Source organism: Pisolithus orientalis (genome assembly GCF_024613125.1).
Source record: "Pisolithus orientalis strain OTSU chromosome Unknown F5J12scaffold_61, whole genome shotgun sequence".
In the NCBI taxonomy this organism is placed as follows: Eukaryota; Fungi; Basidiomycota; class Agaricomycetes; order Boletales; family Pisolithaceae; genus Pisolithus; species Pisolithus orientalis.
In genome coordinates, this window is record NW_026260842.1 from 94,732 (window position 1) to 216,955 (window position 122,224).

At 48.0% G+C, this 122,224-nt stretch overlaps 25 protein-coding genes across 25 annotated transcripts; 10 read left to right on the top strand and 15 right to left on the bottom strand.

Annotated features, from left to right (window-relative positions):
• Positions 1 to 25,438: 25,438 nt before the first annotated feature.
• On the bottom strand, positions 25,439 to 28,835 carry F5J12DRAFT_863745 (uncharacterized protein). The gene is made up of 14 exons (XM_051746978.1): positions 27,937 to 28,835; positions 27,414 to 27,889; positions 27,333 to 27,360; positions 27,189 to 27,278; positions 27,041 to 27,125; positions 26,665 to 26,982; positions 26,537 to 26,601; positions 26,435 to 26,478; positions 26,353 to 26,382; positions 26,187 to 26,295; positions 26,073 to 26,129; positions 25,995 to 26,024; positions 25,834 to 25,910; positions 25,439 to 25,770 (listed from the first exon to the last, which is right to left on the bottom strand). The coding sequence occupies exons 1-14, from the start codon at positions 28,699 to 28,701 to the stop codon at positions 25,668 to 25,670; spliced, it is 2,277 nt and encodes a 758-aa protein (XP_051595120.1). The 5' UTR covers positions 28,702 to 28,835; the 3' UTR covers positions 25,439 to 25,667.
• A 61-nt stretch (positions 28,836 to 28,896) lies between these two features.
• Positions 28,897 to 30,033, bottom strand: F5J12DRAFT_774339 (heterokaryon incompatibility protein-domain-containing protein; the record flags this gene model as incomplete). The annotated part of the gene is made up of 2 exons (XM_051742295.1): positions 29,859 to 30,033; positions 28,897 to 29,809 (listed from the first exon to the last, which is right to left on the bottom strand). A coding segment is annotated over exon 2 (906 nt), but the record flags the coding sequence as incomplete, so codon positions are not given.
• A 2,239-nt stretch (positions 30,034 to 32,272) lies between these two features.
• F5J12DRAFT_863774 (S-adenosyl-L-methionine-dependent methyltransferase) lies at positions 32,273 to 34,282 on the bottom strand. The gene is made up of 5 exons (XM_051746979.1): positions 33,964 to 34,282; positions 33,618 to 33,860; positions 33,439 to 33,524; positions 33,149 to 33,374; positions 32,273 to 33,073 (listed from the first exon to the last, which is right to left on the bottom strand). The coding sequence occupies exons 1-5, from the start codon at positions 34,154 to 34,156 to the stop codon at positions 32,754 to 32,756; spliced, it is 1,068 nt and encodes a 355-aa protein (XP_051595122.1). The 5' UTR covers positions 34,157 to 34,282; the 3' UTR covers positions 32,273 to 32,753.
• A 2,040-nt stretch (positions 34,283 to 36,322) lies between these two features.
• F5J12DRAFT_501507 (uncharacterized protein) lies at positions 36,323 to 37,580 on the bottom strand. The gene is made up of 5 exons (XM_051739739.1): positions 37,521 to 37,580; positions 37,005 to 37,473; positions 36,883 to 36,948; positions 36,613 to 36,707; positions 36,323 to 36,507 (listed from the first exon to the last, which is right to left on the bottom strand). The coding sequence occupies exons 2-5, from the start codon at positions 37,340 to 37,342 to the stop codon at positions 36,464 to 36,466; spliced, it is 543 nt and encodes a 180-aa protein (XP_051595123.1). The 5' UTR covers positions 37,343 to 37,473; positions 37,521 to 37,580; the 3' UTR covers positions 36,323 to 36,463.
• Positions 37,581 to 39,802: 2,222 nt separating this feature from the next.
• F5J12DRAFT_863794 (uncharacterized protein) lies at positions 39,803 to 41,114 on the top strand. Its single transcript, XM_051746980.1, has 4 exons — positions 39,803 to 39,889; positions 40,022 to 40,227; positions 40,325 to 40,475; positions 40,545 to 41,114. Exons 1-4 carry the CDS (start codon positions 39,819 to 39,821, stop codon positions 40,960 to 40,962), a joined length of 846 nt encoding a protein of 281 aa, XP_051595124.1. The 5' UTR covers positions 39,803 to 39,818; the 3' UTR covers positions 40,963 to 41,114.
• Positions 41,115 to 41,649: 535 nt separating this feature from the next.
• Positions 41,650 to 42,904, top strand: F5J12DRAFT_501599 (uncharacterized protein). The gene is made up of 2 exons (XM_051739740.1): positions 41,650 to 42,083; positions 42,136 to 42,904. The coding sequence occupies exons 1-2, from the start codon at positions 41,763 to 41,765 to the stop codon at positions 42,715 to 42,717; spliced, it is 903 nt and encodes a 300-aa protein (XP_051595125.1). The 5' UTR covers positions 41,650 to 41,762; the 3' UTR covers positions 42,718 to 42,904.
• Positions 42,792 to 43,889, bottom strand: F5J12DRAFT_501612 (uncharacterized protein). The gene is made up of 5 exons (XM_051739741.1): positions 43,436 to 43,889; positions 43,341 to 43,355; positions 43,149 to 43,263; positions 43,010 to 43,097; positions 42,792 to 42,920 (listed from the first exon to the last, which is right to left on the bottom strand). The coding sequence occupies exons 1-5, from the start codon at positions 43,677 to 43,679 to the stop codon at positions 42,867 to 42,869; spliced, it is 516 nt and encodes a 171-aa protein (XP_051595126.1). The 5' UTR covers positions 43,680 to 43,889; the 3' UTR covers positions 42,792 to 42,866.
• A 1,330-nt stretch (positions 43,890 to 45,219) lies between these two features.
• Positions 45,220 to 46,242, top strand: F5J12DRAFT_915786 (uncharacterized protein; the record flags this gene model as incomplete). Its single annotated transcript, XM_051749165.1, has 3 exons — positions 45,220 to 45,540; positions 45,594 to 45,611; positions 45,665 to 46,242. The coding sequence occupies 3 exons, from the start codon at positions 45,220 to 45,222 to the stop codon at positions 45,890 to 45,892; spliced, it is 567 nt and encodes a 188-aa protein (XP_051595127.1). The 3' UTR covers positions 45,893 to 46,242.
• Positions 46,243 to 48,398: 2,156 nt separating this feature from the next.
• F5J12DRAFT_727783 (uncharacterized protein) lies at positions 48,399 to 49,694 on the top strand (the record flags this gene model as incomplete). Its single annotated transcript, XM_051741827.1, has 3 exons — positions 48,399 to 48,600; positions 48,654 to 49,060; positions 49,116 to 49,694. The coding sequence occupies 3 exons, from the start codon at positions 48,399 to 48,401 to the stop codon at positions 49,692 to 49,694; spliced, it is 1,188 nt and encodes a 395-aa protein (XP_051595128.1).
• Positions 49,695 to 58,330: 8,636 nt separating this feature from the next.
• On the bottom strand, positions 58,331 to 58,801 carry F5J12DRAFT_727827 (uncharacterized protein; the record flags this gene model as incomplete). Its single annotated transcript, XM_051741830.1, is given in 2 exon segments — positions 58,331 to 58,634; positions 58,650 to 58,801. Coding segments are annotated over 2 exon segments (456 nt in total), but the record flags the coding sequence as incomplete, so codon positions are not given.
• Positions 58,802 to 64,742: 5,941 nt separating this feature from the next.
• Positions 64,743 to 65,353, top strand: F5J12DRAFT_897864 (uncharacterized protein; the record flags this gene model as incomplete). Its single annotated transcript, XM_051748062.1, has 3 exons — positions 64,743 to 65,039; positions 65,109 to 65,252; positions 65,312 to 65,353. The coding sequence occupies 3 exons, from the start codon at positions 64,743 to 64,745 to the stop codon at positions 65,351 to 65,353; spliced, it is 483 nt and encodes a 160-aa protein (XP_051595130.1).
• Positions 65,354 to 70,773: 5,420 nt separating this feature from the next.
• On the bottom strand, positions 70,774 to 72,190 carry F5J12DRAFT_922845 (uncharacterized protein; the record flags this gene model as incomplete). The annotated part of the gene is made up of 6 exons (XM_051749329.1): positions 70,774 to 70,848; positions 70,945 to 71,228; positions 71,291 to 71,591; positions 71,680 to 71,824; positions 71,912 to 71,925; positions 71,957 to 72,190. 6 exons carry the CDS (start codon positions 72,188 to 72,190, stop codon positions 70,774 to 70,776), a joined length of 1,053 nt encoding a protein of 350 aa, XP_051595131.1.
• A 2,698-nt stretch (positions 72,191 to 74,888) lies between these two features.
• Positions 74,889 to 78,508, bottom strand: F5J12DRAFT_502146 (heterokaryon incompatibility protein-domain-containing protein). The gene is made up of 11 exons (XM_051739743.1): positions 78,326 to 78,508; positions 76,517 to 78,272; positions 76,333 to 76,464; positions 75,954 to 76,284; positions 75,888 to 75,929; positions 75,715 to 75,838; positions 75,632 to 75,659; positions 75,501 to 75,578; positions 75,132 to 75,438; positions 74,998 to 75,081; positions 74,889 to 74,937 (listed from the first exon to the last, which is right to left on the bottom strand). Exons 2-10 carry the CDS (start codon positions 78,266 to 78,268, stop codon positions 75,071 to 75,073), a joined length of 2,805 nt encoding a protein of 934 aa, XP_051595132.1. The 5' UTR covers positions 78,269 to 78,272; positions 78,326 to 78,508; the 3' UTR covers positions 74,889 to 74,937; positions 74,998 to 75,070.
• Positions 78,509 to 78,678: 170 nt separating this feature from the next.
• Positions 78,679 to 80,868, bottom strand: F5J12DRAFT_897867 (uncharacterized protein; the record flags this gene model as incomplete). Its single annotated transcript, XM_051748063.1, has 10 exons — positions 78,679 to 78,915; positions 78,969 to 79,013; positions 79,188 to 79,466; positions 79,516 to 79,790; positions 79,847 to 79,885; positions 79,941 to 80,018; positions 80,066 to 80,148; positions 80,202 to 80,278; positions 80,332 to 80,644; positions 80,699 to 80,868. 10 exons carry the CDS (start codon positions 80,866 to 80,868, stop codon positions 78,679 to 78,681), a joined length of 1,596 nt encoding a protein of 531 aa, XP_051595133.1.
• A 1,217-nt stretch (positions 80,869 to 82,085) lies between these two features.
• On the top strand, positions 82,086 to 84,770 carry F5J12DRAFT_863908 (nucleoporin protein Ndc1-Nup-domain-containing protein). Its single transcript, XM_051746981.1, has 13 exons — positions 82,086 to 82,476; positions 82,532 to 82,709; positions 82,764 to 82,902; positions 82,954 to 83,256; positions 83,312 to 83,481; positions 83,504 to 83,535; positions 83,567 to 83,616; positions 83,734 to 84,058; positions 84,126 to 84,176; positions 84,205 to 84,289; positions 84,330 to 84,382; positions 84,450 to 84,688; positions 84,745 to 84,770. Exons 1-12 carry the CDS (start codon positions 82,188 to 82,190, stop codon positions 84,560 to 84,562), a joined length of 1,788 nt encoding a protein of 595 aa, XP_051595134.1. The 5' UTR covers positions 82,086 to 82,187; the 3' UTR covers positions 84,563 to 84,688; positions 84,745 to 84,770.
• Positions 84,771 to 85,086: 316 nt separating this feature from the next.
• Positions 85,087 to 86,125, bottom strand: F5J12DRAFT_727805 (vacuolar protein sorting-associated; the record flags this gene model as incomplete). Its single annotated transcript, XM_051741829.1, has 6 exons — positions 85,087 to 85,182; positions 85,241 to 85,301; positions 85,366 to 85,508; positions 85,602 to 85,712; positions 85,790 to 85,892; positions 85,980 to 86,125. The coding sequence occupies 6 exons, from the start codon at positions 86,123 to 86,125 to the stop codon at positions 85,087 to 85,089; spliced, it is 660 nt and encodes a 219-aa protein (XP_051595135.1).
• F5J12DRAFT_502347 (uncharacterized protein) lies at positions 86,114 to 87,904 on the bottom strand. Its single transcript, XM_051739744.1, has 4 exons — positions 87,462 to 87,904; positions 86,777 to 87,411; positions 86,521 to 86,723; positions 86,114 to 86,478 (listed from the first exon to the last, which is right to left on the bottom strand). Exons 1-4 carry the CDS (start codon positions 87,787 to 87,789, stop codon positions 86,373 to 86,375), a joined length of 1,272 nt encoding a protein of 423 aa, XP_051595136.1. The 5' UTR covers positions 87,790 to 87,904; the 3' UTR covers positions 86,114 to 86,372.
• Positions 87,905 to 88,573: 669 nt separating this feature from the next.
• Positions 88,574 to 91,101, top strand: F5J12DRAFT_929938 (uncharacterized protein). Its single transcript, XM_051749513.1, has 9 exons — positions 88,574 to 88,822; positions 88,863 to 88,899; positions 88,933 to 89,015; positions 89,061 to 89,248; positions 89,469 to 89,805; positions 90,099 to 90,149; positions 90,357 to 90,374; positions 90,500 to 90,716; positions 90,873 to 91,101. The coding sequence occupies exons 1-9, from the start codon at positions 88,769 to 88,771 to the stop codon at positions 90,995 to 90,997; spliced, it is 1,110 nt and encodes a 369-aa protein (XP_051595137.1). The 5' UTR covers positions 88,574 to 88,768; the 3' UTR covers positions 90,998 to 91,101.
• On the bottom strand, positions 90,989 to 92,189 carry F5J12DRAFT_502481 (Cerato-platanin). The gene has a single exon (XM_051739746.1). The coding sequence runs from the start codon at positions 91,821 to 91,823 to the stop codon at positions 91,401 to 91,403; it is 423 nt and encodes a 140-aa protein (XP_051595138.1). The 5' UTR covers positions 91,824 to 92,189; the 3' UTR covers positions 90,989 to 91,400.
• Positions 92,190 to 92,426: 237 nt separating this feature from the next.
• Positions 92,427 to 93,293, bottom strand: F5J12DRAFT_502448 (vacuolar protein sorting-associated). The gene is made up of 4 exons (XM_051739745.1): positions 93,019 to 93,293; positions 92,829 to 92,931; positions 92,641 to 92,751; positions 92,427 to 92,547 (listed from the first exon to the last, which is right to left on the bottom strand). Exons 1-4 carry the CDS (start codon positions 93,162 to 93,164, stop codon positions 92,494 to 92,496), a joined length of 414 nt encoding a protein of 137 aa, XP_051595139.1. The 5' UTR covers positions 93,165 to 93,293; the 3' UTR covers positions 92,427 to 92,493.
• Positions 93,294 to 93,393: 100 nt separating this feature from the next.
• On the bottom strand, positions 93,394 to 94,827 carry F5J12DRAFT_863952 (uncharacterized protein). The gene is made up of 3 exons (XM_051746982.1): positions 94,396 to 94,827; positions 93,682 to 94,337; positions 93,394 to 93,628 (listed from the first exon to the last, which is right to left on the bottom strand). Exons 1-3 carry the CDS (start codon positions 94,712 to 94,714, stop codon positions 93,404 to 93,406), a joined length of 1,200 nt encoding a protein of 399 aa, XP_051595140.1. The 5' UTR covers positions 94,715 to 94,827; the 3' UTR covers positions 93,394 to 93,403.
• Positions 94,828 to 94,895: 68 nt separating this feature from the next.
• On the top strand, positions 94,896 to 96,143 carry F5J12DRAFT_929940 (uncharacterized protein; the record flags this gene model as incomplete). Its single annotated transcript, XM_051749514.1, has 8 exons — positions 94,896 to 94,956; positions 95,083 to 95,265; positions 95,322 to 95,345; positions 95,547 to 95,569; positions 95,639 to 95,707; positions 95,748 to 95,784; positions 95,818 to 95,900; positions 95,946 to 96,143. 8 exons carry the CDS (start codon positions 94,896 to 94,898, stop codon positions 96,141 to 96,143), a joined length of 678 nt encoding a protein of 225 aa, XP_051595141.1.
• A 1,508-nt stretch (positions 96,144 to 97,651) lies between these two features.
• Positions 97,652 to 100,542, top strand: F5J12DRAFT_786626 (uncharacterized protein; the record flags this gene model as incomplete). The annotated part of the gene is made up of 12 exons (XM_051743490.1): positions 97,652 to 97,795; positions 97,875 to 97,986; positions 98,024 to 98,093; positions 98,374 to 98,505; positions 98,649 to 98,697; positions 98,834 to 98,850; positions 99,127 to 99,223; positions 99,271 to 99,323; positions 99,543 to 99,686; positions 99,789 to 100,053; positions 100,111 to 100,204; positions 100,298 to 100,542. The coding sequence occupies 12 exons, from the start codon at positions 97,652 to 97,654 to the stop codon at positions 100,540 to 100,542; spliced, it is 1,422 nt and encodes a 473-aa protein (XP_051595142.1).
• A 541-nt stretch (positions 100,543 to 101,083) lies between these two features.
• On the bottom strand, positions 101,084 to 101,551 carry F5J12DRAFT_786627 (uncharacterized protein; the record flags this gene model as incomplete). The annotated part of the gene is made up of 2 exons (XM_051743491.1): positions 101,084 to 101,389; positions 101,444 to 101,551. The coding sequence occupies 2 exons, from the start codon at positions 101,549 to 101,551 to the stop codon at positions 101,084 to 101,086; spliced, it is 414 nt and encodes a 137-aa protein (XP_051595143.1).
• Positions 101,552 to 102,148: 597 nt separating this feature from the next.
• F5J12DRAFT_786628 (uncharacterized protein) lies at positions 102,149 to 106,246 on the top strand (the record flags this gene model as incomplete). The annotated part of the gene is made up of 18 exons (XM_051743492.1): positions 102,149 to 102,315; positions 102,419 to 102,431; positions 102,742 to 102,839; positions 102,933 to 103,026; positions 103,248 to 103,437; positions 103,491 to 103,553; positions 103,939 to 104,045; positions 104,072 to 104,149; positions 104,346 to 104,374; positions 104,450 to 104,527; positions 104,798 to 104,835; positions 104,900 to 105,065; positions 105,333 to 105,492; positions 105,544 to 105,662; positions 105,785 to 105,803; positions 105,860 to 106,044; positions 106,102 to 106,164; positions 106,192 to 106,246. The coding sequence occupies 18 exons, from the start codon at positions 102,149 to 102,151 to the stop codon at positions 106,244 to 106,246; spliced, it is 1,722 nt and encodes a 573-aa protein (XP_051595144.1).
• Between the last annotated feature and the right edge of the window lie 15,978 nt (positions 106,247 to 122,224).

The window sequence follows — 122,224 nt, forward strand, 5'->3', positions numbered from 1 at the left end:
CCAAAAACCAAAGTCCACAAGCCTGACACCTTTGATGGCTCCAACCCTAAGGAACTCTGTGAGTTCCTTGTACAATGCAAGCTGAACTTTCAAGACTGCCCCCATGCATTCTGCTCTGACAGGGTGAAGGTTACCTTCACTCAGTCTTATCTTAAGGGTATGGCTCTGGCTTGGTTCAAGCTGGACCTACTAAACCCTGAAAATTATGACCATCCTCTCTGGATGGATGACTACCACAAGTTCTTACATGAGCTCACAACCAATTTTTGTCTGCATGATGCCATAGCAGATGCCATCCAACAACTTGAGAACCTTACTATGAAAGATGGCTCTGTCATATCCATGACTCTCAGACTCAATCCTGGTCCAGTCTGGACCCAAAGCCCCTATCTCCAGGTCAAGCCCAGTCCTAGTCCAGCCTAGAAAACCCAACTCTGGCCTGAATAACCCAAGTCCAGTCTTTTACCCCTATCTCTGGTCCATTCCAGCCTCCCAGCCTTGCACTGCTCCACCCCAGTCCTCCCAGGTCCATGTCTGGGTCACCCAGACATAACTCTGTCTGTTTTCCTTTGTTTGTACTATAATTAGTCTAGTCTCCTTTTGTCTGACTCTGCTTACTGTACAAATCCTGTGTCTAACCCCAGTTATGCCAGTCACCCAGACTTTGACTATTAGCCTTGGCACTGCCCCTATGGCTGTCCATGCTCTTGTAATCATCTTGCTAATAGCTTATTCACAAGTCTGGCTTCATGTTCATTATCCCAGACTGGACTCATGTATTTAACCCCTGTACATACTTCATAGCACTCCAGTCAGAATATCAACTTAGTATTACCCTCAACCCTGTACTACTCTCTGAGTCTACTCTATAGCTAAGGCCAAGCCTTAAACTATCCCCAGCCCCTGTCCCAGACCTCTCCCTGGCTTGCAGAAGGGTACAACACATAAGCTGAGACCAAGGGAGGTAGATCCAACTCCAGACTGGCTTCCCCTTGTGCACACTCCAAGACCAGTCTTATTCCCATGCTCCCAGTCTTGAGTCCAGTCCTCCAGACTTGGCCCCTGACCTCCAGCCTCAACTCCAGTCCAACCAGACTTGGCCCCTGTCTCCCAGCCTTGACTTTGGTCAGCTGGACTTAGCCCCTGTCACCCAGTCCTGAAGCACAGTCACCCAAGGGTAAACCCATACTTAACAGGCTCTTGAATTACCAGATATGTCATGGAGTTCAATCACTGGGCTTTGCAGGTCAAAGACTATGGTGTTGGTGCACTCCACCACTGCTTTTATAGTGGACTTCCAGACCACATCAAGGATGAGATCACTCGCATCAGAAAACCTTCTGCCCTTGCACAACTCCACAAAGTCACTCAGACCATTGATGCACACTACTGGGAGCATAAAGTGGAGATCTCACACACCACCAAGTCTTCCACTGACAAGTCACAGTCCTCCAATTCCAACAACAAGCTTAAATCATCATCCTCCACCTCTGCTCCAAAGTCTGATGTAAAGGGCAAGGGCAAGCAGAAAGATCCTCCCAAGTCTGACATGTCAAAGTCCAACATTGCCCACCTCCTGGGTAAGGATGGAAAACTCACCTCCACTGAACACCAGCACAGGATGAAAAACAACCTTTGCCCCTTCTGTGGCAAGCCTGGCCACTCTGCCCCAAGTCTACCTCTTGCACAGCCAAAGCCCATGCAGCTATGGCTGGAACTCCACCTCCTCTGCCTGCAGAGAAGGCAGAGCCAAAAAATTAGTCCGCTCCTCCAGGGAGCTTGCACAGCCTGGAGGAAGCATTGATCCCAACTGTGTGCAACCAGACATCTGACTCAACACATCCACTCTCTCTAGTCCCAATTCTTTACTTCCATCTGTAACTCTTCTTGATTATTCTGTTGATACTGTTTCTGTGTTGATCAATTCTGGCTCTTCTCATTGTTTTGTAGACCAATCCATAATCAAAAAATATGCTATTCCTGTTTCTTCCATTTCTCCACCAATTCCACTCTGCTTGTTTGATGGTAGTACAAATGCTGTCATTTCCCAAGAAGTAGATCTTTCCCTCCACTTTCCTTCCAGTGATGTCAACTCTGTTTCATTTTATGTTACTCCATTGGATTCTTCATGTTTGCTGGTATTGGGACATAACTGGCTCACCTGCTTCAATCTGTCGATTGACTGGGTACTGGGCAGTATATTGTTCAAACCATCATTACAGGGAATGCTGACACCCCAGGCACCTTTTGTTGGAGTTTATCACTTTTACCTTAGTTATGGTTCACTGAGCACAGCATTACATAATCCAAAAGCGGACACTTAGCAGTTTATATTTTTTTTACTGCACCTCAGCTTCAACCAACTTGAAGTCTGAGTATATTCCTCTCTATAGACTTGACAATCCTGCAGCTTGTCATCCTCCAAAAGGTTATGAGCCCCACTTGCGAGTTCTAATCCTAGGAAAGTTGAACACATCAAGTCTGGTAAAAAGTGTCTACTATGTCTGGTCTGCCAGCATCCACTTCCAGTCCCTCAAAGGTCCTGGTCTCTGCCTCAACAGTAACCTCTACTACACCTTTGGGTAAAGCTACTCAAGCCTCCAGTTGACTCTATGACATACCGTCCCTTGAAGACAATGGTTTGAACTTCCAGACATGGAAGTACCCAATTATGATGATCCTAGATGTCCATGGACTTTGGGAGCTCATAGAAGGAAAGTTGAAGGCACCTGATGCAGCAGCTGATCCAGTTGCATGTGCAGACTGGCACTACAAGGATAAAGAAGCAAGGGCTCAAATCATGCTTACTCTAAAGGATGACCCACTTAGTGGTGTTCTGCATGCCACAATGGCAGCAGAAGTCTGGAAAAAGCTATGCAAGCACTATGAAGGCAAAGGGAAACAAATGATAGCCTACCTTATTGGCAAACTATTTCATGGTACCCTAGCAGATGATGTCTCGATGGAGACACAGCTTAATGCCATGTGGCAGAAGGCAACAATCCTAAAGTCTCTTGGACAGCCCCTTGAAGACTCTCTTGTTGCCATAGCCATGGTCATCTCCCTTCCAACCTCATACTCAACCCTTGGCACTATACTCATGTCGTCTGATGAGAAACTAACTTTGGACTCTGTCATTTCCCAAGTCTTGATAGAAGAGAAGTCTCGCTGCACCTCTTCAGCACAAACTGCCCTCGTAACAAAGATGCCTAACAAAAAGGGAAAGAGGAATGACAAGAAAAAGAAGAAGGCTTGTGGCTATTGCAAGAAGACAAACCATGTCAAAGATGACTGCTACAAGAAGAAGGCTGATGAGGCAGCCAAGTCCCCATCACAGGCTGAAAAGGATAAGCCTAAGGAGGACAAACTTGTTGCTAAAGTTGCATGCATCTCACCTGCTGAAGACAGCACCCTATGGCTCCTCATGGCCACTGACAATGGCAAGAATCTACACATGCACTGGGTCATTGACTCCAGTGCCTCTGTGAATATGTGCTGTCAGCAGAAATGGTTCACTTCGCTAAAGATGCTCTCACCCCCGCAGCCTGTAGTCATTGGAAATGGGAGCACAATTCCTGCTACTGCCATTGGATGGATCGAACTTTGTATGGATCTTCCAAATGGGAAGACCAGTAGAATCCTACTACAAAAGGTCTATTTTGTTCCAGATCTCAGCACAAACCTCCTCTTGGTGGCATACCTTGCCACTAGAAATGTCCAGGTCACCTTCATGGGTGGAACATGCTCAATCACTGATGGTATGGACACTGTAGGTGTGGGTCATCGTCAAGGCTCACTCTACATCCTTGCAGCAAGGACTCACTCTCCAAGTCACAGAGCACTTGTCATACAAGGACCATCTCCACTACTTGACCCTACCCTTACTTTCCCGGCACTCACAGCTGCAGCACCAAAGTCTGTAGCCACACTTGACTTGTGGCATCAATGACTTGGGCATGCAAATACAAAATCTGTGCTTAAACTGGTTAAAGCAGGAATGGTTGAAGGCATGGAGCTTACTGGCACTGAGCACTCAAACTCTGTATGCCAACCTTGCCTTGAAGGGAAGCAACACCATAAGGTGATACCCATCAGGTCAAACATTGAAAGCCCAACAGTACTCTACTGGACATACTCTGATGTATGTGGCCCCATGGAGACTACAGCCCAAACTGGACACCACTACTTCATAACCTTCATTGATGCTCACTCGCACCACCTTGTGGTTAAACTAATAAAATCCAAGGACAAAGTCTTCCCCTCAGTGAAAGACTACCTTGCTCGAGCTGAAGGCGAGACTGGTGAAAAAGCAAATTATTTTCAGAGTGACAGAGGTGGGGAGTATGGCTCAGATGAGTTCAAGGCCTACCTCAAGTCGAAAGGGGTCCACCATGACAAGATGAATGCCTATACCCCACAGGAGAATGGCATTGCTGAGCAGATGAACCACATACTTGTTGAAAGTGTGTGGGCGATGCTAAAAGATGCTGGACTGCCAAATAAATATTGGGGGGATGCTATCCAGTATGTGGCCTACCTAATCAACCAATCACCAACCTGTGCTATCTCCGAGGACACCACACCATATGAAGCCTTTACAGGGATTAAGCCATTGCTGGCCCATATCCAAACCTTTGGCTGCACTGCACACATACATATACCTGAGGAAAAAAGAAAGAAGCTAGATGCAAAGTCCTTAAAATGCATTCATCTGGGCTTTGCAGAGAACAAGAAAGCATACCTATGCTTACACCAGCCCACTGGTCATGTCTTCGAATCCCAGGATGTAGTATTTGATGAGGGAAGCACAGCAGTGGGCCTAGAGTGTGTCTGGATAGAAGAAGATCCTGCAGGCATGGTTAGTAAACCAGTGGACATAAGAGGGAATGCCCAAAAGGGCAATATGTTGCACCTGGATACCATCAGGGCTTTGGGCATGGAAGGCCATGCTCACATGGAGTCTGATGATGGGGATCTCAAGTCTAGTGAGGGAGAGAGTGAAGATGTTGTCCATGAGGTCAAAATTGACTCAAACAATGCACCTGATCACTCAGGATCAATGGTAGATCATTCCCCACAGCACTTGGAGGGTAACATGCCAGGCAGCAGCTGGAGTCCTAAAAAAGCGCTTGAAATGGCCTCAAAACCATCAGGAAAGCGAGCTAGGATGACGCCAAAACCTACCATGCATAAAGCGACACCCCTGCAGCCCTATCCAACTCCAATTCTGCCTCAAGAGACCTGCAGGTCCACCAGAACATGAAAAGTGCCACCTAGAGATGATGATTATCACTTTTTCATCAATTCCTATGACAGGACAACCTTACCTAGTCAACAGCTTGAGGTGCTGGAGGGTTCAGGTGCAGAGAGTGAGGGTGGAAGCCCCATCGACGAAGTTGCTCAAGAGCAAGAGCATGCATGTGGCAACAGCAAGGCTGAGGTGGCTGAGACGAATGAGGAAGTGGCTTACAAAGCATCCACAACACATGACAATGAACCTTGCTCGTTCAACAATGCAATGCAATGCACTAATGCAGATCAGTGGTATGCTGTGATGATTGACAAATTACAGACCTTTAAGTCCATTGGACTGTATGAGGAAGTTGCCCTGCCTCCTGGCTGTAAACTGATTGACTTGAAATGGGTCTACAAGATCAAGTGAGGGCCAACTGGTGAAATTGAGAGGTACAAGGCTCATTTGGTAGCCAAAGGCTTTACACAGGTACATGGGATCAACTACACAGAGACGTTTGCACCCATCACCAAGTTCACAACCATCTGCATACTCCTGGTGCTTGCCACTAAGTATAATCCCAAAATTCATCAGATGGATGTTAAATCTGCATTCCTAAATGGACTATTAGATGAAGAAATATACCTTCACCCCCCTCCAGGCTTTCCTCCTGACAGCAACAAAGTCTGGCAGCTGCTACGAGCACTCTATGGCCTTAAACTGGCCCCCAAGTCATGGTACTTTTGTCTTTGGACTGTTTTCAAATCCCTGGGTTTCACTCAAAGCCAGGCTGACCATAGCCTCTTCTTTAAAGTTGAGAATGGCATACTCATTGTTGTTGCTGTCTATATAGATGGCAAGCTAATACTCTCAAAGTGCTGCACAACCATTGAGCATGTCAAGGCTCAGCTCTCACAGGAGTATGAGATGAAAGATCTGGGTGAGGCACATTGGATTTTAGGAACACAGATACTGCATGACCATGATAAAGGTATCATACAGCTCTCACAGAAGAGATATATCAAGAGTATTCTCAAGCACTTTGGAATGAGTGAGGGGCAAGCTGTCATGACCCCCATCAATCCTAACCTAAAGCTCAAAAAACTAGAAATTCCAGAGGCTGACACCAAGTCATACCAGGGTGCTCTTGGAGCCCTTATGTATGCAATGCTAGCAATGAGGCCTGACCTTGCCTTTACTGTAGGCATGTTGAGCCATCATGCTGCATGCCCTGGGCATGAACACTCTACTGCACTAAAGTGTGTTTTTCGCTATCTGTGATGCACCCCCAATGTCCATCTTACCTATAAGCGAGACTCAAATGCATGCACAATCAGGTATGTAGATGCAGATTGGGCAGCAGATATCAATGACCACCACTCTGTTACTGGCTATACTTTCATCCTTTCTGGTGGAGCTGTTAGCTGGTCATCGAAAAAGCAATCATCTGTTGCTCTCTTGAGTACAGAAGCTGAGTACATGGCCACATGTGCTGCCACAAAGGAAGCTATCTGGATTCATACCCTAGTCCTCAAACTCAAGACTGTGTCATCACATGAACCCACTCCCCTCCTCATTGACAATCAATCTGCTATCTCACTGGCTCGAAATGTGATGTTCCATGACGAAACATATTGCGATCCATCATCACTTCATATGAGAGAAGGTGGATTCTGAAGAAGTAGTCATCAACTATGTGTCTACCAATGACCAGGTGGCCGATGTGCTGACTAAGGGTGAGTCTAGGGAGAAGCATGTTCGTTTCTCTGAAGCTATGGGTATTATTTTCTTTTAATTCCTTCTTGACTATACTCATTGAAGGGGTGTGTTGGAGTTTATCACTTTTACCTTAGTTATGGTTCACTGAGCACAGCATTACATAATCCAAAAGCGGACACTTAGCAGTTTATATTTTTTTTACTGCACCTCAGCTTCAACCAACTTGAAGTCTGAGTATATTCCTCTCTATAGACTTGACAATCCTGCAGCTCATCATCCTCCAAAACCTTTGTCACCTTCTGCTGCAACCTCCACTCTGGATCCAACACCCTCCACTCTGTCTGCAGCTCCAACTCCATCTCCATCTGACTCACTGCATGTCATATGCTGGGACACCCACAGCTCAGTCTTAGGTTCTGAATGCCAAGTCAATGCTGAACACCAAAATGAACTCTGTTCTCACTATACCTTTCTAGTCAGCTTTTGTACTGCCCTCACTTGTGCTGAAGCAGTGTCTGTCTTTGGCTCTCCAACCCCTGCCTGCTTGCTTGACTTTTAGTTAATTCCTTGCACCACTATTTAGTCCCTCACCAGTAACCCCAGCCTTCAGGTTGCTGGTCTTTGGTATATATACTCTACATACATTGTACTTAGTTCCTCAGTCTGAATATCAATCTAGTTCACCCCTCAGCTCCTAGCTTAAGCCCAAAACAACTCTTGGCTTTTGCTGCTGACCCCCCCCCCCCCTCAGTTCTCTCTGACTTCAACCTGGCTCACCCAAGGGTCTAGTGCATGAGCTAAGACCAAGGGTTGTGGCACTTGGCACTTGGCCTTTGGCCTTTGACCCCCAATCCAGTCACAAACTTAACAGTATATTCAGACTGACACTTGTGCAAGTCACTCACCACCCATGACCAGAACCCACACTCAAGCTCAAGCAGACTGCACTTTAGAATCCACCTCTGCCTTGAGACCAACTCAACCTGAAATCTCAAATGACCCTTGCCACCAATCAGCCCTTAGTTCCCTTGCCAGTCACCACCAGACTTCCATGATCATGCAGCAGTTCCAAGGATTCTCAGCCTGTTGTTCCAGTACTACACTGGCTTCCAATGATCAAGGTACACCAACACCAGCCAGTCATTGGCCTCCTGCTCCCTTCAGCAACCCTGGAGGTGATGGTGATGATGACCCAGATGACTCTGACCATCACTCCAGTGATGGTGACAATGTCAACAACAATGATCCTTTTGGGCCTAATCCTGAGGAAGGTGAACATGAGGAAACTGAAGAAAACCTGCAAATCATGAGGGTCTTAGGCAGTCTCACCAGGGCCATACAGTCCCTCACCCTGGTCTTCCCACTGAGACACAGAAGGGAGCTCAGGATCAGCCAAGGTCCAAGAGCTGGACACCTTCAATGGCACCAACCCAGAGAAGCTCCAGCAGTTCCTTGTTCAGTGCAAATTGACTTTCCAGAACAAACCCTGAACTTTCCACAATGACTGCTGAAAGGTAACCTTCACCCAATCCTACCTCAAGTGAATGGCACTTGAATAGTTTGAGCCAGACCTTCTCCTCACCAGCAAACCTGAGGACCCACCCCTGTGGATGGACAACTGGCATGAGTTTGTCATTGAACTCCAGTTGACCATTGGTCCCCATGACCTGGTAGCAGAAGCCAAGAATCAGCTTGGCCACTTAACCATGAAAGAAACCCACTGCATCAACAAATACATTGTCAAGTTCAACAGGCTAGCTACCCAGGTCCAGGGTTACAGCAACAGGACTCTCTGCCACTTCTTCTATACCAGTCTTCCCAACCAAATCAAAGATGAGATAAGCCAGGTAGGCAAACCCCACACCCTTGAGGACCTTTGCTGTCTAGCTCAGGACATAGATGCCCACTACTGGGAATGATGTGAGGAGGTCCAATGCCAGAACTGGTCTTCCAGCAACAAACTCAGCAAGGATGGAAGGTTAACAGCTGCTGAGCAAAAGCAACACTTTGACCTAAAGCTCTGCATGTTCTGCAGAGGGGAAGGTCACATAGCCAAGGAATGCCCCAAGAAGGTGGCCAATGCTAGAGCAGCCATGACAGCTCCAGAAGCCCACCAGAGGCCTCCACCAAGGCAAAAAAATAGTTGGTGGTCCTCAGAACCTTGCACACCCCAAGGACCATGTTGACTCTGGTGGTGTGCTCTTGGAGGCTAAGCTCAACATGTCTGCTCTTTGCAACCCAAATAGTCTTATGCCTACCATTTCTTTAGCATCCTACAATGAGCTGGTGTTCCCAGTACTCATTGACTCTGGCTCTACACACTGTTTTATAGATACAAAGTTTGCAAATAAAATCTCTGTTCCCCTTTACTCCATTCCACTGGTCCAGCTTCAGCTGTTCAATGGCACATCCAACTTGGTCATCACCCAGGCAGCAGACCTCATCTTTGTTTTCCCCTCTGGTGATGCAACCCTGCTGGACTCCAAATGCAAGGCAGTCTTAGGATACAACTGGCTCACCCAACACAATCCATCATTTGACTGGATCTCAAGCAGTATTAGATTCCAGATGCCTGTAAATGAGTGCCAGACCCCCTGATGTCACCCCCTGACCCTGCAATCAGAGGAACTGGTTGCACTGGGCTTGACTTGCACACCTATTGCCTTCATCAATGCTGTGGCCTATGTCCAGGCATGTAAACTTGCAGGGTCTTCTCAGTTCAGCCTCCAACTCCATCCCTCAGCTCTCACCTCCCTTTGGTCTTCAAAAGTGGAAGATGCACCAAACCTCTCTGGCATCCCACCAGAGTACCATGAGTATGCCAACATGTTCAGTAAATCCAAAGCCACCGCTCTGGCACCCCACCAAGAACACAATCTTAAGATTGAGTGGGAAGGAGACACATCACTGCCCTTCCACCCTATCTACTCCCTGTCACTGGTAGAGCTTGAAGCTCTCCAGGCCTTCCTAGATGAGCATCTGGCTACCAGGTTCATCCAACCAACCTCTTCCCCCCACAGAGCACTGGTCCTCTTTGTTGAGAAGAAGGACAGCTCCCTTTGGCTTTGTGTTGACTTCCAGGGCTTGAACAAGATCACCAAAAAGGACCAATACCCACTCCCCATCATCACCAACCTCCTGGACTTGCCATCCCAGGCCAAGGTTTACACCAAAATCAACCTCAGGCATGTGTATCACCTGGTCCAGATTGCTGATGGTGATGAATGGAAAACCACATTCTGCACTCAGTATGGGTCCTTTGAATGGCTTGTCATGCCTTTCAGTCTGTCCAATGCCCCAGCAGCATTCCAACACTTCATCAACACAGTGTTCACCAACCTCCTAGACATATGCATTGTGGTCTACCTGGATGACATACTCATCTACTCCAATGACAAGAACTTGCACCAGCAGCATGTTAAAGAGGTTCTGCACCAACTCTGGAAACATGGCCTGTATGTCAAACTGGAAAAATGTGAGTTCCACTCTGAGTCAGTAGAATACCTAGGCTACTGTCTTTCACTGACCAGCCTCACCATGTCCAGTGAAAAGATCAAAGCTGTCTGTGACTGGCCTGAGCCCTGGAAGGTCAAGGACATCCAATCCTTCCTAGGCTTTGCCAACTTCTACTGATGTTGCATCTACAACTACTCAGACATCATTGTCCCCTTGACCCACCTTATGCGAAAAAATGTACCCTGGAACTTCTCTGAGGAGTGCTGATCAGCCTTCAATATGCTCAAAGAAGTTTTCACCACTGCTCTATCCTTACTCACTTCATTCCTGGCACTCAACTCACAGTGGAGACCAATGCTTTGGACTATGCCATTGCCAGCATACTGTCCATTACCAGGTGAAGACAACCAACTTTGCCTGGTTGCCTTTTACTCCCAGACACTGTCTGTGCTGGAACTCAACTATGACACTCACAATAAGGAGTTACTTGCTATCTTTGAGGCCTTCCAGGCCTGGAGACACTACTTGGAGGGTGCCCCTCTACCCATTGATGTGGTCACCAACCACAAGAACCTAGAATACTTCTCAACCTCTAAGGTACTCACATGTTGGCAAACCCAGTGGTCTGAGTACTTGTCACAGTTCAACCTTGTCATCCACTTCCACCTGGTGTCACACACCAAAGGTGTTTGGTGAGTTGGACATGGATACAGCTGATGGATGGAGATGAAGACCATAGCCCTCATGTGAAGAAGGACAGCCAGAAATGTCAGCAGTCATCCCTCACACAAGAATGAGTCATCAGTGCCAAAGAAAAAGAAAGGGAGTGAGTTAAGCACTGGTTAAAATTCTTAAGCATCTGTGTATGGCATTCTGGTTTTCAACATATCTCTGCTGTTTCTGCAGATACCAAGGCCATTCCCACACTCACTTGTAGTGCTCAGCCATGCAATCCTACCTTCCAAGATTGGAAAGGATTTGCACACTCCACATGTTTCTACAGCACTCCCTCCAAAAGATGCTCATTTTGCTAATTCTTCTGATATGGCCACCTCCACATCAATCATTTCACTTGTCCCCTTTGCTAGGGACCATGGCTACATATATCTACCAGGAGTTCCTACCAGCTTCCATCCTGAAGCATCCTGGTACATCCCACCCTCATCTGCACCCTCTCAGCCCATCCAGCTTGGACAGTGTGTTCTTTTTGTCAGTATGACCTCTAGGAGGATGTTCTTTGGTCACCTCAGGTCTGTCATTCACTTGGAAAGGTCTTATGTGGTTGTTTCAGTCTCTCCAGTCCAAGAAGCATATGGATCCTTCCTCCCTGCTCCCTGCAATGTCTTCATACCAGTCTCATCCATCATTCTTCCAAGATTGCAAGAGCTACAGTATAATCTACTGTTCTCCACTCTCCCTGATTGCATCCATGACAAGTATGATGCACATCTTGCCTCCTTGTTGCAAGATACAACAGAAGACACTCCCCCTTCATCCTCTCTTCCAACAGAGCCTCATTCATGAAGTTTTTATTTGCTTCACTGAGAGGATGGTTTGGGGGGGGAAGTTGTGATCCCCTATGCTCCTGTCACCCCACAGACTCCCAAAGCTTGACCCCTGTTGACATCTGACTCACCCTGTCCACTTTTGGATGTACTGTATTGGCAACAGATCAGCACTGCCTCTCTGTCATCCCACCTTGGCCTAGAAGCAATCTCTTTGAGATGTGACATACACGGCCTCCCCCTAATGCAATTCCAGTGTGCTTTCCCAGTTCCTGACATTACTTGACTCATACTTTGACATTCTGACTGCCTTTGACTCACCTATTGCCAACACTTACCAATCTTTTGACTTTGCTTACTGGTTCTTTGCCTTTTGGCTTGCTTATCCTTACCAATGCTTACCAGTGCTTTCCAAGATGATTACCCATCACTTACATTCCTTACTTATCAGTTACCAATCACTTACCAAGTGTTTGCACCTTGTTTTCCATAGGCAACACCCCTGTACTGTATATAAATCACTGTACATAGACAGCAAAAAAAAAAAGAAAGAAGAAGACATCAGAGAGCCCCTCTTGCTCACATTTTTATCATCACTCAGTAAAATCCTCCATCAGCTTCCATAGTTGAGACTTTATTAAGGGTCTAACTGTTGTCTACTTTGCTTATTATCATCTATCATCAATCTACTTCACTCCAAGTCCTCCCTGAGCTCAGAGCATCAAATTAAGTCATCATTCATCCTTCTGTAGGCTGACAGCAGTCTACCCTATCACATTCTCTTGCATTCCTGCTCCATCTTTGTCAGGAGCACTCCCAAACCTCAGCACTCATCTTTGAGTGTTATAGCTTGCAAAAACTCTCTCAAAGAACAGGTTCTACCATCTAGGTACCACATAGGCACACCACCACTCGCTCCTTTTGTCTTTTGTGTTGGTTTTGGTTGGTTTTCACCACTGAACCACACTTTGACTCACAGTGGGTGCAAGGCCAAGAGGGGTCAGGGTCAGAGGTATAGCAGAGATACAGAAGGGTGGACTGATTGGACTTAGTGACTGAGATTACAGCACTATCATTATTCCCTTGCATGGGTCTCAGTCTGAGTCCAATGCTGAGGCAGGATTATCAGAGTAACTTAGTTGATTTCAGACTGAGGGGATACAGACCAAGTATCTATGGGTTTATATACTAGAGACAACTATAGTACAGAGACTGGTAATGCCAGTCTCACAAGGATTGCTAAGATGATTGGAAAGAATAGCATTAGTAAGGTATGACAAAGATGACTGGAGACCAGGACAGAGACAGGGCAGGCCAGGCACAAGACTGAGGCAGGCTCAACTGAGATAATGCTTAGTAACAACACTGCAACGCAGTGCTAACTGCACTAGGCCAACTGGGGGTAGAGTTTGGTGAGGCTGAGGCCAGACTGAAACAAGTGTGAGGCCAAGTCTGGCTGAGTCAAAGTATGGCAATGACAAGCTCCCTGACTCTATGTGCTCAATACATCTGGTCTTCCATGTCTCACAACTGGAAGCTGCAGCAGCTAACCCTTTCCCAAACTGACAACAACCTCTGCCTCTGCCAGTGGATGTCAATGGTGACCTTGAGTATGAAGTATTGGATATACTTGACTCTAAGGTGGACTGCTGTTGCTGCCACTGTCTACTCTTGTACCTTGTCTGCTGGGCTGGTTACAAGAACACTGACAAAGAAACCTCTTGGTTGCTTGCAACTGAGCTGGATCATTCCTCTGACATAGTTTCTGCTTTCCATGAATGTTATCTGCACAAACCTGGCCTGTACCAACCTCTGCCATAATACTCTGCCTACATAACCCTCCTCTGTGGGCCAACTCCACCCCTTACCAAACTACCTTAAGTACTTTAGAATGTTCTCTGCTTATCTGCTTCACTTCTCAGAGTCACAAACAAAGTCACAAGTCTATTTCATAGTAGTACAAAAAAAATATATACAAACAAAAAAAAAGACAAAAACAAAACAAAACAAAACAAAACAAAACAAAACAACTCTACTCTTCCATCACCTGCTCTCCTTTGACTTCTTCCTTGTTGTCCCCTTCTGCACCTTCATCTGCTTCATCATTCTTGTCCTCTGCTGCCTCTGACTGTGGCCTCTTCCATCCTCCTCCTGCATGCCCAAGCTTGGCCATCTTGGTCTCACATGCATCCTCCCACCTCCTCATCTCCACCCATTCTGCCCACTCATGGTACAGCCCCCATTCATTGGCTGTCCACTCCATGGCCTCCACCATCCACTCAGCTGCCCTTGCCATCCTCTCAAAGGCTGTCACAGCCTTCTCATGTGCCTCTGCATACCTCTCTGCAGCCTACAGCTGCTGCTCCCACTCCCACTCTGCCCACTAGGAGGAGACCCCCACTCCTGAGGGTCCCTCATGTGGTGTCTCTGGCTCCTCCTTGTCTTCTCTGCCTACCTCTTGCTTGTCATCTGCTTCTTCTATCTCTGTCACTTTCTCCTTCCCCTTCCCTCCCAACCTCTTCTTTTTCTCCCCTTGAGAACTCCCTGTCCCTGCTCTCTTCCATGAGGGCCCTGCCACTGCATCCTCCTTTGTCCAACTACACACCTTCTTGTTGTGGCAGGGCATGCAGGCCCTGGTCTTACCTTGCCCCAGCTCACACTGCCCTGCTGTCAGACTCACTACACAGTGAGTGCAGGGGGCTCTCCTGGTTGCAGTGACCACCACAGAGGTCCCAGGAACCGTCTGGGCAGTGTTAACATTGTACACTGTGCCACTTAATCTGAAATAAAATAAAGTCAAATATATATATATATATAGGTCAGCTCTGCCTGACTTGCAGTACTCTGCTACTCACCTCTGCACAGCCTCATCCTGCTGTCACACACCAAAGGTGTTGTGGACATGGTTACAGCTGACTCTGCCTAACTCATCAACAAGTTGTGTGCAATGCCCATGCCATGCAGATGAAGACTAAAGGCCTCATGTACAGAAAGACTGCTGGATGTGAACAGTCATCCTTTACACAAGAATGAGTTGTCAGTGCTAAAGAGAAAAGAGGAAGCAAGTTAAGTGCACATTAAAAGTTTTTAGCACCCATGTATGGCATTCTGGTTTTTGTCATATCTCCACCATTTCCAAAGATATCAACTCTGTTCTCACACTCACTTAAAGTGTTCAGCCATGTGATTCTGCCTTCCAAATTTGGAGAGGATCCTCACACCCTATGTGTTTCTACAGCACTCCATCCATCAGACACTCATTTTGCTAAGTCCATCAATAATGGCCACCTCTTTGTTGATCATCTTGCTTGTCTCATTTGCCAGAGACAGTGGCTATGTATATCTGCCAGGTGTTCCCACCAGCTTCCATCCTGAAGCCCCCTGGTTCATCCCATCATTGTCAGCCCCATCCCATCCCATGCAGCTTGGTCAGCATGTTCTCCTTGTCAGTATGACTTCCAGAAGGACATTCTTTGGTTGCCTTAGGTCTGTCACTCAGTTAGAAAGGTCTTTTATGGTTGTTTTGGTCTCCCCAGTTGATGAAGCATATGGATTGTTCCCCCCTGCTCCCTGCACCATCTTTATTCCAATCTTGTCCATCATTCTCCCCACATTGCAACAGCTGCAGCATAATCTACTGTTCTCCAGCCTCCCTGATTGCATTCATGACAAGTATGACATGCATCTTGCCTTCTTACTGCATGATCCAGCAGAAGACATCCCCCCTTCTCCTCCTCCTCCATCAGAGCCCCATTCATGAAGCTTTTGTTAACTTCACTGAGAGGATGAAAGGGTGGGAGATGTGATCACTTATGCTCCCATTGCCCTACAGACCCCCAATGCCCTAGCCCTTTGATGCCTGACTCATGCCCTTCAATTCTGGAATTAATACTTCCCTATCTGGAAACACCATTCATCTGTCATCCCATCTGTTGGTCTAGAGATGTCTCTGCCAAGATCTGACTTGCATCACCACCCCCTAATGTGATACCAGTGCACTTACTCAGTTTCTGGCTCCATTTGACTCATTTTGACTGTCCTTGACTTGTTCATTGCCAATACTCACCAATCTTCTTTGCTTGCTTACTTTTCATTTCTTTCTTACTCATGATGATTCCCCAGTCCTTACTCATTCCTTACCAAGTGTTTGTGCCTTGTTTGTCACAAGCTGTGCTCCCCCCACAGTATATAAACCCCCATGTACTTAGCTACAACCCCCAAGTCAAGAAGCAATCCAGAAGCCACTCAGCAGTCAGCTTAGTTCAGCTCAGCATATCTCATTGTCAACAGTTGAGACTCATTTGGAAGAGTCTATCTGTCATCATTCATATCATTGGTAGTTGAGACTCATTTGGAAGGGTCTATCTCAAGTTTTATTGAAGTCCATTACTCCAGAGTACTTTCAGCTGAACACCTCCACTCTGTTCAGCATCCCCCTTCCAGTCATCACTCACTTGTCTACTCCTGTGTAACTTGTCATCAACTTGCACTAGGAGCACCTCCACTTGAAGCCCCCCCCCACATCAGGTTTTTCTGCCCTCCAGGTTCTGCAGAGGCAAACCACCACTTGCCCTTATTTGTCTTTTGTGTTGGATTTGGTTGGTTTTCACCACCTTTCCACACTTGGACTCAGATCTGCCTGGCCTGGGCACTCTGCCTCTGCCTCTCTGCCTCCTCCTCTGCCACCCTCTTCTTTCAAGCCTCCTCTTCCTCCACTGCCCTCTTCCTCTGAGCCTCCTCTTCTGCTCTCTTCCTCTGCTCCACCTCCAACCACTCCTCCTCTGCCTTCCACCTCTTGGCCTTGCACACACACTCTCTCCACTCAGTCTCCTCTTGTTGGCATGCCTTCTCCATGGACTTCTCCTGCTCAGTGTCAGTGGAGTTGTTGGTGAGGACAACCAGTTCTTCATCTGCAACTTGGGAATAGTCACAGATGTGGCCAGGGGTTGGTTGGGGGGTTCTGCTCTGGTGCTGGGAGGACATGATGATGGGAGGAAGGGATGAGGGTTCAGTACCCTAATACATGTTTTTTTAAGCAGTTCTTCAAACTCTGATGGAGCTCTGCTGTGGCTAAACCCTGGTCCTCAAGGCATCAACTAATTTCAAAATGATCAACTCATGTTGATCTTGTTCCATACACGTGGCCTTCAGGGGGGGGCACTATCATGACTGTGCATTCATCTGAAGTCCTTGCTCACTCTACACCAACTCCACCTGCCCCCTGACATTTATGAGTCATCTCCACTCTGACCACTGTTGGACCTGTACTGCTCTCCTACTGGACTGCACAGGCTGTCCTCTGAGGAGTCATGTGACTACCCTTTGGACTTCTCCCTGACAATGTGCAGTCAGGTACTCCACAGCATGTGCACCTGCATGGTCCAGTGCCTGGACTGTTCCCTTTTTTGGATGTTCTATGTTACCTGTTTGTGTGTCCTCCATCTACCCTTCATTTATTGTCTAGGAAGTTTTACTTGAAATTTTATGAGTCTCCATATGTCAGTTCCAATTCTGATTACTGTACCTCTGTAGTAGTATAAAAGCATGTATTGTACTCTGTTGTTCTTCAGTATGAATATCAACTTAGTTCCTACTCCCTCTGTCTCCATCTTCTGTCTGTCAGAGTTACCTCCAACTATCCATCTGTGCTCTCCCTCTGAAATATGAGGGCTGAGATTGTGCAAGGGGGTAGCACATGAGCTAAACCTGATGCCCTCACTCTGCTCCACCTTTGCCTCAGCAGACTTCATTCCTGCCAACACTCCACCAGTCAGAGTTCTGTCCCTTTGAGTTGGACTTGCTTCTGAACCTCTCTCCAGACCTTACCAAGTGTCAGAGTTGGTCAGAGTAGGCCTGGGCTTGACAAGGGGGGTGGATGTGGAGGTTGGTGCAGCATTGTGGAGAGTGTTGTGGCATATGGGCAGGCCACCTCTTCCTCCTCATATCCTGTTGAACTGTCTGTGCCTTCACAGGCCAGATCTTAGGTTCATTGCCTCCCCTAGTGTTATTTGTCTGAGTGGGGCATTGGCAATGGGTCTTGTGGTTGAGGGTCTTGTGGGTATGATCAGGTTTGTAGAGCAGGCTGGGAGTTCAACATGCATCCATTCTTCTGATGTGGGGAAGTAGGGCATGTGATGTTCTGGGGTGTGATTGTCCATTGCATTGCATCTTCTAATAAGGTCCAGGCAGTGTCTGTCTTCACTGGTGTGGGTGTTGTTCTGGCAGTTGATGCAGAAGGGGATGGTGAAGGGGTGTTGCAATCTTGTGTGTGGTGTGGTTGAGTGCATATGCCACATGTATCTGTCATTTGTCATTTGTTTGCAGTCCCTTGTGAGGTGACCAATGTGTTGGCATCTGAGGCATCTGACTGGTTCTCTCTTGTCTTTGTGCAGGTGGAGTCTGTCTAGGCCCCAGTATAGGCTGTCTCTGAGGAGCTGGTTAGTGGTTTCAGGGGAGGTGATGGATCCTGAGTGTGTGAGCTATGTGCTGGTTAGGGCTTCATTTGGCTGGGTCTTTGATCCATTTGATCCTGGCAATTGAACCTTGCAGGATGTTGTTCTTGTTTTCCATTTCACAGAGGGTATCTGGATTGTCAGTCTTGGTTGTAATTGGGATGAAAGGGATTACTATGTTATAGTGTCTTTCCTTGATTGCTACTTCTCCTCCTCGTCTCTTGAGGAATGCCATTTTATTGGCTGGTTCTTTGATCCATGCTACTGTTTCTTGGCTGCTGAATTCAAGAAGGATCCTGTTGTTGCATAGTTGTGCAATTGATCTTAGCTGCATGTCTGGGCCATTGACCCAGTCTACTGATTCCAGGGCTTGTTTGATGTGATTGATGGTGGATTCCCTTGTTGCAGAGTGGTTCAGTAGGGGGTGGTGTTCATCTCCACTCACAACTCCATCACCTCTGCCAAACTTGCTAAGCTCTTCCTTACCCATGTCTTCTCCAAGCACAGGGTACCTGCTAATGTCACCTCTGACAGAGGTCCTGAGTTCATCTCACACTTCTTCTGCTCTCTAGGAAAGGCCCTTGATATGTGTCTTCACTTCACTTTGGGTTACCACCCAGAAGGTGATGGCCAGACCAAGCAAACAAACCAGACCCTCAAGCAGTACCTTTGTGTCTACTGCAACTACCAACAAGACAATTGGGCTGAGCTGTTACCTCTAGCAGAGTTTGCTTTCAACAATGCACCAAGTGCAACAACTGGAGTCTCTCCCTTCTTTGCTAACAAGGGATACCACCCAAACCTTTCTGTGGTCCCTGACCAGGACTTCACCTCTCCACAGGCTCACAACTATGTCATTGAGCTCTCCACCGTCCATGACTTCCTCTGCTCCAAAATGTCCACCAATCAGCAGCACTACCAGGGTCCAGCAGATGCCAATGCATAGCTCTGCCTGAGTTCAAGGTCAGAGAACAGGCCTATGTCAAAGCCAAGTACTTCTGCTCCACTCATCCTTTGGAAAAACTCTCTGAAAAGTGCTTAGGTCCATTCACCATCTTGGCCAGGCCAGGTATGCACTCCATCACCCTTAAGCTCCCTGACACTATGTGCTCAGTACATCCAGTCTTCCATGTCTCACAACTGGAAGCCACAGCAGCTAACCCTTTCCCAAACCTACAACAACCTCCACCTCCACCAGTGGATGTCGATGGTGACCTTGAGTACAAAGTGTCAGAGATACTCAACCCTAAGGTGGACCACTGTCACTGCCACTACCAGCTCTTGTATCTAGTCCACTGGGCTGGTTATGAGAACACCAATGAAGAAACCTCTTGGTTGCTTGCAACTGAGCTAGATCATGCTTCTGACATAGTCTCTGCTTTCCACAAATGCTATCCACACAAACCTGGCCCATATTGACCTCCACCATAATACTCTGCCCACATAACCTTCCTCCACAGGCCAACTCTGCCCCTTACCAAACTACCTTAAGTACTTTAGAATTTCCTCTGCTCATCCATCTCACTTCTCAGAACCACAAATAAAATCACAAGTCTATTTCATAGTAGTACAAAAAATATACAAACTAAAAACCAAAAAAAAAAAAAAAAGAAAACTACCCTACTCCTCCATTGCCTGTTCCTCTCCACCACCCTCCTGTTCTTCTCCAGCTTCCTGCTCTCCTCCAACTTCCTTCCCTCCTCTGACTTCTTCCTCATTATCCCCCTCTGCACCTTCATCCACCTCCTTGAACTTTTCCTTTTCCACCTCTGAATGTGGCCTCTTCCATCCTCCTCCTGCATGCTTGAACTCAGCCACCCTGGCCTCACACATGTCCTCCCTCCTCCTCATCTCTGCCCACTCTGCCCAGGTGTGGTACAGCCTGCACTCATCAGCTGTCCACTCCATGGCCACTGCCTCTGCCATCCTCTCAAAGGCCAGCACAGTGGTCTCATGCACTTTGGCCTGCCTCTCCATGGCCTGCAGCTGCCACTGCCACTGCCACTCTGCCCACTGCATGTGGACTCCTGCACCTGAAGGACCCTCAAGTGGGGTCACTTGTTTGTCTTCTTCTCCACCTGCCTCCCACTTGTCATCTGCCTCTTCTGTCTCTGTCACCCTCACCTTCCCCTTCCCTCATGGCTTCTTCTTCTTCTCCCCTTGGGAGCTCCCTGTTCCTGCTCTTTTCCATGATGGCCCTGCCACCATGTCCTCCCTCATCCAACTACAAACCTTCTTTTTGTTATGGCAGGGAATGCAGGCCCTGGTCTTGCTCTGACCTGGCTTGCACTGTCCCACCATTTGACCTGCTATACAGCAGGTGCATGGGGGCCTCCTGGGCACAACTGCCACCACAGAGGTCCCAGGTACCCTCTGTACATTGTTCACATCATAGACAGCACCACATAACCTATGAAAAAAGAACTATGAGTCAGTTCCACCTGACTTGCAGTACTCTGCCACTCACCTCTGCATGGCCTCATCCCACCTGGCCTGAGCTCTCTCCTCAGAGGCCCTCTGCCTCTGCCTTTCTGCCTCCTCTTCTGCCACCTTCTCCCTTTGAGCCTCCTCTTCCTCCAACTGCTCCTCCTCCACCTTCTGCCTCTTGGCCTCCTTGCACTTGGCCTTGCACTCTACCTCATGCTCTTTCTCTCTCTGCTTGGTCTCCTCTCATTGGCATGCCTTCTCTGCAGACTTCTCCCACTCAGTGTCAGTGGAGTTGTTGGTGAGGACAACCAGTTCTTCATCTGTGACTTGGGAATAGTTGCAGACATGGCTGGGGGTTGGCTGGGGGGCTTTGCTCTGGTGCTGGGAAGACATGATGATGGGGGGCAGGGACAAAGGTTCAGTACCCTAACATGTGTTTTTAAGCAGTTCTTCAGACTCTGATGGAGCTCTGCCATGGCTAAACCATTGTCCTCAAGGCATCAAAACAATTTCAAATGATCAACTTGTGTTGATCTCATTCTGAACAAGTGGCCTTCAGGGGTTCAGGCCCTAGGGGGGGGGGGCACTATCATGACTGTGTGTTCATTCTAAGTCCTCACTCACTCTGCACCCTTTTCCACTGGTCATTCACTCACTACACACCAACTCCACCCACCTTCTGTTGTTTATGAACCATCTCTGCTCTGACTGCTGTTGGACTTGTACTGCTCTCCTACTGGACCATGCAGACCATTCTCTGAGGAGTCATGTGACTACCCTTCAGACTTCTCCCTGACAGCACACAGTCAGGTACTCTGCAGTGTGCACACTGCATGGTCCAGTGCCTGGACTGTTCCCTTTTTGGGATGTTCCATGTTACCCATTTGTATGTCCTCTGTCTACCCTTCATTCATTGTCTAGGAAGTTTTACTTGAAATTTTATGAGTCTCCATATGTCAGTTCCAATTCCAATTACTGTACCTCCATAGTAGTATAAAAGCATGTATCATACTCTGCTGTTCTTCAATATGAATATTGACTTAGTCCCTACTCCCTCTGTCTCTGTCTTCTGCCTGTTGGAGTCACCTCTGACTATCTGTCTGTCCTCTCCCTCTGAAATATGAGGGCTGAGATCATGCAAGGGGGTAGTGCACAAGCTAAACCCAATGCCCTCACTCCACTCCACCTTTGTCTCAGCAGACTTTGTTCCTGCCAACACTCTGCCAGTCAGAGTTCTGTTCTTTTGTGTCAGACTTGCTTCCAAACCTCTCCCCAGACCTTGTCTAGCATCAGAGTTGCTCAGAGTAGGCCCAGACTTGACAGGCTTAAGTTGTCTGAAAATTCCTCATGGATGGTAACAAGAAACACATTGCCTGTGTGCAATGCAACCAGTCAAAGGGCAAGTGTCAATGGCCCAGGGATGGGAAGGATGCCAAGGCTGGGCCAAAGGTTGCTGGGAAGGTCAACAAGGGGAAAAGCAGAAAGTCAATAAGGAGAATGCTGAGGCCAGGCCCAGCAAACAGAAGCAGGCAAAGATGAGCATGAAGCTGACTGAGGCTTTGGACCTCAATGAACCTGAGGCCAATGGGAATAGGTCGAAGGAGGCTGGCACTGAGCACTACTCAGGTTTAGAGGAGAAACTTGATCAGTTGATCAAGGCCACAGGGCTGATTGCCAACAACCTGGCCAGCCTTCTTGAACTTCATGAGACTGCTGTTGAGAACTCAGGCCAAATCACCAACACCCTCAAGTCAATACTCAATGAATCCTATGGCTTTGGGGTGGCAGTCACCCCTTTGGACTCAGGCTTGTCCAATCTTGACTTGGATGAGTTGCATGAGGAAGCAGAGTGGCTGCAGGCTGAGGAAGGGGGGGTCAAGGGAGAAGATGAAAACATGGCTGAAGCCTGTTAAGTCTAGTTCATCACTGGTCCAAGGCTGGTCTGGAGCCCAGTCAGGGGTCAGAGGGGAAGACAAAGGTACTAGAGGTTTGGACTATTGGACTTAGCAACTGAAGGGCAGCACTATTCCCTTGCATGGGCCACAGTCTGGTCAAGAGGTAGAAGACAAGAGAAAGAGGAGAGTGGGATAGATGAGACTAGTTTGATTTCAGACTGAGGCTAAACAGATGTTCCTATGGCTTAAATACTAGAGGTAAACTAAGTGTAACATAGCACCAGAGACTGGTTGCACTGGTACAGTGGTGATTGGTAAACTGATTGGTAAGTACAATGTTACAAAGAATATCATCAAGCAAAGGCATGAACAAAGGTTTACTGGGAACTGGGGCAGTGTCAAGATTGCACAACACCCCTGACTTCCTCTTAGGGCAGAGTAGGAGCAGGTTGGGCTGTGGAGTACAGCAGTCAAAGTCTGAAGTGAATCTGACCACTGGGTGGCAAGATATGCAACAAAGAGTGAGCAGAGGGGTATGGAGGAAAGTTTTGGAGGTCAGAGGTCATATAAGAGGGCATTGGGTTTAGCTAGTGTGCTGCCCCCTTGTGCAAGCTCAGCCCTCATATTTCAGAGGTAGAACAGACTCAGAGGGAGTTGGAAGTGGGGACTTTATTCAATATTCATACTGATTACATTGGAGTACCACATGGCCTTATATACAATGTAGGTCAAGGGCAGTGCAGTGTAGAATGCAAACCAATAAGCATATAACAGGTTAGCAGTCCCTCCAACACAAGGTATAGAGGATAGGGACAATGTGGACCTTAACTGAGACAAGGAAACTACTACAACAAGGGAAAGAGGGTAAATACCAAAGGAGCAGAAGAATGGAGAGAAAACTGACACAAGGGTGGAACCCTATCTGGAATGCAGGGCCACAAGTCTGACAGCCCACTGAGCTGACCAAGGCCTTGGAGGAGGCACAGATGAAGGTCTGGCCTCCATGTCACCAGCCTGAGGGCAGAATTGAGTGGAGTCAGTTGGAACATGGACAGGGGACCTTGGAGAGGTGTGGAGATGTGTTGGGAGGGTCAGAGGAGTGTGGGAATGTGTCAGAAGAGGGTGGAGAAAGGTTCCCAGGGTGCAGAAGGGGGAAGAGTAGAAGTTAGGGGCTTACATTGGTGTCATGGTCATGACAGGCAGGACTAGTGGTGGGGCCAGGTATTGCACCAGTCTGGTACCAACTGAGCAGACAACTCAATTGGGTACTGCCTTGCAGTGCCTCACAAGCTAACATGTTTCTGGGTTGAAGTATCAAGGCTGGGACCAAGGCAGGGGTTGGAAGAGACCAGTCAAGACTGGGGTAGAGCTGGTCTAGGGTAGTCTAGATATGGTCATGACAAAGCTGAGTAGTTGTCATAGCATAGCAGTTTTGTTTCTTTTTTGCCAATGTCAGGAGTCCAGTCTTAGTCTTGTACAGTAAAGTGAGAGAAACAAGAAAAAAAAGAAAACAAAGTATGTATGTGCATGGCACACCCTCAATGGCCTGCCATGGATTCTACACAAAGACCAGATAATGACAATGCTAAAGGGAACAGTCAAGATTGCCCCTTCCTCCTCCAAACAGAACCTCTGAAAACCCATCACAGTACAGATGATATGTGACCTCTGTGTACACCTATAGGAAGAAGACCCCCTGGATATAGCCATGTTCACTTCGCCTAACAACCACCTTCTATGTACCCACCAGGGTAGGAGAGTTCAGAATCAAATGCCTCAACACCTTCAACCCCATGCTTCACATCACCCCCAACAGAGTACACAAGGACACAGACTGCAATGGCCTTACCACCACAGTGTTTCTCCTGCTGAGCACAAAGTCAAACCCCAGAGGTGAAGAAGTGAACTGGGTGAAACAGTCAGGCCTGTCTGACTCTCATGAAGCACTCCACCAGCATCTACAGATCAACAACCCACCTGCCAACAGCCCCCTTTTTGCTTACAAGAAAGATGGCAAACACCACCCCCTGATGTGCCAAGCATTTATCTCATGCCTGAAAAAACTAGCAAAAGCAGCAGGTCACAACAACATACATGGAGACAGGCTCAGGATTGGAGCTCCACTGGAATACTTATCATGAGGAATCCCCTTTCACATGATGAAGGTCAAAGGGAGGTGGGCAAGTAATGCCTTCCAACTCTACCTGAGGAAGCACAACCAAATACTCACACCATACATACAAGCCATGCCTACAGAGACAGCTGCCAAAATTGTGTGCATAGCCATGCCCCCAGTCCACTGAAGTGACACATGTGAGTAGAAGTCAATGCCCTCCTAGTTGGCAGGGAGCTTAGCATCAGCCCATCATGTCAGGCACTTCCCTCCTGACACCTGGGATCCACAGCTAACAGTCATCTTGGATCACCTTCTCACCACAGCCAGAAGGTGCTTTGCACCTTCACCCACTCTCTGCTCACATATGCATTATCCCCTTCATAGTTCCAGACTCTTCCCCCCTAAGCTTATGTTCATATTAGGTGCCTGTGCATCTCAGGACTGCATTTCTCCTCTGTGTTATTTCTATCTAACCCTACAGACATGTAGTGGACACTTAGCTTTGCTCTAAGTGTCCTTGGTTTGCTTTTGTTTATTGTTTACATTTGTTTATCATTTTTGTGCACTTACTGTTGTGTGCCCAGTGAAATTTTCTTCAGTCTCTTACACTGGGCACAAGGCCTCAGTTTGTGGTTATCTCAACAGCTTACACATCTACAACACACAAAGATAAATACACCATTGGCTGAGTAGTTATGACACATGCATTCAACAAGGTGGTGAGGCAACAATGCTAGTGGTGGAAGGAAGGGGCCATTGGATCAGAGAGCAGATGGCCAAAAGAGGAAAGAATAGTCCAACAGAAAATGAACACAAGGAAACAGTCAGGCAAGATGCAACACTTGGAGGACTCCCTCTTTCACTTCAACATACTCCTGCCACCTCCACCAGCTGGGTGGCCTGCTCAGCCAGTTCTGCAAGTAATAACTGATATTTAGAGGTGCCCTCTGCTGCATCACCTATCACCCTGGATTAGTGGGAAATAAGCTCTGAAATCAATTTGGTGATTACAATATATTAGAGCACACACCGTTCAAGTGGACCCTGACCATCATCTGGGATATAATTAATCACATTCCTGAGAACCATTCCAACTTTGTGAACATTCTAGGTGAAGCATTATTGTCTTTGCTCTTGGGTGTGCATGGAGCAACCTACATTGGCTCAAGATGTTTGCATGTGCTGTTCCACAGTGGCACCATTCACATAGCAATCAATCACCTGTCACTCAATGTCAATCAGCATCAATGAAAGTGAGAATTGACTTGCCTTTCTTAGAACTTGTGTGATTTCTGAGGTGACTCCATGCCAACATATTAGCAGGATCTAATTTGTGCCTGCTCTCAGCAAGCCAGCCATCAACAATGGTCACTAAAGTCTTACCTTTCCTGCAATATCTTCCACCATTGCATGCCTTAAATGATCCTCATTGGTTCCAGAAAGTGTCTTTTGCAACATCTTGATTTCTTCTACCACAGATAGAAAATTGCATCTGAATGGAAAACACCACAGTGAGCATATATGACTGAGCAAGGATTGAAATGTGCACCTATCAAATTTAGTGTCTAGCCCACAGGAGCTGACAAAGAGGTGAAATGTGAGGCTATCCGAGAGATGTGATATACTCTTACCTGGGTTCCCACTTTTCATAGATGGTAGAAATGATCTGAAGAAACTTTCCATGACATGGTAACCAACTACAAACTTGACAACTAGCAACTGGATAAACTTACCACTGCAGCAAAGGGTGCTGACACTAATGTAATTATCTTGTTTTCCAATGTTCTAGTATCAGCTGCTGAGTTGAGGTAAAACTGCAGGTCAGATCCAGGTTCTGGGGGAAATACTGGGTAGCAGTCACCAAATTCTGTCAAGTGTTTGATTAATATCCCAATGTGCTGCTCCTCCTGCATGTCTACCATCACTTCCCTGTCTTCAGATATATCTTGTCTTGGGGAGGCACTTCCTGAAGGACAAAGACTTCTAGACATGCACATCCGACCTACAATCTTGCATGTGTGCACATGCATGTTGCAGCATGGTACAACTTCCCACACATGGCACTGCCACTGATAAATTTCCTGTGGTAAGTATGGAACTAATGTCCCAATGCACCACTTCTGTGTGACCACCATTACTTCCCTGTCTTCAGACATACCCTGTGTTGGGGAGGCATTGCCTGAAGGACAAGGTTTTGCAAATGAGCAGCACATCTCATTGTTTCAACTTAGAATTACCTGTTTTTGTGCAGGGTTCATTACATGATTTTGATTTTGGCTCCATCATCAAGGGTAATTCATTAAAGAATGCTATCTCCCCAACCTGGATCAGACCAGTGCCTGGAGTCAGATGATGAATTAAAAAAAGTGGAAAGAAAATGTGTACAAAATCATTGAAGTTGCAGCCACCAAATATTCCTAGAAAGAATTTAACAGCACCCTCACAGGACACTGTCACTTCATCTTCCTCATCTGTCTTGAAGATACTCAGGAGTCAATCATTTGAGAAGTTGTTTAGTGACAGACTTACCCATCCAGCTAGAACTGAGAAGTTATGTCTACATAATATCAGCATCTCCAATGACAGATGAACTAGCATTGATATGCTCACATGATATTCAGGAACATATCCATGACCCCCTCATCTGGATCCACCTGATGCCAGGACATGGGCATCATGAGGGAGCACAAAGGTGTAGAGGTGCCAAACTTCTGCCATGTTTCAGGACCCAATACGTCACCAGATTTGAAATCAGCTCCAAGAATGTGGCACTCTGAACACTTTATGATTGTTGTTACAAGAAGTTTGCCTGCAAGATGGAAAGACAACTCTTTCAGCAAGGAAACAAGCTGTTGGTTCACTGGAAGTGACCAGCCAGTTGCATCATAGAGGGCCAGACGATGATAGCTACACCGACTCTGCTGAAATGGTGAGGCTATGCAAAGATTTTCTTGCATCCATCTGGTATGCATGCCACTGACAAAATTCTTGACAGGGTCAATTGCAAGGTCCGGAGCAAACTCGGAGATATTGCCTTCGGGCTTGAACAAATCCCCATCATGTGGAATACAGCCATAATCACCCACCTGTGGTCATTAGACATGGGAATATGTATATTGCATATTGGCCTCACCTTAGTCTCTGATTCTACCAGCACCAAGTCCATTGGAAAAGAATTGACAGACAAGTTATACGCTTGATGCGATTTATAGGAAATAAATCTCCTCATCAGACCAGGGACTCCAGTCTCAATGAGCTGTGAAGGCATCAATGTTGAGCAAGGCACATCGGGGTCTAATATGTAAAGCACACCAACATCATAAGTTGCATGGCTCACAGATGTGCAACAACCAGGGCACCGGGCAATGTCGATCGTAACCATGCAACGCGCCTCGTCACGATGTGTCGCTCCATAGATCACCCTTGCACCCTGGATGGATCGACGAAAATGGGCATGCTTGATGAAGTAGGGTGAAATGTCCGAGCACTCATCCACAAGTCTCTGCAAAGCCCGCCGCCGCAAGAATGCCACCTTCTGCTCGAAATTCTCAGGGGACAAAATAGTAAACGCAGAGCGTCGGGGACCACAATTACTGAGAAGTACCAAAAAGCGAGTGTCATCTTCCCTGCGGACATAAGAGATGGCAGCAAAATCTTTCTCTTCCGAGAGGGTGATCGAAGTGTCTTTCACCTCTGTGCCTTCAGGCACGACGCAGTCCAGGACAAAGCCATTGTGCGAAAGTGTCGGGTATTGTAACTCGAAGACGGAAGTAGTTGGATACCTGGCTTCTGTATAAGGAAGAAAGTGCTGCTTGAATTCCATTTTCCCGGGGTGGTTTGGGATGCCAAATATCCTGAAACAGGTAGAGTCCAAAACTACCAGATGTATGGCTATCATTTTGGGGTAGCCGGATAGGTCACTACATGCCAGAATGACCTGAGAGATCGACCCGTGGGTTATAGTGGGCAGCCGTATTTTGATACCATTATTAGTAACGGTGAACGTCTTCCATAGCCGGCCAAAATTGTTGCCTTCTTCTTCAGTGAGGTCTTTCTTCAGGTCCGCGACGAACGTACTGAATAATGACAGCTCAATGCTGCCACAATCTCTGAACCAGCTCGGGTCGTCCGCCAAGAAGCTACTGGACCACCCCGACTTCCATGTGTGGCCCCACGCAAAGATGCTGTGGTCGTTGGACATGCGAATGATTTCCAGTTGTAAACGACGAAATGCATTCTTTCCCTCCCCGTAAAGCATCGGCATGTGCACACCGAGGAGCCCCAATAGCGAATACGCCCGGTCCTCCTCCCGTGTTGTCGTCCGGTCAGCAGCCCAGGACATAACCTGGGCTACACTCGGACGCGTTCCATCCAGTCCATACTTCAGGACATGCGCGGGGACTCGCGCAACGACACTGAGAGAGTCTGCAAGTTGAGTTTTGTCGCCTATGAATTCCCACTTCTGATCGAAGAAATGGGCAAGCTTGGGTGCAATGAGTTCTTGAAGGGTCCAACCTCGCGAAAACCACTTTGGAATGACCGTCGACTCTCTCCGGTCCGTCCAAGAGTCCCCAACGGTGTCGTGGAGGTAGTTGTAACATTGTTTCGCGTTTTTGTACCACTGGTACATTGAGTTGATTGATTCTGATAGTTCGGAGCTGCTTCTTTTATCAATGCAACAAGTGTCGACCCACGCCCACTCCAGACCGTCTTTCTTCGCCTGTTTGCAGGTGTCAACTATCTTCTTGTACCCGGTGCGCCCTCTGATCTCATTTCTCCTTCCCTTATCCATAAGTAAAAGCTTGGTCATTTCCTTAAACGAGACCTCTTTCTCGCCCTGCTTTGCCACGCCCCAGCAATGCGATAGAATGGCATATTCTTTGTCCTCAAGGTCAGGGCCGCAAAACCATTTGATGATTTCGGTATTGGGGTTAACCCCATTCCCTTGGTCGATACCTTCCTCAACATCGAGTATAGCAGCAACGTCAATGAGCCGCATCGTGTAACTGCGATTAATGAGTGAGTCAGTCTTGTGGAGATGAAGACCTCACGCACTTAAAGACAGGTCTCGAAGCCCAGTCGCCAGGTTGGTATAGCACAACGAGAGGATGACGGTATCTACAGTCTCAGTCGAATAGTCAAAGAGTTGAGCGGCTGCAAGATAAACAGCACAGGAGAACGTGGAAGTCTCAACGCAATAACGCTTAGACAAGGCCGCAAGGAACACACGTGTTCTCATCACCTGATACGATGATCACGAAATTTTTCTCACGATCGGGGCCTCCAAGCTGTAGTGGGCGAGCAGTGTTCACGGCCGTGATGCACTGGCGTCTACTTCGGCTCGAGAATAGGCTTCCGCGCGAAGGGCGAAGGCACGCAAACTTACAAGTTGTGAAAAGACGAGCATGATGTCGTTTTTCTCAGTAACAGCTGGGTAAGGTATCAAATTCGCTTCGAGATGATCTCAGAATTTGCTGACAGGTGAATAGTGGGATCAAGTCCAATTCGACCTGTTCTTGCGTTGTATTATGCGGCCCGGGGTTGATCTTGCATACGCGAACTTGGAGTCAATTTTGCCGTCAACGTTACACCTGCAATCAAGCGGGACCATGCTAGTCCGTAGTACGTGCTGGATCACTCCTTGACAGCTGCGATGAAATGTGGGCTCTACGACGGTAGATAGTAAGGGCTTGCTTCAAGAAACCAGGCAGGCCACAAACACAGGACACCAAGAGCGGGCGATTGAAAATTTACCAACTGAGCTGCTGAGCTGTTAATAATGACGTAGATTGTACAGAAGAAAAGTCTTGCGAGTCCCTCAACCGGCCTACCGTCGAAGGTCGCGAGGCAGCGACCCCGATAACTCTGTCTATTGTGCTTCATTTCTTTTGGTTCTTTTTAGACACGTTCGGGGATATTTGTCGTCAGGGGTTAGAAGAACAAACTGACTGATGAGGGATGGGGTAATACACGAAGTGTGGGTTCAGTTGCTGAAGCGATGACTGAGCAAGCCTGGTATAGAATCGAACTGGGCACCTTCGCCATGTTATTCATCTCGAACGCGATCCTGGCGTCTAACCAACCACCGTGAAGGTCTCATCATTAATATTGGGGTATCAAATGACTTAGGTCTCATCGAAAGGGCTTCGGCGATGTTATAGAGCGTTGCAGTAGGACAAGCTCTAGGGCGCCGTTCTGACATTGTGAACATGGTCATCATAAGTGATGACATGCCAGGGGTACGAGGAAATATGAGGTGCGTGTAGACGACTTACAAACTTGCACTATATCAATGAAAGATCAAAGTAGTTGGATGTCATACCCCAAGATCCAACACCTACAAATACCAATCTCTCTCCCTCGAACCCGTCCTGACCTTGCCACCCACGTGGAGCAACAATAAGCGGACGATAGACATGACGAATTCGAATTTGACTGCAAGTTAGAAAAGTATACCTACTGAGATATGGTAATGGAAAAGGCATTAGCAACATACCTGTAGTGCGGTCGTGTTCGCTGATGAGCCAGAACGTATGGGAAAAAATGGATTGCATATTGGCTGCCGAGACAATCCATATGTCTTGGTGCACGTGTATAAGACAGGTGTGTGCGCGAGAACAACGATGTATAGTGCATCGATGCTTTCAATACACACGTAGAAGGTGTAGAAGGAGGCGGCATTGCAGGTCTATCGATAGAAAAATAAAAATTCGTATAGATTCACGACCTACTTTAACATCGTGCTGTCCAAATGAGAATAATGGCTATGGTGCTGCCATCTGCCGACCTGGTCAACGCTACCGCATCAGGTACCGATCGGATCACGTTCTTGTGGGGATTTGATGCGAAAAAAGCTCTCAAAAAGAGTGAGTCCAAATGTTGCTTCCATGTTGGTGTTTAACGCAGAGAATACCTGTATTTCCAGTGGGTTCCCAGTAAAAACACTCAGTGCTTGTGCGACGCTCGAGCTAAAGCTTGATCTCAATAGAGAACGTTAGAGAAGACATGCCCGTGGTTTAGCCAGAGGTGACCCATAGCGTCTGGGCGGTTCTACCGTAGAAGGTGACGGAAGATCCAAGCTCTCCCACCAGCATTGTCAACGTCGATACAACATCACACCACTCTTCAAGGAAAGTACAGGCGATGGAAAACTAAACGAACCCAAGAAATTGCCAGACACATACCTGAAAAATTTCGCGGATAGAAGAGCCTGTTAGCCGACACATAGCTCGGCCACGAAGTTGGGTGATCCCTCATGCCTCGATAGCTCCGCTGTCTAAGGCCAAGTTGGTGCTCGGAAGGAGCTTGGGGATCGCTAGAGACGCGATGGATATTCGGTGCCATCCCGGTGCCATTGGGTGACCGTCGTCGAAAGATAGGATTCGGACTCTTCACCGTCGGGACAAAGTGGTATCGAACGTAGCCGGTAATGAACATTGAAGCTGTCTTCCCGTAATAGTCCAGTGCTTGTACATACAGTAGTAGGGGAAACCTACAAGGTACTTTCAGCTTTCGTTAATTTTACCATCCTGTGTACAAACGTTTGCGGGAAATCCGGCACAATTGTCGGTGGGGTGTCGAGACTAAGTCGTAATTCGCGGATTGAGCAGTGTATGAGATAGAAAAGAGCAAGCCTAGACAATATGGATGCCGATTTGCGACACTATTAGTTGGGTTGGATCCGTGGCTTGCGACAGAATGATCCATTATGTATCATGCATCATGTGATATACTCCAAGCGTGAACATTTGAATGCCCGCGACGAGACTGAGAGCCATGTCGAGGAATTCATCATCCAATATTGATGATGCGGGAGAGGGGGGGGGGGGAGATTTGGTTTACTCGGTTTGACCAGCGCCACTCGACAGTGGGTTTTGCATGCCAATGATAGCGTCGTTGTAAAAGGATATCGATAAAATGCTTGCATGAATTTACGATCTGCCTTCAAAATCACGCTCTTTTTCGAGCGAGGATCATATCTACACCCCACTCAACCTCGACCTCCGCATCCGGCTCGACCATATCATACTCCTCATTTTCAGTCCCACTCTGTTTACCAGCAGCGCCGAGTGCCGCCCCTTTCCTCAAATTGTTCCAAAACCTCACCTCGACTGGTCCCTCGGGATTCGCTGCATCCTCTGGGTGCATTTCTCTGAACGCGTGTAGAGCGCTCCACGTCTCAAGGTATCCAAGTATATCCAACCACGTCATCATCTTACGCATGAGAACCGGCAAGGTTTCAGAGGGTGGAAGTTCCGGGAAATATGAACCTGATCACCAGAAGACATGATAGGGGATGCGGAAAGGTGAGGCTCAGTTAATGGGTAATGAGAGGATAAACAGACCTGTAAAATATACCCTGTCTAATGGCTCGAACACTTCCGTCGCTCCGGTGGTAGCGTCAAGCATGGAATTAGGCTCAGGAACATCCAAGAGATGCCTCCATAAGATGCTCCGACCAGGTTGTTGCCAATATCGTCCGATGGATGATGTCGTGTCATGGGATTCAGAATAGTGCAAAATAAGTGGAGTGAGATTAGGGTGAGTGGGAAAGCGGAACTCAGTGTAGACCTGTGCACACGTTGTATTGTATTAGCTTGAGTCAACGGTAGTCGATGCCAGGGGGAGAACATACCCAAGCAGCAACAGTCCCGCCTTTACGAAGTATCCTTGCGAGTTGGGGCCAAACCCTGGACCAATCAAACCAGTGACATGACTGGGCTACACGAAGCAATCACGACACGACGAGCATTGTTGAGTGATAGATCGGAGAGCCAAAGGGGAATGAACAGGAGGAAAGAGAGGAAAACGAACCTGCAATGACGAGATCGACGCTTTCGTCTGCGATAAAATCGAGTGACTCAGCAGGGGACTGAATGAACCCGATCGTCTGTCCTGGGCTCTGAGGAGGCCGGGAACCGACGTCAGATACGTCATCGACTTGCTGCAGCTGGGGCTGACGCTTCTTCAGAGCTTCGCGTGCTGATTGAATCATGTTCTCGCTGGGATCGATCCCGAGGACATGTGTGAAAGGCGTCAGTTCGAATGTTGCCTGGCCTATCCGTGGATGATAGCGGTTAGCGATTAATGCATACCAGGAATCCAGTAGCACCCCAGTCAATACCCCTACCCAGAGTATGGAAGAACGAGCGAAACGCACCCGTTCCACAACCCAAATCCACTGCCCGCCCCCACCTTGCGTTTGCGTTTGCATCCGTCTTCAGGGATTGCGAAGAGGGCCGATATCGATGGCGATGGAAGTCGAAGATATAATTGTACAGGGAACGGGGGTACGTTGGGCGTGAGGAAGCGTAGGAGAGAGCGTCAAAGGTGGTTTTGCTGAAGGTGGCCATCGTTGGCGTGGGTGTCTGTCCTGTGCGTTCCCGGTGTTGGTATCACTATGGGCAGATGCGAACTGTCGGTGTCGTGGCGCACACGGTAGCTGTGAGAGCCAGCCGGCGATCATTTTGAAGCCGTTCCTGTTGACCGTGAGCCCATAAATCTTCGGAGTTCGCGGAGGGAGAAGCTGGTGGGCGAGTACTGTGGGCACAGCCACCTGCAAATTTTCCGGAATAGACTGACATCCTTACGCCAACCTTCCCTAAGATGTACTTGCCGTGCGTTCCATTCTATCGACAGATATAATCACGGGTATGTCGCCAACACCTTGACGACCAATCCAGCGGACATATCCATACTCCTCTCATTTGTAACCAAATTTGTCATTTCCACCATCTGTCCTTCGTACTCAACATAATGCAATATTGGGGAGTGTTTAAAGGTGAGAGACTGGCCTCTGAAGATGTTGGATTTGACGCCTCCGGGTGCGACATGCGTGTCTTTGATACCAAGAGGCTGGAGCTCCATCGAGAGCCCTTTAGCGATGCTGTGGAGTGCAACTTTAGAAGCGTAGAAGGGCGTTCCCCCGGGTGCGGTTCCGGCATTGTGGACACTGTCGTCATCAGTAGTGATCTGCGAGTGGGACAGAGTTAGTGCGAAGTATATGGAGACGACTTACACCATGCCAGCGACAAACCGATATTGACGATGAGACCTTTGCGCAGTCATAGCCGGTAAGGTGTGGAGCTCGAATACATTCCGGATTTCCTCAATTGTCCCTTCAACAGCTGGACCTGCAATGTGCACACTATCCTATTTTCCCAGTCATGCACACTTCCGGCTCATTGGCGACAAATGTCTACGAACTTCCAAACAAAAAGGAAAAAGGGAAGCAGAAAAAATAATACCGTCGTCGTCACGATGTCGACCGGCCAAAAGTGTGGGTAATGTGAAGACCGATACAGCGCCGTCGAGTGGTGCAACAGATCATCATCTACTGTGAACGATTCTTGTTCGGAGTTGACTAGGACTAGCGTAACTGAGGAGAAATGACATGGACATTGCCTTGGGTAACACCTAATAGGGTGACATTACATGTACATAGAAGAATTCAGTCGTCGTCGGGTTTACAGGGTAACCATACACCAGAGGAGCGATCTCGTCATGTGGGGGAGCAAATGGCATACTGTAATGCAGTCCAGTCTCTCACGTACAAGCCATCCACGCCTCGATCTTGGCTCGTAACATGAATAAATCGTTGAAGGTCCAGTGAGGACTTGATTCTTATGTGGCAGAACCAGGAGTTCCGCGGAAAACATCCGTCCCTCGCTTTCGTTTCAGCGCGTGTCTAGTGCTTCGTTACACTGGGCGGCCAGTTCAGCCAGTTCTCTGAGTAATAACTGATACTTCGAGACTCCATGTGCTGCGTCATCCATCATCCTGGATTGGTGAAAATGCGCTCAGTAATTGAGTTGTTACAGCGCGTGAGAATGCTCACCGTTGCACTGGATCCAGGCTATCATATAGGATATAATCAATCGCTTTCTTGAAAACCCATTCAATGCCGAAGAGATGCTAGTAAAAGTATTACGGACTCAGTTCTTGGATGCAGAAAGAAACTTACACGGACTCGAGACTGACGTGTGTCCTCCACAGCATCATCATTGATGAACCGATCAGCAGCCTCCAAACCATGTCAGTTAGCATCAGATGGGAATTTACATGCTTCTCTTAGCACTTGCGCAGTTTCGGATGCGACTCCACGCCAACACCTTTGTAAGATCTAGTGTTCGCCTACCTTCAGCTAGCCAGCCAGCAATAACAGTGACCAGAAGTCACCTTTCCTGCAATATCTTCAACCGGTGTCCGCCTTTCATGCCCATCAATGGTCCCAATAAGCATCTCTCGCCACTTCCTGATTTGCTCTACCTCCGAGAGAAATTCACGTCTGGAAAACATTATGGGTACATGACACTGAGTGAGTGGCATGGCATGCAGTTACCTATCAAACACAGTGTCTAGACTGTGAAGGCTTGCAACCAGTGAGCAGTAGAGTTGAAGACGTGGTGTTACCTTACCTACATTCCCACCCCCCGTATACAATAGCGACGACTTGAAAAACCTTCACATCATGTAATGAACACCGCTTGCCTTAAGTTGCGAATAGGAATAGACTCACCTTAGCAGCGAAGGGTGCTGAGCTCAATTCCATCACATTTTTCCACAATTTCGCCCGGCCAATATAGTTAGAGACAACCTGTGAGTCAGAGCCAACCTCCGACTCAAATTCAGGGTTTAGTCGGATGTCGAACGCCCAGTCATTAATCTCCGCTAAGAAAACAACCAATGTGTTGATACGGTGTGTCTGCACTATTACAGTCAGTTCTCCGCATTCAGACGTATCCTGAGCTGGGGCACTACCTGAAGGGCCTATATGTATTGATGAACACATCTCATTGTCACTACTCACCCTTATCTATTCTAGTATTGGATTCAGCATGGGTTTCCGTCTCCATTATTGAGGGAAATTCGTTAAAGAATCCCATCCTCCCGATCTGGAGTATCCTGGTAGACGACGTGAGGCCACACAATCAATACGAACAAAGAGAAAATGCACACAAAGTTGTTGAAATTGCTGCCTCCAAATACGTCTACAAAGAATTCAGCAGCAGCCTCGACAGCAACCGTCTCGCCGAAATGCTTTGGCTCGTCCAACTTGCCCACCAGAAGAGATACTCACAAGCTGACAGATTGAAAAGGAGTTAATAAGAGACTTGCCCATCTAACTAGAACAGAGAAATTATCTCTATGTGTTAAGGTTCATTGATCTCAGCGTCAACGAACATGTATTGATGTACTCACAGGATTCTGAAAAGCATCCTCATAACCTCTCTATCTGAATCCATTTGACGCCAAGCCAGGGGCATCATCACCGAGCATAAATGAGTAGAGGTGTCGAGGGTCTGCCATGTTTCCGGATCTAATGTGCCACTGGACGGGGAGAAACGTCTCGGAACAAGGCGAAGGTAATCTGAGCAGCTTGTAATAGTTGTCACTAGGAGTCTACCTGCAAGACGGGAGGACAATGCTCTCAGCAAAGAGACAAACCAATGGTTGGCGGGGAGTGACCAGCTGGTCACATTATACAGGGCAATGCGATCATCAAAGATCAAGTGTTTCGGATCGTCTTGCACTGGCATGACCACAATTCAACTCTTCCCGATGCTGAGCCATGTATGACACGGACGTCATCCTCTACGGGATCAAGTGCAAGACCTGTAGCGAGTTCGATGATATCTCCGCCTTGGGGGGCGCTGCCATAGTCACCCAACTGTTGCAATTAGATATCACAGTACATGTAATAGATGTTGATCTCACCTTCAGTTCTGATTCCATCAGCGACAAGGGCATGTATGAGGATTTTACCATTGAGCTACGCGTGAGGCAATTCCACTTCACACCAGGCACATGAGGAGCGTCCGCGAGCTATGAAGATGTAACCATTAGGGAATATGATATTTGGAGGTTCAACATAGAAGCACACCAACATCAGAAGCTACGTGGTCCTCGCGCGTACAACCAGAGCATTTGGCGATATCGATTGTAACTGTGCAGCCCAGCGAGTGGTACGGGCTGATATATGACGCTTCATGGACTACCTTTGCACCCTGAATAGATCGAATGTGTTGCATCAAGTGCCATGGTTCCTCCACTCCTTGTTGAACAGTCTTTCCAAGGCCCCTGACCGAAGGAACGCCACCTTCTGCTGAAATTTTTCGGGGGACAAGAGGGCAGATACCGAGCGTTCGCCCCCGCCGTAACTGAGCAGTACCAGAAAACGAATGTCATCCTTCCTACGGACATAAGCAATCGCAGCGAAGTCCTTGTGACTAGAGAGGGTGATCGAACGATCCTTCACTTCTACATCCTCGGGCAGGATATGGTCCCGGACAAAGCCATCGTGGCAAAGTGTTTGGTCATGTAGCTCAAAGGTGAATGTAGACGAATACTTGGCTGCTTTATAAGGAAGAACGTGCTGCTTGAATTCCATTTCCTGGAGCGCCTCGGAATGCCAAAATTTCTGAAATAGGTGGACTCGAAAAGTACTTGGTGTACAGTGATCCCCGTGAAGTTGGATAGCTCACAGCATGCCAACCTGACCTCGCAGATTGGTCCAAGGTTTCCAGCGGGCAACCATATTTCAAGTCATTATTAGTAGTGGACATCTGCAATCATTCGGCAGGATGCTTGCGGAGCTATTCTTCAGGGATGTCTTTCCTGAAGATACTGATGAATGCACTGGGTGCCGATGAAACGATGCCTTGGCAATCACTGAAGCAGCTCGGGTCATCTGCTAAGAAGCTACCGGAACACCCAGACTTTCGTGTGTGGCCCCACGCAAAGATGCTCTGGTCGTTGGACGTGCAAATGATTTCAAGCTGCAAACGACGAAATGCACGTCTCCCCTCTCCGTACAGCGTTGGCATGTGCACGCCGAAGAGCCCCAATAGCGAATACGCTCGATCCTCCTCGCGTGTCGTTGTAGGGTCAGCAGCCCAAGACATAATCTGGGTTACGCTGGGACGTGCAAGATCCAATCCTTCCTCCAAGACTTGCTCTGGGATTCGTGTGATGCGACTGGAGTGTCTGCGAGCTCTGCTTTGTTGCTAATCCATTCCCACTCCTGGTTAAGGAAATGAACATCCTTCGGCGCAACAAGTTCTTGAAGTGTTCAGCCTCGCGAAAACCACTTTGAAATTGCCGTCGACTCTTCCTCATTCGTCCAAGGGTTGCCAGTGACATCATGTAGGTAGGCGTAACATCGCTCCGCATTTTCGTACCACCGGTACACGGGGTTGATTGCTTCTGATACCTCGGAGCTGCTTTTTTTTATCGATGTAGCAAGTGTCGATCCACACCCACTCCAGACCATCTTTCTGAGCTTCTCAGCAGGTGTCGTTTATCTTCTTGTACCCGGTACGCCCTCTGATTCCAGTCCTCTTCCCTTGGCTCATAGTCACGAATTGCTCCATCTCCTAGAAAAACACTTCTTTCTCGTTCTGCTCCACCACGCCCCAGCAATGCGATAGAATGCCATATTCTTTTTCGGTGAGGGCGGGGCCATAAAACTCTCCGAAGACTTCGGTTGCAGTGTCAACCTCCTTCCCTTCGTCGATGCTCATCTCAATGTCGAGTATAGCAGCAACGTCAATAAGTCGCATCGTGTAGCTATAACTGGTGAGTGAATCCATACTGCAAAGATCAAAACCTCGTACTCAACAAGTCTCGATGTGTGGTCAGGGTCCAAGATACGTGTTCCCGTCACCCGAGGTGGTGTATGATGAATACGACCATCTTCTCACAATAGGCGCCTCCCGGCACGTTTGTTGACTTCAGCAAGCTTGAGGGTAGGTTTTCGATCAACCAAGAAGTTAGGTGCATGAGACCTCGGGTGGGTGAGTGCAGAGTTGATTAATATTGATCATGATGAGACTTTCTGATGAGTCTCTGCACGAATGGTTTGCAGGAGGTCCACGCAGGTTGGAGTCAGCACCAACGCGAGACGGGTTGTTATTCCGCAGAGCTGGCGGCGTGTGAAGAGAATGGATCCATCACGTGATTCACCCGATATGATATGGTGCGTGCGCGTGAACGCCCGCAGCAAGACTGCAAACCATGTCGAGCAATTCAACACCCAAGGTGGTCCTCGTGACGGGGTGTACGACGGGGGGTATCGGATTTCATCTGTACGTCTGTGTCTAAGATTCGTCTTGGCTTATTCGGTTTGGCCGTCGCCAAATTTTTCCTGCATTCTGGATCTTGCGCTGGCGTTGTACTATATGGTCTAGTCGTTCCCACTAACTAACAAAAACTACTAGTTGCGAAGAATTTGCAGAAAAAGGATGCATTGTCTACGCGACGTCCCGCAGGCTCGAGACTATGGAGGGTTTCCAACACGATACCATCCGCACGATGGCTTTGGACGTCACCAAGGAGGAGGATATTAGCGCCGCGGTGCAGAAGATATTAGAGGAACAGGGGAAGATAGATATTGTCGTGAATAATGCGGGTGCATTAGCTATAGGTGCGTATGGTTATAGTTGTCTTTCAGTTTTCTGTTGGGTCATTGCACGTACGCTCGAAGAGTGGATAGCTAATACGATATATGTGCCATGTACCAGGCCCAGTTGCCGAGGCAACGATTGAGCAAATCCGAAACGCGTTCGAACTCAACACCTTCGCCGCTCTCCGCGTCACCAACGCTATTGTGCCGTCTATGATCAAACGACGTGAAGGTCTCATCATCAACGTTGGGTCTATCGCTGGTATAGTGTAAGTCTCTTTCCACGGTACACCAGATACTGGAAAGTCATGACCGAGGGCAATGATCCACGATACCAGCACGACGCCATGGAATACTCTGTACTGCGCTGCCAAAGCTGCGCTCCACACCATTACCGAGGGCCTTGATATGGAGCTCAAACCGTTCGGTATAAAAGTGATGCTCGTCGTACCGGGCGGCGTCAAATCCAACATCTCTAAAAACCAAGCTCTCACGTTCAAGTTACCCCCGACCTCGCACTACGTCGAGTATGAAGACCGACTAATAGAGAGAATGAACCTGGCTGCGCATAAGGATAGTATGCCTACCGACGCGTTTGCCAGAGAGGTCGTGGCGAAGGCATTGGTACCGTGCCCACCTCCGTATCTGTCCCTTGGGTGGAATACCTGGAAGGTATACATTTCGCAGTGGTTGCCGAGACAGTACGTCCTCGGACAGATGTATAAGGCGATGGTGTGGAAGAACAAATCAACGTGATGTGTTGATGCTCGACGAGGGCTTCGTGGGTCACATGGAGTCCTGGTAGGCTTTGCAGGCGAGTGATAGCATCGTCGTAATAGGATATCGATGAGAAATTCTTGTACGAATTCACGACCTACCTTCAATATCACACTTTTTCGAGAGACTCGATCTTGGCCGTATCATACTCATTTTTCGCCACCGGGCGTGATCAAGCGTAATCTCAGTGGTACAGATATTCGTATCTTCTCTTGTGATACGCAAGGGCTTCCTCCCCCCGAAATTGGAACATGGATACGATCACGAGGGTGCGAATACCCTGAATCTGCACATGCTGTGTGGTCATTTCGAGTCACCACGTTATGATCTGCGATTTCCAAAGAGTGACCGTAGGTTCAACGGCGTTCCGCTTTGAAGTGTTTATATAAAAGAGAAGAGATCGTAATACCTGCAGCCTAACGACGAACCCCCATGTCTTACCGCCTGAGAACGACAGCTCCCAGCTACCCGCCTCCTCCTAATGACAGTTTCCTCATGAAAGGCTTAGAAGGACCGGTTGAGACTCTTTCTCCCAGTCCAGCAGTCCGTTTTTCCAGCAGGGTACAGCTACGCAATGTCAAATCGATTGCTTCCTACTCGTGGATCAACGGAGTAACACCTAGCATTGCCGTTCCAGGTGAGCCCAGCTGGTAGGAGATCCCTCAATAGCGCTCACACATTAACGTATACTAGGATATCCACGAATATGGAAGAACACCACCGTTACGAACGTTCCTGCTGACTCTGGTTTCTGTTATCTCGATCACAATGCATTGTTCATGGGTCATCGTTCCCCTCTCATACCCATATTTGCTGCCGTCGACTCACTCCGTGACGACTTCCAGTACCGTGACCTAGATCTTATCACGGACAGGAATAGCTTGCGCAAATTGTTGCGTTGCATCGACCAACAGCATGACAAGACCTTCCGCATTGATCTCGACTTGCTAGGGAAGACGTGTCTCCTTACACGCTGTGAAGAAACCCTCACGGATACTATCAAAGAATTCCACGGATTCGGCGTCGAGTACGAACGAGCCGCAACTAAACCACGCCGCGGCTCCGAAGAGGAGACGAGCCACCATCGCATCATCAGCTATGTAAGTCACCGCAAACCTGACCAGTCAACTCCATCACTCAGCATACTGCTAGAATTTTGGGGGACTGAAAATATTGCTCCGTTTCGCGATTGATGCCTGTGCGGAGCCGGAGAGCGAGGATGATTCTTTCCTCGCCTCCTTCTCCTCACTGAGTATCGGGGAAAGAGGACCGTCCACACTCTCTGATGGCCTAGCCTACTCCAGCCGTTTCGGAATGAAAGTAAAGCTAACTTCACCTCGCTCGGTCCTTCCTCAGTCAAGCGTAATCGAGATCAAGACTAGAGCGGCGCGCAGGGAAGTGGACTGGAAAGAAAGCTATCCCCAGTTATACCTGTCACAGACACCTTACTTGTACTTGGCGAGGTACACACGTGGCACATTTGGTCCAGTGGAGAAGGTTCATATTAATAGCCAGGAGATGGCTTCCCACGCTAGGGAGGCTGAAGCTGCGATGGCTAAATTGGAAGCACTTTTGAGTGCCCTTCTGAAGGCCGTACGAAAGTATGGTGAGGGAGTGCCACTAAGCTTGGTGTATCGTGCAGGAAAGTTGCAGTTGTATAAGCGCAAAGAGGGGACTGGAGAGCCTTTCGGGAAGGACATTTCGAGCAAATTCCAACATGCAACTGTTATCTAACGAACTTGTTAACAACAGTAGGAAAGGATGTCGGCTGAGGCAATGCAAGAATGGGATGATAAAAAGCATTGGCAGGTTTCGAATGTCGCCATGACATCACGATTTGTATGTACTAGTATGTAGTGTTTCTGTCACTTGTCCGGGCATCCTTACGGTGCTTTCTGGTTCGGAGCTGCTCCATGTAAACCGAGTTGTACTTCGCGCTGCATTGTCCATCGCCGTTGTAATTTGAAAATTATCGAACGAGTTAGTCCTGGTGTTTCAGAATGTTGTGACGGAGTGAAGAACCCACTGCGAAGTCCGGATGATGCGTTGATGCTGAGCGCTGGACGAGGGCTTTGTGGTTCTTACGCAGATAGGATATCTGTGTGGATTCACGACTTCCATTCGATATCATACCTTTTCCTAACCAGGATCATAGGGTTACCTACAGGACCAGCGGAGGATCCGCTCTCCTCAGAAAACGGGTGAGCACCCGTTGGTGACTCACCTGCTCCCTCAGGCAGTACATGATATGTAGACATCCGGGAGTGCTGTCGGTGTGAACTGTGGGCAGACCAAAAGATAGTCATTGGTTACTAATGATCAGCGTTGCAGGAAAACGTTGAACGTGGTGTGCTCACCGTGCAAGATAAACTCTTTTTTGCGAGTATGTTATTTACGTTCCCTACTGTAATAAGCTGGTGTGCTTCTTGGGCACCATCAACCGGGAACTCACCAGAAAGCATATGCCCGACGTCGTGTGCTTGTGCACCAGAATCCGGATGATTGTTAGAAGAAGTCGATGTCCTATTATGGTACTGATGAATCCTGGCATCGTTGTGGCAACCTGGCGTCCACAACGCGCGCGTCTCATTCAACAATGGATAGGTACGCCTGAATGCGTTTGGTACGGAAATGCAGGTTAGGAAAGAAGAAAGAAAAACAAAACACATTGGGGATGAAAATGAACCCCCTTGCATCGAGTGCTGCCCAAAACATGTTCCTGAGAGTCGATGTCAGTTCTAAGATGTGTGGTTGAGGTACACATACGAGCTTAGCACTCCAACTAGCAGCCACCGAGAGGCGACTGGTTTTCTCTGGTTCACATAGGGGCACAAGGGGAGTAGAGTCGTCACTGCATAACTGATTACAGGGCCCAGGGTACTTTAGCCACGACCGATGCACATCTAGCGACCAGCCGCCTCCTTCTCACCTCCGTTACGCTACGAGACTCGGACAGGCAAAAACTACTGCCTTGGTCGCAAGAACGGCAAGCAGCAATCCGATGCAACCATTCTTAGGGGGTCAAGTTGGGGGCTAGTTCATATTTGAAAGCAATAAGGGCTGCCATAACGAAGGCACGCGTAGCGGCCCCAATTGCAATGTGGGTCCGACAGTAGTTGGATCGAGTCTAAGTCATGCTGGCTATTAAAAGATAAGTACTCCACCCTTCACACAAACACAAACTGAACCATTGAAGAGATACTCGGTGAAAATCTGCAATGGATTGGTTACAGTCGTTCACATCGTCTTTGCTGCGAGTTTCTTATGTTCCTCTTGTCTGAAGAGCAAGGACGACTCAAACTTCAGTGCAAGCCGACCTTCGGTAAGTTCGCCGAACCCGGACGGCGTCGACCGTACGAGTCTGTTGGAGTAATACACGACGAATAACTTCACACCAACAGGCTCTCCGTTGTCACCACGTGATAATTTTCGGTCTTCGCCTCTCATTTCAGCGCGCCCACACCGCCTCGCCAGATTCCTGTTTGTAATAAAGTTTGTTCTCTCTTCCTCTTTTTGCGCAGTATTGCCGCATACTCTCCAAACGGACGGACGGACCCCCCTGTTCAGTCGTACCCGGAACCGTACTAGAAACCACTACACCCACCGGCTATCCGCACCGCTCCAACATGTGTACCCCGGTCGAACGACACAATACGCTCCCCTAGTGGTTGGGACCCCGAAATTCGAACAAGGATAACATCGCGAGGGTACCTCAAATCCTCACGCGCTGATACTTGGCTGATACTATGGTCATCCTTGGAATCTTTGATTACATCCAGCAACTGTTGCATTCTAGGACAGTACCACTCCCGGCATCATAATCTGCGATTTTCAAAAAGTGACCGTAGGTTCAATGGCGTTCCGCTTTGAAGTATGTTACATAAATGAACAGAGACCCCGTGTCTTATAGAACAGCAGTTCGGGCCTCTTACCCACCTCCTGATAATGACGGTTTTCTCTTGAAAGACTTGGAAGGACCAGCTGAAACTCTTGCTCCCAAGCCAGCCAGTTCGTGCTTCTAGCGAGCTACAACTACGCAATGTCAAGCGGATTACCTCCTACTCTTGGGTCTGGGCACCAACACCTAGCATTGCCGTTCCAGGTTAGCCAAGTTGGTTAAAAAGGATCAAAGTTAGTAACTTACATTATGCATTACAAGGTTATCCGTGCATATGGAGGACGATCACTGTTAAGACCGTTCCCGCTGACGATTGCGTCGATTGCGATGTATCATTCATGGGCCATCGTTCGCCTCTGATACCCATATTTGCTGCTGTCGATTTACTGCTCGACGACTTGCAGTATCATGACTCCGACCTCGTAACGGACGAGAATAACTTGCGCGAGTTGCTACGTTGCATCGACCGACGGCATGACAAGTCCTTCTGCATTGATCTCGACTTGTTAGGGAAGACGTGTCTCTTTTCGTGCCTTATACGCCACGAAGAAGCCTCTATCAAAGAATTCCGAGGATATGGCCACGAGTGTGAGGTAGGTGCAACTAAACCACGTCGTGGCTCTGAAGACGGAATAAGTCACCATCGCGTCATCAGCTACGTAAGTCACTGTAATCACGCCCAGCCCACTATGTTACACAGCATACTGGTTAGGATTTCGGAGGGCTCAAAGTATTGCTTCGTTGCGAGGATGATTCCTTCCCTGCCTCCTTATTCGCACTAAGCATCGGAACGAAGGCAGCGTCAACACTAATGATTCTGCCTACTTCAGCCGTTTCGAGATGAAAGTAAAGCTGACCTCGCTTCGCTCGGTCCTTCCTCAGTCAAGTATGATCGAGATCAAGACAAGAGCGGCACGCAGGCAACTGGACTGTAAAGAAGTCTACGTCCAGTTATACCTGTCACAAACACCTTACTTTTACTTGGAAAAGCACACGCGTGGCAATAGCTAGGAGAAGGCATCCTACGTTATGGAGGCCGAAGTTGCAATGGCTAAATTGGAGGCACTTCTGAGTGCCATTCTAAAAGTCGTAAGTATTGGCGAGGGAGTATCCCTAAGCGCAGAGAGGGGACTAGACAGCCTTTCGGGAAGGACGTTTAGAACAAGTTCCAACGTGTAGTTTCTATCTGGCAAATTTGTTAACAGTAGGATGGAAGGATGGAGGTCAACGGAGGCAATGGGATGATGAAAGTAATGGTGAATTTCGAATGCCGTTATGCCATCACGGTCTGTGTGTACCAGTAGTGTTGTCTGTGATCTATCAAGACATCCTAATTGTGCTTTTCGGTGCGGTGCTGCTCCACGTAAACCGAATTACATTTCGCACTGCGATGTCCACTAGAACGTGGCCGGCGCCGCCGGCAGGCACCTTGTTCACCATGCCGGAGCGCAGTCACGACCGCTGGGTTTTGCCGTGCGGAGTCAATTGACAAGCAAATGCGCGGATGTCGAAAAAAGCGTCTCATTTTCGGGCTGGAGTGACCTTGTAAACAAGGTGATCACCATTGTATGTTGAACATTATCAAATAAGCCAGTCCTGATGTTGAACCTACTGCGGAAGATAAGACGTCGGACCGATCGGTGGTACAAAATCGTCGTATATTGAAGTCTTTGCATTGACGTCGCCGAAAACTAACGCCTAGTCGCGAGATTTATTAGGACCAGTATGACACGCAATCGCAAAGTGAGAGAGCGAAACACCCGATAGAGCAACATAGTCATTACAATCCATGTGCCAGACACCGGACAGACACTAATCCACATACGATCCACGAGTCCTGTCCATCGGGAACCCCCTCTGAAGCTGTTTGCATTGCGATGAAATTCCTATTTTCGACAACGAGTTAGGTCAACAATGGGGCTTGTCCATCAAGTATTATCGTCGCGAATGTCCTCTGCAGGGACGTAAATTCAACATCTCCCAAAAAATTAACTTCTCACCAACTCCCATTCACCTCGCATTGCATCGAACATGAGCAGGTAGTAGAGAGGATGAATTTGGTTGCGAATAAGGATAGAATGCTTACTAAGGGGCTCGCAAGAGGAGTTGCGGAGTGGATACTGACTACGTGCTCACCGCACTACTTGTTGATAGGTGGAACACGTGAAACGGTGTGGATCTTTGGAAGTGGTTCCGTGGCAGTATGTCCTATGCATTAATGGGATGCTGTAGAACATAAGGACGTGTGACATGCCGACACTTCGATGGATGAGTTTCGTGATTCGCATTGCAAGAATATTCCGATAGTAGCGAAATCACGCCCCCTCAGTATCATGAAACTTGGGAGGCGGAACTTAGAGTAGGTCTGCGCACTGTTTTAAGCGTCGGTTTGTGTCACTGCGGATAGGCGTCCGGCGCGCAGGGAAGGAAAGAAGGACGTACCCAAAACGCAGTGCTCCCGTCTGTGCTTGCAAGTCAAGGGTCACACCCCGGACAGATCGAAAAGTAGTGATGTGATTTGGCTCGCTTCACATTGAACATTGCTGAGTGGTGGATCTGGAAGAGAGGAAAACGTACCTACAATCACAACGCCGATGCTTTTCCATGCGATAAAAGGGAGGACCCAATGGCAGGGGGATGGATGGATTCGACTCTTTGTCTTTGTCTCTAAACCCTGGCCTTACTTCGAGATGAAGGTTGAGAATCGACATATCGAGTTGCTGCGTGCTGAATGCACATGAGTCGTGAAAAGTACGAGTCCGAATATTGCTTTACCTACCCCACCAACGCTAACGATTGAAATGATGATCCATTCCGGTTTGATTCCGGTAATATCTTGCCCAGGAGTGGAAGAAGGAAAGAAACGCACGCATTTCGCACCCCACATGTATTGCTCGCCCCCACCTTGTATTCGCATCTGACCGAGGGATACACGAGAAGGGTGTCAATGTCAACACCGATGAAAATCAAAGATACAATGAATATGGTGGACATGAAGGTAGTATTGCCGGTTACGGCCGGGTATCACCATAGTGCTTGCCTTGCGGCTGGTGATGGAGTCGGCGCAAGGTGTGTAGGTGAAGGTACATGTTGTGGCCAACTTCCGGGGATGCATCCTCTGTTCAGTCCTGGGGTTTTCCTCGTACCAGCAAAGTGTTACATGTTGCAATTTGTGTTCCCAGTCAGTATGTTCTCACTTCTCAGGGTCACCTTGGACTCCTTTCAAGTTCCTCCGCACCACCACAGCCTCAAACTCAATATGCCCTCGGCCCTAACGCGATCCTAATCTCGAAATGGAACAAGGATAAGAATCGAAATACGATCAGGAGAGTACATCTGCACAGGTTGCGCAGTCATTTTTGGGATCCTTGATTGCACCCAGTCATTCTTCCGTCCTAGGACCTCCGCAGCACCATGATCTGCGATTTACAAAATGCGACAGTTAGGTTCAACTTTTGGCACTATAAAGCGAGACATTATGGTGCGCGCGCTACCGCCAAACACCTCTGCTAGCACCATGTCTTACAGAACGACATTTGCCACCTACCCATCTCTTGCTAATGATGATTTCCTCCTGAAGGGCCTGGATCCAGGGCCTGTTGAAACCTTTTCTCCCGGTACCTCAGCCCATGTTCCTAGCAGGGTACAGCTACGCAATGTCAAGCCGATCGCCTCCTATTCGTGGGTCGACGGGACAACACCTAGTATCGCCGTTCCAGGTGGGGAAAGTTAGTAGAAGTTTATGTATTAACGCTTACATAGCGCGTACTAGGATATCCACGAATATGGAAGAACACCACCGTTACAACCGTTCCGGCCGACTCGGGTATCCATTATGTCAATCACAACGCGTTGCGCATGGGGCATCACTCCCTTTTCATACCCATATTTGCTGCCATCGACTCACTGAATGACGACTTCCAGTACCGTGACGTAGACCTCATCACGGACAGGAGTAACCTACGCAAATTGTTACGTTGCGTCGACCAACAACATCACAAGACCTTTCGCATTGACCTTGACTTGCTAGGGAATGCATGTCTCCTTACATGCTGTGAAGAAGCCTGGGTAGTGACTATTGATAAATTCTGTGGATACGGCCACGAGTACGAGCTAGCTGCAACCAAACCACGACGTGGTTCCGAGGACAACATAAGTCACCATTGCATCATTACCTACGTAGGTCACTGCGAACATGACACCTCAATAACTCCGTCACTCACCATACCGCTAGGATTTCGGGGGAATCAAAGTACTGCTTCGTTACGAAGTTGATGCCTGTGTGGAGTTGGAAAGCGAGCATGACTATCTCTTTGCCTCCTCCGCAATGAGCGTCGAGACGAGAGAAACATCAGCATTCCCTGATGATTCGGCTTACTCCAGCCAGTTTGGGATGAAAATAAAGTTGACTTCACCTCGCTCGGTCCTTCCTCAGTCGAGCGTAATCGAGATCAAGACGAGATCAGCACGCAGAGAACTGGACTGGAAAGAAGTCTACCCTCAGTTGTACCTGTCGCAAACACCTTACTTGTATTTGGCAAAGCACACACGTGGCACGTTTGGTCCAGTAGAGAAGGTGCAGATCAATAGCCAGGGGATGATAGCCCACACTAGGGAAGCTGAGGCTACGATGGCTAAATTGGAGGCACTTCTGAATGCTATTCTGAAGGCCGTACGTAAACATGGCGAGGGAGTGCCACTAACATTGGTGTATCGGGCAGGGAAGTTGCAATTGTATACACGCAAGGCAGGGACTGGACAATCTTTCGGGAAGGACATTTTGAGCAAGTTTCAACGTGCAGCACCTACATGATGGATTTGTTGAGTGGGAGGAAAAGGTGGAGTTCGGTGGAAGCATCGCGAGAATGGCTTGATAGAAGGAGCAATGGCGAGTTATGTATGTTGAGACAACACCACGCTTATATGCTGCTAGCATTTTCTGTCATTCGTCGATTTGATGCTGCCGCGCCCACTCCCATTGTACGTTGAACGTTTTTGAAAAAGTAGTCCTGACCCGCGTCAAGTCCAGGTCAGAATATGTGGTAAACTGAAGGCACAGCTCGTACATACAGTACTATTGTTTGACCAGAGCTGCAAAATATGCAGTGCGACACCCTACACCGCAATCTAAGCCGTGGAGTCGTACACAGAGCATGTCATACAATAGCCCAAGATGACTGGGTACTTTTTTAAAAGATAAATTACATCTGTATGGTAGCAGGAACCCATTTACTGCTCGAGAGAGGCGGTTTTCAGAGTAACTCGCCAGGACTGAGGTCAGATCACATCAGATGAATATACAGGCTGTCAGAGGGCCCCTCAGACACTTCCCTACCCTCTAAAAAATTTCAGACAATCAAAAGAGAATTTTAGTTGCGATCATTGTTGCAATGAAGTGATGCAGTAGCGGCGAAGTGAGCATCAGGAGTCACAAGATCTGTAGGTTATCGTTATTATCAAACCTGTCGGAGTAGCAATGTATCATTTTGGGGCCATAAATCGGCATCACTCTGGCAGCTCCATCAACTGTTTTAATTTCTATCAGAAATTTCTATGTACATGGTCCCCCACCTGACCATGCAATTTTTTTAATTACATTTTTAGACATGTGGTTGTGTAGGTCTGAGACGGGGGCGTTTTGATCTTGTAACTCCGGTCAAACGATGGTGGCTAACATGTGCATGGGTAGAAAAATCACCTTCTCCCTCAGCCGTGGGAAGCGTGTCCAACACCAGGAGTTCACTGACTACTTAGGTTCCCAGAGAATGAGAGGGTGATGTCGAAGAGGTTATGATCTTACTTACGAGAAAAGATCTTTCTCGTCCTGATGACCATCGGTGTTCAATACGCGACGTATCAAAAGGCGTTGACTTCCGTGTAATTTCGGAGAGCCTACATGAAAAACGCTGATTGACATTCAAAGCTAACGCCTGGTCATCACGGAGGAATGTGACCAGTTCCCCGGACATCATGAACTTTCTCAACAAAGAGCCCGAGGGACCTCCGCACGGATGGATATTACTCATGAAAATGGGTTTAAAAATGCACAGAAATATATGACAATGCGGTCGTGCGTGTTGATGGCCGTTTAATGCTCGGTGCGGTAGTGGCTGCTGAAGGAGTACTGGAGGAAAGATTAGTGGAGGCTTGATCCCAAATGTGGAGAAGAAGGTTTTCCACAGCTGAAGCCTATCTGCGGGCGACTATGTAGTTCTGAGGCTATCCTCTGAGGGTTGACGGAGTTTGGAATGCCATCAGCTGTTCTGCGTGCACAAGATTGGATGAAGGTATAGCACATTCTCTGGTCCAGGATTGTAATGAAGCTAGTCACTCTCTGCGTCGTGAGCTCAGTGGTGGAAGAGATTGCGTAGACACATGCGGCGGGGGTTCAAGCAATGGAGTAAGGCCATTTGATCAGGGCGTTCCACATTTGTTCCTGTGATGGCACTAGCAAACGCTAGCCATTTATAACTAATGGGAGAGTAGGGTAAGTGAGGTTCCTACTCATTATCTGGGCAATCTGGGTGGCTTGCGAGAACTTCGGTATATTGGGTGGTGAGATGATTCTCTAGCCTTGGGTTTGAAAGGGGATTACAAACTCGCCCCCTGCGAGAACGCATGCACATGAGCGACTCACGCGTTCGGAGTCTATATTTGCAGTATTTCAACAGGTTGCAAAGAATCACAGCAGTGCCACAAAATCAAATGGACATCGTCAATTGAACTTACCGTCTCGTGAAAGACTCCGGGGTGGCATACAGATTTGAAATTGCCAAATGGTGAGGTCAGCTGGTCCTAAAAACGCTGCGCTCGGGTCGCAACACTGGGCAAGGGTAACAGCTGCGACATATCCTGATTCTCTCGGCAGCAGCTATCTTGACGTGACCGCTATCTCAATACGTTTTCTTCCCTTGCGAGCAGTGTTTATCTTGTTCTATACATTAGTATCTCGGGACTCGCGGCACCTGGTATAGAACAAGTGATTGTGACAATTCGCTTCAGTCGTAACTTGGATTTATTCCCGCATCCGCTCCCCGCTCTCGAGTCATCAAAGTAAGTACCTACTTACCTCATTTACCCCTTCATAAACCGTGTGATTGATACGCCTTCAGAGGCTACAGCGATAGCAACGGCATTGCTGACCTGCTAGGCTAGGGGCTCAATATGTACATTCTAAGACACCATGTGCGCAAGTCCAGAGCAGGGCAGTTGGAGTGGCCTCGTGATCAGTGCCTACGTACGCCTTTGTTTCCTCTTTATTCCCACGTCTACAGTCCCCGAATATTGTGGTATGTTACATTTCTTCACTTGCTTTGCACCCTGTCCGACTCTCCATTTCTTCTCTTGATACAACTGTTTAAACATCGTTCCACAGTGCCTTCTCTCTCAAATGAAAATGCATCACAGGACCTATCAACTTCCCATACAAAACCGGTATCCAGCGGTATCCTTGCCATCTCTATCTATTTGCTTCGCTGTATACGAGTGTATACGCCCCCTATAAGTACATTAACATGTACTGGGTCCTCGGAGTAATCGTGGCTTGATGGTCCACGGTGATTAACGACGAAAAAATCTTTCACGATCCCCTCCTACCCAACCCTGTCTCCTGACTTACCAACAGTCTAGCCCTTACTCCCATAAGATGACCTTGCAGCTGATCAAATGCCAAGCCCATTCTTTTATATTAGTTCAATCCTTGATGTATCGAGGCAAGCTTCGCTGAGTTTTCTCCGCATCCCTTTCAGCAACATCCTTTCAGCTAGGAATGTTGTTCTAGCGGGGATTTCCCTAAGCGGTGCTGACGGCAACACGGGGTAGCTCGGTTGGTGAGTGATAGTGAGTGATGATACATAGGTGGAACTGGAATAAATCATCGTCACATCCACATCCTCTGATTGAGCGAGGCGTCCAGTGGGTATGATCAAGGATATAATGCGGCCACCAGTTGATGCGACGATATGCTCGTGTCGTTCATCAACTTCTTTAACAATCTCGAAGGGTTCCGCATTTACGGCCGCGATACGTGTTTCATTTGTCCCGCTACCGCGGGTGTCCGTGAATAGGTATCGTACGCATGAGAGATAAGTTGCATTGAAAAATATCAATATCTGTGGTGCTGCATCGAATGTACGACCCCCATCACGGTCCAGCAAGCACACGCTGCACACATTGCTTGCACGAAAGGGCAACTTACCCTGATGAAGATGTACGGCACCATCACTACACGCCTCCGGCCACGGGAAGGACCGGACGCCGAGATGAGCTGACCTCGCTTACCTTGAAGAAGGTTGTGTTCCCAGAGACCGGCGGAGATGCCACTACTCACTGGATGTACGATGGGACACTTAGGCATACGTATTTCGCGAAAACTAGGAAGGAATTGCAGGAAGACAGTGCGATAAATTAGGATTACACTTGGAAAAGACGCTCATGCCGGATCTTGGACTAGGAGAGGGATAATAGTCAGCTGTGGTCTGCATCCCCAGGAAAGAGTTTCTAAAAACGTGGGTATGTATACGTAGATGGAGTCATAGAAGGGCGTAATCAGCGACAACTCGTGACTTTTCTCTAATGCACAGTAGCCTCTTTAATAGCGACGACTTAAGTTCGATCAGTGTCCATGAGAATGTAGGGCCATCGCAGAATGAACACAGATGACTACACAGCATCCTGCGACAAGCGTGAAGAGTTAACGCTGTATTAAACTAAACGCGGGATGGTGGACTAGGAACATGCCATGAGTTTGAGTCTAGCGTCTTGAATGTGAGGTAAGGCATCTGCCTCGACCAAGCCACGCCCATTCCTGATTCCTGATTAAACGTCTACCAGGCAAAACCGAGTCGCGGTAGCTGATGAACACTCGAACGTGCTCACAACTGCCAATCATAAAGAGCAGGAGATCACTCCGGCTTGCTGTGTCTAATTTGAACCTTACCAAAATGTGGGCGTGGTTGGCCATGAAAGGATGCACCTTCGAAAATGAACCCGGTCAAGCTTGGCCGTTTTTTGATGGAATCATAGGGGATAGGTCCCATGTCCTAAATTCAGTAGCAATGCGGGAGCAGAGCCTTATATTACCTTCCATTCCCAGTACTGTTCCAGTGCTGGCAGGTGGACACAGGTTGGGGTCCCTGATCACGACTCGTAGAAAAGTCAACAAACGTGTAACGTGACGTTCAGCGGGTGGTGCATGGGCTCTGATTATCTAATATATTCGTAGGTCCCACCTCACACTTTCAGTTCACTTGCGGCCGTGTGAATGTTCTCCGGTGAACGTTCAGTGACGATTATACTAGCAGAACACTATGCCCTCTCGCCCATAGAAGATGCGGGAAAATGAATCAAGCCATACGAAGCCCCTTCTCATGCGTTGGTCATGCTGCCCAAAAATCCACGCATACTGTGCACCTTCACGTTATCACCCCTTGAGCAAACAAGTACTCACTTTCATCCTGAGGGTATAAAATGCCCGCCGATCAGACTCACACTCCCCAGCGAACTCTCCAATTCGCAGCTAACCTTTCATACTTGCAACTCAGTCGAGATGTACTTCCGCGCATCTGCTCTTCTCTTCCCAATCTGTGCCCTCGCTTCCCTTGCTGCGGCTGTCCCAGGGGCTATCGACGCCCGCGGCGGCAGCGGGGTATGCTATGGCGATTACCTGTGCTGCCAAACGATATACCCTGTACGTATCGCAGCGTCGCTTGCCATCATGCGCCCGGAATGCTAATGGACTGACCGACTGCATGCGCAGGCCAACGAAGTTAGTGCCCAGGAAATCCAAAACCTTTACAGTGTCATCATCAATCCTATCGTTGGGCCCTATTTTGCGACCGAGTGTGCAGGGTTTCACTGGCAATTGCAATGCTAATGTGCTCTGCTGCACGAATCAGCATTGAAGTAAGCACCCAATAAACATGGAGAATCTGTCCGGTTTCTAACTGAAGCTTTTCACAGAGAGGTCTAGTCTACGAATGGTTGCAGCAAGTACGTGGAATAAGTGTCGAGGAGGTCGTGTGAATGGTCTTGTATAAATATGCCGATCGTGCTGTAGTTTTGGTTTGTACCCAAGAAAACGTGTTGTAAATCGTGGTGATTCAAAGACGAGAAGCCCCTCTGCGGGCGCAGATTTACCAATGGACTATTGCTATAGCGCTATTACGATGAGGACGGAAATTTACTGTAGGAGCGCATGTAACGCGCTGTTCAGGTTAGCCTTAAGCCCGCATACTCGGGCCAGAAGAGCACAATGCTCGTCGGCCATCAGCAACATTATTGTCACCGGATATAGGATTTAGCTTCCAAAAAAGTGCGCTGCCTCTTTCGAGAGTTCGGTCGCAGAAGGCTTACGTGGTACTTGTATTTATCTTTCGGGATTCGGGCTTCCGTGTGACCTGTACACCGGTTTCTCTGAAACATCATCACGCGGGTTCCATTCGCCAACTCCTCGGGCTGGCGCTGCGAAGGCAAAAAAAGCCTATCCATTCTGGTAAGGTCAGCGATCTTCCTATTCAATATAGATAGGGATAGCGCCGTCCTCGGGAGACCCTGAAAAGAGACATCACTACATGAGCTGGCCAGTTCAGGTACGTCGTACATACTACATCCCGAGAGCCCGCAAATATCATGCGCAGCGTACCCGCGTGAAAGTAATCCGAAATCCGTCCGTTCGGAACCTCAATGACGTAGAAGAGGACAGAGAACCTGATCTGTCATGGATGAAAGCGCAGAATGCCGTAGCGAGCATAAGGATCTGAGTTTGGCATACTCGGAGTCCACAGCGCCCTACACCTTCTTTCGACCCCCACCTTCCCTCGATTCATTCGCTACCACTGGCCCTCACTATCCTAGCCGCCACGCCATCATAACCCCTTTAACTTCCAGTGGAGCAGTGGGAGAGGACCTCCCGTGCGCTGAGCTGAGCTCGAGGCAAGCACCTCGATGATGTATCTACTAAACAGAACGTGTGCTTGTCCGCGTCTACCCTCCTTCTGACTAAGCCCAATGTGGCTGTGTCCTCGCCCTGACTTCAAGCTTTCAAGCTTCACCGGCCACGCACGCTTTCCCTCGTATGTCGAAACGTGCATACCACGAATTCGGGTCCTCCACACATTGGCGTCAATACACATCCAGTGTGCCACAGCAGCTATTTCTTAGCGGTACTGAGACGCTCGGCAATGAAAACCTACCATGAGGCGAGGGTGATGCTGACAACAGCCAGATAATAGAAAAAAACGGGCATCACTGGTCAACCTGCAAACCGGTTCTGCAACGTCTAACCGTCAGGGGCGATCCCGCAAAAATGGTGAGTTGACTACGTGGGTTCAAGGTGCTCAAGGAGAGGCAAGGGTTAAGATCCTGGTAGGTTATCTGCTATCTTTGATCCTCCGTCCACGTCTGCTTATTTTTCCCTCATCCGTTGGCGTTCATTATAACCACCTGTCATGACTGGTACCAACTTCACCAGAAACTAGTCGACAGGAGAGTCTTTAAGCAGGGCCATGCCGAGAGAATTTGAGGCAGAGCTGAAGAGCGTCTTATTTGAGTGAAGATGACGAGCGAAAGAATGCCGGGCTTGGAGGTGGTGATGAGAGAACGCCGAAAACATGGGACACCACAGTCAGAGCGAGCCTGGGACACGAAGTTGAGGGCGTTGGCAGGGTTTCCAGATGGGTGGTTCAGCCAGTGCGTACCCTGGTTCACCGCGCCGTGTGTACTTTGCCCAATGGAGACCTCACGTACTCAGATACGGTCGCCCCACGGGAACAATGCTAGATACACAGAAGTGAATCTAAGGTACGTGTATCGTATGAGAGGAGCTAGGCAGTGAGGAACGGATATACGCTGAACAACACTTCCTGTTCCCGATGTTGCTTCAGTCCGGCTTGCCGGGTAAAATATCAATCATTGGCGCGGTCCGCGGGATGCAGACCCGTTTTCCTTGTACAAACTCTTGCTATTAATCCACCAAAACCTACGGCGGAAATTTTCGAGGCCCGCTGCGGTTGATGATGCAGAATCTGCTTAAGTCACAACAAACAGGAGTTCCAGCAGAACTCCTTACATAGACCTCTCCCAATATGCAGCCACCATTTGAAACAGGTCATCTAGCTAGTTATTCTTCCACATACACCTTCCGAGTCGTCCCGTCTTTGTGCAGCCTCCATCTCGATCTCGTTTCCGTGGGCCCAGACTCTCGCTTCGATAATTGGGCACTTTGTCCTGGTCTTTAGTTGCCTTCAGAACTGAATTGTGTCCATACTTGCCCTGCGAATATGCCTCTGGGCCAATATCTGGGCTCTTCCCGAGGACAGCTCCATGCAGGTGCATACATGTGATTCATCTGGTTTTGTTCTCATTTTGAACATACACAGTACTTCCAGTTGAAGAATTCTAGTATGAGATCGAGCACACACAAGGAAGACTGACCCCATCGGTTGGCTGGGTGATCAATGTGATCAATGTAAGACACAGATAATACCCATGTAGCCATTGAAACTTGAAAGGTGGCACGGGTGTTCAATGTACGCTCTCAAGCCTTGTAAATGATGCCCCTGAAGAAAGAAGGCATAGAACAAAAGGTGCCAGTCAACAGCGCGGCGCACCAAGGCAGCTTCCTGGAATGGAGCTCCTAAATGAGTTTTCCGGCTTAGTTTTGCACCCAGTAAGGTAAAGTGCCATTGACTTACCAGCGTATCGCTGACCAGACTTAGACGGCTATCTCGACGCCTCTGGTCATTCGCAACCTTCTCGTGTGGCTGTCTCGAGTTAGTGCATCCTTCATTCTTCGTCACCACCAATAACAAGTACTTTGTATTCTGAGTGTGTATATGCTTATGTACATCACCCATTGTGAAGATGTCAGAACGCCTTGTGGAGGCATTTCGTGAGCTCAATTCGATTCTCGACACTACCACTGGAGCGACAAAGGTATTCAAGCCATTGGATAGGGTATATTTTACAGGCCTCTCTCTCGTCTCATTAAACATCAATTTCGCATCCCCTATCATGTCCTCTGGTAATCAAGTTCATATTTCCCAGAACTTTCATCCTCTCAAACTTGCCGGTTCTCGTGCGCAAGACAATGACATGGTTGGATATACTTGCGTACCTCAAGATATGCGACACTCCACACAGGATTTTAGAGATGCAGGTGCACTCGGAGGAGGCAACTGAGGGAACAGTCGAGGTAAGGTTTTGGAACAGCTTGAGGGGAGCGGCAATAGGTACTAATAGTAGTGGCAGTGGTGGTACTGACGCTAGTGGACAAAGTGGGGTTGGAAATAAGGAGTGTGAGATGGCCGCCCTGGGCATAGCTATGAATTTCACCCGGGAGGGTATTATACCAGAGGGAGGTCGCGAATCGGTAAACTGTGACGACGACATCATGTGCATGTAAGCTCATTAATGCCATTCAAACGTGAACCAAAAAGCTGTCGGCGAGCATCAATACATGACCTCTCTCGCGAATGTGTCAGTACGCATACTATTCTTGTTCGCAGCTAGGTTCATCTTCTCTATTGACCGCTCTTCGTACTCAACGTAATACAAAGTGGGGGGCAACTTGAACGTGATCTTAGAGATGTTGAATTTGACATCAGCCGGTGCAGCGAGCATCACATTGATATCGAATGGTTTGAGCTCCATATCAAGGCCTCCGGTGATGCTGTATAGTGCAGAGTATTCCATGGCGTCGTATTGGTATCGTCGATCATTATCCTCGGTCGTGACTTTTCCGTGTCGGGTGCGCCTGGTGGAGACTCACATTGTACCAACGATGGACCCAATGTTAATGACGAGACCCTCATGTCGTTTCATCATAGGCGGCACGGTAGCCTTGGTGACGCAGAGAGCAGCAAAGCTGTTGAGCTCGAATGCTTTCCGGGTTTGCGCGATCGTCGCTTCGGCAACTGGACCTGGTACCACTGCACACGTATCATATCAACTATCCGCTCTTCGAGTATACGTCGAACGACCTAACAGAAGAACGAAAGACAGCTATACCATATCCTCGTCCTTGGTGAAGTCCAAAGCCTTCGTGCGGATGACGTCGTGTTAGGAGCCTTGCATGGTCTCGAGCCTGAGGGACGTCGCGTACTTTTTCTGTAAATGTTTCGCAAGTGGTACTCTTCGTTAGTCAGCAGCCATGATCAAACCGCGTTGTACAGCGCCAGTGCAAGACCCAGAACCCACAGCAAAGACGGCGGTCTCAAACCGAATAAGCCAACAACATAAATCGTAGACACGGACGTACAGACGAAATCCATTAGCGTCGTACACTCGGTCACGAGGACCACCTTGAACGTTGAATAGCTCGGACAGCTGCAATCCCGTCGCAGACATTTCACTCGGGTGGTGGCAGTGGACGTCTGATGAAATCGGCATCCACGTTATCTGAGCTCGCTCCTGTTTCTTCCTTTTTTCTTCTTCTTTTCAGCCGCCGCTCGATCCGCGGACTACGACCTTGTTTCGATACTGCGTTGGTAAATTGTACCGAATTTCTCGCAAATGTTCGTACACATGATGGTAGGAACTTCCGAAGTGAGTACATACCTTGTACGTTTCCTTCCTACTACGGACACATATTAGCACGACGCATGGCATATGTCCAAATTGGATGCCAGGTCGTAAGACCGCGTCGATCGGTGTGGATAGCAGTAGTGGAAACAGGACCTTGGCGAAACTGGATTGACAGATTGACAACTGAGACAAACAGAACAAAATTTTTTCGATGATATCATTCTGGGGTGCGAACTCATCCCAGTGCCGATCGATATGGAATAGAATCCGTAGGTTGCAGGCGCAAACGTTGTAGACATTCTCGTACTACAGACTGCAACAAGGCACGCGACGCTGAACGCGAGTTGTGGTAGCCCACGTGATGTTTGTTAAGCGTTGGCTAAAAATAAGGTGAAAATGGGTTTCCAAAGTCCAAAGGAGGACGTACTGTACACATGTCCCTACCTTGTTCTTCTCAAAATGTCAATGTCGAGCCAAATAAGGGCGCAAATGACAACAGAGTAATACAATGCTCGACTCACCATTCAGTCCTTGGGCGATATACGATAGAGTACTAGGCATTTTGCATTTTGCATTTTGAAAAAAATTGCTAGAAAAACATGCCACGGATTACACTTGAGACAGACACCGACGCCCGCCAAGGAATAATAGTCAAAGATTTCCGAACCCCAGAAAGGGCTCCAAAAGCGTGGGTACAGGTGCGGGTTTAGAGGGACCCGAACGGCGGCCACTTCCTCGCACTCATAAAATTTTTTCTCCCCTACCTGCTGTCGACCTTTGGATCGTGAGGGACATAGCAGCCTCGTTTCAGGGTTGGTTTCCAATATTTGGGAATATTGGCACAGAAAATGAATACATATTAGTACCGGTAACCTGTGACGTAGGGGGAGTTGATGTTATTGAACGTAACGCGACGTGGGGGACTAGGAACCCGGAATACTCATGACGTAAGATTGCCTCCGCTGATCCAAGCCCATGCTTAATTAAACGCCTACCAAGCAAAACCGCGGACCCAGAGCGTCGCCAACACTGAAACATGCTCCCATCTGTCAATAGAAAAGGAGATCGCTCCACTATATTGTACCTGATTTGAGCATTATCAAAATATAGGCGTAGTTAACTGTCAAGGGCTGCACCTTCGAGGGTGAACCTTGTCGTCTGCTGTCGGGCTCGGCCGCATTGGGATGAAATTATAGTGGATGGCTCCCATGTCCTGAAGTCTGCGACAATGGGAGAGCAGAATTTGAATTGTTTCCGTTCCTGCTCCTCGAGGACCATTTGGAGTGGGAATAATCAACGGCAGCCATCCACCATCAGACATCACGTCCAGGGGCAGTCACGTACAAAGAAGAATTCGCCATTGCAATCCCCCTCTCGCACGTGGAACATGCGAGAAAATGAATCAAACCACCTCATGTTGTCATTCTGCCCAAAAAGTCACGCACACTGTCCGTCTTCGTGTCATCATCCCTTGAGCAAACAAGCTCTCACTCTCGTCCTGGGGGTATAAAATGCCTGCTAGTCAGCTCCATATTCCCCAGAGAAGCCCTCAATCTTCAGCCAACCTCCAGTACTCCTTACTCAGTTGAAATGTATACTCGCGCCTCCGTTCTTCTCTTCCCAGTCTATGCCCTCGCTTCCCTCGCCGCAGCTGCCCCGGGGGCCTCTGGATGCCCGTGGCGGCAGCTCGTGCACCTCCGGTAGTACGCTGTGCTGCAAAACGGTAGTCTCTGTACGTATCGTGGCGTCGCCTGCCATCTTGCTTCCCGCGCTCTTATAGACTGACCAACTGCGTACGCAGGACAACGCGGCCGGCGTTGCGCTGATCGAAGCACTTGTGGGCGCCACTATCGATCCCGTCATTGGGCCTCTTCTTGCGACCGGCTGTATTGCCACCGTTGGTTCCTGCATTGGTCAGACGGTCTGTTGCGAAAGTAGCCAGGATGTAAGTACCCAATAAATGCGGGAAACCTGCCGGGATCCTAACTGAAGCCCTTTTCATAGAACAATCTCGTCTACGTTGGCTGCAACAACATCGCTTTGTAGTTGGATGTCAAGGAGAGGAAGTTGTGTGAATTGATCTTGTATGATTGTGCCGATTGTGCTGCAGTATTGTTTGTACGAAAAGAATGCGTGCTGTAAATCGTGATTATTCAAAGAAAAAAATATTAGCGTGGCCCACTTGCAAACACGGACTTACCGATTGACAATGGTTGTGAACGCAAGGAGCCGTTCAGGTTACCCACAAGACCGCACACCAGTTGGCAGAGGTGACACACGTGTGTCCGCGCCAGAAGAGCACAATGCCTACCAACACCGTCGGCCATTAGCATTGTCAGAGTGTAATCTGCTCACAGGACATAGTCGATATTCGCTAGGTACGACCGAGCGGGCACACATCCAAAAAAAGTGCGTTGCCTTTCCCGAGTTGACTTACACGGAACTACATCTATCTTTCGGACTTCAAGCTTTCGAGGGCACTATCGCAGTCTGTATGCTAGTCTCCCTGAAACGTCTCCATGCGGATTTCATCCTCTTCGGCTGGCGCTGTGAAGATCAAAAACGCTCAAATTGGCAAGCTCATCCATTCCGGCAAGGCTAGTGATCTGCCTTTTCAATGCAGTTCGGGGATAGCGCCGTCATCGAAAGGCAGAATTGGCACCCTGGAAAGCAATGTCACCGCACGAACTAGCCAAGTCAACAGGGACGCCGTACATATTTGGTAGACTGGCTCAGAGAACCCGCAATATCAAAGGTGCACGGCACACCCGCATGAGAAAAAATATTCCGGCATTTGTGTGTTTCAAACCCCAATGACGTAGTGAAGGACAGGGGGACTTGCAGCCCATGAAAGGGCAGAGCGCCGTGACGAACTATCAGGACTTGTTGTCGGATTCATTAGTAAGTACTTCGTTCCCTCCGTGGAAGTCATTTTGACTGCGGGAGCAGCTTACGTAATCGGGATCAAATCAGTCCCGTGCTGAACCAGTCCACGAGTCTTGCGTTTTGAGCTCCATATAAAGGCCTTTGGTAATGCTGTGTGGTGCTGCGAGCAGCACAGAGTATTCGATGATGTCGCACTGGTGTCGTCGACCACTGGTCTCGGTTATGACTTTTCCGTGTCCGGTGCGCCTGAGAGAGACTTGCATTGTACCGACGACGGTTCTAGCGCTGATGATGAGACCCTCACCTAGTCTGATCATAGGCGACACGGTAGCGTTGGTGACGCAGAGAACAACAAAGGTGTTGAGCTCGAATGCTTTTCGGATTTGCACGATCGTCACTTTGGCAACAGGACCTGGTACCATTGCACATGTATCGTATTAGCTATCCACTCTTTGAGCGTACGTCCAACGATCTAACAGAAGAACGAAAGACAGTTATACCATATCCTCATCTTCAGTGAAGTCCAAAGCCATCGTGCGGATGATATCGTGTTAGAAGCCTTGCATGATCTCAGGCCTGAGGGACGCCGCGTAGACTATGCATACTTTTTCTGTGAATTTTTCGCAAGTGGTAGTCTTCGTTCGTTAGTAGGAATGGCCAAAGTGCGTTGTATGGTGCCACTGCAAGTCCCGGAACCCAGAACAAAGATGACAGGTCTCAAACCGAATAAGCCAACAACACAAGTCTTAGACACAGACGTAGAGATGAAATCCATTAGCCCCTGTCGTACACCGGTCGTCAGAAGTACCTTGAATGTCGAATAGCTCGACACGGAAAGTTGCAACCCCGTTGCAGACGATTCACTCGGGTGGTAGTAGTGAGCATCCGACGAAATCGGCATCCATGTTGCCTGAGCTCCCTCTTTCTTTTCAACCGCCGCTCGATCCGCGGACTACGACCTTGTCTTGATACCGCGTTGGTAATTGTGCCAGATTTCTCGCAAACCCTCATACACACGGTGATAAGATGAACTTCCGAAGTGAGTACATATGTTATGCCTTTCCATGCTATAGATGCACATTAGCATAATGCAGGCCATGTGTCCAAATTGGATCCCGGGTCGTAAGACCGCGCCGATCGATGCGGAGAGCAGTGGTGGAAACAGGACTTTGGATTGACGCATGGTCAACTGGGACAAATAGAACAAAAATTTTTCGACGATATCATTTTGGGGTGCGAACCCAACCCAGTGCCGACTGATAAAAGAAATTGCAGGCGCAGACGATAGTCGCAGACATGGTCGTACTACAGACCGCGACGAGGCACGCGACGCTGAACGCGAGTTGTGGTGACCCATATGACGTTTGTTAAGCGTCGGCTGTAAATATCGAAAATAAGGTGAAAATGGGTTTCCGGAGTCCAAATGACGTGTTGTACGCATGTCCGTACCTTGTTCTTCGCAAAATGTCGAGCCAAATAAGCGCCCGGATGATAATAGAGTAATACAATACTTCAACATTCAGTGCTTAGACTATACACGATAGAACACTAGGCATTTCACATTTTGCGACATTTGGGATCGCCTGAAAGAATTGGTAGAAGAAACATGCAATTGCCCACACTCGAGACAGACGCCAACGCCCGCCAAGCAATAGCAGTCAAGGACTTTCGAAGCCCAGACAGGGCACCAAAAACATGGGTACAGCTGCGGGTTTAGAGAGACCCGATCGGCGGCCAGTTCCTTGCACTCGTAAAAAAATTTCTCCTAGCTGCTGTCAAACTCTGCATCATGAGGGACACAGCAGCCTCATTTTTAAGGATGGCTTAGGTTCAGTTTTCAATATTTGGGGATATTGGCATGGAAAAGCAATACAGATCAGTACACAATAACCCGCGACGCGCGTGGCGAGTTGATGTTATTGAACGTAACGCGACATGGAGGACTAGGAACCCGGAGTACTCGTGACGTAAGATTGCCTCCACTGATCCAAGCCCATGCTTAATACGCCTACCAAGCAAAACCGCCGATGCAGAGCGTTATTGAGTCTGAAACATGCCCCCATCTGTCAACAGAAGGGGAGATCACTCCACTATATTGTACCTGATTCGAGCATTATCAAAATATGGGCGTAGTTAGCTGTCAAGGGCTGTACCTTCGAGGTTGAACCTTGTCGTCTGCTGTCGGGCTCGGCCGCATTGGGATGAAATTATAGTGGATGGGTCCCATGTCCTGAAGTCTGCGGCAATGGGAGAGCAGAATTTGAATTGATTTCGGTTCCTGCTCCTCGAGGACCATTTGGAGTGGGAATAACCAATGGCGACCATCGACCATCAGACATCACGTCCAGGGGCAGTCACGTACGAAGAAGATTTTACCACTGCAATCCCCCTCTCGCCCTTAGAACATGTGAGAAAATGAATCAGGCCACCTCATGTGGTTATTCTGCCCAAAATGTCACGCACACTATCCGTCTTCGTGTCATCATCCCTTGAGCAAACAAGTACTCACTCTCGTCCTGGGGGTATAAAATGCCTGCTAGTCAGTTCCATATTCCCCAGAGAAGCCCTCAATCTTCAGCCAACCTCCAGTACTCCTTACTCAGTTGAAATGTATACTCGCGCCTCCGTTCTTCTCTTCCCAGTATATGCCCTCGCTTCCCTCGCCGCAGCTGCCCCAGGGGCTCTGGATGCCCGTGGCGGCGGTTCGTGCACCTCCGGTAGTACGCTGTGCTGCAAAACGGTAGTCTCTGTACGTATCGTGGCGTCGCCTGCCATCTTGCTTCCCGCGCTCTTATGGACTGACCAACTGCGTACGCAGGACAACGCGGCCGGCGTTGCGCTGATCGAAGCACTTGTGGGCGCCACTATCGATCCCGTCATTGGGCCTCTTCTTGCGACCGGCTGTATTGCCACCGTTGGTTCCTGCATTGGTCAGACGGTCTGTTGCGAAAGCAGCCAGGATGTAAGTACCCAGTAAATGTGGGAAACCTGCCGGGATCCTAACTGAAGCCCTTTTCATAGAACAATCTCGTCTACGTTGGCTGCAACAACATCGCTTTGTAGTTGGATGTCAAGGGGAGAAAGTTGTGTGAACTGATCTTGTATGATTGTGCCGATCGTGTTGCAGTATTGTTTGTACGAAAAGAACGCGTGCTGTAAATCGTGATTATTCAAAGAAAAAAAAAAGATTGGTGAGAGCCCAATTGCAAACGCGGACTTGCCCATTGACAATGGTTGTGAACGGAAGCAGCCGTTCAGGTTGGCCACAAGACTGCACACCAGTTGGCGGAGGTGATACACGTGTGTCCGTGCCGGATGAGCACAGCGCTTGTCAATACCGCCGGCTATTAGCATTTTCAAGGTGCAATCTGCGTATGGGATACGGTGAATATTCGCCAGATGCGACCGAGCGGGCACACATCCAAAAAAAGTGCGTTGCCTTTCCCGAGTTGACTTACACGGAACTACATCTATCTTTCGGACTTCAAGCTTTCAAGGGCACTGTCGTAGTCTGTATGCTAGCCTCCCTGAAACGTCTCCATGCGGATTTCATCCTCTTCGGCTGGCGCTGTGAAGATCAAAAACGCTCAAATTGGCAAGCTCATCCATTCCGGCAAGGCTAGTGATCTGCCTTTTCAATGCAGTTCGGGGATAGCACCGTCATCGAAAGGCAGAATTGGCACCCTGGAAAGCAATGTCACCGCACGAACTAGCCAAGTCAACAGGGACGCCGCACATATTTGGTAGACCGGCTCAGAGAGCCCGCAATATCAAAGGTGCACGGCACACCCGCATGAGAAAAAATATTCCGGCATTTGTGTGTTTCAAACCCCAATGACGTAGTGAAGGACAGGGGGACTTGCAGCCCATGAAAGGGCAGAGCGCCGTGACGAACTATCAGGACTTGTTGTCAGATTCATTAGTAAGTACTTCGTTCCCTCCGTGGAAGTCATTTGACTGCGGGAGCAGCTTACGTGATCGGGATCAAATCAGTCCCGTGCTGAACCAGTCCACGAGTCTTGCGTTTTGAGCTCCATATAAAGGCCTTTGGTAATGCTGTGTGGTGCTGCTCGCAGCACAGAGTATTCGATGACGTCGCACTAGTGTCGTCGACCACTGGTCTCGGTTATGACTTTTCCGTGTCCGGTGCGCCTGAGAGAGACTTGCATTGTACCGACGACGGTTCTAGCGCTGATGATGAGACCCTCACCTAGTCTGATCATAGGCGACACGGTAGCGTTGGTGACGCAGAGAACAACAAAGGTGTTGAGCTCGAATGCTTTTCGGATTTGCACGATCGTCACTTTGGCAACAGGACCTGGTACCATTGCACATGTATCGTATTAGCTATCCACTCTTTGAGCGTACGTCCAACGATCTAACAGAAGAACGAAAGACAGTTATACCATATCCTCATCTTCAGTGAAGTCCAAAGCCATCGTGCGGATGATATCGTGTTAGAAGCCTTGCATGATCTCAGGCCTGAGGGACGCCGCGTAGACTATGCATACTTTTTCTGTGAATTTTTCGCAAGTGGTAGTCTTCGTTCGTTAGTAGGAATGGCCAAAGTGCGTTGTACGGTGCCACTGCAAGTCCCGGAACCCAGAACAAAGATGACAGGTCTCAAACCGAATAAGCCAACAACACAAGTCTTAGACACAGACGCAGAGATGAAATCCATTAGCCCCTGTCGTACACCGGTCGTCAGAAGTACCTTGAATGTCGAATAGCTCGACACGGAAAGTTGCAACCCCGTTGCAGACGATTCACTCGGGTGGTAGTAGTGAGCATCCGACGAAATCGGCATCCATGTTGCCTGAGCTCCCTCTTTCTTTTCAACCGCCGCTCGATCCGCGGACTACGACCTTGTCTTGATACCGCGTTGGTAATTGTGCCAGATTTCTCGCAAACCCTCATACACACGGTGATAAGATGAACTTCCGAAGTGAGTACATATGTTATGCCTTTCCATACTATAGATGCACATTAGCATAATGCAGGCCATGTGTCCAAATTGGATCCCGGGTCGTAAGACCGCGCCGATCGATGCGGAGAGCAGTGGTGGAAACAGGACTTTGGATTGACGCATGGTCAACTGGGACAAACAGAACAAAAATTTTTCGACGATATCATTTTGGGGTGCGAACCCAACCCAGTGCCGACTGATAAAAGAAATTGCAGGCGCAGACGATAGTCGCAGACATGGTCGTACTACAGACCGCGACGAGGCACGCGACGCTGAACGCGAGTTGTGGTGACCCATATGACGTTTGTTAAGCGTCGGCTGTAAATATCGAAAATAAGGTGAAAATGGGTTTCCGGAGTCCAAATGACGTGTTGTACGCATGTCCGTACCTTGTTCTTCGCAAAATGTCGAGCCAAATAAGCGCCCAGATGATAATAGAGTAATACAATACTTCAACATTCAGTGCTTAGACTATACACGATAGAACACTAGGCATTTCACATTTTGCGACATTTGGGATCGCCTGAAAGAATTGGTAGAAGAAACATGCAATTGCCTACACTCGAGACAGACGCCAACGCCCGCCAAGCAATAGCAGTCAAGGACTTTCGAAGCCCAGACAGGGCACCAAAAACATGGGTACAGCTGCGGGTTTAGAGAGACCCGATCGGTGGCCAGTTCCTTGCACTCGTAAAAAATTTTCTCCTAGCTGCTGTCAAACTCTGCATCATGAGGGACACAGCAGCCTCATTTTTAAGGATGGCTTAGGTTCAGTTTTCAATATTTGGGGATATTGGCACGGAAAAGCAATACAGATCAGTACACAATAACCCGCGACGCGCGTGGCGAGTTGATGTTATTGAACGTAACGCGACATGGAGGACTAGGAACCCGGAGTACTCGTGACGTAAGATTGCCTCCACTGATCCAAGCCCATGCTTAATACGCCTACCAAGCAAAACCGCCGATGCAGAGCGTTATTAAGTCTGAAACATGCCCCCATCTGTCAACAGAAGGGGAGATCACTCCACTATATTGTACCTGATTCGAGAATTATCAAAATATGGGCGTAGTTAGCTGTCAAGGGCTGTACCTTCGAGGTTGAACCTTGTCGTCTGCTGTCGGGCTCGGCCACATTGGGATGAAATTATAGTGGATGGCTCCCATGTCCTGAAGTCTGCGGCAATGGGAGAGCAGAATTTGAATTGATTTCGGTTCCTGCTCCTCGAGGACCATTTGGAGTGGGAATAACCAATGGCGACCATCGACCATCAGACATCACGTCCAGGGGCAGTCACGTACGAAGAAGATTTTACCACTGCAATCCCCCTCTCGCCCTTAGAACATGTGAGAAAATGAATCAGGCCACCTCATGTGGTTATTCTGCCCAAAATGTCACGCACACTGTCCGTCTTCGTGTCATCATCCCTTGAGCAAACAAGTACTCACTCTCGTCCTGGGGGTATAAAATGCCTGCTAGTCAGTTCCATATTCCCCAGAGAAGTCCTCAATCTTCAGCCAGCCTCCAGTACTCCTTACTCAGTTGAAATGTATACTCGCGCCTCCGTTCTTCTCTTCCCAGTATATGCCCTCGCTTCCCTCGCCGCAGCTGCCCCAGGGGGCTCTGGATGCCCGTGGCGGCAGCTCGTGCACCTCCGGTAGTACGCTGTGCTGCAAAACGGTAGTCTCTGTACGTATCGTGGCGTCGCCTGCCATCTTGCTTCCCGCGCTCTTATAGGACTGACCAACTGCGTACGCAGGACAACGCGGCCGGCGTTGCGCTGATCGAAGCACTTGTGGGCGCCACTATCGATCCCGTCATTGGGCCTCTTCTTGCGACCGGCTGTATTGCCACCGTTGGTTCCTGCATTGGTCAGACGGTCTGTTGCGAAAGCAGCCAGGATGTAAGTAGCCAATAAATGTGGGAAACCTGCCAGGGATCCTAACTGAAGCCCTTTTCATAGAACAATCTCGTCTACGTTGGCTGCAACAACATCGCTTTGTAGTTGGATGTCAAGGGGAGAAAGTTGTGTGAACTGATCTTGTATGATTGTGCCGATCGTGTTGCAGTATTGTTTGTACGAAAAGAATGCATGCTGTAAATCGTGATTATTCAAAGAAAAAAAAAAAAGATTGGTGAGAGCCCAATTGCAAACGCGGACTTGCCCATTGACAATGGTTGTGAACGCAAGCAGCCGTTCAGGTTGGCCACAAGACTGCACACCAGTTGGCGGAGGTGATACACGTGTGTCCGCGCCGGATGAGCACAGCGCTTGTCAATACCGCCGGCTATTAGCATTTTCAAGGTGCAATCTGCGTATGGGATACGGTGAATATTCGCCAGATGCGACCGAGCGGGCACACGTCCAAAAAAAGTACGCTGCCTTTCCCGAGTTCGGTTGAAGAGGACTTCCACGACACTACATCTACCTTTCGGACTTCAAGCTTTCGAGGGCACTATGGCAGTCTGTACGCCGATCTCTCTGAAACATCTCCATGCGGATTCCTTCTTCTTCGGCTGGCGCTGTGAAGATCAAAAACGCTCAATTTGGCAAGCTCATCCATTCCGGTAAGGCCAGCGATCTTCCTTCTCAATACAGATCGGGGATAGCGCCGTCTCCGGGAGGGAGAATTGGCACCCTGGAAAGCAACGTCACAACCCGAGCTAGCCAAGCCAACAGGGACGTCGTACGTACTTGGTACACCGACTCAGAGAGCCTGCAATATCAATTATCAATGGTGCACAGCGCACCGGCATGAAAGCAAATATTCCAGCATTCGTAAGGTTTCAAACCTCAATATTCAACGACGTAGAGGAGGACAGGGAGAGTAGTCGTCGATGAAAGGGTAGAACCCCATTGCGAACTTTCAGTCACGGACTTGTCGGATTCGTAAGCACTTCCAACCTAGTTTTGTTCCTCCGTGGATGTTATTTGGTTGCGGGGGCAGCTTATGTAATCGGGAATCAAAATCCATCGGTCCCGTGCCGAGCTGGTCCACGAGTCTTGTGTGCGCATCCCATACTTAGCATATACATGTAAGCATCGTTCACATACGTACGCGTAAAGTGTCATGTCACTAGTGATACACCGAAAACCATATATCTATGTGAACCAAAAAGTAAAAGGATATTCCCAGTAAAGGACTGCTAGAAAATAGGTATGTATGCATGTAACTTGTGTATCCCCCACCCGATCTGTGCATTGCACAAAGAGATAGGGAAGGAGGGATACGACCCAAAAGAAGAGGGGTATGAGAGAGAGGGGGGAAAGGGCCGAGAAGTGTTGCAGGTGGTCGGACGGTGGGATAACCGTGAGTAGTTCAAGAGGAAGAAATACTTCTGTTATGTATTCCATCTATCATCGACCGCATAGCCCAGCGCATTCATGGAATGCGACACGGTAGGTTACCAGACTAGGGGTATCAAAATGTCACCAACGAACCAAGAAAGAAGAAAGGAAGAGATAGTATGTTCGTCACGAAGTCTTTCGTAAGTCGTTCGAATTTCGAAAGGTGTTCATGACGACAAAGATATCGAGCTAGAACCCATAGATGCCGGCACAGATTCTGCTGAGTCCAGCTCCTTGGCTACCTTCACCAACCCTTCGGATACTGAAAACGAGCTAGCGAGATGGGCGACCAGCGATGTTGAATCTATCGGTAAGCCCTCATGCATGGTCACGCCCACCTTCCTCACGTTCTCTCCATCTATACCGCCCCTCTCGATCCCCACATAGTCGTATACCAACTCCCGCACCGGCAGTACGTCGCTCAACCGTCTCCGCATTTCACCAATGCGTCGACCTGTACGCGAGAGACGAAATTGGTCCCATCGTTGGCGCATGGCAAGTCGGAGTGCTGTGCGTCTGCGAGAGAACGTGGAAAGACGGGATGAATGTGAAATAAAGGAGGACGTATGGGGACTCGTGAAAGGGCTCGTGACGGGGGTGCCGTTAGGAACAGTTGAGTGTTCTGTAGAGTGTGGGTCAGGGCGAGTAAAAGGAAATGACGCAAAAAAGGGGGCAAAAGCTCACCACGTCTCGTCACAACTGCACCATTCCCATCCGCCACCTTCTTCTTCTTCTTCCCTTGCTGGTTTCGCCTCACGAAACCCTTGACGCACCCCGAGAACCAAAAGGCATGCAACGGAAATATACACGCCATGATAATGCCTGGTCCCATCGATCCTTCTGAGACGCGTGCGCGCTGCAGGAAAAGGGAGAGACCGAGTCTGATGTGTAGTGCGATACGGGTGAGGAAGAAGGTTGTAGCGAAGAGGACGTCGGAACGGAGATTGGGGTTGATGGTGGCGACGGCGAGAACAAAAGTTGGGATCTGGTGGGGTGCAAGGGTAAGTGAGTGGGGAGATGTATTTTGGGACGCATGAGTGGACATTGGGGATGGGATAGCACGAGGGACGTACCTCCATGATTGCACACAAACAGAATATGTGACTCCAGTTCATACGGATGGCGTACTCGACGACGAAGACATATACCGAGTGGTGCACCCAACCTGTCAGCCAGTTAACCTTACTCCGGTAGTGCAACAACCCCAATACGATATCGCTGTTTGCGTCACAAGCGCCAAGACCGACATGAAACATAGACACGACACGGTAAGACGCAACGAAGGACGGGAAAGTAAACACGAACGCGATGAGATAGGCCTGGAAGAACCTAGACGCACAATACGTCCACATGTTGGAGTGTTCGGATGCGTGTGATATCGCCGTAGGAGGATAAGTAGTCGTATGCGAGCGGGAGAGAGGCAATGGACATGACGGCGCTGGAGATGGTGGTGAGAATCCATGAGCGCTGTTTGACGGTTGGCAGGTATGGGGAGGAGAGATAGAAGGCGAGCGTGAGTGCCACGAGGGCGGACTGGAAAGCCGTCGAATGGAAGAGGTGATCAGTGGGGGGGAGGGAGATCATCGTTGTCGTGAAAAAAGACGGCCCCGGCGTGGAATGAGACCCACGCGAGGTATTAAAGAGGGGCGAGGAGGACCCGTGAAGGAAGCACACAGGACAGCCACCGCAGCAGACGCTCGATAAGCCAGCCAGTCCTCGTTATGGACACCTGCGAAGACGAGCCACTCCTCGGAACAAGCCAACGAACGAACGTGTCGTCGGCATGGGAGAATTCGACACGTTGACTCAATTCAGACGAACGTGCAATTAGCCTGCTGTCAAACGTCCGACTAGGAATGCGTCTCCAACGCCCCTCCTGCATTGCCAGTGTTCGCTTGGAATGTACTCGATGGGCGCAGCGCCTCTGTCAGGTTATATACTATCACCAGCTAAACAGACAGTGCCTCATGATGGCCCCTCCCTAATATCACACTCATCTGGTTAGCATCAACAGATGCCTAATTGGGACGTTCGGTGCCCAAGAGTCACTCCATAGGAACAGCCAGCTCCAATCGGAGTCATTGCAGTGGTTATCGCTTTCAGGACTGCTCGGCAGAATCGGTCCTTCGATAGTCGTCTCTGGTTCTGACCCACGTTCATTGACGCTTCCTGAGTCACTACAAGCACTACCCGAGGTCTGCCCGCGTTCCTCCACTCATCGCTGCTCGACTTCGTTGCACATACTCAATAGCTGCTTAGTTAGCATGGCCCCAAGTGGATTTTGAGTTGATTCGCGTCGAGCAGATGTGCATACCACTTCCTCAACCAACACTATCTCCGATTCAACGAGAGGTCGAACCACTTATCAATTCACCACTTATCACGCGTGCTTTATCAGTCCACGTTCGTGGCCAATCAACTGGTTATCGAATCCCTAAAAGTCTGTATACTATGCAGACGATCGTTCGTCATGTCGTGTCTGATCAGATCAGTGATCGACTATGGTCGAGACTGCGACAGCTCAACCGTGTCCTCTCTGTACGGCTCAAACTTGACGTCCGAGCTATCGTTGCGCTTATCCGTACAATAGGTGTCGACCCAAACTCGTCTGAGGAGCTTACTGGAAACTCAGCAACTTCCTCGTGGCGTTGTCGGTTGCGAGACTCGCCCTATCTATTAGACTTACGCTGGGCTGCACAGTTCTTCCGTATCCACGCGCTGCGCCCCCCCCCCCCCCCCCCTAGTGGGATAAGTCCCAACAGTGCCATAATGCTGTTTGTGCAACTTAGCACCAGTGGTCCATCTGGAATTCGGTTTGGGATCATAGTTGTTTTCCTCCTCAAGTCTAAGAGGGTGAATGTTTACGGTAACCTAGGCGCATGGTACTGGTGCACCAGCATCGAGTAGTCGGCCTCCCGTTTTAGCGAGTTTGCTGTACTGATCAGTGTACAGAAAAGCGTAGATGGATAGATCTGACAACGGAGATGAGAGGGAGAGCGTACCAAGGGAGCGGATGCGGGAAATGGTGGAACAATCTACAGTAGAGTGACAGAAATCGCAACATTTTCGTCGGAACTCCATTTCCTTTTCCCCATCACGCCCACATCGAAGCAGAGTACTACCGAGACCAGTGTTGGGTTCTGGGACGGTGGGCACCGTTGACTAGCGACTTCTTACCTATGGTTCAGCAGTTGTCACGATCGGCGTAGGAGGTATTTCGCTCGTTTGGACCACTCGGGCGTTGGGATTTTTTGCTTATCTCTTAGACATGGTTGATTAGCTTTCGTACACGTCTCCGAGCGGCGCAAATTAGGTAGTCATTCTCAATACAAGATGATCACGATATTGGATGGAACGTTAGACTCAATCCAACGATGTAAACTCGCTGGTTCTGATTCTAGGCCTGGTTGGCTCGCGACAACAGGTGAGATCGCAGAGGAAAGTTGGAACAAGTAGTATCAGGGACACATAGACCCATCCTGGGCGTTCGCTACTGAGTCCTGGCATGATGATTCACTGGGTTGGGGCAGCTCGGATCGCACTTTGCGTGCTGCTAGTAATAAGTCATATTTGGAAATGCCCGCTTCGGCATCAGTGAATGCTCTACTCGGCATTAGCGTGCACATCATCGCCATACGCCCGGTGGAGAAACGCACCGTTGCATTGGATATGAACGATATTCTGGTGCATGGTCAGTAGCGTTCTGCACAAACATCTCTCCCACGTTCCTCAGGTGCTGGTAGAGGAATGAGAAGTCCAATCGTTGGCAACCTACGAGCACATGATGGGTATGTGTATGACATACCTTCGCTCGTGCCTTTCGCACTTGGTCCTCGACGAGTTTGTCGTTCACGATGGCTTTCACGACCTTATTTTTCGTGTTGGCCACTGACGTTCTAGAAGCGAATAAAATTAATCACGTGCCTTTTTCAGCACTTGTTTGACTTCACAGCGGATACCTTGCCAGCATAACAAGAGGATCTGCGATATGCGTCATTAGCCACTAGTCAATTAGTACTGAGCCTTTCCCTCCGGCGCTAACCGTTCCAGCTATGTCCTCTGTTAGTGCCCGTTGCACCTCATCGTCATTTATTTCTGTTTGAAGATAACTTCGGAACTTATTCACACGATCGAGCAGGTTTCGGAGGCAAGATTTGAGCTCGGCGGGATAAACCGCTGTAAAATCCTCTTCGGGCGCATCGCTGTCACTACCCGGATTGCTAGAATCCAGTTGAGTACTTGTCACAAAGTTGCAGGCCAGGCAGAGCGAAAACTCACAATGTGAGAATATCCTCTGACTTCATATAAATGGTTCCAATGAGACGAAGTAACTGCATTCACAATCAGGAATGAGCGAGTACGAACATGCTACCGGACTTGAGCAAACATGCCTGCGGACCGAAGCCCTTCGATCTCAGCTCCTCGCTTGTTTGCCGTATGGCTGTCCCTCGCGTTGACGCAAGGTTAGTCGCCCCCTATGTGAAGATTTTGTTAGTAGTTATCACCGCTCGTAGGTTCAACAAACCTTGACAGCTGCACGAGTTGAATCCTGGACCAAGGTCCCTTTGATTACCTGGATGCGTGAATCCCGAACGCCTGTCAACCTCTCCCCTCGTCACGGGCAAACGTCGGTTGGCTGTGCTAACTTGTGTGCGTCGTTGTAAAGGGAAACCTGTTCGGCGGCCTAATAAAGGGCGTCGTAAAATTGGATAAGAACGAGTGGGCTCATTTACGCCCTCCACGCTCCGCCCGCTGTTATCGTGTGTAGACTTGTCGGCTTTCGAGGCTGCGACAAGGGATGCCAGCTCTGAGAAGAAAGATATGTCACCAACCTTAGAAGTAAGCGAAAATGAGTTCGGAATGGTGTTAGTGAGGATTTCCATACAGATCGTACCAAGTTTTCCAAAGACTTCCCCCCGAATATATCTGCGAAGAACCTAACGGCTGCTTCCCTTTCTTCTTTGTTCCCATCCTATTTATAACAGTTTACGCAGGATATTAACGGTCAGAAATCCTCAGACGCACCGGCGTTAATAGTTTGTTAACGTGTAGACTACACGTGTCAGCCTATCCTCGGAATGCTTACCACGAGTGAAAGTGGGACGTGCTTGATGCTTTCGAATTGACTCCTTGTGTTCTCATGCGCATTTTCTCGGTGCCAAGCTAAGGGCGTCATCAACGTGTAGAGACGGCTGGGGGTATGGTGTTTTTCCCAATTGGTATTGCCGAGAACTATTGCGATATTTATCATGGGACGTGATGAAAACAAACGAAGGCTCACCCTGATTATTGGTGCGAACTGACCATGTGAGTTCAAGCCAGCCTTTTCCGTAGTGACGATCTGGACCTTCTCTATAGTAACTCTCCGAACACCGTATAACCGTTGTCACTAGGCGTCGGCCTGACAGATGAACAGAAAAGGCTGCGATGAGGGAATAGATATCTTCGGTACTTGGCAGTGACCAAACAGTGGCGTTGCGAAGGGCCAGAGTTCTGACACGGTCCCCTGTCCGGCCAGTCAGTTCCACGAAGTCGTCCTGAGGATATGCGCCTTTATCTCCACTCCCAAGTTCCACACAACGATGAGGCATATTTAGTCCTAGCGTGGCGGCAAGGTCGAAGATGTTTCCTTCTCGTTCAAAGGGCCCATTCCACATCATGCGACCGTATTCACCTGGCTACTTCCATCAGACTCGGTATCAGGAGGGATGCATCCTGTCACTTACTTCGATCGTCGAATCAACATTAGTAGATAAAAATCTTGTGCAATGGGAGTTCACATGAAACTCGCACGGATCATATCGGTGAGAACTGACGGCATCACGCATAAAGCCAGGGATATGGGAGAGAGTAACAAACTACGGGTCTCAGATGCTTTGATCACGCAAACTTTGGCAGAACGAAACTCACTTTACCGTCCAACACCTCCCAAGCAGACTTGCAGCAACCGGCGCAATCAACAACATCAGCAATCACGGTGCAGCTTCCCGGTTGTAGTGCCCGAGAGTAAACCAACCGGACGTCATGTATAGATAGAGGGATGTGGACGCGTTTGAGCAATTGAGAATGCTCCGGAGAAGTGGCGGATGACCACGATTTAGACATTTGGAATGCTTCAGCCAGCGTTTCGTCTTTTGCCCGCTGATAAGCACGCCGAGCACTTTCTAACCAGCCGCTTTCGGACTCCTCGCAAATGACTTGTACCGAATGTTCACCAAGACAGTGACGAAGAACCACGGTGAGGTAAATGCCATCTGGGCGACAATAAACAAGGACAGCACAATCGCTGGCCCCCGATAGCGTAATAGAGGTACCAGACAGGCGTACACGCGGAGGAAAGAGCGCCGGCTGCGCAAAACCGGCATAGGAGAGTGTCCTTAGTTCCAAGTGGAATGTGAAGTCATCCTTCTCCACATTCTCTTGGTAAGGGAGAAAGACTTGCTGAAACTGGACTTGCGCAAATGAGTCTGCATCAAAGTCGCCAAAGTATCTGAAGTAGTTGGAGTCGAAACAACCCAGAGTGATACTGATCGGTGAGGAATTGTCCAAAAGGCGACATGGCAACCTGGCTTTATAAAGCCACGCAGACTTGCGGCAGGGGATAATCGGCAGCCATATTTGAATCCCATCATTGCTAAGGGTAAATGTCCTGAGATGTTCGGGTGGAAACTTGTTTAGTTCCTCTTGAGGGATTTCCTTCGAAAGGATTCCGACGAACTCATCGCGCTTCATGGCGATGACCTTGTCACAGTCCGAAAAGCAACTAGGATCATCTGCTAGGAAGTTTTTTGACCATCCAGTTTTCACCGACCAACCCCACGCAAAGATAGTCTGGTCATTTAACCTCCGGATGATTTCCTCTTGAAGGCGACGGAAAGCATGCTTCCCCTCCCCGTATAGCATTGGCATATGCACGCCAAGCATACCCAGCAACGAATACGCTCGGTCCTCTATTCGTGTCGTCCTGCGATTTGCAGCCCAAGACATTATCTGGGCAACACTCGGACGAAGACGCCACGACGACAGTCCATCTGTCAAGATACAATCTGGGATCTTTGTGATTCTTGACAACTCCCCCGTAAGGGTTCGCTTGGTTCCGATGTGGTCCCACGCTTGGTTGAAGAAGTGAACGTCGTCGGGCGCAACAAGCTCTTGTAGAGTCCACCCACGTGAGAACCACATTGGCCACCCATCGAACGCCATCCAACTCTCTTCTTGTTTCTTGGGGAATTCAAGAGTACGCACGTCGTGGAGGTATGCATAACACCGCTCGGACTTGGCATACCAGTGGTACATCGAATTGATTGCTTCAGATAATTCCGAACTGCTGCGTTTGTCAATACAGCAAGTATCCACCCAAACCCATCGGAGGTTATTGCTATGAGCTTGTTTGCAACTCCCGAGGATTTTCTGGTAGCCTTTGCGTTTGCGCAACTTCAACATGTCTCTATCTGTGTTCTGCAGTTCTTCAGTGTCCATGTTCTGCAGCTCTTCGACGTCCATGAACTGCACTTCCTCCTCAGGTGGGCCCCAGCAGTGGGACAATATGGCATACTTCGTGTTTGCAAGCAACGGTCCAGTGAACTCCACCAACGGCTTGGTTCTCCGCAGTGGTTTCCCCTCCTCAAAGTTTAAGAAAAATAGTACGTCAATCAAGCGCATGGTGCTGGTACACACACCTTAGCGTCGATCAGTCATTCCCAATTTCTAAAAACTTACCGTATTGATCAGTCGTACCAAGCGCTCCCACCTCGATATGGTTCCTTATCTCCCGAACCGCCTGAATTCCGGTAAGACGCTATCAGCGACGAAGGTAGAAAAAATGTGAATGGACCTGACAAGACAAATGGCAATTGCAATTGACAACGTTGAATGCGGTGGGACTTATCGACATCATGCTAAAAATATGTAGTGCACGAGGCTTGAGCGCTTGAGCCACACATGAGGCAGCAGGCGTGGCTGCGTACAGGAATACGCTACATACGTACATCTAGCAGTGAGTCTGCGCCCCTCGCTATTACTCCTGATCCGCTGCTACATCAAAGGGAAACATATACCCCAGGGTCGGGAACTTAGAGCTTGCGCGCTATTATTAGGTAGGCGCGCTTGGTGAGTGCGGCAATGTAGAACATTGGCCACGCTAGACGCCTCCAAAGCCCGCTGCCAGGAAGCCAGAAAGAACTATATGTTTGTAGAGCAATTACCAGCCATGCGGTCACGAGAGTTAGCGCGACCGTGGCCTCTGCGAAGTGGCGAAGAGTTTCGCGACTACCAGGATTGATCTCCACAACGTTCATTTCGAAAACCTTCTGGGAGGGGGGTAATATGTTACCTCATAGTTAGGCAAGAATTGCATGCTTACTGCCATAAAGATTCCAGGGAAGAAGACCATTGCGAAGTAGGCGAACTGCATAAGCTATCAGCGATGCAGCATCGGATCCAACAAATTCACTTGCTAGCTGCATGTCATGTTTGGATCTCCTGGTTAATCTTTGCAATGCCCTACTGTCTTCATGATGGATGGTTGCAAACGCCTAATGGCAACTCAGTAAAGCAAATTATGGGTAACACAAACACCAACTAGCTCCGTGATATTCCTCAAACGAGCGGATTGCATGAGTATTTGGTAACGTAGCTGGCGTATTTCACGCGACAGTTTGTCAGCCTCGCTTTTTACAAATTTTGTAGACTCCTCTCGCTCTGTTTCAGCTTCCATCACTGGATTTGGCAGCCATTTTATGAATTCAACGGACTCGTGGAATTCCAGAAGCAGCTGCTGATAATAGGACAAGTGCGCTTGTACTTCATGACGTTTACAAGCCAGTGGGTGTATATCAGCGGTTTCCAAAACTCCATATTCCTAAACCACCATCTAAAGGGATGAAAGAACAGACAATCACGGCACTTACTAGTTTGTCGATGTAACGGTGTATCGCTTCGAATGCCTCGTCCCATGCATACATGGCAAAGTATAGTATAGCAAGAAAGTGGTATGTCGGATCTTTCGAGTTCGTGAAGGTCTTGGACCGGTGCATATTATCCCAAGTTCTTTGCACGAATGACTGAATATGCGTTCCAGATGTCCTCTCCGAATTAGGCAAAGAGTGACATGATATGATGGTATTGCATCTCCTTGAGCGGACCATGTGGATAGCCAGAAGGTCCTGAAACACAATCCCATCAACTAGAAATCACTGCCGCTTCAGAATAGGTAGAAATTTGAGGTATTCCATTGCTTACTTAGGTCCAAGGGTACTTGAGGATCAATGTCTTGAGCCTCTAGAAAGGTTCAGGCCATGACTACATGGCTTACATGAGTAAATGATATGCGTACCATTGGATGGATCACCTAGTGATGAGCTAGCTTCAGGCTTCTGCATCGTGCGAACAAATGGGAGAACAACGGTTATATCTGTGTAACGCATGAGTGATTCGAAATGACACCATGAATATACTGACGGTCTTCGTGGCCAACATTTTCTTGATATCGTGAAGGTACCCAGTTTGTCAAGGAAGAGAAAAACGAAGGTTCAATTTTGTATCTAAAGAGATAATTGAATCGTTGTAAAGGGGGAAGGAATAAAGCAAAACCCACGCAGTTCCCAGCATCTGTAAGACAGACATGGATAGATTTTCGACAAAAAAAGCCCTGATTCGAACGCCATCTGGTAGCTGTTTACAGACAACTGAGCCAATCCTGAATGAGGATGCAGAACAATCCTCACTGGCTGCTGCAAGGTTTTCCAGAATGCTTGTGCGTTGACATTATCAGCGGCGATGTCCATAGCAGAGGCTTTGTTGCAATGTCCGTCATCGCTCACGTCTACAATATAAACTGAACAGAGCTGAGAGTGTGCGCAACTAGTAAACATCCCGCTCTCCCGAACTTGGTCTGGCGCCAAATCCTTGGGTACGTTCTGAGGGTATTGCCTCCATGAATCCGTGGAGAACATGAATCCACCGGGAAAAAAGATTTCACTGTCATCCACATCAGGATCCATCCACGGCCATGGCGTAGAACGGGCAGCATAACGATAGCTGTGTCCATCTCATCAATCCTCTAGGTGTGCCTAGATGGAAAAGCAGACTAACGGAGGTACTGGCGCCCTAAGCCTCGAGATATCAGCCTGCGTGCTGCCTGAACGCTCCTCGTTTCCACGAACACTGGCGAGGACGGTAGGAAACATGCGGTCAGCCATAAGGTTAGGGAAAAGAGAGGAAGCAGTACTTCCCCCGACAGCAGCGAGACTCATAAGTTCCATAGCTTCTCGCCTGCTGCTATTACATAATAATGGGCCTCACGCTCGGGTACAGCAAGACCCCTGTTAGTACCCTCTGGTGCGAGATATCCGCCCACCAAGCCATTCACCTTGCAACGACCCCAATGCGCAAAGATCGTTCGTTGCCATTAACGACACACGTACGTATCGTGTAACCCGCTTGCCGATACCGCAACTGAGGTCGTTGGGGATAATCACGAATACAATGAGGTGAGTCTTGTAGTCTACATGTTGATATCGCCAAGGGAGGAAACATGTAACTGGGAAAGGCATGCTGGAACCATTGGCATATATACAGGAATCCACTTTATAGTCTGAAATGATGGAAGTTGAAGCAATCGAGATTTATATCGATTGGCGCCGTGGCGCGAAGATATTGGAGGAACGACATATCTGAATCCCGTCATTACTATTAGTGGGAATAGCGGATGTCCGGAAGACGTCTGAGTGGCGAGGCCAGGATTTCTTCTTCCGGGACGTCCTCCGCAGGAACTTGAATCAATTCGTCACGTCGAATCTTGATGACTTTGGCGAGATCTGAAAAGTAAGTCGTGGTCGTCAGCCAGAAATTGTTTGGTTCTCCGGTTTTCCCGGGCCATCCAAACGAAGCTGACCAGGTCATTTGGCCTCCAGATCATTTCTTCCTGTAGACGGCGGAAAACGTGCGTTCCCTCTCCACGCATACTCATGAACGAATACCCTGGTCCTCTTCACGCGATGTCCTGTCCCTGACCACGACGAAGATCTACGAAACACCCGGGGGGATGTGACCTGACAAGAGTCCATTCTGCGAGGCACCGTTCCGAACACTTGCAGAATTTTCTTTCGACCAATATGATTATGCTCTTGGTTGAAGAGGCCGCCAATTAAGCTCCGACATGCCTCTCCTATTTCTCGGGAAACTTGAGAACATGCACGTCGTGAAGGCACGCATAGCATCACTTCAAAATACGATCAGTATATCGAGCCAATTGCTTCAGATAATCCCGTGCTGCTTCATTTATCAATTTTATTACTCTTGTCAGGTAAACCCGCATACCTCGATAGCCCAAGGCCAAGTGGTGGTAGTGCTGGGGGACATGGTACCATTAATCCCAACCGTCCAAACGCCGGTAGGGAAAGACGAAATGATACGGGGGGGGAACGTCAACATACCTAGCGCACCACGATCTGTAGTACAGTCACCATTAAATATTGAGACGCCATGGAAAGCGTGTCGCCCAAGAGTGCACAGTCGAAACAGTCACGTGACGGTACCACTTGTCGCTTGCTTGCTTGCGCGCCCTCGACTGCAGGGGACGATGTCGACAAGCTTCACGTCGTCCTTCTCCGCTCGCCCGTCGCCCACGGTTCCCCCTGCATCGCAGTCTTATGAACCCCTCGTCAAGGCTGTCCTAAAGCACCGCCTAAATCGTAACATCTTTGCGTTCTCGGCAGCCTTTTCGCTCGGATTTCACATTCTCTTTTGGAGCAGCGATGACTCTAGTCTCTCTGCGCGGCTCCTCAGTCTGAGCGCCTGGCTCGTTGCTTCCCTAGCGTGGCTCGTGGGCGTACTGCCTATAATCGTGTCGAGAAAGTTGAACCTCACCAGTCTGTATATCTCTGCCATTATTCTTCCATTATTCGTCTGACGGGAGTTTTCTAGCTCACAGTACGGTGGCGCCCTCTCCCCGGGGAACACTAGCGGGCGCTCTGTCCAAGTCCAGCACGTGCCGCATATTAACCGTGTACACCGCTTCCGCTTTGTTGCTGTTGTCGCTGCATTTGTATAGTGAACCTGCCATCCGAGAAAGCTTGAATATGAGCGTCTTCGTGAAATCAAGGTGAGTATCGCATGGTCATAGATATCCGAAATGCGTGTTCGATCGTCGCACCAGAAAGCACCCTCACTACCTCAATGGTTCCTTCATCTTCCTCGTCACGGCACAAGCATGGTTCGCACTCAGTTTTTTCCTTCGGAATATCATGCTAGAACGTTTCGTGTTCCGGTGGTCACGAAATGCGCCGTCGAATCCTGTGAGTTACTTTCAGAGAACGCTGTGCCCTGATGTTCACATACTTCCCCAGCCCAACGTCTTCATAAATTTTCCTTTACTCCTCGTAACTATCGGACTCTTCACCCTAGTTACGTTCACCGCATACAACGTGGTATTTGGTATCATGAGAGTCTTTGTCTTACCTATCCTTCTTCGAATACCTCTCATGCGGAGTCTACTACGACCCTTTGTTGCCCATTTCATTCGAGGTCCATGGACGCTCATCCTGCCACTGCGCCACCTTCGTCTGGAGTTCCGCACGTTTCTGCTTGGACTTATCACCCTAGCCAATTGGGAATTTGCAGAGACGCTCTTTAACTTGCACATTCCTCAGGTCAGTCAAAGTCTGTGCAACCCACCCAACTTGTGATGAACCATTTTTTTTGTAGCCAATCGACGTTTCACATACCACTGCAGAACCAAACGTGACGTTGATATCTGGTGTTACATCCACTGATCTCGTCTTCCTGCATTTCGCCTACTCTGAACTACGCAACCTCGCCACGGATAGCAGCCCATCTAGCAGCACCCGTCGAATCGTACTATTCTCAGACCAAAAGTACAACCCCAAGCTTGTGGAGCACGCTCGCCCGTGCCGCGCTTCTTCGTCTTGGTCATGACTACCAAACCCTCTTACAGCCGAGGCAATCCAGCACCTCCGTCACCTCCGCCACCAGTCGCAGCACCTGCGACAGTTTCCAATCCGCCTTCGACGCCTATCCTCCGTCAGCCGATCTATAAACCCTTTGCGACAATCGCCCCTCTCGCGTGTCCTTAATTCGCTAGGCTCCGACTCTGATCCTCTCAAAAGCGACAGAAGGAGGTCGCCAAGGAGGTAGAAACCCTTGCAAAGGATGTGCATGTTCCCGAACTATTCCGTTCGGTAACCGCCTATGCCACTTCTGCTGTCCCTGCGTCGTCTGCGGCTATCAGTGTAGCGCAGAATCCTCCCACGAGCCCTAGCTCCCTCATCACCTCTATCAAACAGGGTTGCTGTGGTCATTTGGTCAAGTATGCGCCTCCGCGGTCCAGAGAGATATGTACGCAGCTGAACGAGTGGCTCGCGAGGGAGCGAATACATAAGCGTGCCGAGATGTCTCTTCCGAACCGAGAACTAGATGCGCTCGTTATAGAATGTAAGTGTCAAGAGATTGCATCGTCTTGTATATATATATATATATATTCTGACAATCCATCTGACAGCACTTTCTGCACTCGTCTGTGCCTCTCTCACGGAGGACAGATACGGTGTAGGTTCAGCGCGATATTCCCCGTATACTAGAGGCATTTTTATCTCTCCTCCAGGCTGCCGAGGATTACCAAAATGAAGTTCGCGTACTCTACGTACCCCCTACTCCAGAGGAGCTGTACCCAAGCGGATTCTGCTGTCCTCCACCAAAAAGAGAGTACCCGTGTTGAAGTTGCAAAAGCCTCCGAAGCAATAAGCGTCGTGGGTGATGGTATGTCCTCTGCCTTTCTATGGATTTATGAGTTTCAGGAGCAGCTGACGAATATTGTCTTGCCAAGCTTTGAAATCTGGCATTTCGGATATCGTCCGGACGTTTGGAGATAAGTTGACTGCATTCAAGTTCCCTCCGAAAACTGCGAGGAAGCTGCAGTCTTTTGTAGATTACATCTAATTGCGTTACCGAGTTCGAGGGGCTATGAGAAGTAATACTACATGACGTAGCAGGTTTTTTGTTGGTTCCCTGAGCACTGCTTGATTTACAGAACTGCCAAGTACCTTGAAATTCGTACGGTTCAACGTACGTTAGGCAGTGCTGTTACTTCCCGAGCTGATAGCAACTCTGACCATTCACAGCTGTCTTTGCTTTGAGAAGTAGCGGGGTTTCGATCGGCATTCTTGGGGTGTTTTCTATATCACCATCATGAAATCCACCAGAGTCGTCGTTCGAAAGACTAGAAGGAATTTAGCTTGGATGATGTACAACATTACGACCCTCACGAGAACTTCCATGGGCATAAACCTGGCAAGAGGTGAGATTGCATCGCACATTCAGCGGTCGACGTAGACCTAGCAGTAGTAGAAACTCGTGTACATTTGCCCTTTAGGCAGCTCATTACCACTCATCTCAAGTACATTAGAATTACACACACCCAATCCTCCTCTCACCAGGCCATCATCGCTGTGATCTCACCACCATCAAGACGGTGCACGCAGTGCATCGTCACGATCGTTTTTATCGCCACTTAGACTACGGAAGAACTCGGCGTAGGCGTAGTCAACGTCGAAAAGAAGCTGGTAATACTTCTTGATTAGATGGGTGAAACGGATGCGGAAATCTGAATGGACGTACTTGTCTTGATTGTTCCTCTGTTAGCTCTTCCGAAGCTTTCATTCCGTTGAGGGTGATCAACCTTTTCGTGCGTGCGAGTGAGGTGTGTTAAGGAGGAAGTAAAGAACGGATTCGAGCGCACTTACCACCCGACCATGCGACTTCTTCCCTCCCATTCCTTGCTCCCTTTAAACCTCGCATACCCCGTAACGAGTTCTTGAAGGATAGGATGCAGCTGATCTTTTGCGCGCAGACGTAACTTGAGTGCGTCCATGAAGGTTATGAAGTTCTGTGCGTTACATGTTTAGTGCGAAGATCGAGCGTGCAGTGAGACGCGGAGAAGTGGAAAATAGGTGAGCAGAGTATCGAAGAATCTCCCTACCTGTGTCGTTTCAGCTATCCATTTTCCAGTCTCCGGACCAGCCTCGCTCGAATGTTCCACCGTAGCGGGCACCCCTACCTTGATCCTGTGCAACGCAGCAGGCGTATCAAGCTATGTCAATGCCGCACGTACAGAACAAGATCAAAACGTCGGGTGAAAGGAGAAGGAGGAGGAGAAACGTGACTCACGCGATAGCGGGTCATGAACTCCTCGATCGACGGGATCGAATCCTTGACCAACTTGACCATCGTCATATACTGCGACAACAACCTCGTGCATGCAGGCGAGTACCTCTCGTGGCATATCTCAGTATGTACGAGCTCCACATTGAACCGACCGATAGGATGGATGGAATTGGTAAATAGTGGTGGGACTCACTCAGCGGCAGTAATTGAATCGCGGACGTATGCGCGTTCCAGAAAGTCCAGTGCGACTACAATACCGAAGAGTGTAGCTAGAAGAGAGTATTTCTCCCGTTCTGCGTTGGTGGTGTAAAGTCGGACCTCTTCGTCGAGGGACAGCATCGCCGTGGTTATGGCAGTACCCAGGAAGTGTACAAAGCTATGCCAACTCAGCAGCAGAATGTCAGGGATATACGCCTGAGATCCCCAGGAGTGATGGTAATAAGGCAGTTAGATAGACAGAGATGTCGTGACATCCACTAATGACAACATTGAAAAGCATAGAGTCGTATCGTATGTAGTCCGAGAATAACAAAGAAAACGCGAGACTGGTATAAGTATATGTGCGGCCAGCACCGTCCATCATGCATCAAGCCTGTTGAGCACTTGCCACCGCTCTCTTCAGCGCCTCCAGTTCTTGGAGCAACTTCGCATTTGCTTCCTCTGCAGCCTGGCGTTGCTCGCGTTCTCTCTGCCTTTCCTCCTCTGCGGCCTGGCGTTGCTCACGCTCTCTCTGCCTTTCCTCCTCTGCGGCCTGGCGTTGCTCACGCTCTCTCTGCCTTTCCTCCTCTGCGGCCTGGCGTTGCTCGCGTTCTCTCTGCCTTTCCTCCTCTGCGGCCTGGCGTTGCTCGCGTTCTCTCTGCCTTTCCTCCTCCGCTGCCCGTGCCCTTTCCTCGGCCGCCTCGCGTTGCTCGCGTTCACGTTGCCTCTCTTCCTCTTGCTATTCGGGTCATCGTAAACACGGATAGTGAACAGAAATCAAAGACAAGTTACCTCTTGTTTAAGCCTGCGTTCCTGTTCAATTTCCTCGGCCAAAGCAGCTCGAGCTTCACGATACTTAGCGCACACCTCTTCCCCGCTCGCCTTGATAGCCACTGGTACCCCACAAATTGTACCCCCCCGATGGGTCCGGTTATCTTGCATGGCACCCTTGTATAGCATCTTGAGAGCGTCAAACACAGTTGCAGCGAACCAGTAGCATTGTGTTCGGGCAATGGCGTACTTGGGCTCCTGTGTCGAGGTTACATAAAGCAAGGTCGCTAGCTCGTTTGCAGTGGGCTTTGCGCCAGTAAACCGTAAAGTACAGAGACGTTGAGGCTTGTCGCACATCTCCTCCACCCGAGCGCCTGCTGCACTAATCCGCGTTGCAAAATAAACGCGATCACAGGCGTCCCGCTCGGAACTGGAGGAAAGAGAAGCTGCAATTTGAGCTGTATGCAACTTCTTCATTTTTTTCCTGTTTCTCTTAGTAACTTTGTCTAGCGGAGGACCGCTTTCGTCGGCACTACTTGCAGTGGAATCGCCGACATCAGGAGAGCGTGCAGAAGTCTCTGGTGGAGTGGGTGGCGACGCCGTGGCATCTACCACTGTGTCCGCTGGAAGATGGGTATCGGCAGTTTGTGGGGGGTCTACAGAATTGTCAGCGGCTTGAGTTACTAACGAACGTGAGCAGAAGTACCGTAGTTTGGATTGCGAACACCACCACTCCTCTCGGCAATGATAATGGATGTGTGCTGATTGTCGGGGGAAGAGATGTCAAACCGCAGGAACTCATGCTCTACCCCTTTCCGCATCTTGTACCAGCCGACCCTGATGACTTGACAATCCGACGTAAGAGGGTTGTTGCGGATGACGGAGTACCACCCGCGGACGTTCACAAGCCCGTAGGACTCCTCATCGAACAAACCTTCAATCTTTGGAGCTTCCGAGACCATTTTGAGCAAGCGAAGGACTCGATGGAGAAGTCTGCGTAGTTTTCTGAGTATGATCCTGTTGTAGAGGGGCATCTTTATATGAATGGCGATCGCAGCGAGATGGCTGGGATGTTGAACCACGGCTGGAATTCCTACTGCACAGCTCCTGATTACATAATGCAATTGATTGCGCGAGCCTTGTCCAGCTATTATGGCAACAATAATAAGGATGACTCTCGTCGTACTGGATATCGACGTTGTAACCTACCTTCCATTCGTGGATGTTGCAATACTCATACCCTCCACGCCATGGCAATGTGATTCGGGTGTTGCCCGGAGCCCGACCTCCAATTGATCGTTGCTTTGGCACACGTTCGTCACTCTGTCACAAGAATATTTCTTTGAGTAGTGAATCAATTCTCACAGACATATGATACATTTGTGCCAACTGCAGAGGATGAATCGATGATAGCCCAGGCAGTGGAGGGATGTCAGGACTATGAACATTGACTTCACTGATAGACCACGGATCTAAACTATGGTATCAGAGGAGATAACCCGCCGGGACAAGGAAGCTCGTGGATGGCACGAAAGGCCGCGGACATCGGAGGCCCATCTTGTTGCTACGGTGACATGGTATAAAGTACCGATTGCAACTCAGCGAACAAGGGGCAAGGGAGGTATGTACTTATGTCGTGCGTGCTGTGGGTGGGTGATCGTGTTACATACATCAATTCAAGTGAAAGCAAAACAACAAAACACCGGTGAGCAAGAGAGATCCGAAGGCTGCAGCCGCAGGGTAAAAAGTACAAGGACTGTTCGTAAGGCGCTCGACGATGGCACAAGTCGTGTATGAGACCACTTGTGGTTCAGGTATTTGATCAACGCGGTATCCATAGGAAACCCCAGAGAATGAGTAACATGCCATCGAAGTTGCACCGCTTCACGGTCTCTCGTGCATCTAGAGGATAAAAAGAACAAGTCCACGGTGTGTACACAATTGCGTTTCGATGGAGATATGTACATAACATGGTGAGAACCCAGGGTCCGAACCCAGTCCTTCGAGAAGGACATGCCTGGTAGGGAATCTGATTTGGAATCGATATGGCATACTGGGACAAGGACGGTTCGTAATAATAAACTGTAACGATAAGAATTCCCTGCAGAAAAAAGGCCACTTCGGTGCCTCCGTACCGATCTACGGTACGAAAATACTGTCATGCTGTATGGCTACAGCCTGTGCATGTCTCAGGAATGTCAATCAATGGCAGCTCGGCATCGAGAACAAAAAACTCACTTACCGCATATGCATGGACTTTGTAGCTCGCAAAACCGAGTCGCAATTTACGGACAGACCATCCTAGGTCGCAGGCAAAAGAGCTGAAGCGTCGCCGCTGGACGGGGACAAGGCAATCACGAGTGATTTTCAGGCATACGACTCTCAACAACGTTTCAACTACGAAGGACGTGAAAATCAAGGCTCACATGGTCCTAAGAGCGGATGCTCAGCATCCATCTCAGCCCGCTTCTCAATTTCGCACGCGATGACAACGTAAATTCGACAGATGCATCGCGGTCGCGTTGGCCGTCCGTACCCATACGTAACAGAATGACAATCCCCGCAATTGGGGTGTTCCAGTCGACGATGGCCGACGCATCCCAGAAGTAACGGAGTTAGGGGAACGAACTAAGAGTGGCATACCCCTTTGTTTTTCGACCGTAGACCCACCAGAGCAGGCGAGATTGGGGAGGGGATAGTTGCATCGCCATAGAAAAATAGTCACTGGCGTCGAAGACGAGGGAGGCGGTCGTCTGCGCAAGAATCAAGGGGGAGAAAGTGGAAGTACAGCATCACAGTCTCTGAGAAATGGGATTTGTTTCGATCGTTGGGATCAGCTCGGATGGGGCGTCAAGCATAGTAGACGGTGGGAGGGAGAGTTTGACAGCGTCTCAATTTCATGGCTTTCAGTGCTCAATCAGCGTATGGGATTCAAAGATTGTTTGCCAGGGAATTTCATGGATACAACGGAGATAGCATGCCCAAATCACCGTAGACAGCCTCCAGAAGGCTGCACTCGAAGGAAAAATTGTACTCGTTCAATAGATTGTGTAAGCAAGCTGAGGCTGTGGCGCCGCCGCGTCTTCCGAAGTTCCCAACCTTACATCCACATCCTGCTTATGATAATTGTATCGACTGGACGACCTAAGAAAACACGGAAATCACCTACCGCGGAAGGCAATGTTGTCGCCAATACGTGTCATGTCTCGCTGGCATCAGAAATTAGCATCGCAGCCAGGGTGAGAAAAAAGTCGTCGACAACACGCGTCGTGGCTGTATCGGGTGGCTATTGTCTCGCTGACCTGCTAGTTCTCCCGTCGAAGTCATATGCCTTTACTTCAAGGACGAGTACGATTGGAGGGCCGTGCATGACGAGCAGTTCAATGCTGCTGCGGTGTGTTCCCATTTTAGTTTCGAGCCCGTGGCGGTCACCCCTTCTTGTCCTTTGCATATTGGACGTACCTCATCCCAAGGCCGAAGAGCTCCTCACAAATCGTCGCTGGTATGCGATCCCATCAAAAATTAGAGTGGTCAACTCGTTGATTAGGAAACGACCGCCACTGGTTGATCGCTCGTCCACCGAACTCTTGCTACGTGTTAGGTACCCAAGCAGAGCCTGGTAAGGGGAAGCAAGATGTCGGTACAGCGCTGCGCGGCTGGAGGGATATCGAAGCTCCCAACCCCGCGGGGCCACATCGGGCGTGTGACGATAACAGCATAGCAGTCTAGAAGACTCGTTTAAAGAGGAGCGGGTGTCACCTAATCAACGTGCTGGATTGGTCGATACTGCGGTTCACGACCCAAGCCGAAGGTGGACTGCATCTTGGAACTCTGGATATCGTACTGACCGCTCAGGATTTGAAAGTGGCAAATGGTTTTCGACGTTCGCATACTAGAATGATGTTCCCGTCCTACCAGGCGCTTCCCTTGCGTTTTTTCGTGAAAAGGTTTCCCTTGCATGGTGAGGGACGTGAGATTTTTCGAAGTCGACAAGGTCCGCCTCGACAACCCGCCATGCGGTGGCTATCAATCCATAGGAGTCGCCTCTCTGCCCTAACTGTCGGGTTCTCCAATTTCAAAATGTGAATCATTTGCCATGCGATAACCTCCGATCCAGAATTTTATGCCGCGTGGTCGTCCATTGATGGTATGTCCAAAGAACTGTGGTTGCTGGAGCGTGTGGGGGAGCTTCAGGGGTTCCAGGGTCTGTTCATCAATGTGGCTTGTTTTGTATTCGACTAAGCGCTGAAGATCTATTAAGGCAAGTTCATATCCACCATAATGTTCGAACGTTCTCTTCGTGACGATCTTTGCAACGAATCGAACGAGAATTTGGGACAACACCCACCTGCGGACCGTGCGTACGAACGATCGACGAGAATCTGAATTGAATATACTTCTCAGAAGTAGAAGCAAGCGCCTAGGTGTTATACAAACTAGGAATCAAGTCTACGGTACCAATAAAAGGCACCGACAACGTCCTGGTACAAGTTGTCCAAGTGAAGATTTAACAAGAAGACCAACTGGTCCATGTCCAGAACTCGATATACTGCCATGAAATGCAGACAAGGTCTTTTATTCCGTGTGCTGCTGTTCCCTGCTAACATACCGCTCGCAAGGTTAACTGCGCCGTCACCTCCCATCCTCACAAGCCACATTCACTGGCGGGCACCTCAACGGCAGTGACCTCTACTCTCCCTAACGCGTTTGCCTGCCCGTTCGTCAGTACGTTCATCGCCTGCGTTGACACCGTAAACCCATCCTTCGACACATCCAGTGCAAGGACATTGATAGTGTTCTTTGCATACGTGATGGCATAACATTTGCCACAGTTAGCGTTGTTCCAGTTTGCGATGGTTGGTGCGCCTCCGAGGTAAGGGAAGTTGGAGAAGGAGCTAAGGGTGGCGTACCCTTTGCTTTCGAGTCCGTTGGACCCGTCAGAGCAGGCGAGACTGGAGAGGGGACAACTGGCATCGCCGTAGATGGCGTCATAGGCGAGAAAAGTGAACATCTGCCCGAGAACAGGCGTGGAGAGGAAGAAAGCAAATGTGAAGTAGAGGTACAGCATTGTCTGTGGATGGCACTTGTCTCGGTCGCAGGGATGAGGTCGGATGAGGAATTAGGCCTGGCAGACCGACAGAGGCACGAGACTGGTACAGTATCACGTCGTCGACGCCTTTATTTATTTTCTTATTGCAGGATTAGGCTTACGCTGGCAGACGGTCATATGGGGATCCACGTGCATGATCCTCGTTTCTCCGGCACCTGTGGAACGGCGGGGATGAGCGGAGTACATGGTACCTTCGCGCTCGAGAATGTGATACAAACCTCGCTGCGAGGTGGATATGCTTTTCAGTTCCTTCTTTGGGGCACGCTCAAGATGACTTGGCATGTGAAGAAGTGTTTGGTAAGAAGTCCAAACAGTAGGACTTCGGGAGGCTCACCCAACTATCGCATCAAAAAGCAGTACATATCTGTTCCAGGTCCCTCCATTGAACGACAGGGAGCGCTTATTCGCGATGGGACACGTCCGCGTAGTGTGCTCGACCTCCTCCGAGGCTTTCATCCCGTTGAGGGTGATCAACCTTTTGGTGCATGCGAGTGAGGTGTGTGAAGGGCGAAGTAAAGAACGATTCTGAGAGCACTTACCACCTGACCATGCGACTTCTTCCCTCCCATTCCTTGCTCCCTTTAAACCTCGCGTACCCCGTAACGAGTTCTTGAAGGATAGGATGCAGCTAATCTTTTGCGCGTAGACGTAACTTGAGTGCGTCCATGAAGGTTATGAAGTTCTGTGCGTTACATGTTTAGTGCAAAGATCGAGCGTGCAGTGAGACGCGGAGAAGTGGGAAATAGGTGAGCAGAGTATCGAAGAATCTCCCTACCTGTGTCGTTTCAGCTATCCATTCTCCAGTCTCCGGACCAGCCTCGCTCGAATGTTCCACCGTAGTGGGTACCCCTACCTTGATCCTGTGCAACGCAGCAGGCGTATCGAGCTATGTCAATGCCGCACGTACAGAAAAAGATCAAAACGTCGGGTGAAAGGAGAAGGAGGAGGAGAAAGGTGACTCACGCGATAGCGGGTCATGAACTCCTCGATCGACGGGATCGAATCCTTGACCAACTTGACCATCGTCATATACTGCGACAACAACCTCGTGCATGCAGGCGAGTACCTCTCGTGGCATATCTCAGCATGTACGAGCTCCACATTGAACCGACCGATAGGATGGATGGAATTGGTAAATAGTGGTGGGACTCACTCAGCGGCAGTAATTGAATCGCGGACGTATGCGCGTTCCTGAAAGTCCAGTGCGACTACAATACCGAAGAGCGTAGCTAGAAGAGAGTATTTCTCCCGTTCTGCGTTGGTGGTGTAAAGTCGGACCTCTTCGTCGAGGGACAGCATCGTCGTGGTTATGGCAGTACCCAGGAGGTGTACAAAGCTATGCCAACTCAGCAGTAGAATGTCAGGGGTATACGCCTGAGATCCCCAGGAGTGATGGTAATAAAGCAGTTAGATAGACAGAGATGTCGTGACATCCACTAATGACAACATTGAAAGCATGGAGTCGTATCGTATACAGTCCGGGAATGACAAGGAAAAAGTGAGACTGGTATAAGTATATGTGCGGCCAGCACCGTCCATCAAGCCTGTTGAGTACTTGCCACCGCTTTCTTCAACGCCTCCAGTTCTTGGAGCAACTTCGCATTTGCTTCCTCCGCTGCCCGCGCCCTTTCCTCGGCTGCGCGCCTTTCCTCCTCGGCTGCCTGTGCCCTTTCTTCGGCTGCACGCCTTTCCTCCTCCGCCCTTTTCGCGGCTTCCTCCGCAGCCTGGCGTTGTTCACGTTCTCGCTGCCTCTGTTCCTCTTGCTGTTTGGGACATCATAAGCGTGGACAGTAAATAGAAATAAGAGATGAATTACCTCTTGTTTAAGTCTTTTTTGCTGTACAAGTTCCTCGAGTAAAGCAACCCGAGTTGTATAATACTGGGCACACACAGCATCTACGCTCTCCTTCCTAGAGACTGGCACCCGAGCCCATGTACCCGCTCGATTGTTCTTGGGAGCTCGCTCGGCACCCTCAAATATTGCATCGACAGCCTTAAACACAGTTTCGGCGAACCAGTAACATTGTGTTTTACGGACGTTGTAGTTGGGCTCGTGTTTCGAAGTCAGATGAACCAAAGTCGCTAGCTCATGTGCAGAAGGTTGATGATTTTCACGAAACTCTAGCGCAGAGATACTAGTAGCCTTCTCGCACCTCCGCTGCAGCTGTTCGCCGGCTTGACTATCCCGGGTTGCCCAACTGGCGAGATCGTTGGCATACCGCCACGAGGAACTGGAAGCAAAAGAAGTGGTAAGTCCAGATGAATCCCTGTCCTTCCGTTTTCCCTTCCCGTTGGCCTTGTTAACTTCGCGCAAAGGCGGGCTGCTTTCGTCAGCACTACTCGCGGTGGAATCTCCAGAGACGTCTGGTGGGGTACCAACGACCACAGCAGTCTCTGGTGGAGCAGCTGGCGGCGTGACGGGCCCCGCCGAAGTATCTAATGGAGCAACGCCCTCGGTAGGTTGTGCGGCTCCTGCAGGATTGTCAACGGGTTAAGTCAACGAACTGAATATGAGAATGACCAAAATCACCTTTTGTCGAGTTGGGCTCACCACGACACCTCTCAACAATGACAATAGCGACGTGCTTTCTGTCGGGGGAGAGGACGTTAAACTGCAGGAATTCATGTTCTTCCTTTCCACTCAGGTTTTTATACCACCCAACTTCGGTGACGGAGCAATCCAAGGTGGCCTCACATTCAAGGATACCACGGTACCAGTCCTCGATGGGAGAGAAGGCAAAGGAGGGTCGTTCTAACTCAGTGAATAAACTTCTGATCTTGGGAGGTTCCGGGGCCATTCCGAATATGCGAACGAGTCTTCGGAAATACCTGAGTAGTTTTCTGAACATGGATGTCGCGTGAGGAGCCAACTTTATATAGGACGGGGTCGTGGTAGGTTGGCTGGAGTTGCGGCTGGAGTTTCCTCTCCTTGAGCCTGAACACAATAGTCATCAGTACCATGTGCACAGCTCTTGATTACATAACACAGTTGGACTAACTGACGTTATACCTTGTATAGCAACAAGAACGATGGCCATCTCAGCAAGTACCCTTATTGTAACCTATCAGTCGACCATCCATTCGCAACACGGTGTGCATGTAATATTTCAGTGTTGTACAGGGCCTGAGAAAGGAGTGGTACAAAGAATATCTCCTTGGGCAGCAAGTTAATTCTCAGACATATACACTACACTGGATCCAATTGTGTCAACTGCAGAGGATGAGAGCGCGAGCAATGGACGGATGTCAGGATCTAAACTATGGTATCAGGAAGTAATCCCCTGGGACAAGGAAACTCGCGGATGGCACGAAAGGCCGCGGACATCGGAGGCCCATCTCGTTGCTACGGAGACATTGTATAAAGTACCGATTGCAACCCAGCGAACAAGGAGCGGGAGAGGTGTGTATGTCGTGTGTGCCATGGGCGGGTGATCGTGTTACATACATCAATTCAAGTGAAAGCAAAACAACAAAACACCGGTGAGCAAGAGAGATCCGAAGGCTGCAGCCGCAGGGTAAAAAGTACAAGGACTGTTCGTAAGGCGCTCGACGATGGCACAAGTCGTGTATGAGACCACTTGTGGTTCAGGTATTTGATCAACGCGGTATCCATAGGAAACCCCAGAGAATGAGTAACATGCCATCGAAGTTGCACCGCTTCACGGTCTCTCGTGCATCTAGAGGAGAAAAAGAACAAGTCCACGGTGTGTACATAATTGCGTTTCGATGGAGATATGTACATAACATGGTGAGAACCTAGGGTCCGAACCCAGTCCTTCGAGAAGGACATGCCTGGTAGGGAATCTGATTTGGAATCGATATGGCATACTGGGACAAGGACGGTTCGTAATAATAAACTGTAACGATAAGAATTCCCTCCAGAAAAAATGCCACTTCGGTGCCTCCGTACCGATCTACGGTACGAAAATGCTGTTATGCTGTATGGCTACAGCCTGTGCATGTCTCAGGAATGTCAATCAATGGCAGCTCGGCATCGAGAACAAAAAACTCACTTACCGCATATGCATCGACTTTGTAACTCGCAAAACTGAGTCGCAATTTACGGACAGAACATCCTAGGTCGCAGGCAAAAGAGCTGAAGCATCGCCGCTGGACGGGGACAAGGCAATCACGCGTGATTCTCAGGAATACGACTCTCAACAACGTTTCAACTACGAAGGACATGAAAATCAAGGCTCAGATGGTCCTAAGAGCGGATGCTCAGCATCCATCTCAGTGTCGCAAATTTTCGAGGCGCATAATAATGCCGCCGGCTGACAATGCTCGCGTATTTCCTTATTAGGGTCATTAAAATGGTCTGGTAATGACATGTCAATGGCTTGGGGGCAGTGCCAAGGGAAGAAATTTCATTGGACAGGAGTTACCTGAGTTACTGAGTGATAACAATCTGATAATGACTGATATGGCATGACATTGTCTTACATCAGCTGAACCTGGGATCAAAGGACAAACTAGTCCAGCTATGATACATCTTCTCTCATGGCTCCCTCCTGTACCACCCATTCAGCTTTGACCCATCAAAATGCTGAATGGAATCATGCTGTTCTCCATCAATGCCCTCACTGTAACAGGAAATTTCAGAAAACCAGTTTCAAGCAGCATGAGGTGAGTTGCAGGAAGCACAAAGAAGATGAGAGGGAGCGTGTAGCTTTCAAATGTCACTATGAAGAGAAACAACTTTTGGAGGATGACGAGCTGCAGGATTGTCAAGTCTATAGAGAGGAATATACTCAGACTTCAAGTTGGTTGAAGCTAAACAATTAACTACCTATAGAGAGGAATATACTGTAGGTAGGTAAGTAAGTGTTCCAATATAATGAATGGAAGGAGTCCCACCTCAGACTTCAAGTTGGTTGAAGCTGAGGTGCAGTAAGGAAAAAAATAAACTGCTAAGTGTCCGCTTTTGGATTATGTAATGCTGTGCTCGGTGAACCACAACTAAGGTAAAAGTGATAAACTCCAACAACAACAAGGTATGTGAATTGGTGCATAGCACAGGCAGACCCAATGTAATGGTTTCTGGCTTCAATTATTAACTCAGCTGCCCACCATCGAGCTGTGAAAGCATTGGTACTCAAATTGCAGCCTTGAGTGCCCAAAGCTCACTGCACAGATACAGGATATTTTTTCATCGATGAACCTGGTGAGTCTGATTTCCATTTATGTTGTGGTCCTAGTCTCAGACAAACTGTGGCTGCAGTCAAGGTGACTATGGGACAAGATTACAATGAGATGAGCAACATGCACCAAGCCTCAGGTATGTATTCATGTTGCAAATTTCTTGGGCATGTGATAAGAACCTTATAATACATGTTAAGGGTGGCTGTTCACACTTCCATTATAAGCCATGCCAATGCCACCCATGTGTCATTGAAAGATTGCCAAAAATGGGTATATGTACATAATATTTTACACATTTGCACTATATCTTAGATAAAATATCACATATTTGCTATAATCTAGCCAAACCTGACCATTATAATGGCAAGTGGTCCATTACATGCTGCTTACAATGGGGGCACATGACAATGGACCAAATAAATTTGTGACACACTTTGGCACACATTCTCGTAGTGCTCATAATTCCCTCAGACATGTTGATGCCAACTGCCACAAGTTCTAATGTGGCAAAACTTCCTGAATTCAAGATCCAATTTCATCTGAGAAGCAATTGACCACCAATTTATCGGTCTTATGAAGAGTTCTGTGTTTGCAGTGAGAAGTCCCCATCCCCAGTTGACAAAACACCTTGGTCCCCATTTCACATGTTGGGTAACTTTGAGTTTGTGGAAATTGCACTCACTTCACTACTCAACCAGCAACAAGTCAATGCCCTGCTGGATCTCTTTGCTCATGTCACACAGGGAGCTGTCCAAGTCATGCTCAAGAATGATGTCAAACTTTGCAAAGTGTGTGATGCAGCTGCAATGGAACTCACTCCAGTATGATTTTCAGATATCCATTTGTTCATCCTACCTATCTAAATAGTTCTCCAGGGTCAAAGTTAAGGTACCATACAAAAAGGAAGAATGTACATTTGAAGCACATATTCACCCACTGTGGGAGTGGGCACTCGATATCTTAGAAAATCCATTCCTTGGTCTGCACTTCACCTGGGACACACAGTGACTTTACAGGCACAACAGCATTGAGTATGAATGTTTTTATGATGAGCCCTGGACCAGAGATTATTGGTGGGATATTCAGGTATGTGCCTGGTCGATATGTCATTCATTACCCATACATAACATGTTGTATTTGTGCTAGTTGAGTCTACCAAATATCAAGAACACCTTGCCATTTGGCCTGATCCTTTATGCTGACAAATCCAACCTATTGTCTTTTGGCACTGCCAAGAGTTACCCTGTCATTGTGTGCTGTGCAAACTTGCCAGTTGAGATTCAGAATAGCAATGTCATTGGCAGAGGTACTGTTGTTGGCTGACTGCCTATTGTGAATGACATCCACTGTTTAGATATTTGTATAGGCTAAGAACATTTCAGGTCCCTGAAGATGCTGAAGAAGAGGGAAAGCTAGGCTACACAACCCTCAAGCATGTCATTTGGCACAAATCTTTTAAAAAGTTACTTCTGGAGATTGAGCAGTACTTGAAGACTGGGTACATACATACATCTTTGCATGACAACATTACCCATTGGCTCTTTCTGAGTCTTATGATGCTGTCTGCTGATTTTGAAGAGATGTAATATACTTCCTTCTTCTTGCTTGGACTAACAATACTAACTCAATGGCCTACTACAGATGCATGGTGGCACTCACTCATGGTCACAGTGGCAAATGCCCTTGCCCTGTATGTCTTGTACCACCAGAGCTACTCCATGACCTCTCTAGGACTTTTGAACCTCATATGCATGCCCAGGGTATCGATGCATTATGTGTTCGTGCTATGAATTGAGCCAAAGGCAATGAATTGCTGAAGTGGTTAGGTTTATGACCAATCAAAGTAAGTTTCCACCACCAAATCACCATCAGCAAACTAATATATAATGGGATGCAGAATGTGTTCTGGCTGATTGGGTTTTCTGATCTCCACCTTGCCTGCAGCTTTGATTGACTGCATTATGGGCATGGTTTTTGGGGCAAGCATGTCTTTGGGGACCTAAAGGTGATTGTAAAGGTGCTCGGGTGACAGATTGAAGCCAATGTCGAGAAGTAGTGAGTCACTGTTTTACAATCAATCACTCTGAACATTGTCACTTCTCACATTTGACAATGACAGCATTGCAAGTTTTCTTCGCTGCCAAAACCTCACACAGTTCAACCAAGTTATTCATGTCACTTTTTCAGATGGTAACAAGCTGGCTGATATCTCCAAGGTATGTGTGTCCAATACTGGATGGCTGTCAATGAACTGTTTCTCTAGCAAATCTTCTATGCAGGGATCAATGTTTTGAAGAAGAGTACAACCCCTGAAGGGTACCAGCTCCTCTGAGTCATCTGAAGCTACCTACAGCTTGATAGCCTCATTGGCTTAGATGTCCAGACTGAATGTATGGTTAACATGATCAACATTGAAATATTGACATTTGATCAGACACTGAAGGTAGTTATACACTTCATGCTCATGCCAATTTGTCGTAATGTGTCATGAAGTCCAACATTGATGGTCTGCAAACTGACTGGAATTTCCTGAAGGTCCACCTCTGGAAGCATGTTGTTTGAGATATCTGCCCAAAGGGTGCTGCATGCAACTATAGCACTTGGCCCAACAAAAGTATGCATAAGCCAATCTGAGATGCATATGAACACTGTTCAAATGGTAGAGATGTTCCTGCTCAGGTATGACAACTGTGTGTGCCAACACTCCTACTCACAGTCACTTTAAAATGCATGTTAGGTCTTGCAGGTAGATCATCAAGTTCTTGCTATGAAGCTTCTCAGATTGCATGTTGATCACCTTGAGAAATCCATCTCTGGGGAATCAGATCCAGAAGTTGATGCAGTCAGTGAGCATACCTCGGTTGATCATATTAAGCTTGGTGCACATGTTGTTGCAACCCAAACCCTGAAAGACTTGGAGGAAAATGGTCAGCCAGATATGGCGTTCCATTGGTTCTGTCAAAGGTCCTGCAAGTTCCTTAATGACACCCTTCTGGCATATGGATATCAAGTCAAGTCATGGATCTCCCTCCCTGCTGACTTCACAGTATGTATCTACACTCTCATTATGCATTCATCTAGTTGAAATTGTGCTTGTGCTAAGGTTAAAGAATACCATTATCTGCTGGTCAACTATGAGTCAACTGTCACTTGGAACCAGTGCACAGATCATCTCTGCTGCAACCCATCATTTTTTGGTGTGCCCTGCTATGACTGTGCACTTATTCAATACACCAAGACAGAAACTGCCTTTGTTCGTCTCATCTGCATGTTTTCCTGTGTCATTCCAGACATAGGAAACATGGAATTTATCTTGGCACAACCCTTCATGACAAGGATTGGACTGGCCTGCACTATTGATTGTGATCTCAGACTCAAACATGTCAAGACAGTTCCACAGGCTGCATCCATCTTCATACCATTGTGCTTGATCATCCAAGGGGCTGTTCTAGCACCTGACACCGAACATGATGATGAATTTTTTGTTGTTGAGCAGCTTGATAGTGATATGTTCCTATGGACACAGGTGATGTAGGTTACTTACCATCTCTAGTGGCCTTCCAACCAGAGAATTTTGAGCACATTGCAGATGTCTGTTCTGACCCATCACTGTATTGTCCTTTGCAAGCTGTCAACCATCCTAGCAAGGAAACTGAAGACTTGCAACATGCTCAGTAGTAGATCAAAGGTACTTGGGCAACAGATTGAAGCTGGCATCGAGAAATAGTAAGTCATGATTAATACCATTGGCAACCACTCTGGAATGGACGACATCAGATGCATGCCCAACTCTTTTCACCCCTGCTGTGGAGCAAAGTGGTAAGTAGTAGGTGCACTGATGCAGGGAGTCATTGGGGGAATATGGTGAGGTCTGTTTGACTACTCATTATGCCCACCACACAAAACTCAATCTACTGGATGCTGGACAGCAGGCTGCCAGAGTGGACAATGGTCTTGTTTTTTTATGTATGACTACAGAGATATGCTCTGACCAACAAAGTGTTGAAACTACAGGGCAAAGGGATGTATATAGGTCTACAAGGCTATTGAAGCCTCAAAGGTGAAGAAACCATGATTCAGCTCCTCTTCCCTTGCCTAGTCCTCCCTCTTCCATTTTCCAAGGACCTTCTTGACACAACTTGTTCAGCAGGGAAATGGTCCAGCACATAGATGATGGCTTGTAGGGTGTTACAGAAAGTCAGAATTGAATGGAAGTCGATGTCTGTGTCATGCCTAATCATCTCAGTGATGGGAACATCATTGGCTGGGACATCAGGAGGGGGATAAGCATTGAGGGAGAGTAATGCAGGGTCTATGGTGGAGGGCATAGAAATGGCAGCAGGAGCGGCCCATTCAGGGGGCAAACTGTTGGGAGAAAAATGCTAGTGGTGAGTCAATATCGATGGACTAGTACACAAGCAGAACAGAAGACATACCACCAAGCTGTACAAATTGCTGAACATGTCTGTCACTGCCTCAGTGGTCTCAGGCACATCAACAGGTGTCAAAGTGCCATTGGGAATTTTGAATGCATTGGGGGCCATGGGTGGGGCAGGGAAGGGGCAGATTTGAAGTCACTGAGTGTGGAAGAGGAGATTTCGAGTTGAAGTTGCCAAGCATGGAGGGGGAATCAAAAGTCACACCTTGCAAGAGGCCAACAGTTGACTGTCAGTGAGGGGAATTTGTGAATGAGGCACAAGGTGAATTTCATATGATGCAAGAACAGAAGCTACTAATTTAAACAGATACTGAACAAATGGAGACTGTGAGGATGCAAGAGCGCTGAAGATACTCGAGGTGGATACACTACTGACATGAGCTTACAGGCATATGGTAAGGTGTCAGGAAACAGAATGAGCGTTGGTGATGCTTTGCACCTGTGGATACAACAGATGCATTGCTGGCCAGTCAAGGTCATGATGGAATGCATTCGAGTCAGATGAAGTATTGGGAAGTTGAGCATACCCTTTCACCTTTGTATCCAATTCATCATGCACTTACCTGCTGACTTTTTTCCTTGGCAACATTCAGATCTTTGTACAGAATGCAGTATCTGGTCTCATTTTTTTTCACATTCACATGCATGTATACAAAACTCACAATACATGTTGTGAGCAAGACAAAGTCTAGTGTACTCGACCATGTCCCTCTTTGCAACTTTCTGTCCTGCCCATGATTCGACCCACTATACATGCTTTTTCACACTCTGTCCCCATTCCATCATGTTGAGTGGCATGGCATGGGTGTCTGCGAAGTTAGCACAAGCTGTTGCTGCTGTATCTCCTGCTAAGACCATCCATGTGCCAGAGTAAGTGGTACAACCTAAACCATTTCCAACATGCTAAATGTGCCAGCTGTTCAATCTTTGTTCACTGAGGGGAACCTGCCTAGCCTTCCACTCATGCATGAAGTCATATCCTCATAGTGAGTACCTGCCTTCTTGGAATTATGTGTGGTGTTGATGTTGACCAGACCTTCTTAGTCAACCTTCTGGATATAATCTCAGCACAGTCTGGAAGGAATTCGATGGATTACTTTAGAAGAAATCAGGAGTAAGGCTGCCTTCTACTTCTTCATACATCTCTCAGTTCTGTCTCATCTTCTGACTAAAGCATTTCCTTACAGGCAAATGTTGCCCCTCTTCTTAATTCATGCCTATAGACAGCCCCAATTATCACCACTTTCCTGGGGCACAGGCATCTGACTCAGTCATGCAATCATGCCATGCCTCTAGGACTGCACACCCACCAGCAGATGCACAGCCCACACCTCAATGGGCATGACCAGCTCGATTAGATGTCAACAGGCTCAACTCGAAATCACTATGATTCTGTGAGACGACCTTATGTGGATAGCAGGTGGTTCGAAATGTGTTGCCTCATGGGATTCAGTACTTTGGCAACCCTGAAAATTGCACTACAACAGATTTGGATCTGAGGAGTCATGCAAGGTTAGAGGAGGTGGAGAGGTTATGGATAGTGCCATGGAGAACATGGTCCAACTGACAAGTTCCAGACAGGTGTGAGATGTGGATTCGGAGGAGTCACAAGGTGTCAGCATGAAGTAGAAAGAAGGGTGTAGCTATGGGAGACTTGATCATATTTTGGGTGGATCACAGGTGTAGGTGGATTCTGAATGATGCACCCACTGATGATGGGGGAGTTTCGGGAGAGGACAATCATGAGTTGTACTCGTTCTCCTCTAGTTTTGCATGCTGATCTGGTGCATTGGCAGGCCTAGACAATGAGTACAGGTACTGGTCTTATGTCAAAACCCATGCCGCCCATGTGGTTCTCTCCCAAGGGTCCCTGGCAGGAGGCTGTGGACATACTACATTGGTCCTACACAGATTGGCTGCTCACCCATCCCCAACCAATTCAGCTGCCTTTTAGTCAGGAGGAGTGTCAGGAACCATTGAGACTACTCAATGGTGAGGCTGGGACATTTCCATTCAGTTCTACTTGTTTGATTTTTTTTTGACAGATCCAAGTCAGCAATCCACTCTTTCATACACATGCATGGTCACTTGCATTCTTCTACATGCCAGTGAGTTTTTGCACCATACCCCTTGTTGGTGTTATGTTCTTACAGGCTAACATTCTTCATCAGCTCATTGGTGTCAGGTCAATTTCAGGCCACACAAACTGCTCCCATGAGACATCATTGCCACACACACATCAAGGCAGACCCCAATGCTATGCATGGCAGTCAAGATATTGATCAGTATACTGTGCCTTGGCACCCATTCTTGTTCATGGATTGAGTGAGATATAGTGGCCATTTTGTTGTGGAGGGGAATGTAAGCACGCAGAGTAGTGCACCACTGTTTGTCATCAGTGCATGTACCTGTCTCATGGTGAGGGTTAATTGTTATGATGATAGTCATACTCATTCCTAACTTCTTTTCCTTCCCTGCTTTCTGCTTGCACAGTCTGCATTATCCTCAGTGCCTCTGTCACACTTATCTCATTCCTGGGACTGGATGGTATCACACACATTGGAGGTCTGGTTGCCATTTCATGTTCCATTCTGAGCATGGTACATCTTTCCTGTCTATTTTCCAGTATAAAGCAGAGTTGCTGCAGGGTTCTGCAGCTGTTCATCATGCAGCTGCTGCCCATGAAGGATTCATATTTCTCCTGGTGAGTTTGCAGTTCCCCATTATTGCTCCTACCCCTAACTCATCTCAAACCACTTACAGTGCCAAAGCATTCTGCTCTCTCTTCTGCTAGTTTTTCTTGCATATTCTGTGGCTGGGTTCATCACCAGCATCGTTGTCTACACTAGAATCTGTAACATTACATGAACAGAATAAAACAGCTGTAATATTATAATCAGAAAGAAAGCAAGAAAAAAGCTCCTGAAAGGTCAGTTTCAGATTCAAGTTAACATCAAGTCAATTCACATGACAATGCCTGTGACCTTGTGTTGTTGCATATAAGTTATTCACTTGTGAATTTGTACTGCATCAACATCAATCCCCAGAATGCATGGTTGATTACATATCAAAAGGGACTAAGGTGAGCAACTTTCGTACATGTAGTCACCTACTGCTGATGGCATTGTCAAATTCGTGCTTTATTATGTCCTCAGACCAGTTCAATAGCTGGTTATGTCCAACCACTGATATCCAACCTGCTGACAGTCCGCCATGTGGATTCCCTGAGGCTACTACTATGTACATATTGCTTTTTTTTGTACTATTCGAAATTTCCATATTCATCTAAGAGCACCCAACTGGCAGGTGTTGACCTCCATTGGGATTTGTGACATCCATTGCCCTTAATAAGGAGAATAAAGGGAGGCTTGCAAAGGTTCACAACCATCTGTGTGTGGCCTTACCATTTCCTCTGATCCTTAACATCCATTTGCTTCACTGATATGGCACCCAGTGCCTGCTTATGATGCCTTCAACTCTGATGCCAAGGATGGAGGTCCTGAAGACTTCAACCCTGATGAAGGGACAAACAATACTGACTTGGAAGACCTGGACAGTGATGCTGAACAGCACAGGCAACTTACTCATGTTCCCAGACCTCAAGCTGATGTTGCTGAGCTGTGAGCAGTATGTATTTATACATTCTTGTTCATGATGAGTCACCAGGCATTAGTGCTGACATGATGCTAGGCTCTCAGTGTTGTGCAATGAGCATACACCAAATATTGCAAGGAACTGTGCCAGACAAGGAAGGCTCTCTTCAAAGCCAATAGCCAGCGTTCCAAGTGGTCCAGGAACATGTCTAGCAAGTCAAACAGCCTCACAACTTGTATTGAGCAAGAAGCAAAGACATACCTCCTACTGTATCATTTGTTCATCATTCAAAGCCTTTTCCCAGCAGCTCCAAATCCCAATACTGATCAATGCAATCCAGCATGGTGGAAATCACAGGATGGGAAGCTCAAGGGCACTCTGACTGAGCTTTATGAGATGATTCCTGCAGATTTACATGAGTCAATGGTAACCTACAAGCAATTTGGCTCCATGGTACATGTAATTCCAACCTTGGTGACCACTAACATATTAATTTGTTTTAAGTTTGTACAAGTGCATGGTCAGGAGAGATCCAATGTCCTCAAAGTCATCAAGGACTGTGCTGGCATGTTATTCACCCCATATAACATTTCACCTGAATCTCTTTACTGGAAAGCCTGCTTGTAAGAAGGACAACAAGGCATGCCTGGCACTCTTGAAGAAGGATGGAGTTGGAGAATACACCTGTTTTGCACCCATTCTTTTTGCAGATCCTAAGCAGATGATTACTGGAGGCTTCTTGAAGAGTCCCTGTCCTAGTTAAGGTAAGCATGCATGGTTCAATGCTGCTCTTAATCAAAAATTGATTTCAGCCCATTAGGTTATCTGTGTCCTGATGTTTGGAAAATCGATCCTTGCAGAAAACAAATGTGGATGGCCCCCAGCCAGGGGTCAGAAGATGGGCATGCTGAGTGTTACTGAGGGCCTGATTGCTGGTGCCTGCATCTTGGTGAGGGTGTCCATGGTCACTGTGCTAGTACATGCTGACATCAATATCATACCAAGGTTTGATTCCTATTGTTACATGATCCTGAATTAATTGCTACTGGTGCAGAAATGCAGGTCAACTACTGATCAGAATATGATTTCTACCTCAAGAAGCTTTTCAAAGCATCTCCTTGGGCTGTCAGTGTGATGAATTTCTTCAACCAGGAAGTCTTCAGGAAGGGGTCTCAATTGGCAAATGTTGAATCTGAGGTATTTGTGAATGTGGAGCAGCCACATACTTGGGAAGATGAATTTTTAGATGAACTCAATAACATTGACCCTGCTGAGAGTCACCCCTGCCCATTTCCACACTGCATGACCTCAATGCCCCTGGCAGCTGTGATTCAGATCTATGTGACTCTGATCTGTCATTGGTCTCTTGCACTCCATCACCTGTTGCTGGCTTGGTCACTCATTTCAATCCCCCTCACTCTTGTCCAGCTAGTGTCACTGCTGCACAAGCTGATCTCAGTGCTCAAACTATTTCTGGTGCTTCTTGTTGATCGTCCCCTTCTATCTCAATTGGGCAGCCAATTTCAAACAGTGGTGTTGAGGTGTCAGTAGTGACCAATGCTGTTGGTCAGATGAACATGTCTGGCCCAGCTGAGGCTGAAACATCTTGATCCCAATGAGCAATTCCAGTCATGAGTCACCAGTGCAGTGCAGCCACTCAAAAGGTGATTCCAGCCATTCCCAAGGTGGTTCCCAAGGGTCTTACAACTGATATTCATGCTACTGAACCAGGTCTGGAACCCACCCGCTGTGGTCACCATGCTACCACTACAAGGTCCTTGATGTTATGCCTGAGCACAGTGACTTCTTCAAATGGAATAGGCACAAAGCGCACAAGGGGGAGTCTACAGGCCAAATGTGTTGTAACCCCTATGGCTCAGTTATCTCTGAGGTCCAGCAGAGGTTCTGTCTACTAGTGAGTCCCTTGGGTTGTTCACACAGAGAGAGAACAAGGATGAAAGAGAAGGAAGTTAGCTGAGTTGCAAGCTATCAAAAAACTGAGGATACAAGGTAAAGTATGTGGGTTTATATACCTCTAAGTATGAGTACCATACCAGTCACAATGCAACATGTCATGACATGTATCCACAGTAATCAACAGAACAATCAGACAAATAGATAAGTCAAAGGGAGTCATACGGTGTCATATGATGGGGGTAGGCAGGGATATGAAGGCTATACTGGTTGCGCAATCAATGCGCAGTTGGGGGCCTGACACTGGAGCTATAGTACAACAAGTGAGCAATATAAATGAGTCAAATGGAACAAGAAGGAAACATGTCGTCCATCAGAGAGGGCAGTGGAACACTGGATCAACCCAAAGGCATGGCTTTGACAGGTATTGGAAATACCATGACAACAGGAGATCTGAATGTACCCTGGAACATTCGAGCCCCTAGGATGGCAATGATTACAAGGGACATGACAAGGGACATGACACACATGACCATGAGAAGTCAAAAAAGGCAAGACCCCTGATGGAGGCATAACACTTGAAACTGAAGAAGATGAAGGTTTGAATTAATAGCAGTACCAGGTGTCACTTATGTGCTGGGTTTCTATATGTTCTACAGTCTTTGATTTAGCTTGCATCCCATTATATTAGATGCAATTCATGTTTCAAGGTCATGTAGATCTACTTGTAATACATTCATTCACTGTAATCATACATTGTCACCATTGTCCTCTGGAATTACCTGATCTGATTTCTTCGAAGTCATTCAAACTCTGCTGGCTATATTATAAGTGACTCACCCCTCTTCTCATGCCTTGTTGTCTCCTGCATTGTTGTCCTGGTTCATTGCATTGTCATACAGTGTTGTCACTGTTATCCACCCCATTGTGCTCATTCATCATTGTCTGTTGCCTGGGGAGTGGGTTTGAGGGTCGAGGTATGTTTCCCCCATGACACTATTATTACTTCTGACATTAACTTTTTTCAAGGTTCCAGACAACTCATGACAGCATTGTGTGTCAATGCTATGAATGCCTCTCATGCAACACTTATTCTATCTTCCTCATCCCATCACCCCATATTGCCACTCCCATTGGTTCACTAATCTTGTGAGTATTTTAATTACACTGTAAGCTATGATCTGATGGTTGTTGACAGCATATGCATTTGCTTTTGTCCTTGTGTCATCATTGCAATGACCCCCATACTTATGTTGAGCTGCTGTCCTTTCCTCCCCTTACTGCTCTTAGTCACTCATTGTCTGCTTCACATGTCTGCTCACACCACTGGCATTATTAGGTAGAACTCTCCAATTATTACTACCACTCATCTATACATCAATAAGTAGTGATTTCCGAATGGAATTTTAACCATCATCGTGAGTGTACCAAGGCAAAATGAAATAACAATGGATTGTCAAAATATTAATAAATAATAATGGTTAGTATACATTGTGATGAGTTCCACTGGTATTGCTATGGGTTCTTCACCATTGTCATGCTGTTAGAAGTACTTATTAGGCCACAACAATATAATACCATGATTAGGTAAAATAATGAGTTATCAAAGTCATAATCATGAGATGACATGTATTTCAACCACATGTTCATGGAAAGTGGGTGGCATTACAAGTCATTAAAAGGCAGCATGGGAAATCCGCTCCTATTAAGGTATGCTAATGACTTGTCATGGATCTAGGAAATTTGTGACAAGCCCACTTCTCAATTTCACATGCAATGACAACATAAATTCGACAGATGCATTGCAGTTGCATTGGCCATCCATACCCATATGTAACAGAATGACAATCCCTGCAATTGGGGTGTTCCAGTCGATGATGGTCAACGCATCCCAGAAGTAAGGGAGTTGGAGGAATGAACTAAGAGTGGCATACCCCTTTGTTTTTTGACCATAGACCCACCAGAGCAGGCAAGATTGGGGAGGGGATAGTTGGATCACCATAGAAAAATAGTCACTGGCATTGCAGATGAGGGAGGCAGTCATCTGCACAAGAATCAAGGGGGAGAGAGTGGAAGTACAGCATCATAATCTCTGAAAGAGTGATGTTGCAGAACCTAACCCTATTGCCACAGTCCTTCCAGTGGACCTTTGGCTTTCAGAGGGGGTGGATCCCCAAGTTCACCTTATTTCACCTTCTTTTTCATTAACAAAACTACAAAAACAACTAAAAATAAACCGTCTTTGCAGGATAGGACGTCTTCCACTTCGGTTGTCATGTGCTAAGCCAAACCCCAAGCCATATTCCCGCCTGTCTGAGGAAAAATCAAAGGGGAAATGGCTGCCTGATGCTCGCCCTTTTGAGGAACCAGTCAAAGGAGCCAGAGGGGTCTATGCGATATCGACTGACCTATACGAGCACGTGAAAAATGGTGTGTCAAAGGACTCAACAGGTCTGGAACCCAAGGGAAATGTCACCGTGGCAGAAGATGGAACAAAATGATTTGGAACCACAAGGTTGTATATTCCTCCAGATCATCGCCAACATTGTATGAGGTCATTCCATGACCACAAGTCAGCCAGCCATCCCAGACAGAAAGCAATGTTCACCAAGATGAGAAAAGAGGTATGGTGGGAAGGTATGGGAAGGGACATCAAAAAGTATGTGTCGGGATGCCCACTTTGTCAAACCACGAAGGTCGTCACACACCCACCAACACCACCCATTGTCCTGCACGAAACCCCCCAAACCACCTTCCCATTTCAACAAATCTCAATGGACCTTGTAACAGATCTTCCCATCTCCGGGAACGACAAATACAACTCAATTCTCATGGTTGTTGATCAAGGGCTAACAAAAGCCATGTTGTTCCTTCCATGTCATAAAACAATTGACTCTGTTGGCCTCGCCCGACTCTTCCATCAGTTCATTTATTCCCAATATGGAATACCAGAGTCAATCATCTCAGATCATGGACCCCAGTTTGTATCATCCTTCACCAGAGAGCTGTACAAGGCTCTAGGGATAAAGGCCAAACTTTCATCAGGTTATCATCCTCAGACAAATGGAGAAAGTGAACCAGTCAACCAAGAAGTCGAAGGGTATTTGTGCCTCTACTGTTCCGAGTTCCCTAACTCTTGGTCCTCTAAACTTCTGTCAGCAGAGTTCACCCATAATTCTCAGGTGCACTCCATCCATCAAATGACTCTGTTTTTGCTACTCCTTGGATACCACCCGTCCCCTTACCCCGAGGTTCAGCTCACCCTGGTACCATCAGTAGACAAAAGGCTCGAAAAGCTGGCAGTGAGCTGAGATGTTGCGATACTTGCACACAAGAAGGCACAAGATCTGATGCATTCATGCTCAAAAGGGTCTTATGTCACACCCCAAGCCAGAGATCAGGTACTTTTGGATACTGGACATCTCCATATCAAAAACCAGTGCGACAAGATTGCACCCTGACATCTTGGCCCCTTCACGGTGACTCAGGTTGTGTCACCAGTCACTTTCTGATTGGACCTTCCACCAATGTGGAAAGTACACCCTGTGTTCCACACCTCACAGATCTTCCCTTTCATCAAAAATGAAACTTATGGGGCTGCACCCGCAGCTCCTTTACCCAAACTTGTGGATGATGAGATTGAATGAGAAGTGGAGTCTATTCTTAACCACAAAACTGATGGTCATAGGGGAAAATGACGGTACCTGGTCAAGTGGAAAGGGTTTCCACATTCATCAAATACCTGGGAACCTGAAGAACATATAAAGGAGCACACCTCCAAGGTGCTTGACCAGTACAAACTTGCCCACCACCTCAAAAATTAGATGGACTCCCCTCGCTCCATAAACACAGAAAACGACCATGCCAATCTCCCCATCCCCACAGAATCCTTTCACGACACCAATGACAACAGGCTCATTCCACCTGTCACTGTCTATGCCCCAGCCTCGCCTCCAACATCCCCCACTGGCTTTTATGTCTCTGACTTCTCCTCACCCATCTCTCAATCCTGTCTGCTATTGCCCCCTGTCCCCAGGGCTTGGGGACCATGTCCACTCTTGGCGTTCTCAATCAAATGCATCCCTGCCCCAAAGGCCAGAGTCCCCCTCCATGAGGACAGTAACTGCAAGGGAAAGGGTAAAGTGCGAGTTGACAATGACCCTGATAGTCCAACAGCCACCTCCAGTAGCACCAATGTTACTGAACCTCCCCACTTACACACCACCTTCACCACCTACTCTGACAGCCCTCAACACACAGCCCTCAACCTCCTTGTGACCGCTGCCACTGCCCGGCTTGACCAGCAGCGACTACCAGTCTCAGCAAGTGACTACTTGGACATTGTTAGGGCACTTGATGTCTTCCATGATGGGGACAACATTGATGGGTGCTCACCAGAACAGGTTGAGTATTTTGGGATGTTGTCTCAAATCTACAGAGTGTCAGATGTGATCAATGGATTGGTGTCGAAGGTCCACACTAGGAAGCTAAGCAGCACTGCTCCCCTTTCAGAGGTGATAATGATTGACATGTTGGAGAAGGTGTTGTCAGATATTACTGAAGCTGTAACCAGAGGAGCTTGTCATCACTTATGGAATCAGCAAATTGGCGAGTTCCTGGCTCTGCCTGCTTCTTGCATTCTTGATCGCATCAAACTGAAGCAAGAGGAATCATCAGCTTCCAGTATGAAACCCACTATCTTGGATCAGGAAAAAGAGAAGGAATGGTGCGCCATCGAGTTGGGGTTTGTCAACTCTGGAGATCTGTTTAAAGAGGTTGGTGCCTGCCTTGGTACAGGGACTCATAACTCCACTTGGGAGGTTTTGCTACAGGATGCATCATGGGCAGGAATCCATAAAAACTATCATAACGCTGTCCACTCCGCTGATCCTCTCCCTTCGACTCCCTTTGTCCCTGTACCTTCTGATCAACTTCGGTTCTATCTTGGAGGGCAGTCTCCAGTCCCACCGGACCATGTCCTCTATCAACATGCATGTTACCAGTGCCGTTACCTGGGCCATTGGTCATGCTGCAATGGATGTGGCTCCCATTTTACTCTGGCCCTCGAGGAACTGCCAACTCCATCACCATTGTCGCCCATCGCCAACAGAACTTGCTCCCGCATCTATACTACTCGCCAACCCCTATCCTCCCACCCTGCCAATGCGACTTCCGGCCCATCCTCAAGGGTCTGAGGACCTTAGAGGGGGGGGTGATGTTACACTTCCATCAGGGGTCTTTCCTTTTTTGACTTCTTTTTGGTCACATGCATCATGTGACTAGTCACATCTCTAATAGTTGTTGCCATCCTAGGGGCTCAAATGCTCCAGGGAACATTCAGATCTCCATCTGTCAAGGTATTTCCAATACCTGTTGAGACCACATTGCCACTATGATCCAGCATCCCACCGCCCTCTCTGATGGATGACTTGTTTACTTCTTGCTTTTATGACTCATCCCTGACTCGTTTATATTGCTTATATGTTGTACTATAGCTCCAGTGTCAGGCTCCTCACTGCGCATTGATTGCACCAGCCAGTACAGCCTTCATTGCCTCCCTACCCCCATCTTTGACACCATATGACTCCTATTTATTTCATTGATGGGATTGTTGATTACTGTGGATACACGTCACGATGCATCTGTCACAACTGCTACAGTACTTGTACTTAGGAGTATATAATCCCACATACTTCATCCTGTATCTGCAGTTTTTCAATAGCTTGCAACTGAGCTTCATCCCTTTGCTTTATCCTTGTTCTCTCTCTGTGCGAACAACCTCAGGGACTCACCAGTAGACAGAACCTCTGTCGGATTATCGCAATAACTCAGCCATAGCGGTTACGACAAGTTTGGCCCATAGTCTCCCACCTCATGCACTTTGTGCCTATTCCATTTGAAGAAGTCACCGTGCTCAGGCATAACAGCACTAGCAGTAGCATTTCTAACAACTGACCTCATACTGTGAAATCAGCAACCTCCAGATGGCCAAGGGAAGCACTCAGAAGGGTATGAGAATGATTGGTCCTACCCCAGGCCGTTGGGTGAAGCAGCTGGAAGTCAAGACTCAGAGAACTGGAGGTAGATATAGTTTGCAATTGGTAGAAGTCACAATCAAACAGCCAGATCTAACAACCCCTGTCCACTCTCCCTGATCCTCACCATCCAAGCATTCAAGGTCTCGCTCCCTCAAGTACTTTGATGCATGGGCCCACTGGTCCAGCAGCTGATGTTACTGTGGAAAAAGGTATGCAGCAGTTCACCAACCCAAAAGTGGACCTCACATGGTGTGTCAGATGCAGAATGATCACATCTGTGAATGGGTTCCATGGAAGGGGGAGTTCTTGAAGATACTCCTGGAGCTGGAAGCCTCCCCAGAGCCAAGGAACTGCACCTGGTGTGGCAATGACAGGGTATACAGATGTCCAGATTGCTTGCATCAGCCCCTATTCTGCACAGAATGTTGCCAGAAGAGTCATGAGAGCCTGCCTTTCCACAGGATCCAACAGTGGACAAGGGACTTCTACAAGGAATCTGCCCTCCACATGGTGAGACATCAGTTGGTTGCCCAGAATTACATTCACATCAAGACCCACAGACTGGCATTCAGTTGCACCTAGGACATGGCAGAGCACCCTGTCCCCATGTGATCGCACAAGCCCAGCAAGCAGCAGGCGAACCTCTGCCCATGGATGATCAAGAATGGGCAGATGTGGAACATATCAAAGAAAACCCAAAGCACCTCCATTCTCCAGCAGGGTCAAGATATCTCACCATCATGGATGTTACAGGTGTTCATTTCATTGTAGTGAATTGGTGTGAATGTGAGACTGCAGAATCCCAATACATACAGTTACTCAGAGCCAAACTATTTCCCTCAACATTTGAGAAGCCAAGCACTGCATTCACATTCACAGTTCTGGATGACTTCCTGAGGGACAACCTGGAATGTGGAATGTCTGGCATGAACTATTACAGCAAGTTGCATCAGATCACATCCAGTGTGTTTCCACACCTCATTCCAGTAAGATTTGGTATTTTGGTTCCAAGTGTTGGAATGTCTGAAGGGTCAATCAGGATAGATACCATGAGCTTCTATGGGTTGCACAGAAATGGCAATACCTCAAGCTACTTAAATGGAATGGATTCCACCAGACAACCAGGTCAGCAGAGAAAGGTGGACTGGCATTATTTTGCACAGCATGCCCCCAGCATGGAATAAATGTTGATACTAATGAGGATTTGGACCAGTAAGTGGCTCCAATAATGCAATCCTCATATGCTGACCTTCTCCAGCTGGCAGTTCACCCACACAGTAGTAATGGATGGAAACTTTAAAGCAGAACACATGCATGAGTGGAAATCTGAAGATCAGGTGTGGTTGATGGACAGACTAGGTTATATTGGTGACCAATCCACACTACACAGACTATTTGAAGGCCACTCCACATATTGTGGAGGTATGAGTTCATTCAACCTGTACAAAACATGATCTGAGCTCAGGCACAGAAATCCACCTGCAACAACCACAGAGCTATCAGTCAGGCAAACACAGCCCAGGGAAAGCTTCATGCAACCAGAATTGGGGCAACTGCATGTGCACAGCATGGATGCTTTTATCCACATTGTGTTGTTGACTTCCAAAAAGGAGAAAGGTATGAGGTTGAATCATCAATTTTGACACCTGCTGATGGCACTGCAGACAGTTGAACATGGACTACTCTTTGGCAAATGCATTGGGATACAATATGGAAGGGATCAAACAAGTGGTTTGCTTCTACAACATTAACTGCTCCTACATGATGAATCTGCAGAAGCATGTGGGTTGAAGTGAGATGATTGATATCCTGTCATCAGTTTGGATTTTCCCTGGAATTGGCATATGGCATGGGAATGGGCACAAGAAGGAATGTTATGCACAGTATGCCCCACTGTTCATCAAGGGGGCCAGATGGGTAGATGGAGAAATCATTGAAACATTGTGGTCTGTGATGACCTCACCACATCGCCAAGAACTGCTGGATTTCCAGATGAATGATTTCAACTTCATGAAGATGATTCAGATTGGTTAGTCTGAGGATCCACTTGCAGTGCACTCTCTGACATCCAAGATTAAGCAGATAGCCTCTCATGGAAGCTCAAAGCAGCTCAAGCAGCAGGGCCATTGGCAAGGCAGGCATATATAAAGCTAGATGAAGCCTTGACTGCAGAGCAGTGAAACAGCTGGCAAATGCAAGAGATTCATGCACTGCATGATCATGTCAACAACCCATCTGTCATGGACATCTTCAAAGTTCAATTAACGGTGGGTATGGTGTCTGCCTTTTTGGATAAATGCAAAATACTGACATATCATGAGAAGCACCAACAGTGTGTGCCATAGAACTAGCATTATTGGAGGAACCAAGACCCAGTGGAAGCCTACATGGAGCAGCTAGTTGGCTAGCACATGGTTTACACTTAGAAGAGGCCATAACCTCACTTCACATGGACAGAAAGGACATCAGGGAACAGGCATCAGAATTGAAAAAATTGGCTATGGCATGCTGTGCTGATTGCATTTCATCTGAACAATCAGGTTTTATCATGGATGCCACAATTTACTTGAAGCTGCACCTTGAAGCAGGCTCCAACACTTCCACCAGCAAACCTGTACAGCAGACTGCATTTCTTGATGCAAATTCAGAGCAGGATTATGCTTCAGATGATGGTTGGCTGGACAATGTGGGGGATGAGTTGCCTGCTTCAGATGGAACCCTGGCAGGACTGCAGGACAAATTGCCACTTCCATCTGCTCTTGGCATTGATGCATGTCAAGCTCAAGGGCTTCAAAATCTTGCAGAAATGGAGCTGAAGCTTCACACAGGTCAAGCTAATGATGTGCTACATGGCCTCCATCTTATATTGGCAGACAAGGCAGCTGTCTTTTGGGGGGTGGTGCACACAGCTAAGAGCTATTCTATGAAAACTTGGGCCTGGGATATGATCTGCACTATCAATGTCTCAGTAAAAAAACAGGCCATGATTTATAATTGATGCAGAGATGCCATGGTTGTACTTGGCATGGGTGCAGATATCTTAGGACATTATCAAGAGCTTCATAAAGAAGACCTGGCTGTGCAGACAGCAGCCTTCTCCCAAAATGCACAGGAGCACTGTGGAACCCATCTTCCATGATTTTGGTCAATTGACATCCTGTGGGACACGGAATCAAAGAGTTGGATGTCTTAATGTATGTTGACCTTACTGTTCAACAGTGCTTTAAGGTTGATGAACTTTCTTCAATTAGTTTATCACATTCATTGGCTGTGAGCAAAATCCATCAAAGATCATTGGGAAGAAGAGGAAGAGCTCATAATATCAGAATTTCAATGGGCTATAAGTTTCTTCAGATTTCAAGCAAAAGAATGGCATAAGATACAGATGGGAAGCAGCACTATTGGAGCTCCTGGGGTGCAGTGTTATGCAGTGAGGCAGAGGATGATGTATTCAAGGTTGGCTGAGCATGCTGAATGCAAATGGCAGGCCATGAATGTGACTGATATTCAGTTTGTTCTGGAGAAAGATTTGTAGTTAAATGTTAGCTTAATGTGAACCTGCAGTTTCCATTCCCTGCCCTTGCATTCTGCCCTGTAGCTGATGGGTGGGTCAGCAGGTACTTCGCAGGAGATGTCCAGTGGCAAGCTAGCCCATTCATTCACCTTTCACATGTTTTATTTCCATTGTGGATATGTCTGGTATGACATAAGTATGTATATTGTTTGTCTTGAAAGGCTCATGTGTCTGCAGGCTGAGATGAATGGCAACAAACCATTGTTGGGAAACAGAATATTTATTGCTCACTACAGAGGGTGAATTGGTCACTAGTGACTGGCTGAATGCCCTTGGTTGTATTTCCATCTGTGGAGAAATATTTATCTGCTCATTTGCCAAGCTTCTGCCTATCAAAATACATTGGCTCCTGCAATAGCAGAATGCAATGTTTTCCCTGAATTGAACCTTGTGAATCTCACAATCTGCTCATTTGCACATGTCCCACCTGTGGGCATACCTTGGATCCTATGTTAGTGCAATGAGAATATTGCTTTGCATTTGCATCTGATGACCAATTGCTCTCAGCCTTGCATCTTGCAGTCTACTCATTTTGAAGTGTTCCTTCTATCAGGATCCATTGAATGCCATGTTAGCAGGTCGAGACAGTCCATATCAACCTTGCGTATTGCACAGGCTGCTCATTTGGAAGGGTTCCATCTATCAGGATCCACAGAATGCTGTTTTCACAGGCTGACATCTTTCTTTGCATTGTTATCCTATTATTAGCTGTTATCTTGTTTTGTAACTCTCAAGTGAACACTGTAAATGGCATAGCCCACTCATTCACCAGGTGTCTGTCTATTGGGATTCATCAGTGGCCATATTAGCAGACTCAGATGTGTTGGCCAAATCAGACTATTAATTGCATTTGTGTCAAATGGCAGGTTGCTATCGCATATCACACAGTCCATTCATTTGCAAAGGTTCCATCTATCAGGATCCATCAGCTCCAGTTTTAGCAGAATGAGATCATCCTGCTATCTCATTTTTTAGGTTTCAAGTTAACTATTCTACATCACAAAGCCATGCATTTGCTAAGCTTCCACCTATCAGGATACATTTGCAGTTGTTTTAGTAGAATGAGATTATCCTTCACAATTCTGTTGGCTGTCTAGCCATTATTGTCTTTTTCTCACTCTTAAATAAAGGTTGAATATATGATGCAGCATGAGTGGTCAATTAAAATGGAAATATAAAATGACATTGTATGTACCATGGAGGAGTAAAATGATAGATGGCCTTGTTCACCCTGCTGTCCTATCTGCCCTTGTCTCATCTGCCAGAGGCCCTAAGAGATCAATGAGATTGTCACCCAATGCTTGTCCATATACCCAAATATGCAGAGCCTCCAGCACACAAGCCATCCTGTCTAGTGTCTGCATGGTTTTGTCCTGTTGTATTTGGAAATCATACATTTGATCCTCATAGTATTGGCAGTGGGCCTCAGCATTGCAGAGTTGATGTTCCAAATCTTTGATTCACTCTTTGATTGTGTTGGACATTTGCAATACCTTGCATTTGGGGCACAGATGGGTGATGGTGCACTGGGAGTTGCAGTGGTTGTGAGTTGGAGGGGTGCTGCTGTTGTCAATGGGTGGGTGTCTGCTTTGAATACAAGGGTTAACCATGATATTTAGCATAAATGTAGAGTGATTAAATGTACCTGCTGCCATAGATCCCTCTACCTCCTGTGCAATGGATGGGCCAGCCTCAATGATTGAATCTGCTTGTACAGCGGCTGTGATTGGGTGGGAATCCCTGTGTTTGAATGCAGGAATACTCTAAATAAAATTTGAGTCAGTGTAAATACATGAAATTGTGAACATACTGAGTGAAGATCTCTTGGGGATTGTCTCTCCCTGGATGGAGGGCCCAACCCCAGCATTGATGGCTTTGGAAGCCATCAAAATGTGTCACTTTGGGGGACATTCCTTTGGGCTTTGGGATTCTTTGGCCTCCATTGTTGGGGACAGACTTCAAGCTCGCTTTTTTCCCCTGGCTCATGATGGATTCCATTGAGTTGGAGTGGTAATCCCACCTTTGGCATGGCTACATCAAATTTTGTGACTGTTGCATGGGAAGCAGGACTTCCCAGGGTTCTTGTAGCATCAGACCTTGCATCTGTGGCATGACTCACAGGAATGGGGGTTGGGGGAAGGTATCCTTCTGGCAGCTACAGCAGTGCAACCATATAGTCCATCTGATGGTGGATGAGGCTTGTGTTTCAATTGGCCTTGAGTGGGATCATCTTCATCATCATTGGTTTCTGCTGTTGCCTTCCTAGACTGGGATTGATGTCTGGATTGATGGGACATCATTTTTGCAGCAGCTTTGCACTTCTGCCTGCCTTGCACTGGTTCTTTCTCATTGTCCTCCTTCTCTGGCACCTCATCTTCACCCCCATCATCCACCTTCATCCTGTGCAAGCTATCCACTATCATTTGCTCCACCTCTGCCTCAGTCACTTTCTGTTTTCCTTTGTCACTCATAGGCATTTCAGTCTCTTGAGCAGGTGGTGTTGGTGTTGGCACCATGTGGGGCATAGGGAGGCCCAACCAGTGTTAGTTGTATCAACACTTGACAATGTTGAGCCACTTGTGGTTGATGACATCAGTTTTGGAAGGGGATAGGGTGGTCTTCCACTCAGGCCACAGGTGCTCAATCAAGCCAAGGTCTTTATGCCACTGTAAGAATGTGTCAACACCAATGAGGGTCATCAGAATCTCATCCATCCTAGTGATGAGGTCATGTACAGCATCCTGAATGCATCAGTTAGTGAAAAAAATGTGATGATGCTATGATGCACTAGTTCATCATTTATCACCTTGATGGCACCTCTCCACTTCACAATCTTGTCTGCCTTTCCCAGCTTGCTGCTTTCCATGATATCCTTGAAGTAAATTTGAAGGATGCAGTTGGCTGCAGCATTGAGCTCAAGCAATTTCTTGAAGAGCTTGCAAGATGATGATGATGACATGTTTCTGATGACAAGACAATGGAGTAGTTTGACAGTGAGAGTGGTGATGGTGATTGGAGAGTGGAAGAGTCAGAGGTTAAAGACAGATGATGAGATATGTGGATGTCACATTTTTTATCCCACCTATGAATGATTCCCACAGCATGACAGCAATACCAGTACAAGTCAATAATCCTGAATGCATATATGAAGCAGAGGCTCAGATAAAAATATGATGTGTTGTTCTGGAATAGCATTGCTGTTTGTTTTGCATGTTTCTTGTCTGCTCCAATGGCAGAGCCTGGCTCACAGCTACATGGACCAGCACCTGAGATTCCAACTAAATAGGCAAATCATCCAATGTGAAACACAATTTATAGTGGGAAATTCAGATACTCTATAGTGCAAGAGGTTCCACTTTCTTCATTTCTTGTCTTCCTGGGCCCATCTTATATTGTGACAGGGGGATAACCCAATTATGGATAGGCCTGTCCATTTGTGGTGAGCTATCTATGATATGACAGATTGGCCCATCTTATGCAGTGCCAAGGGTTTGTAATCCTGTGATGGATGGATCGGCCTGTCTTATGTTGTAACACTGGTTTTTGTTTTCCCTTATCTGCTGCCTGAGAATACCATGGATGGGCCCATCCTTATGTAGATCCCTTTGATCTCCCTTTCTGCTGCCTGAGAATGCCTTACCATTGACCATCCTTATGTAGATAGCTTGGATCTCCCTTTCTGCTGCCTAAGAATACCATACATGGACTCATCCTTATGTTGCAACAGGGGTGCATCTTGCTAGATGGGCCCATCCATTTGTTGTGATGATATACATGATACTACTGAAGGGCCTGTCCTTATGTTGTGATGCTATTAGATGATATTACTGATGGGCCCATCAATATGTTGCAACAATATAAACAATATTACTGACAGGCCCATCCTTATGTTGTGATGCTATTAAACAACATTACTGATGGGCCTGTCTTTATGTTTTAACAGGGCCTGCCCATATGTTGTGACAATATAAATAATACTACTGAAGGGCCCATCCATATGTTGTGATGCTATACATGAGATTACTGACAGGCCTGTCTTTATGTTTCGTCAGAGGCACATCTCACTGTGGATGGGCCCATCCATATGCTGTGATAATATAAATAATATACTGAAGGGCCCATCCATATGTTGTGACTCTATTAAATGATATTAGTGATGGGCCCATCTTTATGTTTTGACAGGGTACATCTTACTGGGGCTAGGCCTGCCCATATGTTGTGATGATATAAATAATACTACTGAAGGGCCCATCCATATGTTGTGATGCTATACATGAGATTACTGATGGGCCCATCTTTATGTCTTGTCAGAGGTACATCTTACTGTGGATGGGCCCATCCATATGTTGCATAATACTACTGACAGGCCCAACCCTATGTTGTGACTCTATTAAATGATACTAGTGACAGGCCCATCTTTATGTTTCAACAGTGGTACATCTTACTGTCAACAGGCCTGTCTTTATGTTGCAACAGGGGTATGGAGCTGATCCCAATGATCGAAAACAAGTCCCATTCCTCAGAGATTATGATGCTGTACTTCCACTCTCTCCCCCTTGATTCTTGTGCAGACGACTGCCTCCCTCATCTGCAATGCCAGTGACTATTTTTCTATGGTGATCCAACTATCCCCTCCCCAATCTTGCCTGCTCTGGTGGGTCTATGGTCAAAAAACAAAGGGGTATGCCACTCTTAGTTCGTTCCTCCAACTCCCTTACTTCTGGGATGCGTCAACCCATCATCGACTGGAACACCCCAATTGCAGGGATTGTCATTCTGTTACATATGGGTATGGATGGCCAACGCAACTGCAATGCATCTGTCGAATTTATGTTGTCATTGCATGTGGAAATTGAGAAGTGGGCTTGTCACAAATTTCCTAGATCCATGACAAGTCATTAGCATACCTTAATAGAGCAGATTTCCATGCTGCCTTTTAATGACTTGTAATGCCACCTACTTTCCATGAACGTGGTTGAAATATGTGTCATCTCATGATTATGACTTTGATAACTCATTATTTTACCTAATCATGGTATTATATTGCTGTGGCCTAATAAGTACTTCTAACAGCATGACAATGGTGAAGAACCCATAGCAATACCAGTGGAACTCATCACAATGTATACTAACCATTATTATTATTAATATTTTGACAATCCATTGTTATTTCATTTTGCCTTGGTACACTCACAATGATGGTTAAATTCCATTCGGAAATCACTACTTATTGATGTATAGATGAGTGGTAGTAATAATTGGAGAGTTCTACCTAATAATGCCAGTGGTGTGAGCAGACATGTGAAGCAGACAATGAGTGACTAAGAGCAGTAAGGGAGAAAGGACAGCAGCTCAACATAAGTATGGGGTCATTGCAATGATGACACAAGGACAAAAGCAATGCATATGCTGTCAACAACCATCAGATCATAGCTTACAGTGTAATTAAAATCACGAGATTAGTGAACCAATGGAGTGGCAATATGGGGTGATGGGATGAGGAAGATAGAATAAGTGTTTGCATGAGAGGCATTCATAGCATCGACACACAATGCTGTCATGAGTTGTCTGGAACCTTGAAAAAAGTTAATGTCAGAAGTAATAATAGTGTCATGGGGGAAACATACCTCGACCCTCAAACCCACTCCCCAGTCAACAG

Coding starts and splice junctions, on each gene's coding strand:
- F5J12DRAFT_863745 (XM_051746978.1), bottom strand. CDS start 28,701: ATGATAGCCATACATCTGGTAGTTTTGGACTCTACCTGTTTCAGGATA. Junction 27,361..27,413: donor GATATGTTCCTGAATATCAT/GTGAGCATATCA, acceptor GATATTATGTAG/ACATAACTTCTCAGTTCTAG. Junction 26,025..26,072: donor TCACACAAGTTCTAAGAAAG/GCAAGTCAATTC, acceptor ATTGAGTGACAG/GTGATTGATTGCTATGTGAA.
- F5J12DRAFT_863774 (XM_051746979.1), bottom strand. CDS start 34,156: ATGGCCACCTTCAGCAAAACCACCTTTGACGCTCTCTCCTACGCTTCC. Junction 33,861..33,963: donor GGATTTGGGTTGTGGAACGG/GTGCGTTTCGCT, acceptor ATCCACGGATAG/GCCAGGCAACATTCGAACTG. Junction 33,375..33,438: donor GCGGGACTGTTGCTGCTTGG/GTATGTTCTCCC, acceptor ACGTGTGCACAG/GTCTACACTGAGTTCCGCTT.
- F5J12DRAFT_501507 (XM_051739739.1), bottom strand. CDS start 37,342: ATGCCAGTGCAAGACGATCCGAAACACTTGATCTTTGATGATCGCATT. Junction 36,949..37,004: donor AGGATGCTTTTCAGAATCCT/GTGAGTACATCA, acceptor CTTAACACATAG/AGATAATTTCTCTGTTCTAG. Junction 36,508..36,612: donor CAATACTAGAATAGATAAGG/GTGAGTAGTGAC, acceptor GTAATAGTGCAG/ACACACCGTATCAACACATT.
- F5J12DRAFT_863794 (XM_051746980.1), top strand. CDS start 39,819: ATGTCGAGCAATTCAACACCCAAGGTGGTCCTCGTGACGGGGTGTACG. Junction 39,890..40,021: donor GGGGGTATCGGATTTCATCT/GTACGTCTGTGT, acceptor AAAAACTACTAG/TTGCGAAGAATTTGCAGAAA. Junction 40,476..40,544: donor GGGTCTATCGCTGGTATAGT/GTAAGTCTCTTT, acceptor CCACGATACCAG/CACGACGCCATGGAATACTC.
- F5J12DRAFT_501599 (XM_051739740.1), top strand. CDS start 41,763: ATGGGTCATCGTTCCCCTCTCATACCCATATTTGCTGCCGTCGACTCA. Junction 42,084..42,135: donor ACCATCGCATCATCAGCTAT/GTAAGTCACCGC, acceptor GCATACTGCTAG/AATTTTGGGGGACTGAAAAT.
- F5J12DRAFT_501612 (XM_051739741.1), bottom strand. CDS start 43,679: ATGCAAGGGGGTTCATTTTCATCCCCAATGTGTTTTGTTTTTCTTTCT. Junction 43,098..43,148: donor GCGGATCCTCCGCTGGTCCT/GTAGGTAACCCT, acceptor ATCGAATGGAAG/TCGTGAATCCACACAGATAT. Junction 42,921..43,009: donor CGCATCATCCGGACTTCGCA/GTGGGTTCTTCA, acceptor TGGACAATGCAG/CGCGAAGTACAACTCGGTTT.
- F5J12DRAFT_502146 (XM_051739743.1), bottom strand. CDS start 78,268: ATGCGCTTGATTGACGTACTATTTTTCTTAAACTTTGAGGAGGGGAAA. Junction 75,839..75,887: donor AGTTCGCACCAATAATCAGG/GTGAGCCTTCGT, acceptor ATATCGCAATAG/TTCTCGGCAATACCAATTGG. Junction 75,439..75,500: donor GGAAGTCTTTGGAAAACTTG/GTACGATCTGTA, acceptor CTTACTTCTAAG/GTTGGTGACATATCTTTCTT.
- F5J12DRAFT_863908 (XM_051746981.1), top strand. CDS start 82,188: ATGTCGACAAGCTTCACGTCGTCCTTCTCCGCTCGCCCGTCGCCCACG. Junction 83,617..83,733: donor CAGTCGCAGCACCTGCGACA/GTTTCCAATCCG, acceptor TCCTCTCAAAAG/CGACAGAAGGAGGTCGCCAA. Junction 84,290..84,329: donor CCCCCTACTCCAGAGGAGCT/GTACCCAAGCGG, acceptor CCAAAAAGAGAG/TACCCGTGTTGAAGTTGCAA.
- F5J12DRAFT_502347 (XM_051739744.1), bottom strand. CDS start 87,789: ATGCCCCTCTACAACAGGATCATACTCAGAAAACTACGCAGACTTCTC. Junction 86,724..86,776: donor AACGCAGGCTTAAACAAGAG/GTAACTTGTCTT, acceptor TGACCCGAATAG/CAAGAGGAAGAGAGGCAACG. Junction 86,479..86,520: donor CAGGCCGCAGAGGAGGAAAG/GCAGAGAGAGCG, acceptor AGAGGAGGAAAG/GCAGAGAGAACGCGAGCAAC.
- F5J12DRAFT_929938 (XM_051749513.1), top strand. CDS start 88,769: ATGCCTGGTAGGGAATCTGATTTGGAATCGATATGGCATACTGGGACA. Junction 88,823..88,862: donor GGCATACTGGGACAAGGACG/GTTCGTAATAAT, acceptor AATTCCCTGCAG/AAAAAAGGCCACTTCGGTGC. Junction 89,016..89,060: donor ACCGCATATGCATGGACTTT/GTAGCTCGCAAA, acceptor AGACCATCCTAG/GTCGCAGGCAAAAGAGCTGA.
- F5J12DRAFT_502481 (XM_051739746.1), bottom strand. CDS start 91,823: ATGCTGTACCTCTACTTCACATTTGCTTTCTTCCTCTCCACGCCTGTT.
- F5J12DRAFT_502448 (XM_051739745.1), bottom strand. CDS start 93,164: ATGCTGTCCCTCGACGAAGAGGTCCGACTTTACACCACCAACGCAGAA. Junction 92,932..93,018: donor GATTCAATTACTGCCGCTGA/GTGAGTCCCACC, acceptor ATGCCACGAGAG/GTACTCGCCTGCATGCACGA. Junction 92,548..92,640: donor GGATAGCTGAAACGACACAG/GTAGGGAGATTC, acceptor TGTAACGCACAG/AACTTCATAACCTTCATGGA.
- F5J12DRAFT_863952 (XM_051746982.1), bottom strand. CDS start 94,714: ATGTTCAGAAAACTACTCAGGTATTTCCGAAGACTCGTTCGCATATTC. Junction 94,338..94,395: donor TGAGCCCAACTCGACAAAAG/GTGATTTTGGTC, acceptor ACAATCCTGCAG/GAGCCGCACAACCTACCGAG. Junction 93,629..93,681: donor AAAAAAGACTTAAACAAGAG/GTAATTCATCTC, acceptor TGTCCCAAACAG/CAAGAGGAACAGAGGCAGCG.